We start from the raw sequence: 144,179 nt of genomic DNA, 5'->3' as shown, positions 1-144,179 counted from the left end.
CAAGGTATTTCTCTTTACAGCCTGTTCTCCCATCCACTCTGGAATGTCCAAACGCAGCTTTTAGAAGAAACGTGTTTCTACCTCGCTGAATTTAACCATAGATGCAACTTCCTAAAAGGAACCAACACACAGCAGATGAGTTCGTAAGAGGCGGGTCTTCTGTGTTTTAAACGCATTCTTACTGCAAACTCTTATATGCGTCTCTAGGGCTGGAAATGACAGTTTCTACATTCTCCCAGGAAAGGGTTTCTGAACTGCTGCAAACACACATCAGTTTAACTCTGGAAGTTGAATACACACATTGACAACCATTCTGCTAGATAGCTCCGTTTTGGTTTTAGAGCAAGGTATTTCTCTTTACAGCCTGTTCTCCCATCCACTCTGGAATGTCCAAACGCAGCTTTTAGATGAAACGTGTTCCTACCTCGCTGAATCTAACCATAGATGCAACTTCCTAAAAGGAACCAACACACAGCAGATGAGTTCGTAAGAAGCGGGTCTTCTGTGTTTTAAACGCATTCTTACTGCTAACTCTTATATGCGTCTCTAGGGCTGGAAATGACTGTTTCTACATTCTCCCAGGAAAGGGTTTCTGAACTGCTGCAAACACACATCAGTTTAAATCAGGAAGTTGAATACACACATTGACAAACATTCCGATAGATAGCTCCGTTTTGGTTTTAGAGCAAGGTATTTCTCTTTACAGCCTGTTCTCCCATCGACTCTGGAATGTCCAAACCCAGCTTTTAGAAGAAACGTGTTCCTACATCGCTGAATATAACCATACATGCAACTTTCTAAAAGGAACCAACACACAGCAGATGAGTTCGTATGAAGCGTGTCTTCTGTGTTTTAAACGCATTCTTACTGCTAACTCTTACATGCGTCTCTAGGGCTGGAAATGACTGTTTCTACATTCTCCCAGGAAAGGGTTTCTGAACTGCTGCAAACACACATCAGTTTAACTCTGGAAGTTGAATACACACATTGACAACCATTCTGCTAGATAGCTCCGTTTTGGTTTTAGAGCAAGGTATTTCTCTTTACAGCCTGTTCTCCCATCCACTCTGGAATGTCCAAACGCAGCTTTTAGAAGAAACGTGTTCCTACCTCGCTGAATCTAACCATAGATGCAACTTCCTAAAAGGAACCAACACACAGCAGATGAGTTCGTAAGAAGCGGGTCTTCTGTGTTTTAAACGCATTCTTACTGCTAACTCTTATATGCGTCTCTAGGGCTGGAAATGACTGTTTCTACATTCTCCCAGGAAAGGGTTTCTGAACTGCTGCAAACACACATCAGTTTAACTCTGGAAGTTGAATACACACATTGACAACCATTCTGCTAGATAGCTCCGTTTTGGTTATAAAGCAAGGTATTTCTCTTTACAGCCTGTTCTCCCATCCACTCTGGAATGTCCAAACGCAGCTTTTAGAAGAAACGTGTTTCTACCTCTCTGAATTTAACCATAGAATCAACTTCCTAAAAGGAACCAACACACAGCAGATGAGTTCGTAAGAAGCGGGTCTTCTGTGTTTTAAACGCATTCTTACTGCTAACTCTTATATGCATCTCTAGGGCTGGAAATGACTGTTTCTACATTCTCCCAGGAAAGGGTTTCTGAACTGCGGCAAACACACATTAGTTTAACTCAGGAAGTTGAATACACACATTGACAACCATTCCGCTAGATAGCTCCGTTTTGGTTTTAGAGCAAGGTATTTCTCTTTACAGCCTGTTCTCCCATCCACTCTGGAATGTCCAAACGCAGCTTTTAGAAGAAACGTGTTCCTACCTCGCTGAATATAACCATAGATGCAACTTCCTAAAAGGAACCAACACACAGCAGATGGGTTCGTAAGAAGCAGGTCTTCTGTGTTTTAAACGCATTCTTACTGCTAACTCTTATAGGCGTCTCTAGGGCTGGAAATGACTGTTTCTACATTCTCCCAGGAAAGGGTTTCTGAACTGCTGCAAACACACATCAGTTTAACTCTGGAAGTTGAATACACACATTGACAACCATTCTGCTAGATAGCTCCGTTTTGGTTTTAGAGCAAGGTATTTCTCTTTACAGCCTGTTCTCCCATCCACTCTGGAATGTCCAAACGCAGCTTTTAGAAGAAACGTGTTCGTACCTCGCTGAATCTAACCATAGATGCCACTTCCTAAAAGGAACCAACACACAGCAGATGAGTTCATAAGAAGCGGGTCTTCTGTGTTTTAAACGCATTCTTACTGCAAACTCTTATATGCGTCTCTAGGGCTGGAAATGACTGTTTCTACATTCTCCCAGGAAAGGGTTTCTGAACTGCTGCAAACACACATCAGTTTAACTCTGGAAGTTGAATACACACATTGACAACCATTCTGCTAGATAGCTCCGTTTTGGTTTTAGAGCAAGGTATTTCTCTTTACAGCCTGTTCTCCCATCCACTCTGGAATGTCCAAACGCAGCTTTTAGAAGAAACGTGTTCCTACCTCGCTGAATCTAACCATAGATGCAACTTCCTAAAGGGAACCAACACACAGCAGATGAGTTCGTAAGAAGCGGGTCTTCTGTGTTTTAAACGCATTCTTACTGCTAACTCTTATATGCGTCTCTAGTGCTGGAAATGACTGTTTCTACATTCTCCCAGGAAAGGGTTTCTGAACTGCTGCTAACACTCATCAGTTTAACTCAGGAAGTTGAATACACACATTGACAACCATTCTGCTAGATAGCTCCGTTTTGGTTTTAGAGCAAGGTATTTCTCTTTACAGCCTGTTCTCCCATCCACTCTGGAATGTCCAAACCCAGCTTTTAGAAGAAACGTGTTCCTACCTCGCTGAATATAACCATAGATGCAACTTCCTAAAAGGAACAAACACACAGCAGATGAGTTCGTATGAAGCGGGTCTTCTGTGTTTTAAACGCATTCTTACTGCTAACTCTTATATGCGTCTCTAGGGCTGGAAATGACTGTTTCTACATTCTCCCAGGAAAGGGTTTCTGAACTGCTGCAAACACACATCAGTTTAACTCTGGAAGTTGAATACACACATTGAGAACCATTCTGATAGATAGCTCCGTTTTGGTTTTAGAGCAAGGTATTTCTCTTTACAGCCTGTTCTCCCATCCACTCTGGAATGTCCAAACCCAGCTTTTAGAAGAAACGTGTTCCTACCTCGCTGAATCTAACCATAGATGCAACTTCCTAAAAGGAACCAACACACAGCAGATGAGTTCGTAAGAAGCGGGTCTTCTGTGTTTTAAACGCATTCTTACTGCAAACTCTTATATGCGTCTCTAGGGCTGGAAATGACTGTTTCTACATTCTCCCAGGAAAGGGTTTCTGAACTGCTGCAAACACACATCAGTTTATCTCTGGAAGTTGAATACACACATTGACAACCATTCTGCTAGATAGCTCCGTTTTGGTTTTAGAGCAAGGTATTTCTCTTTACAGCCTGTTCTCCCATCCACTCTGGAATGTCCAAACCCAGCTTTTAGAAGAAACGTGTTCCTATCTCGCTGAATCTAACCATATGTGCAACTTCCTAAAAGGAACCAACACACAGCAGATGAGTTCGTAAGAAGCGGGTCTTCTGTGTTTTAAACGCATTCTTACTGCTAACTCTTATATGCGTCTCTAGGGCTAGAAATGACTGTTTCTACATTCTCCCAGGAAAGGGTTTCTGAACTGCGGCAAACATACATCAGTTTATCTCTGGAAGTTGAATACACACATTGACAACCATTCTGCTAGATAGCTCCGTTTTGGATTTAGAGCAAGGTATTTCTCTTTACAGCCTGTTCTCCCATCCACTCTGGAATGTCCAAACCCAGCTTTTAGAAGAAACGTGTTTCTACCTCGCTGAATCTAACCATAGATGCAACTTCCTAAAAGGAACCAACACACAGCAGATGAGTTCGTAAGAATCGAGTCTTCTGTGTTTTAAACGCATTCTTACTGCAAACTCTTATATGCGTCTCTAGGGCTGGAAATGACTGTTTCCACATTCTCCCAGGAAAGGGTTTCTGAACTGCTGCAAACACACATCAGTTTAACTCTGGAAGTTGAATACACACATTGACAACCATTCTGCTAGATAGCTCCGTTTTGGTTTTAGAGCAAGGTATTTCTCTTTACAGCCTGTTCTCCCATCCACTCTGGAATGTCCAAACGCAGCTTTTAGAAGAAACGTGTTTCTACCTCGCTGAATTTAACCATAGATGCAACTTCCTTAAAGGAACAAACACACAGCAGATGAGTTCGTAAGAAGCGGGTCTTCTGTGTTTTAAACGCATTCTTACTGCAAACTCTTATATGCGTCTCTAGTGCTGGAAATGACTGTTTCTACATTCTCCCAGGAAAGGGTTTCTGAACTGCTGCAAACACACATCAGTTTAACTCAGGAAGTTGAATACACACATTGACAACCATTCTGCTAGATAGCTCCGTTTTGGTTTTAGAGCAAGGTATTTCTCTTTACAGCCTGTTCTCCCATCCACTCTGGAATGTCCAAACGCAGCTTTTAGAAGAAACGTGTTCCTACCTCGCTGAATCTAAACATAGATGCAACTTCCTAAAAGGAACCAACACACAGCAGATGAATTCGTAAGAAGCGGGTCTTCTGTGTTTTAAACGCGTTCTTACTGCTAACTCTTATATGCGTCTCTAGGGCTGGAAATGACTGTTTCTACATTACATCAGGAAACGGTTTCTGAACTGCTGCAAACACACATCAGTTTAACTCTGGAAGTTGAATACACACATTGACAACCATTCTGCTAGATAGCTCCGTTTTGGTTTTAGAGCAAGGTATTTCTCTTTACAGCCTGTTCTCCCATCCACTCTGGAATGTCCAAACCCATCTTTTAGAAGAAACCTGTTTCTACCTCGCTGAATGTAACCATAGATGCAACTTCCTAAAAGGAACCAACACACAGCAGATGAGTTCGTATGAAGCGGGTCTTCTATGTTTTAAACACATTTTTACTGCAAACTCTTATATGCGTCTCTTGGGCTGGAAATGACTGTTTCTACATTCTCCCAAGAAAGGGTATCTGAACTAGCTGCAAACACACATCAGTTTAACTCTGGAAGTTGAATACACACATTGACAACCATTCTGCTAGATAGCTCCGTTTTGGTTTTAGAGCAAGGTATTTCTCTTTACAGCCTGTTCTCCCATCCACTCTGGAATGTACAAACCCAGCTTTTAGAAGAAACGTGTTCCTACCTCGCTGAATCTAACCATAGATGCAACTTCCTAAAAGGAACCAACACACAGCAGATGAGTTCGTAAGAAGCGGGTCTTCTGTGTTTTAAACGCATTCTTACTGCAAACTCTTATATGCGTCTCTAGGGCTGGAAATGACTGTTTCTACATTCTCCCAGGAAAGGGTTTCTGAACTGCTGCAAACACACATCAGTTTAACTCTTGATGTTGAATACACACATTGACAACCATTCTGCTAGATAGCTCCGTTTTGGTTATATAGCAAGGTATTTCTCTTTACAGCCTGTTCTCCCATCCACTCTGGAATGTCCAAACGCAGCTTTTAGAAGAAACGTGTTTCTACCTCGCTGAATTTAACCATAGATGCAACTTCCTAAAAGGAACAAACACACAGCAGATGAGTTCGTAAGAAGCGGGTCTTCTGTGTTTTAAACGCATTCTTACTGCTAACTCTTATATGCGTCTCTAGGGCTGGAAATGACTGTTTCTACATTCTCCCAGGAAAGGGTTTCTGAACTGCTGCAAACACACATCAGTTTAACTCTGGAAGTTGAATACACACATTGACAACCATTCTGCTAGATAGCTCTGTTTTGGTTATATAGCAAGGTATTTCTCTTTACAGCCTGTTCTCCCATCCACTCTGGAATGTCCAAACGCAGCTTTTAGAAGAAACGTGTTTCTACCTCGCTGAATTTAACCATAGATGCAAGTTCCTAAAAGGAACCAACACACAGCAGATGAGTTCGTAAGAGGCGGGTCTTCTGTGTTTTAAACGCATTCTTACTGCAAACTCTTATATGCGTCTCTAGGGCTGGAAATGACAGTTTCTACATTCTCCCAGGAAAGTGTTTCTGAACTGCTGCAAACACACATCAGTTTAACTCTGGAAGTTGAATACACACATTGACAACCATTCTGCTAGATAGCTCCGTTTTGGTTTTAGAGCAAGGTATTTCTCTTTACAGCCTGTTCTCCCATCCACTCTGGAATGTCCAAACGCAGCTTTTAGATGAAACGTGTTCCTACCTCGCTGAATCTAACCATAGATGCAACTTCCTAAAAGGAACCAACACAAAGCAGATGAGTTCGGAAGAAGCGGGTCTTCTGTGTTTTAAACGCATTCTTACTGCTAACTCTTATATGCGTCTCTAGGGCTGGAAATGACTGTTTCTACATTCTCCCAGGAAAGGGTTTCTGAACTGCTGCAAACACACATCAGTTTAAATCAGGAAGTTGAATACACACATTGACAACCATTCCGCTAGATAGCTCCGTTTTGGTTTTAGAGCAAGGTATTTCTCTTTACAGCCTGTTCTCTCATCGACTCTGGAATGTCCAAACCCAGCTTTTAGAAGAAACGTGTTCCTACCTCGCTGAATATAACCATAGATGCAACTTCCTAAAAGGAACCAACACACAGCAGATGAGTTCGTATGAAGCGGGTCTTCTGTGTTTTAAACGCATTCTTACTGCTAACTCTTACATGCGTCTCTAGGGCTGGAAATGACTGTTTCTACATTCTCCCAGGAAAGGGTTTCTGAACTGCTGCAAACACACATCAGTTTAACTCTGGAAGTTGAATACACACATTGACAACCATTCTGCTAGATAGCTCTGTTTTGGTTATATAGCAAGGTATTTCTCTTTACAGCCTGTTCTCCCATCCACTCTGGAATGTCCAAACGCAGCTTTTAGAAGAAACGTGTTTCTACCTCGCTGAATTTAACCATAGATGCAACTTCTTAAAAGGAACCAACACACAGCAGATGAGTTCGTAAGAGGCGGGTCTTCTGTGTTTTAAACGCATTCTTACTGCAAACTCTTATATGCGTCTCTAGGGCTGGAAATGACAGTTTCTACATTCTCCCAGGAAAGGGTTTCTGAACTGCTGCAAACACACATCAGTTTAACTCTGGAAGTTGAATACACACATTGACAACCATTCTGCTAGATAGCTCCGTTTTGGTTTTAGAGCAAGGTATTTCTCTTTACAGCCTGTTCTCCCATCCACTCTGGAATGTCCAAACGCAGCTTTTAGATGAAACGTGTTCCTACCTCGCTGAATCTAACCATAGATGCAACTTCCTAAAAGGAACCAACACACAGCAGATGAGTTCGTAAGAAGCGGGTCTTCTGTGTTTTAAACGCATTCTTACTGCTAACTCTTATATGCGTCTCTAGGGCTGGAAATGACTGTTTCTACATTCTCCCAGGAAAGGGTTTCTGAACTGCTGCAAACACACATCAGTTTAAATCAGGAAGTTGAATACACACATTGACAACCATTCCGATAGATAGCTCCGTTTTGGTTTTAGAGCAAGGTATTTCTCTTTACAGCCTGTTCTCCCATCGACTCTGGAATGTCCAAACCCAGCTTTTAGAAGAAACGTGTTCCTACCTCGCTGAATATAACCATAGATGCAACTTTCTAAAAGGAACCAACACACAGCAGATGAGTTCGTATGAAGCGTGTCTTCTGTGTTTTAAACGCATTCTTACTGCTAACTCTTACATGCGTCTCTAGGGCTGGAAATGACTGTTTCTACATTCTCCCAGGAAAGGGTTTCTGAACTGCTGCAAACACACATCAGTTTAACTCTGGAAGTTGAATACACACATTGACAACCATTCTGCTAGATAGCTCCGTTTTGGTTTTAGAGCAAGGTATTTCTCTTTACAGCCTGTTCTCCCATCCACTCTGGAATGTCCAAACGCAGCTTTTAGAAGAAACGTGTTCCTACCTCGCTGAATCTAACCATAGATGCAACTTCCTAAAAGGAACCAACACACAGCAGATGAGTTCGTAAGAAGCGGGTCTTCTGTGTTTTAAACGCATTCTTACTGCTAACTCTTATATGCGTCTCTAGGGCTGGAAATGACTGTTTCTACATTCTCCCAGGAAAGGGTTTCTGAACTGCTGCAAACACACATCAGTTTAACTCTGGAAGTTGAATACACACATTGAGAACCATTCTGCTAGATAGCTCCGTTTTGGTTATATAGCAAGGTATTTCTCTTTACAGCCTGTTCTCCCATCCACTCTGGAATGTCCAAACGCAGCTTTTAGAAGAAACGTGTTTCTACCTCTCTGAATTTAACCATAGAATCAACTTCCTAAAAGGAACCAACACACAGCAGATGAGTTCGTAAGAAGCGGGTCTTCTGTGTTTTAAACGCATTCTTACTGCTAACTCTTATATGCATCTCTAGGGCTGGAAATGACTGTTTCTACATTCTCCCAGGAAAGGGTTTCTGAACTGCGGCAAACACACATCAGTTTAACTCAGGAAGTTGAATACACACATTGACAACCATTCCGCTAGATAGCTCCGTTTTGGTTTTAGAGCAAGGTATTTCTCTTTACAGCCTGTTCTCCCATCCACTCTGGAATGTCCAAACGCAGCTTTTAGAAGAAACGTGTTCCTACCTCGCTGAATATAACCATAGATGCAACTTCCTAAAAGGAACCAACACACAGCAGATGGGTTCGTAAGAAGCAGGTCTTCTGTGTTTTAAACGCATTCTTACTGCTAACTCTTATAGGCGTCTCTAGGGCTGGAAATGACTGTTTCTACATTCTCCCAGGAAAGGGTTTCTGAACTGCTGCAAACACACATCAGTTTAACTCTGGAAGTTGAATACACACATTGACAACCATTCTGCTAGATAGCTCCGTTTTGGTTTTAGAGCAAGGTATTTCTCTTTACAGCCTGTTCTCCCATCCACTCTGGAATGTCCAAACGCAGCTTTTAGAAGAAACGTGTTCGTACCTCGCTGAATCTAACCATAGATGCCACTTCCTAAAAGGAACCAACACACAGCAGATGAGTTCATAAGAAGCGGGTCTTCTGTGTTTTAAACGCATTCTTACTGCAAACTCTTATATGCGTCTCTAGGGCTGGAAATGACTGTTTCTACATTCTCCCAGGAAAGGGTTTCTGAACTGCTGCAAACACACATCAGTTTAACTCTGGAAGTTGAATACACACATTGACAACCATTCTGCTAGATAGCTCCGTTTTGGTTTTAGAGCAAGGTATTTCTCTTTACAGCCTGTTCTCCCATCCACTCTGGAATGTCCAAACGCAGCTTTTAGAAGAAACGTGTTCCTACCTCGCTGAATCTAACCATAGATGCAACTTCCTAAAGGGAACCAACACACAGCAGATGAGTTCGTAAGAAGCGGGTCTTCTGTGTTTTAAACGCATTCTTACTGCTAACTCTTATATGCGTCTCTAGTGCTGGAAATGACTGTTTCTACATTCTCCCAGGAAAGGGTTTCTGAACTGCTGCAAACACTCATCAGTTTAACTCAGGAAGTTGAATACACACATTGACAACCATTCTGCTAGATAGCTCCGTTTTGGTTTTAGAGCAAGGTATTTCTCTTTACAGCCTGTTCTCCCATCCACTCTGGAATGTCCAAACCCAGCTTTTAGAAGAAACGTGTTCCTACCTCGCTGAATATAACCATAGATGCAACTTCCTAAAAGGAACAAACACACAGCAGATGAGTTCGTATGAAGCGGGTCTTCTGTGTTTTAAACGCATTCTTACTGCTAACTCTTATATGCGTCTCTAGGGCTGGAAATGACTGTTTCTACATTCTCCCAGGAAAGGGTTTCTGAACTGCTGCAAACACACATCAGTTTAACTCTGGAAGTTGAATACACACATTGAGAACCATTCTGATAGATAGCTCCGTTTTGGTTTTAGAGCAAGGTATTTCTCTTTACAGCCTGTTCTCCCATCCACTCTGGAATGTCCAAACCCAGCTTTTAGAAGAAACGTGTTCCTACCTCGCTGAATCTAACCATAGATGCAACTTCCTAAAAGGAACCAACACACAGCAGATGAGTTCGTAAGAAGCGGGTCTTCTGTGTTTTAAACGCATTCTTACTGCAAACTCTTATATGCGTCTCTAGGGCTGGAAATGACTGTTTCTACATTCTCCCAGGAAAGGGTTTCTGAACTGCTGCAAACACACATCAGTTTAACTCTGGAAGTTGAATACACACATTGACAACCATTCTGCTAGATAGCTCCGTTTTGGTTTTAGAGCAAGGTATTTCTCTTTACAGCCTGTTCTCCCATCCACTCTGGAATGTCCAAACCCAGCTTTTAGAAGAAACGTGTTCCTACCTCGCTGAATCTAACCATAGATGCAACTTCCTAAAAGGAACCAACACACAGCAGATGAGTTCGTAAGAAGCGGGTCTTCTGTGTTTTAAACGCATTCTTACTGCTAACTCTTATATGCGTCTCTAGGGCTAGAAATGACTGTTTCTACATTCTCCCAGGAAAGGGTTTCTGAACTGCGGCAAACATACATCAGTTTATCTCTGGAAGTTGAATACACACATTGACAACCATTCTGCTAGATAGCTCCGTTTTGGATTTAGAGCAAGGTATTTCTCTTTACAGCCTGTTCTCCCATCCACTCTGGAATGTCCAAAACCAGCTTTTAGAAGAAACGTGTTCCTACCTCGCTGAATCTAACCATAGATGCAACTTCCTAAAAGGAACCAACACACAGCAGATGAGTTCGTAAGAAGCGGGTCTTCTGTGTTTTAAACGCATTCTTACTGCAAACTCTTATATGCGTCTCTAGGGCTGGAAATGACTGTTTCTACATTCTCCCAGGAAAGGGTTTCTGAACTGCTGCAAACACACATCAGTTTAACTCTTGATGTTGAATACACACATTGACAACCATTCTGCTAGATAGCTCCGTTTTGGTTATATAGCAAGGTATTTCTCTTTACAGCCTGTTCTCCCATCCACTCTGGAATGTCCAAACGCAGCTTTTACAAGAAACGTGTTTCTACCTCGCTGAATTTAACCATAGATGCAACTTCCTAAAAGGAACAAACACACAGCAGATGAGTTCGTAAGAAGCGGGTCTTCTGTGTTTTAAACGCATTCTTACTGCTAACTCTTATATGCGTCTCTAGGGCTGGAAATGACTGTTTCTACATTCTCCCAGGAAAGGGTTTCTGAACTGCTGCAAACACACATCAGTTTAACTCTGGAAGTTGAATACACACATTGACAACCATTCTGCTAGATAGCTCTGTTTTGGTTATATAGCAAGGTATTTCTCTTTACAGCCTGTTCTCCCATCCACTCTGGAATGTCCAAACGCAGCTTTTAGAAGAAACGTGTTTCTACCTCGCTGAATTTAACCATAGATGCAAGTTCCTAAAAGGAACCAACACACAGCAGATGAGTTCGTAAGAGGCGGGTCTTCTGTGTTTTAAACGCATTCTTAATGCAAACTCTTATATGCGTCTCTAGGGCTGGAAATGACAGTTTCTACATTCTCCCAGGAAAGTGTTTCTGAACTGCTGCAAACACACATCAGTTTAACTCTGGAAGTTGAATACACACATTGACAACCATTCTGCTAGATAGCTCCGTTTTGGTTTTAGAGCAAGGTATTTCTCTTTACAGCCTGTTCTCCCATCCACTCTGGAATGTCCAAACGCAGCTTTTAGATGAAACGTGTTCCTACCTCGCTGAATCTAACCATAGATGCAACTTCCTAAAAGGAACCAACACAAAGCAGATGAGTTCGGAAGAAGCGGGTCTTCTGTGTTTTAAACGCATTCTTACTGCTAACTCTTATATGCGTCTCTAGGGCTGGAAATGACTGTTTCTACATTCTCCCAGGAAAGGGTTTCTGAACTGCTGCAAACACACATCAGTTTAAATCAGGAAGTTGAATACACACATTGACAACCATTCCGCTAGATAGCTCCGTTTTGGTTTTCGAGCAAGGTATTTCTCTTTACAGCCTGTTCTCTCATCGACTCTGGAATGTCCAAACCCAGCTTTTAGAAGAAACGTGTTCCTACCTCGCTGAATATAACCATAGATGCAACTTCCTAAAAGGAACCAACACACAGCAGATGAGTTCGTATGAAGCGGGTCTTCTGTGTTTTAAACGCATTCTTACTGCTAACTCTTACATGCGTCTCTAGGGCTGGAAATGACTGTTTCTACATTCTCCCAGGAAAGGGTTTCTGAACTGCTGCAAACACACATCAGTTTAACTCTGGAAGTTGAATACACACATTGACAACCATTCTGCTAGATAGCTCTGTTTTGGTTATATAGCAAGGTATTTCTCTTTACAGCCTGTTCTCCCATCCACTCTGGAATGTCCAAACGCAGCTTTTAGAAGAAACGTGTTTCTACCTCGCTGAATTTAACCATAGATGCAACTTCCTAAAAGGAACCAACACACAGCAGATGAGTTCGTAAGAGGCGGGTCTTCTGTGTTTTAAACGCATTCTTACTGCAAACTCTTATATGCGTCTCTAGGGCTGGAAATGACAGTTTCTACATTCTCCCAGGAAAGGGTTTCTGAACTGCTGCAAACACACATCAGTTTAACTCAGGAAGTTGAATACACACATTGACAACCATTCTGCTAGATAGCTCCGTTTTGGTTTTAGAGCAAGGTATTTCTCTTTACAGCCTGTTCTCCCATCCACTCTGGAATGTCCAAACGCAGCTTTTAGATGAAACGTGTTCCTACCTCGCTGAATCTAACCATAGATGCAACTTCCTAAAAGGAACCAACACACAGCAGATGAGTTCGTAAGAAGCGGGTCTTCTGTGTTTTAAACGCATTCTTACTGCTAACTCTTATATGCGTCTCTAGGGCTGGAAATGACTGTTTCTACATTCTCCCAGGAAAGGGTTTCTGAACTGCTGCAAACACACATCAGTTTAAATCAGGAAGTTGAATACACACATTGACAACAATTCCGATAGATAGCTCCGTTTTGGTTTTAGAGCAAGGTATTTCTCTTTACAGCCTGTTCTCCCATCGACTCTGGAATGTCCAAACCCAGCTTTTAGAAGAAACGTGTTCCTACCTCGCTGAATATAACCATAGATGCAACTTTCTAAAAGGAACCAACACACAGCAGATGAGTTCGTATGAAGCGTGTCTTCTGTGTTTTAAACGCATTCTTACTGCTAACTCTTACATGCGTCTCTAGGGCTGGAAATGACTGTTTCTACATTCTCCCAGGAAAGGGTTTCTGAACTGCTGCAAACACACATCAGTTTAACTCTGGAAGTTGAATACACACATTGACAACCATTCTGATAGATAGCTCCGTTTTGGTTTTAGAGCAAGGTATTTCTCTTTACAGCCTGTTCTCCCATCCACTCTGGAATGTCCAAACGCAGCTTTTAGAAGAAACGTGTTCCTACCTCGCTGAATCTAACCATAGATGCAACTTCCTAAAAGGAACCAACACACAGCAGATGAGTTCGTAAGAAGCGGGTCTTCTGTGTTTTAAACGCATTCTTACTGCTAACACTTATATGCGTCTCTAGGGCTGGAAATGACTGTTTCTACATTCTCCCAGGAAAGGGTTTCTGAACTGCTGCAAACACACATCAGTTTAACTCTGGAAGTTGAATACACACATTGACAACCATTCTGCTAGATAGCTCCGTTTTGGTTATATAGCAAGGTATTTCTCTTTACAGCCTGTTCTCCCATCCACTCTGGAATGTCCAAACGCAGCTTTTAGAAGAAACGTGTTTCTACCTCTCTGAATTTAACCATAGAATCAACTTCCTAAAAGGAACCAACACACAGCAGATGAGTTCGTAAGAAGCGGGTCTTCTGTGTTTTAAACGCATTCTTACTGCTAACTCTTATATGCATCTCTAGGGCTGGAAATGACTGTTTCTACATTCTCCCAGGAAAGGGTTTCTGAACTGCTGCAAACACACATCAGTTTAACTCTGGAAGTTGAATACACACATTGACAACCATTCTGCTAGATAGCTCCGTTTTGGTTTTAGAGCAAGGTATTTCTCTTTACAGCCTGTTCTCCCATCCACTCTGGAATGTCCAAACCCAGCTTTTAGAAGAAACGTGTTCCTACCTCGCTGAATCTAACCATAGATGCAACTTCCTAAAAGGAACCAACACACAGCAGATGAGTTCGTAAGAAGCGGGTCTTCTGTGTTTTAAACGCATTCTTACTGCTAACTCTTATATGCGTCTCTAGGGCTAGAAATGACTGTTTCTACATTCTCCCAGGAAAGGGTTTCTGAACTGCGGCAAACATACATCAGTTTATCTCTGGAAGTTGAATACACACATTGACAACCATTCTGCTAGATAGCTCCGTTTTGGATTTAGAGCAAGGTATTTCTCTTTACAGCCTGTTCTCCCATCCACTCTGGAATGTCCAAACCCAGCTTTTAGAAGAAACGTGTTTCTACCTCGCTGAATCTAACCATAGATGCAACTTCCTAAAAGGAACCAACACACAGCAGATGAGTTCGTAAGAAGCGAGTCTTCTGTGTTTTAAACGCATTCTTACTGCAAACTCTTATATGCGTCTCTAGGGCTGGAAATGACTGTTTCCACATTCTCCCAGGAAAGGGTTTCTGAACTGCTGCAAACACACATCAGTTTAACTCTGGAAGTTGAATACACACATTGACAACCATTCTGCTAGATAGCTCCGTTTTGGTTTTAGAGCAAGGTATTTCTCTTTACAGCCTGTTCTCCCATCCACTCTGGAATGTCCAAACGCAGCTTTTAGAAGAAACGTGTTTCTACCTCGCTGAATTTAACCATAGATGCAACTTCCTAAAAGGAACCAACACACAGCAGATGAGTTCGTAAGAAGCGGGTCTTCTGTGTTTTAAACGCATTCTTACTGCTAACACTTATATGCGTCTCTAGGGCTGGAAATGACTGTTTCTACATTCTCCCAGGAAAGGGTTTCTGAACTGCTGCAAACACACATCAGTTTAACTCTGGAAGTTGAATACACACATTGACAACCATTCTGCTAGATAGCTCCGTTTTGGTTATATAGCAAGGTATTTCTCTTTACAGCCTGTTCTCCCATCCACTCTGGAATTTCCAAACGCAGCTTTTAGAAGAAACGTGTTTCTACCTCTCTGAATTTAACCATAGAATCAACTTCCTAAAAGGAACCAACACACAGCAGATGAGTTCGTAAGAAGCGGGTCTTCTGTGTTTTAAACGCATTCTTACTGCTAACTCTTATATGCGTCTCTAGGGCTGGAAATGACTGTTTCTACATTCTCCCAGGAAAGGATTTCTGAACTGCGGCAAACACACATCAGTTTAACTCAGGAAGTTGAATACACACATTGACAACCATTCCGCTAGATAGCTCCGTTTTGGTTTTAGAGCAAGGTATTTCTCTTTACAGCCTGTTCTCCCATCCACTCTGGAATGTCCAAACGCAGCTTTTAGAAGAAACGTGTTCCTACCTCGCTGAATATAACCATAGATGCAACTTCCTAAAAGGAACCAACACACAGCAGATGGGTTCGTAAGAAGCAGGTCTTCTGTGTTTTAAACGCATTCTTACTGCTAACTCGTATAGGCGTCTCTAGGGCTGGAAATGACTGTTTCTACATTCTCCCAGGAAAGGGTTTCTGAACTGCTGCAAACACACATCAGTTTAACTCTGGAAGTTGAATACACACATTGACAACCATTCTGCTAGATAGCTCCGTTTTGGTTTTAGAGCAAGGTATCTCTCTTTACAGCCTGTTCTCCCATCCACTCTGGAATGTCCAAACGCAGCTTTTAGAAGAAACGTGTTCGTACCTCGCTGAATCTAACCATAGATGCAACTTCCTAAAAGGAACCAACACACAGCAGATGAGTTCATAAGAAGCGGGTCTTCTGTGTTTTAAACGCATTCTTACTGCAAACTCTTATATGCGTCTCTAGGGCTGGAAATGACTGTTTCTACATTCTCCCAGGAAAGGGTTTCTGAACTGCTGCAAACACACATCAGTTTAACTCTGGAAGTTGAATACACACATTGACAACCATTCTGATAGATAGCTCCGTTTTGGTTTTAGAGCAAGGTATTTCTCTTTACAGCCTGTTCTCCCATCCACTCTGGAATGTCCAAACGCAGCTTTTAGAAGAAACGTGTTCCTACCTCGCTGAATCTAACCATAGATGCAACTTCCTAAAGGGAACCAACACACAGCAGATGAGTTCGTAAGAAGCGGGTCTTCTGTGTTTTAAACGCATTCTTACTGCTAACTCTTATATGCGTCTCTAGTGCTGGAAATGACTGTTTCTACATTCTCCCAGGAAAGGGTTTCTGAACTGCTGCAAACACTCATCAGTTTAACTCAGGAAGTTGAATACACACATTGACAACCATTCTGCTAGATAGCTCCGTTTTGGTTTTAGAGCAAGGTATTTCTCTTTACAGCCTGTTCTCCCATCCACTCTGGAATGTCCAAACCCAGCTTTTAGAAGAAACGTGTTCCTACCTCGCTGAATATAACCATAGATGCAACTTCCTAAAAGGAACAAACACACAGCAGATGAGTTCGTATGAAGCGGGTCTTCTGTGTTTTAAACGCATTCTTACTGCTAACTCTTATATGCGTCTCTAGGGCTGGAAATGACTGTTTCTACATTCTCCCAGGAAAGGGTTTCTGAACTGCTGCAAACACACATCAGTTTAACTCTGGAAGTTGAATACACACATTGAGAACCATTCTGATAGATAGCTCCGTTTTGGTTTTAGAGCAAGGTATTTCTCTTTACAGCCTGTTCTCCCATCCACTCTGGAATGTCCAAACCCAGCTTTTAGAAGAAACGTGTTCCTACCTCGCTGAATCTAACCATAGATGCAACTTCCTAAAAGGAACCAACACACAGCAGATGAGTTCGTAAGAAGCGGGTCTTCTGTGTTTTAAACGCATTCTTACTGCAAACTCTTATATGCGTCTCTAGGGCTGGAAATGACTGTTTCTACATTCTCCCAGGAAAGGGTTTCTGAACTGCTGCAAACACACATCAGTTTAACTCTGGAAGTTGAATACACACATTGACAACCATTCTGCTAGATAGCTCCGTTTTGGTTTTAGAGCAAGGTATTTCTCTTTACAGCCTGTACTCCCATCCACTCTGGAATGTCCAAACCCAGCTTTTAGAAGAAACGTGTTCCTACCTCGCTGAATCTAACCATAGATGCAACTTCCTAAAAGGAACCAACACACAGCAGATGAGTTCGTAAGAAGCGGGTCTTCTGTGTTTTAAACGCATTCTTACTGCTAACTCTTATATGCGTCTCTAGGGCTAGAAATGACTGTTTCTACATTCTCCCAGGAAAGGGTTTCTGAACTGCAGCAAACATACATCAGTTTATCTCTGGAAGTTGAATACACACATTGACAACCATTCTGCTAGATAGCTCCGTTTTGGATTTAGAGCAAGGTATTTCTCTTTACAGCCTGTTCTCCCATCCACTCTGGAATGTCCAAACCCAGCTTTTAGAAGATACGTGTTTCTACCTCGCTGAATCTAACCATAGATGCAACTTCCTAAAAGGAACCAACACACAGCAGATGAGTTCGTAAGAAGCGAGTCTTCTGTGTTTTAAACGCATTCTTACTGCAAACTCTTATATGCGTCTCTAGGGCTGGAAATGACTGTTTCCACATTCTCCCAGGAAAGGGTTTCTGAACTGCTGCAAACACACATCAGTTTAACTCTGGAAGTTGAATACACACATTGACAACCATTCTGCTAGATAGCTCCGTTTTGGTTTTAGAGCAAGGTATTTCTCTTTACAGCCTGTTCTCCCATCCACTCTGGAATGTCCAAACGCAGCTTTTAGAAGAAACGTGTTCCTACCTCGCTGAATCTAACCATAGATGCAACTTCCTAAAAGGAACCAACACACAGCAGATGAGTTCGTAAGAAGCGGGTCTTCTGTGTTTTAAACGCATTCTTACTGCAAACTCTTATATGCGTCTCTAGGGCTGGAAATGACTGTTTCCACATTCTCCCAGGAAAGGGTTTCTGAACTGCTGCAAACACACATCAGTTTAACTCTGGAAGTTGAATACACACATTGACAACCATTCTGCTAGATAGCTCCGTTTTGGTTTTAGAGCAAGGTATTTCTCTTTACAGCCTGTTCTCCCATCCACTCTGGAATGTCCAAACGCAGCTTTTAGAAGAAACGTGTTCCTACCTCGCTGAATCTAACCATAGATGCAACTTCCTAAAAGGAACCAACACACAGCAGATGAGTTCGTAAGAAGCGGGTCTTCTGTGTTTTAAACGCATTCTTACTGCAAACTCTTATATGCGTCTCTAGGGCTGGAAATGACTGTTTCTACATTCTCCCAGGAAAGGGTTTCTGAACTGCTGCAAACACACATCAGTTTAACTCTGGAAGTTGAATACACACATTGACAACCATTCTGCTAGATAGCTCCGTTTTGGTTATATAGCAAGGTATTTCTCTTTACAGCCTGTTCTCCCATCCACTCTGGAATGTCCAAACGCAGCTTTTAGAAGAAACGTGTTTCTACCTCTCTGAATTTAACCATAGAATCAACTTCCTAAAAGGAACCAACACACAGCAGATGAGTTCGTAAGAAGCGGGTCTTCTGTGTTTTAAACGCATTCTTACTGCAAACTCTTATATGCGTCTCTAGGGCTGGAAATGACTGTTTCTACATTCTCCCAAGAAAGGGTTTCTGAACTGCTGCAAACACACATCAGTTTAACTCTGGACGTTGAATACACACATTGACAACCATTCTGCTAGATAGCTCCGTTTTGGTTTTAGAGCAAGGTATTTCTATTTACAGCCTGTTCTCCCATCCACTCTGGAATGTCCAAACGCAGCTTTTAGAAGAAACGTGTTCCTACCTCGCTGAATCTAACCATAGATGCAACTTCCTAAAGGGAACCAACACACAGCAGATGAGTTCGTAAGAAGCGTGTCTTCTGTGTTTTAAAAGCATTCTTACTGCTAACTCTTATATGCGTCTCGAGGGCTGGAAATGACTGTTTCTACATTCTCCCAGGAAAGGGTTTCTGAACTGCTGCAAACACACATCAGTTTAACTCAGGAAGTTGAATACACACATTGACAACCATTCTGCTAGATAGCTCCGTTTTGGTTTTAGAGCAAGGTATTTCTCTTTACAGCCTGTTCTCCCATCCACTATGGAATGTCCAAACGCAGCTTTTAGAAGGAACGTGTTCCTACCTCGCTGAATCTAACCATAGATGCAACTTCCTAAAAGGAACCAACACACAGCAGATGAGTTCGTAAGAAGCGGGTCTTCTGTGTTTTAAACGCATTCTTACTGCAAACTCTTATATGCGTCTCTAGGGCTGGAAATGACTGTTTCTACATTCTCCCAGGAAAGGGTTTCTGAACTGCTGCAAACACACATCAGTTTAACTCTGGAAGTTGAATACACACATTGACAACCATTCTGCTAGATAGCTCCGTTTTGGTTTTAGAGCAAGGTATTTCTCTTTACAGCCTTTTCTCCCGTGCACTCTGGAATGTCCAAACGCAGCTTTTAGAAGAAACGTGTTCCTACCTCGCTGAATCTAACCATAGATGCAACTTCCTAAAAGGAACCAACACACAGCAGATGAGTTCGTAAGAAGCGGGTTTTCTGTGTTTTAAACGCATTCTTACTGCTAACTCTTATATGCGTCTCTAGTGCTGGAAATGACTGTTTCTACATTCTCCCAGGAAAGGGTTTCTGAACTGCTGCAAACACACATCAGTTTAACTCTGGAAGTTGAATACACACATTGACAACCATTCTGCCAGAGAGCTCCGTTTTGGTTTTAGAGCAAGGTATTTCTCTTTACAGCCTTTTCTCCCATCCACTCTGGAATGTCCAAACGCAGCTTTTAGAAGAAACGTGTTCCTACCTCGCTGAATCTAACCATAGATACAACTTCCTAAAAGGAACCAACACACAGAAGATGAGTTCGTAAGAAGCGGGTCTTCTGTGTTTTAAACGCATTCTTACTGCAAACTCTTATATGCGTCTCTAGTGCTGGAAATGACTGTTTCTACATTCTCCCAGGAAAGGGTTTCTGAACTGCTGCAAACACACATCAGTTTAACTCTGGAAGTTGAATACACACATTGACAACCATTCTGCTAGATAGCTCCGTTTTGGTTATATAGCACGGTATTTCTCTTTACAGCCTGTTCTCCCATCCACTCTGGAATGTCCAAACGCAGCTTTTAGAAGAAACGTGTTTCTACCTCTCTGAATTTAACCATAGAATCAACTTCCTAAAAGGAACCAACACACAGCAGATGAGTTCGTAAGAAGCGGGTCTTCTGTGTTTTAAACGCATTCTTACTGCAAACTCTTATATGCGTCTCTTGGGCTGGAAATGACTGTTTCTACATTCTCCCAAGAAAGGGTTTCTGAACTGCTGCAAACACACATCAGTTTAACTCTGGACGTTGAATACACACATTGACAACCATTCTGCTAGATAGCTCCGTTTTGGTTTTAGAGCAAGGTATTTCTCTTTACAGCCTGTTCTCCCATCCACTCTGGAATGTCCAAACGCAGCTTTTAGAAGAAACGTGTTCCTACCTCGCTGAATCTAACCATACATGCAACTTCCTAAAAGGAACCAACACACAGCAGATGAGTTCGTAAGAAGCGGGTCTTCTGTGTTTTAAACGCATTCTTACTGCTAACTCTTATATGCGTCTCTAGGGCTGGAAATGACTGTTTCTACATTCTCCCAGGAAAGGGTTTCTCAACTGCTGCAAACACACATCAGTTTAACTCTGGAAGTTGAATACACACATTGACAACCATTCTGCTAGATAGCTCCGTTTTGGTTATATAGCACGGTATTTCTCTTTACAGCCTGTTCTCCCATCCACTCTGGAATGTCCAAACGCAGCTTTTAGAAGAAAAGTGTTTCTACCTCTCTGAATTTAACCATAGAATCAACTTCCTAAAAGGAACCAACACACAGCAGATGAGTTCGTAAGAAGCGGGTCTTCTGTGTTTTAAACGCATTCTTACTGCAAACTCTTATATGCGTCTCTAGGGCTGGAAATGACTGTTTCTACATTCTCCCAAGAAAGGGTTTCTGAACTGCTGCAAACACACATCAGTTTAACTCTGGACGTTGAATACACACATTGACAACCATTCTGCTAGATAGCTCCGTTTTGGTTTTAGAGCAAGGTATTTCTCTTTACAGCCTGTTCTCCCATCCACTCTGGAATGTCCAAACGCAGCTTTTAGAAGAAACGTGTTCCTACCTCGCTGAATCTAACCATAGATGCAACTTCCTAAAAGGAACCAACACACAGCAGATGAGTTCGTAAGAAGCGGGTCTTCTGTGTTTTAAACGCATTCTTACTGCAAACTCTTATATGCGTCTCTAGGGCTGGAAATGACTGTTTCTACATTCTCCCAGGAAAGGGTTTCTGAACTGCTGCAAACACACATCAGTTTAACTCTGGAAGTTGAATACACACATTGACAACCATTCTGCTAGATAGCTCCGTTTTGGTTATATAGCAAGGTATTTCTCTTTACAGCCTGTTCTCCCATCCACTCTGGAATGTCCAAACGCAGCTTTTAGAAGAAACGTGTTTCTACCTCTCTGAATTTAACCATAGAATCAACTTCCTAAAAGGAACCAACACACAGCAGATGAGTTCGTAAGAAGCGGGTCTTCTGTGTTTTAAACGCATTCTTACTGCAAACTCTTATATGCGTCTCTAGGGCTGGAAATGACTGTTTCTACATTCTCCCAAGAAAGGGTTTCTGAACTGCTGCAAACACACATCAGTTTAACTCTGGACGTTGAATACACACATTGACAACCATTCTGCTAGATAGCTCCGTTTTGGTTTTAGAGCAAGGTATTTCTCTTTACAGCCTGTTCTCCCATCCACTCTGGAATGTCCAAACGCAGCTTTTAGAAGAAACGTGTTCCTACCTCGCTGAATCTAACCATAGATGCAACTTCCTAAAGGGAACCAACACACAGCAGATGAGTTCGTAAGAAGCGTGTCTTCTGTGTTTTAAAAGCATTCTTACTGCTAACTCTTATATGCGTCTCTAGGGCTGGAAATGACTGTTTCTACATTCTCCCAGGAAAGGGTTTCTGAACTGCTGCAAACACACATCAGTTTAACTCAGGAAGTTGAATACACACATTGACAACCATTCTGCTAGATAGCTCCGTTTTGGTTTTAGAGCAAGGTATTTCTCTTTACAGCCTTTTCTCCCGTGCACTCTGGAATGTCCAAACGCAGCTTTTAGAAGAAACGTGTTTCTACCTCTCTGAATTTAACCATAGAATCAACTTCCTAAAAGGAACCAACACACAGCAGATGAGTTCGTAAGAAGCGGGTCTTCTGTGTTTTAAACGCATTCTTACTGCAAACTCTTATATGCGTCTCTTGGGCTGGAAATGACTGTTTCTACATTCTCCCAAGAAAGGGTTTCTGAACTGCTGCAAACACACATCAGTTTAACTCTGGACGTTGAATACACACATTGACAACCATTCTGCTAGATAGCTCCGTTTTGGTTTTAGAGCAAGGTATTTCTCTTTACAGCCTGTTCTCCCATCCACTCTGGAATGTCCAAACGCAGCTTTTAGAAGAAACGTGTTCCTACCTCGCTGAATCTAACCATACATGCAACTTCCTAAAAGGAACCAACACACAGCAGATGAGTTCGTAAGAAGCGGGTCTTCTGTGTTTTAAACGCATTCTTACTGCTAACTCTTATATGCGTCTCTAGGGCTGGAAATGACTGTTTCTACATTCTCCCAGGAAAGGGTTTCTCAACTGCTGCAAACACACATCAGTTTAACTCTGGAAGTTGAATACACACATTGACAACCATTCTGCTAGATAGCTCCGTTTTGGTTATATAGCACGGTATTTCTCTTTACAGCCTGTTCTCCCATCCACTCTGGAATGTCCAAACGCAGCTTTTAGAAGAAAAGTGTTTCTACCTCTCTGAATTTAACCATAGAATCAACTTCCTAAAAGGAACCAACACACAGCAGATGAGTTCGTAAGAAGCGGGTCTTCTGTGTTTTAAACGCATTCTTACTGCAAACTCTTATATGCGTCTCTAGGGCTGGAAATGACTGTTTCTACATTCTCCCAAGAAAGGGTTTCTGAACTGCTGCAAACACACATCAGTTTAACTCTGGACGTTGAATACACACATTGACAACCATTCTGCTAGATAGCTCCGTTTTGGTTTTAGAGCAAGGTATTTCTCTTTACAGCCTGTTCTCCCATCCACTCTGGAATGTCCAAACGCAGCTTTTAGAAGAAACGTGTTCCTACCTCGCTGAATCTAACCATAGATGCAACTTCCTAAAAGGAACCAACACACAGCAGATGAGTTCGTAAGAAGCGGGTCTTCTGTGTTTTAAACGCATTCTTACTGCAAACTCTTATATGCGTCTCTAGGGCTGGAAATGACTGTTTCTACATTCTCCCAGGAAAGGGTTTCTGAACTGCTGCAAACACACATCAGTTTAACTCTGGAAGTTGAATACACACATTGACAACCATTCTGCTAGATAGCTCCGTTTTGGTTATATAGCAAGGTATTTCTCTTTACAGCCTGTTCTCCCATCCACTCTGGAATGTCCAAACGCAGCTTTTAGAAGAAACGTGTTTCTACCTCTCTGAATTTAACCATAGAATCAACTTCCTAAAAGGAACCAACACACAGCAGATGAGTTCGTAAGAAGCGGGTCTTCTGTGTTTTAAACGCATTCTTACTGCAAACTCTTATATGCGTCTCTAGGGCTGGAAATGACTGTTTCTACATTCTCCCAAGAAAGGGTTTCTGAACTGCTGCAAACACACATCAGTTTAACTCTGGACGTTGAATACACACATTGACAACCATTCTGCTAGATAGCTCCGTTTTGGTTTTAGAGCAAGGTATTTCTCTTTACAGCCTGTTCTCCCATCCACTCTGGAATGTCCAAACGCAGCTTTTAGAAGAAACGTGTTCCTACCTCGCTGAATCTAACCATAGATGCAACTTCCTAAAGGGAACCAACACACAGCAGATGAGTTCGTAAGAAGCGTGTCTTCTGTGTTTTAAAAGCATTCTTACTGCTAACTCTTATATGCGTCTCGAGGGCTGGAAATGACTGTTTCTACATTCTCCCAGGAAAGGGTTTCTGAACTGCTGCAAACACACATCAGTTTAACTCAGGAAGTTGAATACACACATTGACAACCATTCTGCTAGATAGCTCCGTTTTGGTTTTAGAGCAAGGTATTTCTCTTTACAGCCTGTTCTCCCATCCACTATGGAATGTCCAAACGCAGCTTTTAGAAGGAACGTGTTCCTACCTCGCTGAATCTAACCATAGATGCAACTTCCTAAAAGGAACCAACACACAGCAGATGAGTTCGTAAGAAGCGGGTCTTCTGTGTTTTAAACGCATTCTTACTGCAAACTCTTATATGCGTCTCTAGGGCTGGAAATGACTGTTTCTACATTCTCCCAGGAAAGGGTTTCTGAACTGCTGCAAACACACATCAGTTTAACTCTGGAAGTTGAATACACACATTGACAACCATTCTGCTAGATAGCTCCGTTTTGGTTTTAGAGCAAGGTATTTCTCTTTACAGCCTTTTCTCCCGTGCACTCTGGAATGTCCAAACGCAGCTTTTAGAAGAAACGTGTTCCTACCTCGCTGAATCTAACCATAGATGCAACTTCCTAAAAGGAACCAACACACAGCAGATGAGTTCGTAAGAAGCGGGTTTTCTGTGTTTTAAACGCATTCTTACTGCTAACTCTTATATGCGTCTCTAGTGCTGGAAATGACTGTTTCTACATTCTCCCAGGAAAGGGTTTCTGAACTGCTGCAAACACACATCAGTTTAACTCTGGAAGTTGAATACACACATTGACAACCATTCTGCCAGAGAGCTCCGTTTTGGTTTTAGAGCAAGGTATTTCTCTTTACAGCCTTTTCTCCCATCCACTCTGGAATGTCCAAACGCAGCTTTTAGAAGAAACGTGTTCCTACCTCGCTGAATCTAACCATAGATACAACTTCCTAAAAGGAACCAACACACAGCAGATGAGTTCGTAAGAAGCGGGTCTTCTGTGTTTTAAACGCATTCTTACTGCAAACTCTTATATGCGTCTCTAGGGCTGGAAATGACTGTTTCTACATTCTCCCAGGAAAGGGTTTCTGAACTGCTGCAAACACACATCAGTTTAACTCTGGAAGTTGAATACACACATTGACAACCATTCTGCTAGATAGCTCCGTTTTGGTTATATAGCAAGGTATTTCTCTTTACAGCCTGTTCTCCCATCCACTCTGGAATGTCCAAACGCAGCTTTTAGAAGAAACGTGTTTCTACCTCGCTGAATTTAACCATAGATGCAACTTCCTAAAAGGAACAAACACACAGCAGATGAGTTCGTAAGAAGCGGGTCTTCTGTGTTTTAAACGCATTCTTACTGCTAACTCTTATATGCGTCTCTAGGGCTGGAAATGACTGTTTCTACATTCTCCCAGGAAAGGGTTTCTGAACTGCTGCAAACACACATCAGTTTAACTCTGGAAGTTGAATACACACATTGACAACCATTCTGCTAGATAGCTCTCTTTTGGTTATATAGCAAGGTATTTCTCTTTACAGCCTGTTCTCCCATCCACTCTGGAATGTCCAAACGCAGCTTTTAGAAGAAACGTGTTTCTACCTCGCTGAATTTAACCATAGATGCAACTTCCTAAAAGGAACAAACACACAGCAGATGAGTTCGTAAGAAGCGGGTCTTCTGTGTTTTACACGCATACTTACTGCAAATTATTATATGCGTCTCTAGGGCTGGAAATGACTGTTTCTACATTCTCCCAAGAAAGGGTTTCTGAACTGCTGCAAACACACATCAGTTTAACTCTGGAAGTTGAATACACACATTGACAACAATTCTGCTAGATAGCTCCGTTTTGGTTTTAGAGCAAGGTATTTCTCTTTACAGCCTGTTCTCCCATCCACTCTGGAATGTCCAAACGCAGCTTTTAGAAGAAACGTGTTTCTACCTCACTGAATCTAACCATAGATGCAACTTCCTAAAAGGAACCAACACACAGCAGATGAGTTCGTAAGAAGCGGGTCTTCTGTGTTTTAAACGCGTTCTTACTGCTAACTCTTATATGCGTCTCTAGGGCTGGAAATGACTGTTTCTACATTCTCTCAGGAAAGGGTTTCTGAACTGCTGCAAACACACATCAGTTTAACTCAGGAAGTTGAATACACATATTGACAACCATTCTGCTAGATAGCTCCGTTTTGGTTTTAGAGCAAGGTATTTCTCTTTACAGCCTGTTCTCCCATCCACTCTGGAATGTCCAAACCCATCTTTTAGAAGAAACGTGTTTCTACCTCGCTGAATGTAACCATAGAAGCAACTTCCTAAAAGGAACCAACACACAGCAGATGAGTTCGTATGAAGCGGGTCTTCTATGTTTTAAACACATTTTTACTGCAAACTCTTATATGCGTCTCTTGGGCTGGAAATGACTGTTTCTACATTCTCCCAAGAAAGGGTATCTGAACTAGCTGCAAACACACATCAGTTTAACTCTGGAAGTTGAATACACACATTTACAACCATTCTGCTAGATAGCTCTGTTTTGGTTATATGGCAAGGTATTTCTCTTTACAGCCTGTTCTCCCATCCACTCTGGAATGTCCAAACGCAGCTTTTAGAAGAAACGTGTTCCTACCTCGCTGAATCTAACCATAGATGCAACTTCCTAAAAGGAACCAACACACAGCAGATGAGTTCGTAAGAGGCGGGTCTTCTGTGTTTTAAACGCATTCTGACTGCAAACTCTTATATGCGTCTCTAGGGCTGGAAATGACTGTTTCTACATTCTCCCAGGAAAGGGTTTCTGAACTGCTGCAAACACACATCAGTTTAACTCTGGAAGTTGAATACACACATTGACAACAATTCTGCTAGATAGCTCCGTTTTGGTTTTAGAGCAAGGTATTTCTCTTTACAGCCTGTTCTCCCATCCACTCTGGAATGTCCAAACGCAGCTTTTAGAAGAAACGTGTTCCTACCTCGCTGAATCTAACCATAGATGCAACTTCCTAAAAGGAACCAACACACAGCAGATGAGTTCGGAAGAAGCGGGTCTTCTGTGTTTTAAACGCATTCTTACTGCTAACTCTTATATGCGTCTCTAGGGCTGGAAATGACTGTTTCTACATTCTCCCAGGAAAGGGTTTCTGAACTGCTGCAAACACACATCAGTTTAAATCAGGAAGTTGAATACAGACATTGACAACCATTCCGTTAGATAGCTCCGTTTTGGTTTTAGAGCAAGGTATTTCTCTTTACAGCCTATTCTCCCATCCACTCTGGAATGTCCAAACCCAGCTTTTAGAAGAAACGTGTTCCTACCTCGCTGAATCTAACCATAGATGCAACTTCCTAAAAGGAACCAACACACAGCAGATGAGTTCGTAAGAAGCGGGTCTTCTGTGTTTTAAACGCATTCTTACTGCTAACTCTTATATGCGTCTGTAGGGCTGGAAATGACTGTTTTTACATTCTCCCAGAAAAGGGTTTCTGAACTGCTGCAAACACACATCAGTTTAACTCTGGAAGTTGAATACACACATTGACAACCATTCTGCTAGATAGCTCCGTTTTGGTTTTAGAGCAAGGTATTTCTCTTTACAGCCTGTTCTCCCATCCACTCTGGAATGTCCAAACGCAGCTTTTAGAAGAAACGTATTCCTACCTCGCTGAATCTAACCATAGATGCAACTTCCTAAAAGGAATCAACACACAGCAGATGAGTTCGTAAGAAGCGGGTCTTCTGTGTTTTAAATGCATTCTTACTGCAAACTCTTATATGCGTCTCTAGGGCTGGAAATGACTGTTTCTACATTCTCCCAGGAAAGGGTTTCTGAACTGCTGCAAACACACATCAGTTTAACTCTGGACGTTGAATACACACATTGACAACCATTCTGCTAGATAGCTCCGTTTTGGTTTTAGAGCAAGGTATTTCTCTTTACAGCCTGTTCTCCCATCCACTCTGGAATGTCCAAACGCAGCTTTTAGAAGAAACGTGTTCCTACCTCGCTGAATCTAACCATAGATGCAACTTCCTAAAGGGAACCAACACACAGCAGATGAGTTCGTAAGAAGCGGGTCTTCTGTGTTTTAAACGCATTCTTACTGCTAACTCTTATATGCGTCTCTAGTGCTGGAAATGACTGTTTCTACATTCTCCCAGGAAAGGGTTTCTGAACTGCTGCAAACACACATCAGTTTAACTCAGGAAGTTGAATACACACATTGACAACCATTCTGCTAGATAGCTCAGTTTTGGTTTTAGAGCAAGGTATTTCTCTTTACAGCCTGTTCTCCCATCCACTCTGGAATGTCCAAACCCAGCTTTTAGAAGAAACGTGTTCCTACCTCGCTGAATATAACCATAGATGCAACTTCCTAAAAGGAACAAACACACAGCAGATGAGTTCGTATGAAGCAGGTCTTCTGTGTTTTAAACGCATTCTTACTGCTAACTCTTATATGCGTCCCTAGGGCTGGAAATGACTGTTTCTACATTCTCCCAGGAAAGGGTTTCTGAACTGCTGCAAACACACATCAGTTTAACTCTGGAAGTTGAATACACACATTGACAACCATTCTGATAGATAGCTCCGTTTTGGTTTTAGAGCAAGGTATTTCTCTTTACAGCCTGTTCTCCCATCCACTCTGGAATGTCCAAACCCAGTTTTTAGAAGAAACGTGTTCCTACCTCGCTGAATCTAACCATAGATGCAACTTCCTAAAAGGAACCAACACACAGCAGATGAGTTCGTAAGAAGCGGGTCTTCTGTGTTTGAAACGCATTCTTACTGCAAACTCGTATATGCGTCTCTAGGGCTGGAAATGACTGTTTCTACATTCTCCCAGGAAAGGGTTTCTGAACTGCTGCAAACACACATCAGTTTAACTCTGGAAGTTGAATACACACCTTGACAACCATTCTGCTAGATAGCTCCGTTTTGGTTTTAGAGCAAGGTATTTCTCTTTACAGCCTGTTCTCCCATCCACTCTGGAATGTCCAAACGCAGCTTTTATAAGAAACGTGTTCCTACCTCGCTGAATCTAACCATAGATGCAACTTCCTAAAAGGAACCAACACACAGCAGATGAGTTCGTAAGAATCGGGTCTTCTGTGTTTTAAACGCATTCTTACTGCTAACTCTTATATGCGTCTCTAGGGCTAGAAATGACTGTTTCTACATTCTCCCAGGAAAGGGTTTCTGAACTGCGGCAAACATACATCAGTTTATCTCTGGAAGTTGAATACACACATTGACAACCATTCTGCTAGATAGCTCCGTTTTGGATTTAGAGCAAGGTATTTCTCTTTACAGCCTGTTCTCCCATCCACTCTGGAATGTCCAAACCCAGCTTTTAGAAGAAACGTGTTTCTACCTCGCTGAATCTAACCATAGAATCAACTTCCTAAAAGGAACCAACACACAGCAGATGAGTTCGTAGGAAGCGAGTCTTCTGTGTTTTAAACGCATTCTTACTGCAAACTCTTATATGCGTCTCTAGGGCTGGAAATGACTGTTTCCACATTCTCCCAGGAAAGGGTTTCTGAACTGCTGCAAACACACATCAGTTTAACTCTGGAAGTTGAATACACACATTGACAACCATTCTGCTAGATAGCTCCGTTTTGGTTTTAGAGCAAGGTATTTCTCTTTACAGCCTGTTCTCCCATCCACTCTGGAATGTCCAAACGCAGCTTTTAGAAGAAACGTGTTCCTACCTCGCTGAATCTAACCATAGATGCAACTTCCTAAAGGGAACCAACACACAGCAGATGAGTTCGTAAGAAGCGGGTCTTCTGTGTTTTAAACGCATTCTTACTGCTAACTCTTATATGCGTCTCTAGGGCTGGAAATGACTGTTTCTACATTCTCCCAGGAAAGGGTTTCTGAACTGCTGCAAACACACATCAGTTTAACTCAGGAAGTTGAATACACACATTGACAACCATTCTGCTGGATAGCTCCGTTTTGGTTTTAGAGCAAGGTATTTCTCTTTACAGCCTGTTCTCCCATCCACTCTGGAATGTCCAAACGCAGCTTTTAGAAGAAACGTGTTCCTACCTCGCTGAATCTAACCATAGATGCAACTTCCTAAAAGGAACCAACACACAGCAGATGAGTTCGTAAGAAGCGGGTCTTCTGTGTTTTAAACGCATTCTTACTGAAAATTCTTATATGCGTCTCTAGGGCTGGAAATGACTGTTTCTACATTCTCCCAGAAAAGGGTTTCTGAACTGCTGCAAACACACATCAGTTTAACTCTGGAAGTTGAATACACACATTGACAACCATTCTGATAGATAGCTCCGTTTTGGTTTTAGAGCAAGGTATTTCTCTTTACAGCCTGTTCTCCCATCCACTCTGGAATGTCCAAACGCAGCTTTTAGAAGAAACGTGTTCCTACCTCGCTGAATCTAACCATAGATGCAACTTCCTAAAAGGAACCAACACACAGCAGATGAGTTCGTAAGAAGCGGGTCTTCTGTGTTTTAAACGCATTCTTACTGAAAATTCTTATATGCGTCTCTAGGGCTGGAAATGACTGTTTCTACATTCTCCCAGAAAAGGGTTTCTGAACTGCTGCAAACACACATCAGTTTAACTCTGGAAGTTGAATACACACATTGACAACCATTCTGCTAGATAGCTCCGTTTTGGTTTTAGAGCAAGGTATTTCTCTTTACAGCCTGTTCTCCCATCCACTCTGGAATGTCCAAACGCAGCTTTTAGAAGAAACGTGTTCCTACCTCGCTGAATCTAACCATAGATGCAACTTCCTAAAAGGAACCAACACACAGCAGATGAGTTCCTAAGAAGCGGGTCTTCTGTGTTTTAAACGCATTCTTACTGCAAACTCTTATATGCGTCTCTAGGGCTGGAAATGACTGTTTCTACATTCTCCCAGGAAAGGGTTTCTGAACTGCTGCAAACACACATCAGTTTAACTCTGGAAGTTGAATACACACATTGACAACCATTCTGATAGATAGCTCCGTTTTGGTTTTAGAGCAAGGTATTTCTCTTTACAGCCTGTTCTCCCATCCACTCTGGAATGTCCAAACCCAGCTTTTAGAAGAAACGTGTTCCAACCTCGCTGAATCTAACCATAGATGCAATTTCCTAAAAGGAACCAACACACAGCAGATGAGTTCGTAAGAAGCGGGTCTTCTGTGTTTTAAACGCATTCTTACTGCAAACTCTTATATGCGTCTCTAGGGCTGGAAATGACTGTTTCTACATTCTCCCAGGAAAGGGTTTCTGAACTGCTGCAAATACACATCAGTTTAACTCTGGAAGTTGAATACACACATTGACAACCATTCTGATAGATAGCTCCGTTTTGGTTTTAGAGCAAGGTATTTCTCTTTACAGCCTGTTCTCCCATCCACTCTGGAATGTCCAAACCCAGCTTTTAGAAGAAACGTGTTCCTACCTCGCTGAATCTAACCATAGATGCAACTTCCTAAAAGGAACCAACACACAGCAGATGAGTTCGTAAGAAGCGGGTCTTCTGTGTTTTAAACGCATTCTTACTGCTAACTCTTATATGCGTCTCTAGGGCTAGAAATGACTGTTTCTACATTCTCCCAGGAAAGGGTTTCTGAACTGCGGCAAACATACATCAGTTTATCTCTGGAAGTTGAATACACACATTGACAACCATTCTACTAGATAGCTCCGTTTTGGATTTAGAGCAAGGTATTTCTCTTTACAGCCTGTTCTCCCATCCACTCTGGAATGTCCAAACCCAGCTTTTAGAAGAAACGTGTTTCTACCTCGCTGAATCTAACCATAGATGCAACTTCCTAAAAGGAACCAACACACAGCAGATGAGTTCGTAAGAAGCGAGTCTTCTGTGTTTTAAACGCATTCTTACTGCAAACTCTTATATGCGTCTCTAGGGCTGGAAATGACTGTTTCTACATTCTCCCAGGAAAGGGTTTCTGAACTGCTGCAAACACACATCAGTTTAACTCAGGAAGTTGAATACACACATTGACAACCATTCTGCTAGATAGCTCCTTTTTGGTTTTAGAGCAAGGTATTTCTCTTTACAGCCTGTTCTCCCATCCACTCTGGAATGTCCAAACGCAGCTTTTAGAAGAAACGTGTTCCTACCTCGCTGAATCTAACCATAGATGCAACTTCCTAAAAGGAACCAACACACAGAAGATGAGTTCGTAAGAAGCGGGTCTTCTGTGTTTTAAACGCATTCTTACTGAAAATTCTTATATGCGTCTCTAGGGCTGGAAATGACTGTTTCTACATTCTCCCAGAAAAGGGTTTCTGAACTGCTGCAAACACACATCAGTTTAACTCTGGAAGTTGAATACACACATTGACAACCATTCTGCTAGATAGCTCCGTTTTGGTTTTAGAGCAAGGTATTTCTCTTTACAGCCTGTTCTCCCATCCACTCTGGAATGTCCAAACGCAGCTTTTAGAAGAAACGTGTTCCTACCTCGCTGAATCTAACCATAGATGCAACTTCCTAAAAGGAACCAACACACAGCAGATGAGTTCGTAAGAAGCGGGTCTTCTGTGTTTTAAACGCATTCTTACTGCAAACTCTTATATGCGTCTCTAGGGCTGGAAATGACTGTTTCTACATTCTCCCAGGAAAGGGTTTCTGAACTGCTGCAAACACACATCAGTTTAACTCTGGAAGTTGAATACACACATTGACAACCATTCTGATAGATAGCTCCGTTTTGGTTTTAGAGCAAGGTATTTCTCTTTACAGCCTGTTCTCCCATCCACTCTGGAATGTCCAAACGCAGCTTTTAGAAGAAACGTGTTCCTACCTCGCTGAATCTAACCATAGATGCAACTTCCTAAAAGGAACCAACACACAGCAGATGAGTTCCTAAGAAGCGGGTCTTCTGTGTTTTAAACGCATTCTTACTGCAAACTCTTATATGCGTCTCTAGGGCTGGAAATGACTGTTTCTACATTCTCCCAGGAAAGGGTTTCTGAACTGCTGCAAACACACATCAGTTTAACTCTGGAAGTTGAATACACACATTGACAACCATTCTGCTAGATAGCTCCGTTTTGGTTTTAGAGCAAGGTATTTCTCTTTACAGCCTGTTCTCCCATCTACTCTGGAATGTCCAAACGCAGCTTTTAGAAGAAACGTGTTCCTACCTCGCTGAATCTAACCATAGATGCAACTTCCTAAAGGGAACCAACACACAGCAGATGAGTTCGTAAGAAGCGGGTCTTCTGTGTTTTAAACGCATTCTTACTGCTAACTCTTATATGCGTCTCTAGTGCTGGAAATGACTGTTTCTACATTCTCCCAGGAAAGGGTTTCTGAACTGCTGCAAACACACATCAGTTTAACTCAGGAAGTTGAATACACACATTGACAATCATTCTGCTAGATAGCTCCGTTTTGGTTTTAGAGCAAGGTATTTCTCTTTACAGCCTGTTCTCCCATCCACTCTGGAATGTCCAAACCCAGCTTTTAGAAGAAACGTGTTCCTACCTCGCTGAATATAACCATAGATGCAACTTCCTAAAAGGAACAAACACACAGCAGATGAGTTCGTATGAAGCGGGTCTTCTGTGTTTTAAACGCATTCTTACTGCTAACTCTTATATGCGTCTCTAGGGCTGGAAATGACTGTTTCTACATTCTCCCAGGAAAGGGTTTCTGAACTGCTGCAAACACACATCAGTTTAACTCTGGAAGTTGAATACACACATTGACAACCATTCTGCTAGATAGCTCCGTTTTGGTTTTAGAGCAAGGTATTTCTCTTTACAGCCTGTTCTCCCATCCACTCTGGAATGTCCAAACCCAGCTTTTAGAAGAAACGTGTTCCAACCTCGCTAAATCTAACAATAGATGCAATTTCCTAAAAGGAACCAACACACAGCAGATGAGTTCGTAAGAAGCGGGTCTTCTGTGTTTTAAACGCATTCTTACTGCAAACTCTTATATGCGTCTCTAGGGCTGGAAATGACTGTTTCTACATTCTCCCAGGAAAGGGTTTCTGAACTGCTGCAAACACACATCAGTTTAACTCTGGAAGTTGAATACACACATTGACAACCATTCTGCTAGATAGCTCCGTTTTGGTTTTAGAGCAAGGTATTTCTCTTTACAGCCTGTTCTCCCATCCACTCTGGAATGTCCAAACCCAGCTTTTAGAAGAAACGTGTTCCTACCTCGCTGAATCTAACCATAGATGCAACTTCCTAAAAGGAACCAACACACAGCAGATGAGTTCGTAAGAAGCGGGTCTTCTGTGTTTTAAACGCATTCTTACTGCTAACTCTTATATGCGTCTCTAGGGCTAGAAATGACTGTTTCTACATTCTCCCAGGAAAGGGTTTCTGAACTGCGGCAAACATACATCAGTTTATCTCTGGAAGTTGAATACACACATTGACAACCATTCTACTAGATAGCTCCGTTTTGGATTTAGAGCAAGGTATTTCTCTTTACAGCCTGTTCTCCCATCCACTCTGGAATGTCTAAACCCAGCTTTTAGAAGAAACGTGTTTCTACCTCGCTGAATCTAACCATAGATGCAACTTCCTAAAAGGAACCAACACACAGCAGATGAGTTCGTAAGAAGCGAGTCTTCTGTGTTTTAAACGCATTCTTACTGCAAACTCTTATATGCGTCTCTAGGGCTGGAAATGACTGTTTCCACATTCTCCCAGGAAAGGGTTTCTGAACTGCTGCAAACACACATCAGTTTAACTCTGGAAGTTGAATACACACATTGACAACCATTCTGCTAGATAGCTCCGTTTTGGTTTTAGAGCAAGGTATTTCTCTTTACAGCCTGTTCTCCCATCCACTCTGGAATGTCCAAACGCAGCTTTTAGAAGAAACGTGTTTCTACCTCGCTGAATTTAACCATAGATGCAACTTCCTTAAAGGAACAAACACACAGCAGATGAGTTCGTAAGAAGCGTGTCTTCTGTGTTTTAAACGCATTCTTACTGCAAACTCTTATATGCGTCTCTAGGGCTGGAAATGACTGTTTCTACATTCTCCCAGGAAAGGGTTTCTGAACTGCTGCAAACACACATCAGTTTAACTCTGGAAGTTGAATACACACATTGACAACCATTCTGCTAGATAGCTCCGTTTTGGTTTTAGAGCAAGGTATTTCTCTTTACAGCCTGTTCTCCCATCCACTCTGGAATGTCCAAACCCAGCTTTTAGAAGAAACGTGTTCCAACCTCGCTGAATCTAACCATAGATGCAACTTCCTAAAAGGAACCAACACACAGCAGATGAGTTCGTAAGAAGCGGGTCTTCTGTGTTTTAAACGCATTCTTACTGCAAACTCTTATATGCGTCTCTAGGGCTGGAAATGACTGTTTCTACATTCTCCCAGGAAAGGGTTTCTGAACTGCTGCAAACACACATCAGTTTAACTCTGGAAGTTGAATACACACATTGACAACCATTCTGCTAGATAGCTCCGTTTTGGTTTTAGAGCAAGGTATTTCTCTTTACAGCCTGTTCTCCCATCCACTCTGGAATGTCCAAACCCAGCTTTTAGAAGAAACGTGTTCCTACCTCGCTGAATCTAACCATAGATGCAACTTCCTAAAAGGAACCAACACACAGCAGATGAGTTCCTAAGAAGCGGGTCTTCTGTGTTTTAAACGCATTCTTACTGCTAACTCTTATATGCGTCTCTAGGGCTAGAAATGACTGTTTCTACATTCTCCCAGGAAAGGGTTTCTGAACTGCGGCAAACATACATCAGTTTATCTCTGGAAGTTGAATACACACATTGACAACCATTCTACTAGATAGCTCCGTTTTGGATTTAGAGCAAGGTATTTCTCTTTACAGCCTGTTCTCCCATCCACTCTGGAATGTCCAAACCCAGCTTTTAGAAGAAACGTGTTTCTACCTCGCTGAATCTAACCATAGATGCAACTTCCTAAAAGGAACCAACACACAGCAGATGAGTTCGTAAGAAGCGAGTCTTCTGTGTTTTAAACGCATTCTTACTGCAAACTCTTATATGCGTCTCTAGGGCTGGAAATGACTGTTTCCACATTCTCCCAGGAAAGGGTTTCTGAACTGCTGCAAACACACATCAGTTTAACTCTGGAAGTTGAATACACACATTGACAACCATTCTGCTAGATAGCTCCGTTTTGGTTTTAGAGCAAGGTATTTCTCTTTACAGCCTGTTCTCCCATCCACTCTGGAATGTCCAAACGCAGCTTTTAGAAGAAACGTGTTTCTACCTCGCTGAATTTAACCATAGATGCAACTTCCTTAAAGGAACAAACACACAGCAGATGAGTTCGTAAGAAGCGGGTCTTCTGTGTTTTAAACGCATTCTTACTGCAAACTCTTATATGCGTCTCTAGGGCTGGAAATGACTGTTTCTACATTCTCCCAGGAAAGGGTTTCTGAACTGCTGCAAACACACATCAGTTTAACTCTGGAAGTTGAATACACACATTGACAACCATTCTGCTAGATAGCTCCGTTTTGTTTTTAGAGCAAGGTATTTCTCTTTACAGCCTGTTCTCCCATCCACTCTGGAATGTCCAAACGCAGCTTTTAGAAGAAACGTGTTCCTACCTCGCTGAATCTAACCATAGATGCAACTTCCTAAAGGGAACCAACACACAGCAGATGAGTTCGTAAGAAGCGGGTCTTCTGTGTTTTAAACGCATTCTTACTGCTAACTCTTATATGCGTCTCTAGGGCTGGAAATGACTGTTTCTACATTCTCCCAGGAAAGGGTTTCTGAACTGCTGCAAACACACATCAGATTAACTCAGGAAGTTGAATACACACATTGACAACCATTCTGCTAGATAGCTCCGTTTTGGTTTTAGAGCAAGGTATTTCTCTTTACAGCCTGTTCTCCCATCCACTCTGGAATGTCCAAACGCAGCTTTTAGAAGAAACGTGTTCCTACCTCGCCGAATCTAACCATAGATGCAACTTCCTAAAAGGAACCAACACACAGCAGATGAGTTCGTAAGAAGCGGGTCTTCTGTGTTTTAAACGCATTCTTACTGCAAACTCTTATATGCGTCTCTAGGGCTGGAAATGACTGTTTCTACATTCTCCCAGGAAAGGGTTTCTGAACTGCTGCAAACACACATCAGTTTAACTCTGGAAGTTGAATACACACATTGACAACCATTCTGCTACATAGCTCCGTTTTGGTTTTAGAGCAAGGTATTTCTCTTTACAGCCTGTTCTCCCATCCACTCCGGAATGTCCAAACGCAGCTTTTAGAAGAAACGTGTTCCTACCTCGCTGAATCTAACCATAGATGCAACTTCCTAAAGGGAACCAACACACAGCAGATGAGTTCGTAAGAAGCGGGTCTTCTGTGTTTTAAACGCATTCTTACTGCAAACTCTTATATGCGTCTCTAGGGCTGGAAATGACTGTTTCTACATTCTCCCAGGAAAGGGTTTCTGAACTGCTGCAAACACACATCAGTTTAACTCTGGAAGTTGAATACACACATTGACAACCATTCTGCTAGATAGCTCCGTTTTGGTTTTAGAGCAAGGTATTTCTCTTTACAGCCTGTTCTCCCATCCACTCTGGAATGTCCAAACCCAGCTTTTAGAAGAAACGTGTTCCTACCTCGCTGAATCTAACCATAGATGCAACTTCCTAAAAGGAACCAACACACAGCAGATGAGTTCGTAAGAAGCGGGTCTTCTGTGTTTTAAACGCATTCTTACTGCTAACTCTTATATGCGTCTCTAGGGCTAGAAATGACTGTTTCTACATTCTCCCAGGAAAGGGTTTCTGAACTGCGGCAAACATACATCAGTTTATCTCTGGAAGTTGAATACACACATTGACAACCATTCTACTAGATAGCTCCGTTTTGGATTTAGAGCAAGGTATTTCTCTTTACAGCCTGTTCTCCCATCCACTCTGGAATGTCTAAACCCAGCTTTTAGAAGAAACGTGTTTCTACCTCGCTGAATCTAACCATAGATGCAACTTCCTAAAAGGAACCAACACACAGCAGATGAGTTCGTAAGAAGCGAGTCTTCTGTGTTTTAAACGCATTCTTACTGCAAACTCTTATATGCGTCTCTAGGGCTGGAAATGACTGTTTCCACATTCTCCCAGGAAAGGGTTTCTGAACTGCTGCAAACACACATCAGTTTAACTCTGGAAGTTGAATACACACATTGACAACCATTCTGCTAGATAGCTCCGTTTTGGTTTTAGAGCAAGGTATTTCTCTTTACAGCCTGTTCTCCCATCCACTCTGGAATGTCCAAACGCAGCTTTTAGAAGAAACGTGTTTCTACCTCGCTGAATTTAACCATAGATGCAACTTCCTTAAAGGAACAAACACACAGCAGATGAGTTCGTAAGAAGCGTGTCTTCTGTGTTTTAAACGCATTCTTACTGCAAACTCTTATATGCGTCTCTAGGGCTGGAAATGACTGTTTCTACATTCTCCCAGGAAAGGGTTTCTGAACTGCTGCAAACACACATCAGTTTAACTCTGGAAGTTGAATACACACATTGACAACCATTCTGCTAGATAGCTCCGTTTTGGTTTTAGAGCAAGGTATTTCTCTTTACAGCCTGTTCTCCCATCCACTCTGGAATGTCCAAACGCAGCTTTTAGAAGAAACGTGTTCCTACCTCGCTGAATCTAACCATAGATGCAACTTCCTAAAGGGAACCAACACACAGCAGATGAGTTCGTAAGAAGCGGGTCTTCTGTGTTTTAAACGCATTCTTACTGCTAACTCTTATATGCGTCTCTAGGGCTGGAAATGACTGTTTCTACATTCTCCCAGGAAAGGGTTTCTGAACTGCTGCAAACACACATCAGATTAACTCAGGAAGTTGAATACACACATTGACAACCATTCTGCTAGATAGCTCCGTTTTGGTTTTAGAGCAAGGTATTTCTCTTTACAGCCTGTTCTCCCATCCACTCTGGAATGTCCAAACGCAGCTTTTAGAAGAAACGTGTTCCTACCTCGCCGAATCTAACCATAGATGCAACTTCCTAAAAGGAACCAACACACAGCAGATGAGTTCGTAAGAAGCGGGTCTTCTGTGTTTTAAACGCATTCTTACTGCAAACTCTTATATGCGTCTCTAGGGCTGGAAATGACTGTTTCTACATTCTCCCAGGAAAGGGTTTCTGAACTGCTGCAAACACACATCAGTTTAACTCTGGAAGTTGAATACACACATTGACAACCATTCTGCTACATAGCTCCGTTTTGGTTTTAGAGCAAGGTATTTCTCTTTACAGCCTGTTCTCCCATCCACTCCGGAATGTCCAAACGCAGCTTTTAGAAGAAACGTGTTCCTACCTCGCTGAATCTAACCATAGATGCAACTTCCTAAAGGGAACCAACACACAGCAGATGAGTTCGTAAGAAGCGGGTCTTCTGTGTTTTAAACGCATTCTTACTGCAAACTCTTATATGCGTCTCTAGGGCTGGAAATGACTGTTTCTACATTCTCCCAGGAAAGGGTTTCTGAACTGCTGCAAACACACATCAGTTTAACTCTGGAAGTTGAATACACACATTGACAACCATTCTGCTAGATAGCTCCGTTTTGGTTTTAGAGCAAGGTATTTCTCTTTACAGCCTGTTCTCCCATCCACTCTGGAATGTCCAAACCCAGCTTTTAGAAGAAACGTGTTCCTACCTCGCTGAATCTAACCATAGATGCAACTTCCTAAAAGGAACCAACACACAGCAGATGAGTTCGTAAGAAGCGGGTCTTCTGTGTTTTAAACGCATTCTTACTGCAAACTCTTATATGCGTCTCTAGGGCTGGAAATGACTGTTTCTACATTCTCCCAGGAAAGGGTTTCTGAACTGCTGCAAACACACATCAGTTTAACTCTGGAAGTTGAATACACACATTGACAACCATTCTGCTAGATAGCTCCGTTTTGTTTTTAGAGCAAGGTATTTCTCTTTACAGCCTGTTCTCCCATCCACTCTGGAATGTCCAAACGCAGCTTTTAGAAGAAACGTGTTCCTACCTCGCTGAATCTAACCATAGATGCAACTTCCTAAAGGGAACCAACACACAGCAGATGAGTTCGTAAGAAGCGGGTCTTCTGTGTTTTAAACGCATTCTTACTGCTAACTCTTATATGCGTCTCTAGGGCTGGAAATGACTGTTTCTACATTCTCCCAGGAAAGGGTTTCTGAACTGCTGCAAACACACATCAGATTAACTCAGGAAGTTGAATACACACATTGACAACCATTCTGCTAGATAGCTCCGTTTTGGTTTTAGAGCAAGGTATTTCTCTTTACAGCCTGTTCTCCCATCCACTCTGGAATGTCCAAACGCAGCTTTTAGAAGAAACGTGTTCCTACCTCGCCGAATCTAACCATAGATGCAACTTCCTAAAAGGAACCAACACACAGCAGATGAGTTCGTAAGAAGCGGGTCTTCTGTGTTTTAAACGCATTCTTACTGCAAACTCTTATATGCGTCTCTAGGGCTGGAAATGACTGTTTCTACATTCTCCCAGGAAAGGGTTTCTGAACTGCTGCAAACACACATCAGTTTAACTCTGGAAGTTGAATACACACATTGACAACCATTCTGCTACATAGCTCCGTTTTGGTTTTAGAGCAAGGTATTTCTCTTTACAGCCTGTTCTCCCATCCACTCCGGAATGTCCAAACGCAGCTTTTAGAAGAAACGTGTTCCTACCTCGCTGAATCTAACCATAGATGCAACTTCCTAAAGGGAACCAACACACAGCAGATGAGTTCGTAAGAAGCGGGTCTTCTGTGTTTTAAACGCATTCTTACTGCAAACTCTTATATGCGTCTCTAGGGCTGGAAATGACTGTTTCTACATTCTCCCAGGAAAGGGTTTCTGAACTGCTGCAAACACACATCAGTTTAACTCTGGAAGTTGAATACACACATTGACAACCATTCTGCTAGATAGCTCCGTTTTGGTTTTAGAGCAAGGTATTTCTCTTTACAGCCTGTTCTCCCATCCACTCTGGAATGTCCAAACCCAGCTTTTAGAAGAAACGTGTTCCTACCTCGCTGAATCTAACCATAGATGCAACTTCCTAAAAGGAACCAACACACAGCAGATGAGTTCGTAAGAAGCGGGTCTTCTGTGTTTTAAACGCATTCTTACTGCTAACTCTTATATGCGTCTCTAGGGCTAGAAATGACTGTTTCTACATTCTCCCAGGAAAGGGTTTCTGAACTGCGGCAAACATACATCAGTTTATCTCTGGAAGTTGAATACACACATTGACAACCATTCTACTAGATAGCTCCGTTTTGGATTTAGAGCAAGGTATTTCTCTTTACAGCCTGTTCTCCCATCCACTCTGGAATGTCTAAACCCAGCTTTTAGAAGAAACGTGTTTCTACCTCGCTGAATCTAACCATAGATGCAACTTCCTAAAAGGAACCAACACACAGCAGATGAGTTCGTAAGAAGCGAGTCTTCTGTGTTTTAAACGCATTCTTACTGCAAACTCTTATATGCGTCTCTAGGGCTGGAAATGACTGTTTCCACATTCTCCCAGGAAAGGGTTTCTGAACTGCTGCAAACACACATCAGTTTAACTCTGGAAGTTGAATACACACATTGACAACCATTCTGCTAGATAGCTCCGTTTTGGTTTTAGAGCAAGGTATTTCTCTTTACAGCCTGTTCTCCCATCCACTCTGGAATGTCCAAACGCAGCTTTTAGAAGAAACGTGTTTCTACCTCGCTGAATTTAACCATAGATGCAACTTCCTTAAAGGAACAAACACACAGCAGATGAGTTCGTAAGAAGCGTGTCTTCTGTGTTTTAAACGCATTCTTACTGCAAACTCTTATATGCGTCTCTAGGGCTGGAAATGACTGTTTCTACATTCTCCCAGGAAAGGGTTTCTGAACTGCTGCAAACACACATCAGTTTAACTCTGGAAGTTGAATACACACATTGACAACCATTCTGCTAGATAGCTCCGTTTTGGTTTTAGAGCAAGGTATTTCTCTTTACAGCCTGTTCTCCCATCCACTCTGGAATGTCCAAACGCAGCTTTTAGAAGAAACGTGTTCCTACCTCGCTGAATCTAACCATAGATGCAACTTCCTAAAGGGAACCAACACACAGCAGATGAGTTCGTAAGAAGCGGGTCTTCTGTGTTTTTAACGCATTCTTACTGCTAACTCTTATATGCGTCTCTAGGGCTGGAAATGACTGTTTCTACATTCTCCCAGGAAAGGGTTTCTGAACTGCTGCAAACACACATCAGATTAACTCAGGAAGTTGAATACACACATTGACAACCATTCTGCTAGATAGCTCCGTTTTGGTTTTAGAGCAAGGTATTTCTCTTTACAGCCTGTTCTCCCATCCACTCTGGAATGTCCAAACGCAGCTTTTAGAAGAAACGTGTTCCTACCTCGCCGAATCTAACCATAGATGCAACTTCCTAAAAGGAACCAACACACAGCAGATGAGTTCGTAAGAAGCGGGTCTTCTGTGTTTTAAACGCATTCTTACTGCAAACTCTTATATGCGTCTCTAGGGCTGGAAATGACTGTTTCTACATTCTCCCAGGAAAGGGTTTCTGAACTGCTGCAAACACACATCAGTTTAACTCTGGAAGTTGAATACACACATTGACAACCATTCTGCTACATAGCTCCGTTTTGGTTTTAGAGCAAGGTATTTCTCTTTACAGCCTGTTCTCCCATCCACTCCGGAATGTCCAAACGCAGCTTTTAGAAGAAACGTGTTCCTACCTCGCTGAATCTAACCATAGATGCAACTTCCTAAAGGGAACCAACACACAGCAGATGAGTTCGTAAGAAGCGGGTCTTCTGTGTTTTAAACGCATTCTTACTGCAAACTCTTATATGCGTCTCTAGGGCTGGAAATGACTGTTTCTACATTCTCCCAGGAAAGGGTTTCTGAACTGCTGCAAACACACATCAGTTTAACTCTGGAAGTTGAATACACACATTGACAACCATTCTGCTAGATAGCTCCGTTTTGGTTTTAGAGCAAGGTATTTCTCTTTACAGCCTGTTCTCCCATCCACTCTGGAATGTCCAAACCCAGCTTTTAGAAGAAACGTGTTCCTACCTCGCTGAATCTAACCATAGATGCAACTTCCTAAAAGGAACCAACACACAGCAGATGAGTTCGTAAGAAGCGGGTCTTCTGTGTTTTAAACGCATTCTTACTGCTAACTCTTATATGCGTCTCTAGGGCTAGAAATGACTGTTTCTACATTCTCCCAGGAAAGGGTTTCTGAACTGCGGCAAACATACATCAGTTTATCTCTGGAAGTTGAATACACACATTGACAACCATTCTACTAGATAGCTCCGTTTTGGATTTAGAGCAAGGTATTTCTCTTTACAGCCTGTTCTCCCATCCACTCTGGAATGTCTAAACCCAGCTTTTAGAAGAAACGTGTTTCTACCTCGCTGAATCTAACCATAGATGCAACTTCCTAAAAGGAACCAACACACAGCAGATGAGTTCGTAAGAAGCGAGTCTTCTGTGTTTTAAACGCATTCTTACTGCAAACTCTTATATGCGTCTCTAGGGCTGGAAATGACTGTTTCCACATTCTCCCAGGAAAGGGTTTCTGAACTGCTGCAAACACACATCAGTTTAACTCTGGAAGTTGAATACACACATTGACAACCATTCTGCTAGATAGCTCCGTTTTGGTTTTAGAGCAAGGTATTTCTCTTTACAGCCTGTTCTCCCATCCACTCTGGAATGTCCAAACGCAGCTTTTAGAAGAAACGTGTTTCTACCTCGCTGAATTTAACCATAGATGCAACTTCCTTAAAGGAACAAACACACAGCAGATGAGTTCGTAAGAAGCGTGTCTTCTGTGTTTTAAACGCATTCTTACTGCAAACTCTTATATGCGTCTCTAGGGCTGGAAATGACTGTTTCTACATTCTCCCAGGAAAGGGTTTCTGAACTGCTGCAAACACACATCAGTTTAACTCTGGAAGTTGAATACACACATTGACAACCATTCTGCTAGATAGCTCCGTTTTGGTTTTAGAGCAAGGTATTTCTCTTTACAGCCTGTTCTCCCATCCACTCTGGAATGTCCAAACCCAGCTTTTAGAAGAAACGTGTTCCAACCTCGCTGAATCTAACCATAGATGCAACTTCCTAAAAGGAACCAACACACAGCAGATGAGTTCGTAAGAAGCGGGTCTTCTGTGTTTTAAACGCATTCTTACTGCAAACTCTTATATGCGTCTCTAGGGCTGGAAATGACTGTTTCTACATTCTCCCAGGAAAGGGTTTCTGAACTGCTGCAAACACACATCAGTTTAACTCTGGAAGTTGAATACACACATTGACAACCATTCTGCTAGATAGCTCCGTTTTGGTTTTAGAGCAAGGTATTTCTCTTTACAGCCTGTTCTCCCATCCACTCTGGAATGTCCAAACCCAGCTTTTAGAAGAAACGTGTTCCTACCTCGCTGAATCTAACCATAGATGCAACTTCCTAAAAGGAACCAACACACAGCAGATGAGTTCCTAAGAAGCGGGTCTTCTGTGTTTTAAACGCATTCTTACTGCTAACTCTTATATGCGTCTCTAGGGCTAGAAATGACTGTTTCTACATTCTCCCAGGAAAGGGTTTCTGAACTGCGGCAAACATACATCAGTTTATCTCTGGAAGTTGAATACACACATTGACAACCATTCTACTAGATAGCTCCGTTTTGGATTTAGAGCAAGGTATTTCTCTTTACAGCCTGTTCTCCCATCCACTCTGGAATGTCCAAACCCAGCTTTTAGAAGAAACGTGTTTCTACCTCGCTGAATCTAACCATAGATGCAACTTCCTAAAAGGAACCAACACACAGCAGATGAGTTCGTAAGAAGCGAGTCTTCTGTGTTTTAAACGCATTCTTACTGCAAACTCTTATATGCGTCTCTAGGGCTGGAAATGACTGTTTCCACATTCTCCCAGGAAAGGGTTTCTGAACTGCTGCAAACACACATCAGTTTAACTCTGGAAGTTGAATACACACATTGACAACCATTCTGCTAGATAGCTCCGTTTTGGTTTTAGAGCAAGGTATTTCTCTTTACAGCCTGTTCTCCCATCCACTCTGGAATGTCCAAACGCAGCTTTTAGAAGAAACGTGTTTCTACCTCGCTGAATTTAACCATAGATGCAACTTCCTTAAAGGAACAAACACACAGCAGATGAGTTCGTAAGAAGCGGGTCTTCTGTGTTTTAAACGCATTCTTACTGCAAACTCTTATATGCGTCTCTAGGGCTGGAAATGACTGTTTCTACATTCTCCCAGGAAAGGGTTTCTGAACTGCTGCAAACACACATCAGTTTAACTCTGGAAGTTGAATACACACATTGACAACCATTCTGCTAGATAGCTCCGTTTTGTTTTTAGAGCAAGGTATTTCTCTTTACAGCCTGTTCTCCCATCCACTCTGGAATGTCCAAACGCAGCTTTTAGAAGAAACGTGTTCCTACCTCGCTGAATCTAACCATAGATGCAACTTCCTAAAGGGAACCAACACACAGCAGATGAGTTCGTAAGAAGCGGGTCTTCTGTGTTTTAAACGCATTCTTACTGCTAACTCTTATATGCGTCTCTAGGGTTGGAAATGACTGTTTCTACATTCTCCCAGGAAAGGGTTTCTGAACTGCTGCAAACACACATCAGATTAACTCAGGAAGTTGAATACACACATTGACAACCATTCTGCTAGATAGCTCCGTTTTGGTTTTAGAGCAAGGTATTTCTCTTTACAGCCTGTTCTCCCATCCACTCTGGAATGTCCAAACGCAGCTTTTAGAAGAAACGTGTTCCTACCTCGCCGAATCTAACCATAGATGCAACTTCCTAAAAGGAACCAACACACAGCAGATGAGTTCGTAAGAAGCGGGTCTTCTGTGTTTTAAACGCATTCTTACTGCAAACTCTTATATGCGTCTCTAGGGCTGGAAATGACTGTTTCTACATTCTCCCAGGAAAGGGTTTCTGAACTGCTGCAAACACACATCAGTTTAACTCTGGAAGTTGAATACACACATTGACAACCATTCTGCTAGATAGCTCCGTTTTGGTTTTAGATCAAGGTATTTCTCTTTACAGCCTGTTCTCCCATCCACTCCGGAATGTCCAAACGCAGCTTTTAGAAGAAACGTGTTCCTACCTCGCTGAATCTAACCATAGATGCAACTTCCTAAAGGGAACCAACACACAGCAGATGAGTTCGTAAGAAGCGGGTCTTCTGTGTTTTAAACGCATTCTTACTGCTAACTCTTATATGCGTCTCTAGTGCTGGAAATGACTGTTTCTACATTCTCCCAGGAAAGGGTTTCTGAACTGCTGCAAACACACATCAGTTTAACTCAGGAAGTTGAATACACACATTGACAACCATTCTGCTAGATAGCTCCGTTTTGGTTTTAGAGCAAGGTATTTCTCTTTACAGCCTGTTCTCCCATCCACTCTGGAATGTCCAAACCCAGCTTTTAGAAGAAACGTGTTCCTACCTCGCTGAATATAACCATAGATGCAACTTCCTAAAAGGAACAAACACACAGCAGATGAGTTCGTATGAAACGGGTCTTCTGTGTTTTAAACGCATTCTTACTGCTAACTCTTATATGCGTCTCTAGGGCTGGAAATGACTGTTTCTACATTCTCCCAGGAAAGGGTTTCTGAACTGCTGCAAACACACATCAGTTTAACTCTGGAAGTTGAATACACACATTGACAACCATTCTGCTAGATAGCTCCGTTTTGGTTTTAGAGCAAGGTATTTCTCTTTACAGCCTGTTCTCCCATCCACTCTGGAATGTCCAAACGCAGCTTTTAGAAGAAACGTGTTCCTACCTCGCTGAATCTAACCATAGATGCAACTTCCTAAAGGGAACCAACACACAGCAGATGAGTTCGTAAGAAGCGGGTCTTCTGTGTTTTAAACGCATTCTTACTGCTAACTCTTATATGCGTCTCTAGTGCTGGAAATGACTGTTTCTACATTCTCCCAGGAAAGGGTTTCTGAACTGCTGCAAACACACATCAGTTTAACTCAGGAAGTTGAATACACACATTGACAACCATTCTGCTAGATAGCTCCGTTTTGGTTTTAGAGCAAGGTATTTCTCTTTACAGCCTGTTCTCCCATCCACTCTGGAATGTCCAAACCCAGCTTTTAGAAGAAACGTGTTCCTACCTCGCTGAATATAACCATAGATGCAACTTCCTAAAAGGAACAAACACACAGCAGATGAGTTCGTATGAAACGGGTCTTCTGTGTTTTAAACGCATTCTTACTGCTAACTCTTATATGCGTCTCTAGGGCTGGAAATGACTGTTTCTACATTCTCCCAGGAAAGGGTTTCTGAACTGCTGCAAACACACATCAGTTTAACTCTGGAAGTTGAATACACACATTGACAACCATTCTGATAGATAGCTCCGTTTTGGTTTTAGAGCAAGGTATTTCTCTTTACAGCCTGTTCTCCCGTCCACTCTGGAATGTCCAAACCCAGCTTTTAGAAGAAACGTGTTCCTACCTCGCTGAATCTAACCATAGATGCAACTTCCTAAAAGGAACCAACACACAGCAGATGAGTTCGTAAGAAGCGGGTCTTCTGTGTTTTAAACGCATTCTTACTGCAAACTCTTATATGCGTCTCTAGGGCTGGAAATGACTGTTTCTACATTCTCCCAGGAAAGGGTTTCTGAACTGCTGCAAACACACATCACTTTAACTCTGGAAGTTGAATACACACATTGACAACCATTCTGCTAGATAGCTCCGTTTTGGTTTTAGAGCAAGGTATTTCTCTTTACAGCCTGTTCTCCCATCCACTCTGGAATGTCCAAACCCAGCATTTAGAAGAAACGTGTTCCTACCTCGCTGAATCTAACCATAGATGCAACTTCCTAAAAGGAACCAACACACAGCAGATGAGTTCGTAAGAAGCGGGTCTTCTGTGTTTTAAACGCATTCTTACTGCAAACTCTTATATGCGTCTCTAGGGCTGGAAATGACTGTTTCTACATTCTCCCAGGAAAGGGTTTCTGAACTGCTGCAAACACACATCAGTTTAACTCTGGAAGTTGAATACACACATTGACAACCATTCTGCTAGATAGCTCCGTTTTGGTTTTAGAGCAAGGTATTTCTCTTTACAGCCTGTTCTCCCATCCACTCCGGAATGTCCAAACGCAGCTTTTAGAAGAAACGTGTTCCTACCTCGCTGAATCTAACCATAGATGCAACTTCCTAAAGGGAACCAACACACAGCAGATGAGTTCGTAAGAAGCGGGTCTTCTGTGTTTTAAACGCATTCTTACTGCTAACTCTTATATGCGTCTCTAGTGCTGGAAATGACTGTTTCTACATTCTCCCAGGAAAGGGTTTCTGAACTGCTGCAAACACACATCAGTTTAACTCAGGAAGTTGAATACACACATTGACAACCATTCTGCTAGATAGCTCCGTTTTGGTTTTAGAGCAAGGTATTTCTCTTTACAGCCTGTTCTCCCATCCACTCTGGAATGTCCAAACCCAGCTTTTAGAAGAAACGTGTTCCTACCTCGCTGAATATAACCATAGATGCAAAATCCTAAACGGAACAAACACACAGCAGATGAGTTCGTATGAAACGGGTCTTCTGTGTTTTAAACGCATTCTTACTGCTAACTCTTATATGCGTCTCTAGGGCTGGAAATGACTGTTTCTACATTCTCCCAGGAAAGGGTTTCTGAACTGCTGCAAACACACATCAGTTTAACTCTGGAAGTTGAATACACACATTGACAACCATTCTGCTAGATAGCTCCGTTTTGGTTTTAGAGCAAGGTATTTCTCTTTACAGCCTGTTCTCCCATCCACTCTGGAATGTCCAAACGCAGCTTTTAGAAGAAACGTGTTTCTACCTCGCTGAATTTAACCATAGATGCAACTTCCTTAAAGGAACAAACACACAGCAGATGAGTTCGTAAGAAGCGGGTCTTCTGTGTTTTAAACGCATTCTTACTGCAAACTCTTATATGCGTCTCTAGGGCTGGAAATGACTGTTTCTACATTCTCCCAGGAAAGGGTTTCTGAACTGCTGCAAACACACATCAGTTTAACTCTGGAAGTTGAATACACACATTGACAACCATTCTGCTAGATAGCTCCGTTTTGTTTTTAGAGCAAGGTATTTCTCTTTACAGCCTGTTCTCCCATCCACTCTGGAATGTCCAAACGCAGCTTTTAGAAGAAACGTGTTCCTACCTCGCTGAATCTAACCATAGATGCAACTTCCTAAAGGGAACCAACACACAGCAGATGAGTTCGTAAGAAGCGGGTCTTCTGTGTTTTAAACGCATTCTTACTGCTAACTCTTATATGCGTCTCTAGGGTTGGAAATGACTGTTTCTACATTCTCCCAGGAAAGGGTTTCTGAACTGCTGCAAACACACATCAGATTAACTCAGGAAGTTGAATACACACATTGACAACCATTCTGCTATATAGCTCCGTTTTGGTTTTAGAGCAAGGTATTTCTCTTTACAGCCTGTTCTCCCATCCACTCTGGAATGTCCAAACGCAGCTTTTAGAAGAAACGTGTTCCTACCTCGCCGAATCTAACCATAGATGCAACTTCCTAAAAGGAACCAACACACAGCAGATGAGTTCGTAAGAAGCGGGTCTTCTGTGTTTTAAACGCATTCTTACTGCAAACTCTTATATGCGTCTCTAGGGCTGGAAATGACTGTTTCTACATTCTCCCAGGAAAGGGTTTCTGAACTGCTGCAAACACACATCAGTTTAACTCTGGAAGTTGAATACACACATTGACAACCATTCTGCTAGATAGCTCCGTTTTGGTTTTAGAGCAAGGTATTTCTCTTTACAGCCTGTTCTCCCATCCACTCCGGAATGTCCAAACGCAGCTTTTAGAAGAAACGTGTTCCTACCTCGCTGAATCTAACCATAGATGCAACTTCCTAAAGGGAACCAACACACAGCAGATGAGTTCGTAAGAAGCGGGTCTTCTGTGTTTTAAACGCATTCTTACTGCTAACTCTTATATGCGTCTCTAGTGCTGGAAATGACTGTTTCTACATTCTCCCAGGAAAGGGTTTCTGAACTGCTGCAAACACACATCAGTTTAACTCAGGAAGTTGAATACACACATTGACAACCATTCTGCTAGATAGCTCCGTTTTGGTTTTAGAGCAAGGTATTTCTCTTTACAGCCTGTTCTCCCATCCACTCTGGAATGTCCAAACCCAGCTTTTAGAAGAAACGTGTTCCTACCTCGCTGAATATAACCATAGATGCAACTTCCTAAAAGGAACAAACACACAGCAGATGAGTTCGTATGAAACGGGTCTTCTGTGTTTTAAACGCATTCTTACTGCTAACTCTTATATGCGTCTCTAGGGCTGGAAATGACTGTTTCTACATTCTCCCAGGAAAGGGTTTCTGAACTGCTGCAAACACACATCAGTTTACCTCTGGAAGTTGAATACACACATTGACAACCATTCTGATAGATAGCTCCGTTTTGGTTTTAGAGCAAGGTATTTCTCTTTACAGCCTGTTCTCCCGTCCACTCTGGAATGTCCAAACCCAGCTTTTAGAAGAAACGTGTTCCTACCTCGCTGAATCTAACCATAGATGCAACTTCCTAAAAGGAACCAACACACAGCAGATGAGTTCGTAAGAAGCGGGTCTTCTGTGTTTTAAACGCATTCTTACTGCAAACTCTTATATGCGTCTCTAGGGCTGGAAATGACTGTTTCTACATTCTCCCAGGAAAGGGTTTCTGAACTGCTGCAAACACACATCACTTTAACTCTGGAAGTTGAATACACACATTGACAACCATTCTGCTAGATAGCTCCGTTTTGGTTTTAGAGCAAGGTATTTCTCTTTACAGCCTGTTCTCCCATCCACTCTGGAATGTCCAAACCCAGCATTTAGAAGAAACGTGTTCCTACCTCGCTGAATCTAACCATAGATGCAACTTCCTAAAAGGAACCAACACACAGCAGATGAGTTCGTAAGAAGCGGGTCTTCTGTGTTTTAAACGCATTCTTACTGCAAACTCTTATATGCGTCTCTAGGGCTGGAAATGACTGTTTCTACATTCTCCCAGGAAAGGGTTTCTGAACTGCTGCAAACACACATCAGTTTAACTCTGGAAGTTGAATACACACATTGACAACCATTCTGCTAGATAGCTCCGTTTTGGTTTTAGAGCAAGGTATTTCTCTTTACAGCCTGTTCTCCCATCCACTCCGGAATGTCCAAACGCAGCTTTTAGAAGAAACGTGTTCCTACCTCGCTGAATCTAACCATAGATGCAACTTCCTAAAGGGAACCAACACACAGCAGATGAGTTCGTAAGAAGCGGGTCTTCTGTGTTTTAAACGCATTCTTACTGCTAACTCTTATATGCGTCTCTAGTGCTGGAAATGACTGTTTCTACATTCTCCCAGGAAAGGGTTTCTGAACTGCTGCAAACACACATCAGTTTAACTCAGGAAGTTGAATACACACATTGACAACCATTCTGCTAGATAGCTCCGTTTTGGTTTTAGAGCAAGGTATTTCTCTTTACAGCCTGTTCTCCCATCCACTCTGGAATGTCCAAACCCAGCTTTTAGAAGAAACGTGTTCCTACCTCGCTGAATATAACCATAGATGCAACTTCCTAAAAGGAACAAACACACAGCAGATGAGTTCGTATGAAACGGGTCTTCTGTGTTTTAAACGCATTCTTACTGCTAACTCTTATATGCGTCTCTAGGGCTGGAAATGACTGTTTCTACATTCTCCCAGGAAAGGGTTTCTGAACTGCTGCAAACACACATCAGTTAAACTCTGGAAGTTGAATACACACATTGACAACCATTCTGCTAGATAGCTCTGTTTTGGTTTTAGAGCAAGGTATTTCTCTTTACAGCCTGTTCTCCCATCCACTCTGGAATGTCCAAACGCAGCTTTTAGAAGAAACGTGTTTCTACCTCGCTGAATTTAACCATAGATGCAACTTCCTAAAAGGAACCAACACACAGCAGATGAGTTCGTAAGAAGCGGGTCTTCTGTGTTTTAAACGCATTCTTACTGAAAATTCTTATATGCGTCTCTAGGGCTGGAAATGACTGTTTCTACATTCTCCCAGAAAACGGTTTCTGAACTGCTGCAAACACACATCAGTTTAACTCTGGAAGTTGAATACACACATTGACAACCATTCTGCTAGATAACTCCGTTTTGGTTTTAGAGCAAGGTATTTCTCTTTACAGCCTGTTCTCCCATCCACTCTGGAATGTCCAAACGCAGCTTTTAGAAGAAACGTGTTCCTACCTCGCTGAATTTAACCATAGATGCAACTTCCTAAAAGGAACCAACACACAGCAGACGAGTTCGTAAGAAGCGGGTATTCTGTGTTTTAAACGCATTCTTACTGCAAACTCTTATATGCGTCTCTAGGGCTGGAAATGACTGTTTCTACATTCTCCCAGGAAAGGGTTTCTGAACTGCTGCAAACACACATCAGTTTAACTCTGGAAGTTGAATACACACATTGACAACCATTCTGCTAGATAGCTCCGTTTTGGTTTTAGAGCAAGGTATTTCTCTTTACAGCCTGTTCTCCCATTCACTCTGGAATGTCCAAACGCAGCTTTTAGAAGAAACGTGTTTCTACCTCGCTGAATCTAACCATAGATGCAACTTCCTAAAAGGAACCAACACACAGCAGATGAGTTCGTAAGAAGCGGGTCTTCTGTGTTTTAAACGCATTCTTACTGCTAACTCTTATATGCGTCTCTAGGGCTGGAAATGACTGTTTCTACATTCTCCCAGGAAAGGGTTTCTGAACTGCTGCAAACACACATCAGTTAAACTCTGGAAGTTGAATACACACATTGACAACCATTCTGCTAGATAGCTCCGTTTTGGTTTTAGAGCAAGGTACTTCTCTTTACAGCCTGTTCTCCCATCCACTCTAGAATGTCCAAACGCAGCTTTTAGAAGAAACGTGTTCCTACCTCGCTGAATCTAACCATAGATGCAACTTCCTAAAGGGAACCAACACACAGCAGATGAGTTCGTAAGAAGCGGGTCTTCTGTGTTTTAAACGCATTCTTACTGCTAACTCTTATATGCGTCTCTAGGGCTGGAAATGACTGTTTCTACATTCTCCCAGGAAAGGGTTTCTGAACTGCTGCAAACACACATCAGTTTAACTCAGGAAGTTGAATACACACATTGACAACCATTCTGCTAGATAGCTCCGTTTTGGTTTTAGAGCAAGGTATTTCTCTTTACAGCCTGTTCTCCCATCCACTCTGGAATGTCCAAACGCAGCTTTTAGAAGAAACGTGTTCCTACCTCGCTGAATCTAACCATAGATGCAACTTCCTAAAAGGAACCAACACACAGCAGATGAGTTCGTAAGAAGCGGGTCTTCTGTGTTTTAAACGCATTCTTACTGAAAATTCTTATATGCGTCTCTAGGGCTGGAAATGACTGTTTCTACATTCTCCCAGAAAAGGGTTTCTGAACTGCTGCAAACACACATCAGTTTAACTCTGGAAGTTGAATACACACATTGACAACCATTCTGCTAGATAGCTCCGTTTTGGTTTTAGAGCAAGGTATTTCTCTTTACAGCCTGTTCTCCCATCCACTCTGGAATGTCCAAACGCAGCTTTTAGAAGAAACGTGTTCCTACCTCGCTGAATCTAAACATAGATGCAACTTCCTAAAAGGAACCAACACACAGCAGATGAGTTCGTAAGAAGCGAGTCTTCTGTGTTTTAAACGCATTCTTACTGCAAACTCTTATATGCGTCTCTAGGGCTGCAAATGACTGTTTCCACATTCTCCCAGGAAAGGGTTGCTGAACTGCTGCAAACACACATCAGTTTAACTCTGGAAGTTGAATACACACATTGACAACCATTCTGCTAGATAGCTCCATTTTGGTTATATAGCAAGGTATTTCTCTTTACAGCCTGTTCTCCCATCCACTCTGGAATGTCCAAACGCAGCTTTTAGAAGAAACGTGTTTCTACCTCGCTGAATTTAACCATAAATGCAACTTCCTTGAAGGAACAAACACACAGCAGATGAGTTCGTATGAAGCGGGTCTTCTATGTTTTAAACGCATTCTTACTGCTAACTCTTATATGCGTCTCTAGGGCTGGAAATGACTGTTTCTACATTCTCCCAGGAAAGGGTTTCTGAACTGCTGCAAACACACATCAGTTTAACTCTGGAAGTTGAATACACACATTGACAACCATTCTGCTAGATAGCTCCGTTTTGGTTTTAGAGCAAGGTATTTCTCTTTACAGCCTGTTCTCCCATCCACTCTGGAATGTCCAAACGCAGCTTTTAGAGGAAACGTGTTTCTACCTCGCTGAATTTAACCATAAATGCAACTTCCTAAAAGGAACCAACACACAGCAGATGAGTTCGTAAGAAGCGGGTCTTCTGTGTTTTAAACGCATTCTTACTGAAAATTCTTATATGCGTCTCTAGGGCTGGAAATGACTGTTTCTACATTCTCCCAGAAAACGGTTTCGGAACTGCTGCAAACACACATCAGTTTAACTCTGGAAGTTGAATACACACATTGACAACCATTCTGCTAGATAGCTCCGTTTTGGTTTTAGAGCAAGGTATTTCTCTTTACAGCCTGTTCTCCCATCCACTCTGGAATGTCCAAACGCAGCTTTTAGAAGAAACGTGTTCCTACCTCGCTGAATCTAAGCATAGATGCAACTTCCTAAAAGGAACCAACACACAGCAGATGAGTTCGTAAGAAGCGGGTCTTCTGTGTTTTAAACGCATTCTTACTGCAAACTCTTATATGCGTCTCTAGGGCTGGAAATGACTGTTTCTACATTCTCCCAGGAAAGGGTTTCTGAACTGCTGCAAACACACATCAGTTTAACTCTGGAAGTTGAATACACACATTGACAACCATTCTGCTAGATAGCTCCGTTTTGGTTTTAGAGCAAGGTATTTCTCTTTACAGCCTGTTCTCCCATCCACTCTGGAATGTCCAAACGCAGCTTTTAGAAGAAACGTGTTCCTACCTCGTTGAATCTAACCATAGATGCAACTTCCTAAAAGGAACCAACACACAGCAGATGAGTTCGTAAGAAGCGGGTCTTCTGTGTTTTAAACGCATTTTTACTGCAAACTCTTATATGCGTCTCTAGGGCTGGAAATGACTGTTTCTACATTCTCCCAGGAAAGGGTTTCTGAACTGCTGCAAACACACATCCGTTTAACTCTGGAAGTTGAATACACACATTGACAACCATTCTGCTAGATAGCTCCGTTTTGGTTTTAGAGCAAGGTATTTCTCTTTACAGCCTGTTCTCCCATCCACTCTGGAATGTCCAAACGCAGCTTTTAGAAGAAACGTGTTTCTACCTCGCTGAATGTAACCATAGATGCAACTTCCTAAAAGGAACCAACACACAGCAGATGAGTTCGTAAGAAGCGGGTCTTCTGTGTTTTAAACGCATTCTTACTGCAAACTCTTATATGGGTCTCTAGGGCTAGAAATGACTGTTTCTACATTCTCCCAGGAAAGGGTTTCTGAACTGCTGCAAACACACATCAGTTTAACTCTGGAAGTTGAATACACACATTGACAACCATTCTGCTAGATAGCTCCGTTTTGGTTTTAGAGCAAGGTATTTCTCTTTACAGCCTGTTCTCCCATCCACTCTGGAATGTCCAAACGCAGCTTTTAGAAGAAACGTGTTCCTACCTCGCTGAATCTAACCATAGATGCAACTTCCTAAAAGGAACCAACACACAGCAGACGAGTTCGTAAGAAGCGGGTCTTCTGTGTTTTAAACGCATTCTTACTGCAAATTCTTATATGCGTCTCTAGGGCTGGAAATGACTGTTTCTACATTCTCCCAGGAAAGGGTTTCTGAACTGCTGCAAACACACATCCGTTTAACTCTGGAAGTTGAATACACACATTGACAACCATTCTGCTAGATAGCTCCGTTTTGGTTTTAGAGCAAGGTATTTCTCTTTACAGCCTGTTCTCCCATCCACTCTGGAATGTCCAAACGCAGCTTTTAGAAGAAACGTGTTTCTACCTCGCTGAATCTAACCATAGATGCAACTTCCTAAAAGGAACCAACACACAGCAGATGAGTTCGTAAGAAGCGGGTCTTCTGTGTTTTAAACGCATTCTTACTGCTAACTCTTATATGCGTCTCTAGGGCTGGAAATGACTGTTTCTACATTCTCCCAGGAAAGGGTTTCTGAACTGCTGCAAACACACATCAGTTAAACTCTGGAAGTTGAATACACACATTGACAACCATTCTGCTAGATAGCTCCGTTTTGGTTTTAGAGCAAGGTATTTCTCTTTACAGCCTGTTCTCCCATCCACTCTGGAATGTCCAAACGCAGCTTTTAGAAGAAACGTGTTCCTACCTCGCTGAATCTAACCATAGATGCAACTTCCTAAAGGGAACCAACACACAGCAGATGAGTTCGTAAGAAGCGGGTCTTCTGTGTTTTAAACGCATTCTTACTGCTAACTCTTATATGCGTCTCTAGGGCTGGAAATGACTGTTTCTACATTCTCCCAGGAAAGGGTTTCTGAACTGCTGCAAACACACATCAGTTTAACTCAGGAAGTTGAATACACACATTGACAACCATTCTGCTAGATAGCTCCGTTTTGGTTTTAGAGCAAGGTATTTCTCTTTACAGCCTGTTCTCCCATCCACTCTGGAATGTCCAAACGCAGCTTTTAGAAGAAACGTGTTCCTACCTCGCTGAATCTAACCATAGATGCAACTTCCTAAAAGGAACCAACACACAGCTGATGAGTTCGTAAGAAGCGGGTCTTCTGTGTTTTAAACGCATTCTTACTGAAAATTCTTATATGCGTCTCTAGGGCTGGAAATGACTGTTTCTACATTCTCCCAGAAAAGGGTTTCTGAACTGCTGCAAACACACATCAGTTTAACTCTGGAAGTTGAATACACACATTGACAACCATTCTGCTAGATAGCTCCGTTTTGGTTTTAGAGCAAGGTATTTCTCTTTACAGCCTGTTCTCCCATCCACTCTGGAATGTCCAAACGCAGCTTTTAGAAGAAACGTGTTCCTACCTCGCTGAATCTAAACATAGATGCAACTTCCTAAAAGGAACCAACACACAGCAGATGAGTTCGTAAGAAGCGAGTCTACTGTGTTTTAAACGCATTCTTACTGCAAACTCTTATATGCGTCTCTAGGGCTGCAAATGACTGTTTCCACATTCTCCCAGGAAAGGGTTGCTGAACTGCTGCAAACACACATCAGTTTAACTCTGGAAGTTGAATACACACATTGACAACCATTCTGCTAGATAGCTCCGTTTTGGTTATATAGCAAGGTATTTCTCTTTACAGCCTGTTCTCCCATCCACTCTGGAATGTCCAAACGCAGCTTTTAGAAGAAACGTGTTTCTACCTCGCTGAATTTAACCATAGATGCAACTTTTTTAAAGGAACAAACACACAGCAGATGAGTTCGTATGAAGCGGGTCTTCTGTGTTTTAAACGCATTCTTACTGTTAACTCTTATATGCGTCTCTAGGGCTGGAAATGACTGTTTCTACATTCTCCCAGGAAAGGGTTTCTGAACTGCTGCAAACACACATCAGTTTAACTCTGGAAGTTGAATACACACATTGACAACCATTCTGCTAGATAGCTCCGTTTTGGTTTTAGAGCAAGGTATTTCTCTTTACAGCCTGTTCTCCCATCCACTCTGGAATGTCCAAACGCAGCTTTTAGAAGAAACGTGTTTCTACCTCGCTGAATGTAACCATAGATGCAACTTCCTAAAAGGAACCAACACACAGCAGATGAGTTCGTAAGAAGCGGGTCTTCTGTGTTTTAAACGCATTCTTACTGCAAACTCTTATATGGGTCTCTAGGGCTAGAAATGACTGTTTCTACATTCTCCCAGGAAAGGGTTTCTGAACTGCTGCAAACACACATCAGTTTAACTCTGGAAGTTGAATACACACATTGACAACCATTCTGCTAGATAACTCCGTTTTGGTTTTAGAGCAAGGTATTTCTCTTTACAGCCTGTTCTCCCATCCACTCTGGAATGTCCAAACGCAGCTTTTAGAAGAAACGTGTTCCTACCTCGCTGAATCTAACCATAGATGCAACTTCCTAAAAGGAACCAACACACAGCAGACGAGTTCGTAAGAAGCGGGTCTTCTGTGTTTTAAACGCATTCTTACTGCAAACTCTTATATGCGTCTCTAGGGCTGGAAATGACTGTTTCTACATTCTCCCAGGAAAGGGTTTCTGAACTGCTGCAAACACACATCAGTTTAACTCTGGAAGTTGAATACACACATTGACAACCATTCTGCGAGATAGCTCCGTTTTGGTTTTAGAGCAAGGTATTTCTCTTTACAGCCTGTTCTCCCTTCCACTCTGGAATGTCCAAACGCAGCTTTTAGAAGAAACGTGTTCCTACCTCGCTGAATCTAACCATAGATGCAACTTCCTAAAAGGAACCAACACACAGCAGATGAGTTCGTAAGAAGCGGGTCTTCTGTGTTTTAAACGCATTCTTACTGCTAACTCTTATATGCGTCTCTAGGGCTGGAAATGATTGTTTCTACATTCTCCCAGGAAAGGGTTTCTGAACTGCTGCAAACACACATCAGTTAAACTCTGGAAGTTGAATACACACATTGACAACCATTCTGCTAGATAGCTCCGTTTTGGTTTTAGAGCAAGGTATTTCTCTTTACAGCCTGTTCTCCCATCCACTATGGAATGTCCAAACGCAGCTTTTAGAAGAAACGTGTTTCTACCTCGCTGAATCTAACCATAGATGCAACTTCCTAAAAGGAACCAACACACAGCAGATGAGTTCGTAAGAAGCGGGTCTTCTGTGTTTTAAACACATTCTTACTGCAAACTCTTATATGCGTCTCTAGGGCTGGAAATGACTGTTTCTACATTCTCCCAGGAAAGGGTTTCTGAACTGCTGCAAACACACATCAGTTTAACTCTGGAAGTTGAATACACACATTGACAACCATTCTGCTAGATAGCTCCGTTTTGGATTTAGAGCAAGGTATTTCTATTTACAGCCTGTTCTCCCATCCACTCTGGAATGTCCAAACACAGCTTTTAGAAGAAACGTGTTCCTACCTCGCTGAATCTAACCATAGATGCAACTTCCTAAAAGGAACCAACACACAGCAGATGAGTTCGCAAGAAGCGGGTCTTCTGTGTTTTAAACGCATTCTTACTGCAAACTCTTATATGCGTCTCTAGGGCTGGAAATGACTGTTTCTACATTCTCCCAGGAAAGGGTTTCTGAACTGCTGCAAACACACATCAGTTTAACTCTGGAAGTTGAATACACACATTGACAACCATTCTGCTAGATAGCTCCGTTTTGGTTTTAGAGCAAGGTATTTCTCTTTACAGCCTGTTCTCCCATCCACTCTGGAATGTCCAAACGCAGCTTTTAGAAGAAACGTGTTTCTACCTCGCTGAATGTAACCATAGATGCAACTTCCTAAAAGGAACCAACACACAGCAGATGAGTTCGTAAGAAGCGGGTCTTCTGTGTTTTAAACGCATTCTTACTGCAAACTCTTATATGCGTCTCTAGGGCTGGAAATGACTGTTTCTACAATCTCCCAGGAAAGGGTTTCTGAACTGCTGCAAACACACATCAGTTTAACTCTGGAAGTTGAATACACACATTGACAACCATTCTGCTAGATAGCTCCGTTTTGGTTTTAGAGCAAGGTATTTCTCTTTACAGCCTGTTCTCCCTTCCACTCTGGAATGTCCAAACGCAGCTTTTAGAAGAAACGTGTTCCTACCTCGCTGAATCTAAACATAGATGCAACTTCCTAAAAGGAATCAACACACAGCAGATGAGTTCGTAAGAAGCGGGTCTTCTGTGTTTTAAACGCATTCTTACTGCTAACTCTTATATGCGTCTCTAGGGCTGGAAATGACTGTTTCTACATTCTCCCAGGAAAGGGTTTCTGAACTGCTGCAAACACACATCAGTTTAACTCTGGAAGTTGAATACACACATTGACAACCATTCTGCTAGATAGCTCCGTTTTGGTTTTAGAGCAAGGTATTTCTCTTTACAGCCTGTTCTCCCATCCACTCTGGAATGTCCAAACGCAGCTTTTAGAAGAAACGTGTTCCTACCTCGCTGAATCTAACCATAGATGCAACTTCCTAAAAGGAACCAACACACAGCAGATGAGTTCGCAAGAAGCGGGTCTTCTGTGTTTTAAACGCATTCTTACTGCAAACTCTTATATGCGTCTCTAGGGCTGGAAATGACTGTTTCTACATTCTCCCAGGAAAGGGTTTCTGAACTGCTGCAAACAGACATCAGTTTAACTCTGGAAGTTGAATACACACATTGACAACCATTCTGCTAGATAGCTCCGTTTTGGTTTTAGAGCAAGGTATTTCTCTTTACAGCCTGTTCTCCCATCCACTCTGGAATGTCCAAACGCAGCTTTTAGAAGAAACGTGTTCGTACCTCGCTGAATCTAACCATAGATGCAACTTCCTAAAAGGAACCAACACACAGCAGATGAGTTCGTAAGAAGCGGGTCTTCTGTGTTTTAAACGCATTCTTACTGCTAACTCTTATATGCGTCTCTAGGGCTGGAAATGACTGTTTCTACATTCTCCCAGGAAAGGGTTTCTGAACTGCTGCAAACATACATCAGTTTATCTCTGGAAGTTGAATACACACATTGACAACCATTCTGCTAGATAGCTCCGTTTTGGTTTTAGAGCAAGGTATTTCTCTTTACAGCCTGTTCTCCCATCCACTCTGGAATGTCCAAACGCAGCTTTTAGAAGAAACGTGTTTCTACCTCGCTGAATCTAACCATAGATGCAACTTCCTAAAAGGAACCAACACACAGCAGATGAGTTCGTAAGAAGCGAGTCTTCTGTGTTTTAAACGCATTCTTACTGCAAACTCTTATATGCGTCTCTAGGGCTGGAAATGACTGTTTCCACATTCTCCCAGGAAAGGGTTGCTGAACTGCTGCAAACACACATCAGTTTAACTCTGGAAGTTGAATACACACATTGACAACCATTCTGCTAGATAGCCCCGTTTTGGTTTTAGAGCAAGGTATTTCTCTTTACAGCCTGTTCTCCCATCCACTCTGGAATGTCCAAACGCAGCTTTTAGAAGAAACGTGTTTCTACCTCGCTGAATTTAACCATAGATGCAACTTCCTTAAAGGAACAAACACACAGCAGATGAGTTCGTACGAAGCGGGTCTTCTGTGTTTTAAACGCATTCTTACTGTTAACTCTTATATGCGTCTCTAGGGCTGGAAATGACTGTTTCTACATTCTCCCAGGAAAGGGTTTCTGAACTGCTGCAAACACACATCAGTTTAACTCTGGAAGTTGAATACACACATTGACAACCATTCTGCTAGATAGCTCCGTTTTGGTTTTAGAGCAAGGTATTTCTCTTTACAGCCTGTTCTCCCATCCACTCTGGAATGTCCAAACGCAGCTTTTAGAAGAAACGTGTTTCTACCTCGCTGAATGTAACCATAGATGCAACTTCCTAAAAGGAACCAACACACAGCAGATGAGTTCGTAAGAAGCGGGTCTTCTGTGTTTTAAACGCATTCTTACTGCAAACTCTTATATGGGTCTCTAGGACTAGAAATGACTGTTTCTACATTCTCCCAGGAAAGGGTTTCTGAACTGCTGCAAACACACATCAGTTTAACTCTGGAAGTTGAATACACACATTGACAACCATTCTGCTAGATAACTCCGTTTTGGTTTTAGAGCAAGGTATTTCTCTTTACAGCCTGTTCTCCCATCCACTCTGGAATGTCCAAACGCAGCTTTTAGAAGAAACGTGTTCCTACCTCGCTGAATCTAACCATAGATGCAACTTCCTAAAAGGAACCAACACACAGCAGACGAGTTCGTAAGAAGCGGGTCTTCTGTGTTTTAAACGCATTCTTACTGCAAACTCTTATATGCGTCTCTAGGGCTGGAAATGACTGTTTCTACATTCTCCCAGGAAAGGGTTTCTGAACTGCTGCAAACACACATCAGTTTAACTCTGGAAGTTGAATACACACATTGACAACCATTCTGCGAGATAGCTCCGTTTTGGTTTTAGAGCAAGGTATTTCTCTTTACAGCCTGTTCTCCCTTCCACTCTGGAATGTCCAAACGCAGCTTTTAGAAGAAACGTGTTCCTACCTCGCTGAATCTAACCATAGATGCAACTTCCTAAAAGGAACCAACACACAGCAGATGAGTTCGTAAGAAGCGGGTCTTCTGTGTTTTAAACGCATTCTTACTGCTAACTCTTATATGCGTCTCTAGGGCTGGAAATGACTGTTTCTACATTCTCCCAGGAAAGGGTTTCTGAACTGCTGCAAACACACATCAGTTAAACTCTGGAAGTTGAATACACACATTGACAACCATTCTGCTAGATAGCTCCGTTTTGGTTTTAGAGCAAGGTATTTCTCTTTACAGCCTGTTCTCCCATCCACTATGGAATGTCCAAACGCAGCTTTTAGAAGAAACGTGTTTCTACCTCGCTGAATCTAACCATAGATGCAACTTCCTAAAAGGAACCAACACACAGCAGATGAGTTCGTAAGAAGCGGGTCTTCTCTGTTTTAAACGCATTCTTACTGCTAACCCTTATATGCGTCTCTAGGGCTGGAAATGACTGTTTCTACATTCTCCCAGGAAAGGGTATCTGAACTGCTGCAAACACACATCAGTTTAACTCTGGAAGTTGAATGCACACATTGACAACCATTCTGCTAGATAGCTCCGTTTTGGTTTTAGAGCAAGGTATTTCTCTTTACAGCCTGTTCACCCATCCACTCTGGAATGTCCAAACGCAGCTTTTATAAGAAACGTGTTCCTACCTCGCTGAATCTAACCATAGATGCAACTTCCTAAAAGGAACCAACACACAGCAGATGAGTTCGTAAGAAGCGGGTCTTCTGTGTTTTAAACGCATTCTTACTGCAAAGTCTTATATGCGTCTCAAGGGCTGGAAATGACTGTTTCTACATTCTCCCAGGAAACGGTTTCTGAACTGCTGCAAACACACATCAGTTTAACTCTGGAAGTTGAATACACACATTGACAACCATTCTGCTAGATAGCTCCGTTTTGGTTTTAGAGCAAGGTATTTCTCTTTACAGCCTGTTCTCCCATCCACTCTGGAATGTCCAAACGCAGCTTTTAGAAGAAACGTGTTCCTACCTCGCTGAATCTAACCATAGATGCAACTTCCTAAAAGGAACCAACACACAGCAGATGAGTTCGTAAGAAGCGGGTCTTCTGTGTTTTAAACGCATTCTTACTGCAAACTCTTATATGCGTCTCTAGGGCTGGAAATGACTGTTTCTACATTCTCCCAGGAAAGGGTTTCTGAACTGCTGCAAACACACATCAGTTTAACTCTGGAAGTTGAATACACACATTGACAATCATTCTGCTAGATAGCTCCGTTTTGGTTTTAGAGCAATGTATTTCTCATTACAGCCTGTTCTCCCATCCACTCTGGAATGTCCAAACGCAGCTTTTAGAAGAAACGTATTCCTACCTCGCTGAATCTAACCATAGATGCAACTTCCTAAAAAAAACCAACACACAGCAGATGAGTTCGTAAGAAGCGGGTCTTCTGTGTTTTAAATGCATTCTTACTGCAAACTCTTATATGCGTCTCTAGGGCTGGAAATGACTGTTTCTACATTCTCCCAGGAAAGGGTTTCTGAACTGCTGCAAACACACATCAGTTTAACTCTGGAAGTTGAATACACACATTGACAACCATTCTGCTAGATAGCTCCGTTTTGGTTTTAGAGCAAGGTATTTCTCTTTACAGCCTGTTCTCCCTTCCACTCTGGAATGTCCAAACGCAGCTTTTAGAAGAAACGTGTTCCTACCTCGCTGAATCTAAACATAGATGCAATTTCCTAAAAGGAATCAACACACAGCAGATGAGTTCGTAAGAAGCGGGTCTTCTCTGTTTTAAACGCATTCTTACTGCTAACCCTTATATGCGTCTCTAGGGCTGGAAATGACTGTTTCTACATTCTCCTAGGAAAGGGTTTCTGAACTGCTGCCAACACACATCAGTTTAACTCTGGAAGTTGAATGCACACATTGACAACCATTCTGCTAGATAGCTCCGTTTTGGTTTTAGAGCAAGGTATTTCTCTTTACAGCCTGTTCTCCCATCCACTCTGGAATGTCCAAACGCAGCTTTTAGAAGAAACGTGTTCCTACCTCGCTGAATCTAACCATAGATGCAACTTCCTAAAAGGAACCAACACACAGCAGATGAGTTCGTAAGAAGCGGGTCTTCTGTGTTTTAAACGCATTCTTACTGCAAAGTCTTATATGCGTCTCTAGGGCTGGAAATGACTGTTTCTACATTCTCCCAGGAAAGGGTTTCTGAACTGCTGCAAACACACATCAGTTTAACTCTGGAAGTTGAATACACACATTGACAACCATTCTGCTAGATAGCTCCGTTTTGGTTTTAGAGCAAGGTATTTCTCTTTACAGCCTGTTCTCCCATCCACTCTGGAATGTCCAAACGCAGCTTTTAGAAGAAACGTGTTCCTACCTCGCTGAATCTAACCATAGATGCAACTTCCTAAAAGGAACCAACACACAGCAGATGAGTTCGTAAGAAGCGGGTCTTCTGTGTTTTAAACGCATTCTTACTGCAAACTCTTATATGCGTCTCTAGGGCTGGAAATGACTGTTTCTACATTCTCCCAGGAAAGGGTTTCTGAACTGCTGCAAACACACATCAGTTTAACTCTGGAAGTTGAATACACACATTGACAATCATTCTGCTAGATAGCTCCGTTTTGGTTTTAGAGCAATGTATTTCTCTTTACAGCCTGTTCTCCCATCCACTCTGGAATGTCCAAACGCAGCTTTTAGAAGAGACGTATTCCTACCTCGCTGAATCTAACCATAGATGCAACTTCCTAAAAGGAACCAACACACAGCAGATGAGTTCGTAAGAAGCGGGACTTCTGTGTTTTAAATGCATTCTTACTGCAAACTCTTATATGCGTCTCTAGGGCTGGAAATGACTGTTTCTACATTCTCCCAGGAAAGGGTTTCTGAACTGCTGCAAACACACATCAGTTTAACTCTGGAAGTTGAATACACACATTGACAACCATTCTGCTAGATAGCTCCGTTTTGGTTTTAGAGCAAGCTATTTCTCTTTACAGCCTGTTCTCCCATCCACTCTGGAATGTGCAAACGCAGCTTTTAGAATAAACGTGTTCCTACCTCGCTGAATCTAACCATAGATGCAACTTCCTAAAAGGAACCAACACACAGCAGATGAGTTCGTAAGAAGCGGGTCTTCTGTGTTTTAAACGCATTCTTACTGCAAACTCTTATATGCGTCTCTAGGGCTGGAAATGACTGTTTCTACATTCTCCCAGGAAAGGGTTTCTGAACTGCTGCAAACACACATCATTTAAACTCTGGAAGTTGAATACACATATTGACAACCATTCTGCTAGATAGCTCCGTTTTGGTTATAGAGCAAGGTATTTCTCTTTACAGCCTGTTCTCCTATCCACTCTGGAATGTCCAAACGCAGCTTTTAGAAGAAACGTGTTTCTACCTCGCTGAATGCAGCCATACATGCAACTTCCTAAAAGGAACCACCACACAGCAGATGAGTTCGTAAGAAGCGGGTCTTCTGTGTTTTAAACGCATTCTTACTGCAAACTCTTATATGCGTCTCTAGGGCCGGAAATGACTGTTTCTACAATCTCCCAGGAAAGGGTTTCTGAACTGCTGCAAACACACATCAGTTTAACTCTGGAAGTTGAATACACACATTGACAACCATTCTGCTAGATAGCTCCGTTTTGGTTTTAGAGCAAGGTATTTCTCTTTACAGCCTGTTCTCCCTTCCACTCTGGAATGTCCAAACGCAGCTTTTAGAAGAAACGTGTTCCTACCTCGCTGAATCTAAACATAGATGCAACATCCTAAAAGGAATCAACACACAGCAGATGAGTTCGTAAGAAGCGGGTCTTCTGTGTTTTAAACGCATTCTTACTGCTAACTCTTATATGCGTCTCTAGGGCTGGAAATGACTGTTTCTACATTCTCCCAGGAAAGGGTTTCTGAACTGCTGCAAACACACATCAGTTTAACTCTGGAAGTTGAATACACACATTGACAACCATTCTGCTAGATAGCTCCGTTTTGGTTTTAGAGCAAGGTATTTCTCTTTACAGCCTGTTCTCCCATCCACTCTGGAATGTCCAAACGCAGCTTTTAGAAGAAACGTGTTCCTACCTCGCTGAATCTAACCATAGATGCAACTTCCTAAAAGGAACCAACACACAGCAGATGAGTTCGCAAGAAGCGGGTCTTCTGTGTTTTAAACGCATTCTTACTGCAAACTCTTATATGCGTCTCTAGGGCTGGAAATGACTGTTTCTACATTCTCCCAGGAAAGGGTTTCTGAACTGCTGCAAACACACATCAGTTTAACTCTGGAAGTTGAATACACACATTGACAACCATTCTGCTAGATAGCTCCGTTTTGGTTTTAGAGCAAGCTATTTCTCTTTACAGCCTGTTCTCCCATCCACTCTGGAATGTGCAAACGCAGCTTTTAGAATAAACGTGTTCCTACCTCGCTGAATCTAACCATAGATGCAACTTCCTAAAAGGAACCAACACACAGCAGATGAGTTCGTAAGAAGCGGGTCTTCTGTGTTTTAAACGCATTCTTACTGCAAACTCTTATATGCGTCTCTAGGGCTGGAAATGACTGTTTCTACATTCTCCCAGGAAAGGGTTTCTGAACTGCTGCAAACACACATCATTTAAACTCTGGAAGTTGAATACACATATTGACAACCATTCTGCTAGATAGCTCCGTTTTGGTTATAGAGCAAGGTATTTCTCTTTACAGCCTGTTCTCCTATCCACTCTGGAATGTCCAAACGCAGCTTTTAGAAGAAACGTGTTTCTACCTCGCTGAATGCAGCCATACATGCAACTTCCTAAAAGGAACCACCACACAGCAGATGAGTTCGTAAGAAGCGGGTCTTCTGTGTTTTAAACGCATTCTTACTGCAAACTCTTATATGCGTCTCTAGGGCTGGAAATGACTGTTTCTACAATCTCCCAGGAAAGGGTTTCTGAACTGCTGCAAACACACATCAGTTTAACTCTGGAAGTTGAATACACACATTGACAACCATTCTGCTAGATAGCTCCGTTTTGGTTTTAGAGCAAGGTATTTCTCTTTACAGCCTGTTCTCCCTTCCACTCTGGAATGTCCAAACGCAGCTTTTAGAAGAAACGTGTTCCTACCTCGCTGAATCTAAACATAGATGCAACATCCTAAAAGGAATCAACACACAGCAGATGAGTTCGTAAGAAGCGGGTCTTCTGTGTTTTAAACGCATTCTTACTGCTAACTCTTATATGCGTCTCTAGGGCTGGAAATGACTGTTTCTACATTCTCCCAGGAAAGGGTTTCTGAACTGCTGCAAACACACATCAGTTTAACTCTGGAAGTTGAATACACACATTGACAACCATTCTGCTAGATAGCTCCGTTTTGGTTTTAGAGCAAGGTATTTCTCTTTACAGCCTGTTCTCCCATCCACTCTGGAATGTCCAAACGCAGCTTTTAGAAGAAACGTGTTCCTACCTCGCTGAATCTAACCATAGATGCAACTTCCTAAAAGGAACCAACACACAGCAGATGAGTTCGCAAGAAGCGGGTCTTCTGTGTTTTAAACGCATTCTTACTGCAAACTCTTATATGCGTCTCTAGGGCTGGAAATGACTGTTTCTACATTCTCCCAGGAAAGGGTTTCTGAACTGCTGCAAACAGACATCAGTTTAACTCTGGAAGTTGAATACACACATTGACAACCATTCTGCTAGATAGCTCCGTTTTGGTTTTAGAGCAAGGTATTTCTCTTTACAGCCTGTTGTCCCATCCACTCTGGAATGTCCAAACGCAGCTTTTAGAAGAAACGTGTTCCTACCTCGCTGAATCTAACCATAGATGCAACTTCCTAAAAGGAACCAACACACAGCAGATGAGTTCGTAAGAAGCGGGTCTTCTGTGTTTTAAACGCATTCTTACTGCAAACTCTTATATGCGTCTCTAGGACTGGAAATGACTGTTTCTACATTCTCCCAGGAAAGGGTTTCTGAACTGCTGCAAACACACATCAGTTTAACTCTGGAAGTTGAATACACACATTGACAACCATTCTGCTAGATAGCTCCGTTTTGGTTTTTGAGCAAGGTATTTCTCTTTACAGCCTGTTCTCCCATCCACTCTGGAATGTCCAAACGCAGCTTTTAGAAGAAACGTGTTCCTACATCGCTGAATCTAACCATAGATGCAACTTCCTAAAAGGAACCAACACACAGCAGATGAGTTCGTAAGAAGCGGGTCTTCTGAGTTTTAAACGCATTCTTACTGCAAACTCTTATATGCGTCTCTAGGGCTGGAAATGACTGTTTCTACATTCTCCCAGGAAAGGGTTTCTGAACTGCTGCAAACACACATCAGTTTAACTCTGGAAGTTGAATACACACATTGACAACCATTCTGCTAGATAGCTCCGTTTTGGTTTTAGAGCAAGGTATTTCTCTTTACAGCCTGTTCTCCCATCCACTCTGGAATGTCCAAACGCAGCTTTTAGAAGAAACGTGTTCCTACCTCGCTGAATCTAACCATAGATGCAACTTCCTAAAAGGAACCAACACACAGCAGATGAGTTCGTAAGAAGCGGGTCTTCTGTGTTTTAAACGCATTCTTACTGCAAACTCTTATATGCGTCTCTAGGGCTGGAAATGACTGTTTCTACATTCTCCCAGGAAAGGGTTTCTGAACTGCTGCAAACACACATCAGTTTAACTCTGGAAGTTGAATACACACATTGACAATCATTCTGCTAGATAGCTCCGTTTTGGTTTTAGAGCAAGGTATTTCTCTTTACAGACTGTTCTCCCATCCACTCTGGAATGTCCAAACGCAGCTTTTAGAAGAAACGTGTTCCTACCTCGCTGAATCTAACCATAGATGCAACTTCCTAAAAGGAACCAACACACAGCAGATGAGTTCGTAAGAAGCGGGACTTCTGTGTTTTAAATGCATTCATACTGCAAACTCTTATATGCGTCTCTAGGGCTGGAAATGACTCTTTCTACATTCTCCCAGGAAAGGGTTTCTGAACTGCTGCAAACACACATCAGTTTAACTCTGGAAGTTGAATACACACACTGACAACCATTCTGCTAGATAGCTCCGTTTTGGTTTTAGAGCAAGGTATTTCTCTTTACAGCCTGTTCTCCCATCCACTCTGGAATGTCCAAACGCAGCTTTTAGAAGAAACGTGTTCCTACCTCGCTGAATCTAACCATAGATGCAACTTCCTAAAAGGAACCAACACACAGCAGATGAGTTCGTAAGAAGCGGGTCTTCTGTGTTTTAAACGCATTCTTACTGCAAACTCTTATATGCGTCTCAAGGGCTGGAAATCACTGTTTCTACATTCTCCCAGGAAAGGGTTTCTGAACTGCTGCAAACACACATCATTTAAACTCTGGAAGTTGAATACACATATTGACAACCATTCTGCTAGATAGCTCCGTTTTGGTTTTAGAGGAAGGTATTTCTCTTTACAGCCTGTTCTCCCTTCCACTCTGGAATGTCCAAACGCAGCTTTTAGAAGAAACGTGTTCCTCCCTCGCTAAATCTAAACATAGATGCAACTTCCTAAAAGGAATCAACACACAGCAGATGAGTTCGTAAGAAGCGGGTCTTCTCTGTTTTAAACGCATTCTTACTGCTAACCCTTATATGCGTCTCTAGGGCTGGAAATGACTGTTTCTACATTCTCCCAGGAAAGGGTTTCTGAACTGCTGCAAACACACATCAGTTTAACTCTTGAAGTTGAATACACACATTGACAACCATTCTGCTAGATAGCTCCGTTTTGGTTTTAGAGCAAGGTATTTCTCTTTACAGCCTGTTCTCCCATCCACTCTGGAATGTCCAAACGCAGCTTTTAGAAGAAACGTGTTCCTACCTCGCTGAATCTAACCATAGATGCAACTTCCTAAAAGGAACCAACACACAGCAGATGAGTTCGTAAGAAGCGGGTCTTCTGTGTTTTAAACGCATTCTTACTGCAAAGTCTTATATGCGTCTCTAGGGCTGGAAATGACTGTTTCTACATTCTCCCAGGAAAGGGTTTCTGAACTGCTGCAAACACACATCAGTTTAACTCTGGAAGTTGAATACACACATTGACAACCATTCTGCTAGATAGCTCCGTTTTGGTTTTAGAGCAAGGTATTTCTCTTTACAGCCTGTTCTCCCATCCACTCTGGAATGTCCAAACGCAGCTTTTAGAAGAAACGTGTTCCTACCTCGCTGAATCTAACCATAGATGCAACTTCCTAAAAGGAACCAACACACAGCAGATGAGTTCGTAAGAAGCGGGTCTTCTGTGTTTTAAACGCATTCTTACTGCAAACTCTTATATGCGTCTCTAGGGCTGGAAATGACTGTTTCTACATTCTCCCAGGAAAGGGTTTCTGAACTGCTGCAAACACACATCAGTTTAACTCTGGAAGTTGAATACACACATTGACAATCATTCTGCTAGATAGCTCCGTTTTGGTTTTAGAGCAATGTATTTCTCTTTACAGCCTGTTCTCCCATCCACTCTGGAATGTCCAAACGCAGCTTTTAGAAGAAACGTATTCCTACCTCGCTGAATCTAACCATAGATGCAACTTCCTAAAAAAAACCAACACACAGCAGATGAGTTCGTAAGAAGCGGGTCTTCTGTGTTTTAAATGCATTCTTACTGCAAACTCTTATATGCGTCTCTAGGGCTGGAAATGACTGTTTCTACATTCTCCCAGGAAAGGGTTTCTGAACTGCTGCAAACACACATCAGTTTAACTCTGGAAGTTGAATACACACATTGACAACCATTCTGCTAGATAGCTCCGTTTTGGTTTTAGAGCAAGGTATTTCTCTTTACAGCCTGTTCTCCCTTCCACTCTGGAATGTCCAAACGCAGCTTTTAGAAGAAACGTGTTCCTACCTCGCTGAATCTAAACATAGATGCAATTTCCTAAAAGGAATCAACACACAGCAGATGAGTTCGTAAGAAGCGGGTCTTCTCTGTTTTAAACGCATTCTTACTGCTAACCCTTATATGCGTCTCTAGGGCTGGAAATGACTGTTTCTACATTCTCCTAGGAAAGGGTTTCTGAACTGCTGCCAACACACATCAGTTTAACTCTGGAAGTTGAATGCACACATTGACAACCATTCTGCTAGATAGCTCCGTTTTGGTTTTAGAGCAAGGTATTTCTCTTTACAGCCTGTTCTCCCATCCACTCTGGAATGTCCAAACGCAGCTTTTAGAAGAAACGTGTTCCTACCTCGCTGAATCTAACCATAGATGCAACTTCCTAAAAGGAACCAACACACAGCAGATGAGTTCGTAAGAAGCGGGTCTTCTGTGTTTTAAACGCATTCTTACTGCAAAGTCTTATATGCGTCTCTAGGGCTGGAAATGACTGTTTCTACATTCTCCCAGGAAAGGGTTTCTGAACTGCTGCAAACACACATCAGTTTAACTCTGGAAGTTGAATACACACATTGACAACCATTCTGCTAGATAGCTCCGTTTTGGTTTTAGAGCAAGGTATTTCTCTTTACAGCCTGTTCTCCCATCCACTCTGGAATGTCCAAACGCAGCTTTTAGAAGAAACGTGTTCCTACCTCGCTGAATCTAACCATAGATGCAACTTCCTAAAAGGAACCAACACACAGCAGATGAGTTCGTAAGAAGCGGGTCTTCTGTGTTTTAAACGCATTCTTACTGCAAACTCTTATATGCGTCTCTAGGGCTGGAAATGACTGTTTCTACATTCTCCCAGGAAAGGGTTTCTGAACTGCTGCAAACACACATCAGTTTAACTCTGGAAGTTGAATACACACATTGACAATCATTCTGCTAGATAGCTCCGTTTTGGTTTTAGAGCAATGTATTTCTCTTTACAGCCTGTTCTCCCATCCACTCTGGAATGTCCAAACGCAGCTTTTAGAAGAGACGTATTCCTACCTCGCTGAATCTAACCATAGATGCAACTTCCTAAAAGGAACCAACACACAGCAGATGAGTTCGTAAGAAGCGGGACTTCTGTGTTTTAAATGCATTCTTACTGCAAACTCTTATATGCGTCTCTAGGGCTGGAAATGACTGTTTCTACATTCTCCCAGGAAAGGGTTTCTGAACTGCTGCAAACACACATCAGTTTAACTCTGGAAGTTGAATACACACATTGACAACCATTCTGCTAGATAGCTCCGTTTTGGTTTTAGAGCAAGCTATTTCTCTTTACAGCCTGTTCTCCCATCCACTCTGGAATGTGCAAACGCAGCTTTTAGAATAAACGTGTTCCTACCTCGCTGAATCTAACCATAGATGCAACTTCCTAAAAGGAACCAACACACAGCAGATGAGTTCGTAAGAAGCGGGTCTTCTGTGTTTTAAACGCATTCTTACTGCAAACTCTTATATGCGTCTCTAGGGCTGGAAATGACTGTTTCTACATTCTCCCAGGAAAGGGTTTCTGAACTGCTGCAAACACACATCATTTAAACTCTGGAAGTTGAATACACATATTGACAACCATTCTGCTAGATAGCTCCGTTTTGGTTATAGAGCAAGGTATTTCTCTTTACAGCCTGTTCTCCTATCCACTCTGGAATGTCCAAACGCAGCTTTTAGAAGAAACGTGTTTCTACCTCGCTGAATGCAGCCATACATGCAACTTCCTAAAAGGAACCACCACACAGCAGATGAGTTCGTAAGAAGCGGGTCTTCTGTGTTTTAAACGCATTCTTACTGCAAACTCTTATATGCGTCTCTAGGGCTGGAAATGACTGTTTCTACAATCTCCCAGGAAAGGGTTTCTGAACTGCTGCAAACACACATCAGTTTAACTCTGGAAGTTGAATAAACACATTGACAACCATTCTGCTAGATAGCTCCGTTTTGGTTTTAGAGCAAGGTATTTCTCTTTACAGCCTGTTCTCCCTTCCACTCTGGAATGTCCAAACGCAGCTTTTAGAAGAAACGTGTTCCTACCTCGCTGAATCTAAACATAGATGCAACATCCTAAAAGGAATCAACACACAGCAGATGAGTTCGTAAGAAGCGGGTCTTCTGTGTTTTAAACGCATTCTTACTGCTAACTCTTATATGCGTCTCTAGGGCTGGAAATGACTGTTTCTACATTCTCCCAGGAAAGGGTTTCTGAACTGCTGCAAACACACATCAGTTTAACTCTGGAAGTTGAATACACACATTGACAACCATTCTGCTAGATAGCTCCGTTTTGGTTTTAGAGCAAGGTATTTCTCTTTACAGCCTGTTCTCCCATCCACTCTGGAATGTCCAAACGCAGCTTTTAGAAGAAACGTGTTCCTACCTCGCTGAATCTAACCATAGATGCAACTTCCTAAAAGGAACCAACACACAGCAGATGAGTTCGCAAGAAGCGGGTCTTCTGTGTTTTAAACGCATTCTTACTGCAAACTCTTATATGCGTCTCTAGGGCTGGAAATGACTGTTTCTACATTCTCCCAGGAAAGGGTTTCTGAACTGCTGCAAACACACATCAGTTTAACTCTGGAAGTTGAATACACACATTGACAACCATTCTGCTAGATAGCTCCGTTTTGGTTTTAGAGCAAGCTATTTCTCTTTACAGCCTGTTCTCCCATCCACTCTGGAATGTGCAAACGCAGCTTTTAGAATAAACGTGTTCCTACCTCGCTGAATCTAACCATAGATGCAACTTCCTAAAAGGAACCAACACACAGCAGATGAGTTCGTAAGAAGCGGGTCTTCTGTGTTTTAAACGCATTCTTACTGCAAACTCTTATATGCGTCTCTAGGGCTGGAAATGACTGTTTCTACATTCTCCCAGGAAAGGGTTTCTGAACTGCTGCAAACACACATCATTTAAACTCTGGAAGTTGAATACACATATTGACAACCATTCTGCTAGATAGCTCCGTTTTGGTTATAGAGCAAGGTATTTCTCTTTACAGCCTGTTCTCCTATCCACTCTGGAATGTCCAAACGCAGCTTTTAGAAGAAACGTGTTTCTACCTCGCTGAATGCAGCCATACATGCAACTTCCTAAAAGGAACCACCACACAGCAGATGAGTTCGTAAGAAGCGGGTCTTCTGTGTTTTAAACGCATTCTTACTGCAAACTCTTATATGCGTCTCTAGGGCTGGAAATGACTGTTTCTACAATCTCCCAGGAAAGGGTTTCTGAACTGCTGCAAACACACATCAGTTTAACTCTGGAAGTTGAATACACACATTGACAACCATTCTGCTAGATAGCTCCGTTTTGGTTTTAGAGCAAGGTATTTCTCTTTACAGCCTGTTCTCCCTTCCACTCTGGAATGTCCAAACGCAGCTTTTAGAAGAAACGTGTTCCTACCTCGCTGAATCTAAACATAGATGCAACATCCTAAAAGGAATCAACACACAGCAGATGAGTTCGTAAGAAGCGGGTCTTCTGTGTTTTAAACGCATTCTTACTGCTAACTCTTATATGCGTCTCTAGGGCTGGAAATGACTGTTTCTACATTCTCCCAGGAAAGGGTTTCTGAACTGCTGCAAACACACATCAGTTTAACTCTGGAAGTTGAATACACACATTGACAACCATTCTGCTAGATAGCTCCGTTTTGGTTTTAGAGCAAGGTATTTCTCTTTACAGCCTGTTCTCCCATCCACTCTGGAATGTCCAAACGCAGCTTTTAGAAGAAACGTGTTCCTACCTCGCTGAATCTAACCATAGATGCAACTTCCTAAAAGGAACCAACACACAGCAGATGAGTTCGCAAGAAGCGGGTCTTCTGTGTTTTAAACGCATTCTTACTGCAAACTCTTATATGCGTCTCTAGGGCTGGAAATGACTGTTTCTACATTCTCCCAGGAAAGGGTTTCTGAACTGCTGCAAACAGACATCAGTTTAACTCTGGAAGTTGAATACACACATTGACAACCATTCTGCTAGATAGCTCCGTTTTGGTTTTAGAGCAAGGTATTTCTCTTTACAGCCTGTTGTCCCATCCACTCTGGAATGTCCAAACGCAGCTTTTAGAAGAAACGTGTTCCTACCTCGCTGAATCTAACCATAGATGCAACTTCCTAAAAGGAACCAACACACAGCAGATGAGTTCGTAAGAAGCGGGTCTTCTGTGTTTTAAACGCATTCTTACTGCAAACTCTTATATGCGTCTCTAGGACTGGAAATGACTGTTTCTACATTCTCCCAGGAAAGGGTTTCTGAACTGCTGCAAACACACATCAGTTTAACTCTGGAAGTTGAATACACACATTGACAACCATTCTGCTAGATAGCTCCGTTTTGGTTTTTGAGCAAGGTATTTCTCTTTACAGCCTGTTCTCCCATCCACTCTGGAATGTCCAAACGCAGCTTTTAGAAGAAACGTGTTCCTACATCGCTGAATCTAACCATAGATGCAACTTCCTAAAAGGAACCAACACACAGCAGATGAGTTCGTAAGAAGCGGGTCTTCTGAGTTTTAAACGCATTCTTACTGCAAACTCTTATATGCGTCTCTAGGGCTGGAAATGACTGTTTCTACATTCTCCCAGGAAAGGGTTTCTGAACTGCTGCAAACACACATCAGTTTAACTCTGGAAGTTGAATACACACATTGACAACCATTCTGCTAGATAGCTCCGTTTTGGTTTTAGAGCAAGGTATTTCTCTTTACAGCCTGTTCTCCCATCCACTCTGGAATGTCCAAACGCAGCTTTTAGAAGAAACGTGTTCCTACCTCGCTGAATCTAACCATAGATGCAACTTCCTAAAAGGAACCAACACACAGCAGATGAGTTCGTAAGAAGCGGGTCTTCTGTGTTTTAAACGCATTCTTACTGCAAACTCTTATATGCGTCTCTAGGGCTGGAAATGACTGTTTCTACATTCTCCCAGGAAAGGGTTTCTGAACTGCTGCAAACACACATCAGTTTAACTCTGGAAGTTGAATACACACATTGACAATCATTCTGCTAGATAGCTCCGTTTTGGTTTTAGAGCAAGGTATTTCTCTTTACAGACTGTTCTCCCATCCACTCTGGAATGTCCAAACGCAGCTTTTAGAAGAAACGTGTTCCTACCTCGCTGAATCTAACCATAGATGCAACTTCCTAAAAGGAACCAACACACAGCAGATGAGTTCGTAAGAAGCGGGACTTCTGTGTTTTAAATGCATTCATACTGCAAACTCTTATATGCGTCTCTAGGGCTGGAAATGACTCTTTCTACATTCTCCCAGGAAAGGGTTTCTGAACTGCTGCAAACACACATCAGTTTAACTCTGGAAGTTGAATACACACACTGACAACCATTCTGCTAGATAGCTCCGTTTTGGTTTTAGAGCAAGGTATTTCTCTTTACAGCCTGTTCTCCCATCCACTCTGGAATGTCCAAACGCAGCTTTTAGAAGAAACGTGTTCCTACCTCGCTGAATCTAACCATAGATGCAACTTCCTAAAAGGAACCAACACACAGCAGATGAGTTCGTAAGAAGCGGGTCTTCTGTGTTTTAAACGCATTCTTACTGCAAACTCTTATATGCGTCTCAAGGGCTGGAAATCACTGTTTCTACATTCTCCCAGGAAAGGGTTTCTGAACTGCTGCAAACACACATCATTTAAACTCTGGAAGTTGAATACACATATTGACAACCATTCTGCTAGATAGCTCCGTTTTGGTTTTAGAGGAAGGTATTTCTCTTTACAGCCTGTTCTCCCTTCCACTCTGGAATGTCCAAACGCAGCTTTTAGAAGAAACGTGTTCCTCCCTCGCTAAATCTAAACATAGATGCAACTTCCTAAAAGGAATCAACACACAGCAGATGAGTTCGTAAGAAGCGGGTCTTCTCTGTTTTAAACGCATTCTTACTGCTAACCCTTATATGCGTCTCTAGGGCTGGAAATGACTGTTTCTACATTCTCCCAGGAAAGGGTTTCTGAACTGCTGCAAACACACATCAGTTTAACTCTTGAAGTTGAATACACACATTGACAACCATTCTGCTAGATAGCTCCGTTTTGGTTTTAGAGCAAGGTATTTCTCTTTACAGCCTGTTCTCCCATCCACTCTGGAATGTCCAAACGCAGCTTTTAGAAGAAACGTGTTCCTACCTCGCTGAATCTAACCATAGATGCAACTTCCTACAAGGAACCAACACACAGCAGATGAGATCGTAAGAAGCGGGTCTTCTGTGTTTTAAACGCATTCTTACTGCAAATTCTTATATGCGTCTCTAGGGCTGGAAATGACTGTTTCTACATTCTCCCAGGAAAGGGTTTCTGAACTGCTGCAAACACACATCAGTTAAACTCTGGAAGTTGAATACACACATTGACAACCATTCTGCTAGATAGCTCCCTTTTGGTTTTAGAGCAAGGTATTTCTCTTTACAGCCTGTTCTCCCATCCACTCTGGAATGTCCAAACGCAGCTTTTAGAAGAAACGTGTTCCTACCTCGCTGAATCTAAACATAGATGCAACTTCCTAAAAGGAATCAACACACAGCAGATGAGTTTGTAAGAAGCGGGTCTTCTGTGTTTTAAACGCATTCTTACTGCTAACCCTTATATGCGTCTCTAGGGCTGGAAATGACTGTTTCTACATTCTCCCAGGAAAGGGTTTCTGAACTGCTGCAAACACACATCAGTTTAACTCTGGAAGTTGAATACACACATTGACAACCATTCTGCTAGATAGCTCCGTTTTGGTTTTAGAGCAAGGTATTTCTCTTTACAGCCTGTTCTCCCATCCACTCTGGAATGTCCAAACGCAGCTTTTAGAAGAAACGTGTTCCTACCTCGCTGAATCTAACCATAGATGCAACCTCCTAAAAGGAACCAACACACAGCAGATGAGTTCGTAAGAAGCGGGTCTTCTGTGTTTTAAACGCATTCTTACTGCAAACTCTTATATGCGTCTCTAGGGCTGGAAATGACTGTTTCTACATTCTCCCAGGAAAGGGTTTCTGAACTGCTGCAAAAACACATCAGTTTAACTCTGGAAGTTGAATACACACATTGACAACCATTCTGCTAGATAGCTCCGTTTTGGTTTTAGAGCAAGGTATTTCTCTTTACAGCCTGTTCTCCCATCCACTCTGGAATGTCCAAACGCAGCTTTTAGAAGAAACGTGATCCTACCTCGCTGAATCTAACCATAGATGCAACTTCCTAAAAGGAACCAACACACAGCAGATGAGTTCGTAAGAAGCGGGTCTTCTGTGTTTTAAACGCATTCTTACTGCTAACTCTTATATGCGTCTCAAGGGCTGGAAATGACTGTTTCTACATTCTCCCAGGAAAGGGTTTCTGAACTGCTGCAAACACACATCATTTAAACTCTGGAAGTTGAATACACATATTGACAACCATTCTGCTAGATAGCTCCGTTTTGGTTTTAGAGGAAGGTATTTCTCTTTACAGCCTGTTCTCCCTTCCACTCTGGAATGTCCAAACGCAGCTTTTAGAAGAAACGTGTTCCTACCTCGCTGAATCTAAACATAGATGCAATTTCCTAAAAGGAATCAACACACAGCAGATGAGTTCGTAAGAAGCGGGTCTTCTCTGTTTTAAACGCATTCTTACTGCTAACCCTTATATGCGTCTCTAGGGCTGGAAATGACTGTTTCTACATTCTCCCAGGAAAGGGTTTCTGAACTGCTGCAAACACACATCAGTTTAACTCTGGAAGTTGAATACACACATTGACAACCATTCTGCTAGATAGCTCCGTTTTGGTTTTAGAGCAAGGTATTTCTCTTTACAGCCTGTTCTCCCATCCACTCTGGAATGTCCAAACGCAGCTTTTAGAAGAAACGTGTTTCTACCTCGCTGAATCTAACCATACATGCAATTTCCTAAAAGGAACCAACACACAGCAGATGAGTTCGTAAGAAGCGGGTCTTCTGTGTTTTAAACGCATTCTTACTGCCAACTCTTATATGCGTCTCAAAGGCTGGAAATGACTGTTTCTACATTCTCCCAGGAAAGGGTTTCTGAACTGCTGCAAACACACATCATTTAAACTCTGGAAGTTGAATACATATATTGACAACCATTCTGCTAGATAGCTCCGTTTTGGTTTTAGAGGAAGGTATTTCTCTTTACAGCCTGTTCTACCTTCCACTCTGGAATGTCCAAACGCAGCTTTTAGAAGAAACGTGTTCCTACCTCGCTGAATCTAAACATAGATGCAATTTCCTAAAAGGAATCAACACACAGCAGATGAGTTCGTAAGAAGCGGGTCTTCTCTGTTTTAAACGCATTCTTACTGCTAACCCTTATATGCGTCTCTAGGGCTGGAAATGACTGTTTCTACATTCTCCCAGGAAAGGGTTTCTGAACTGCTGCAAACACACATCAGTTTAACTCTGGAACTTGAATGCACACATTGACAACCATTCTGCTAGATAGCTCCGTTTTGGTTTTAGAGCAAGGTATTTCTCTTTACAGCCTGTTCTCCCATCCACTCTGGAATGTCCAAACGCAGCTTTTAGAAGAAACGTGTTCCTACCTCGCTGAATCTAACCATAGATGCAACTTCCTAAAAGGAACCAACACACAGCAGACGAGTTCGTAAGAAGCGGGTCTTCTGTGTTTTAAACGCATTCTTACTGCAAACTCTTATATGCGTCTCTAGGGCTGGAAATGACTGTTTCTACATTCTCCCAGGAAAGGGTTTCTGAACTGCTGCAAACACACATCAGTTTAACTCTGGAAGTTGAATACACACATTGACAACCATTCTGCTAGATAGCTCCGTTTTGGTTTTAGAGCAAGGTATTTCTCTTTACAGCCTGTTCTCCCATCCACTCTGGAATGTCCAAACGCAGCTTTTAGAAGAAACGTGTTCGTACCCCGCTGAATCTAACCATAGATGCAACTTCCTAAAAGGAACCAACACACAGCAGATGAGTTCGTAAGAAGCGGGTCTTCTGTGTTTTAAACGCATTCTTACTGCTAACTCTTATATGCGTCTCTAGGGCTGGAAATGACTGTTTCTACATTCTCCCAGGAAAGGGTTTCTGAACTGCTGCAAACATACATCAGTTTATCTCTGGAAGTTGAATACACACATTGACAACCATTCTGCTAGATAGCTCCGTTTTGGTTTTAGAGCAAGGTATTTCTCTTTACAGCCTGTTCTCCCATCCACTCTGGAATGTCCAAACGCAGCTTTTAGAAGAAACGTGTTTCTACCTCGCTGAATCTAACCATAGATGCAACTTCCTAAAAGGAACCAACACACAGCAGATGAGTTCGTAAGAAGCGAGTCTTCTGTGTTTTAAACGCATTCTTACTGCAAACTCTTATATTCGTCTCTAGGGCTGGAAATGACTGTTTCCACATTCTCCCAGGAAAGGGTTGCGGAACTGCTGCAAACACACATCAGTTTAACTCTGGAAGTTGAATACACACATTGACAACCATTCTGCTAGATAGCTCCGTTTTGGTTATATAGCAAGGTATTTCTCTTTACAGCCTGTTCTCCCATCCACTCTGGAATGTCCAAACGCAGCTTTTATAAGAAACGTGTTTCTACCTCGCTGAATTTAACCATAGATGCAACTTCCTTAAAGGAACAAACACACAGCAGATGAGTTCGTATGAAGCGGGTCTTCTGTGTTTTAAACGCATTCTTACTGCTAACTCTTATATGCGTCTCTAGGGCTGGAAATGACTGTTTCTACATTCTCCCAGGAAAGGGTTTCTGAACTGCTGCAAACACACATCAGTTTAACTCTGGAAGTTGAATACACACATTGACAACCATTCTGCTAGATAGCTCCGTTTTGGTTTTAGAGCAAGGTAATTCTCTTTACAGCCTGTTCTCCCATCCACTCTGGAATGTCCAAACGCAGCTTTTAGAAGAAACGTGTTTCTACCTCTCTGAATTTAACCATAGATGCAACTTCCTAAAAGGAACCAACACACAGCAGATGAGTTCGTAAGAAGCGGGTCTTCTGTGTTTTAAACGCATTCTTACTGAAAATTCTTATATGCGTCTCTAGGGCTGGAAATGACTGTTTCTACATTCTCCCAGAAAACGGTTTCTGAACTGCTGCAAACACACATCAGTTTAACTCTGGAAGTTGAATACACACATTGACAACCATTCTGCTAGATAGCTCCGTTTTGGTTTTAGAGCAAGGTATTTCACTTTACAGCCTGTTCTCCCATCCACTCTGGAATGTCCAAACGCAGCTTTTAGAAGAAACGTGTTCCTACCTCGCTGAATCTAAGCATAGATGCAACTTCCTAAAAGGAACCAACACACAGCAGATGAGTTCGTAAGAAGCGGGTCTTCTGTGTTTTAAACGCATTCTTACTGCAAACTCTTATAAGCCTCTCTAGGGCTGGAAATGACTGTTTCTACATTCTCCCAGGAAAGGGTTTCTGAACTGCTGCAAACACACATCAGTTTAACTCTGGAAGTTGAATACACACATTGACAACCATTCTGCTAGATAGCTCCGTTTTGGTTTTAGAGCAAGGTATTTCTCTTTACAGCCTGTTCTCCCATCCACTCTGGAATGTCCAAACGCAGCTTTTAGAAGAAACGTGTTCCTACCTCGCTGAATCTAACCATAGATGCAACTTCCTAAAAGGAACCAACACACAGCAGATGAGTTCGTAAGAAGCGGGTCTTCTGTGTTTTAAACGCATTCTTACTGCAAACTCTTATATGCGTCTCTAGGGCTGGAAATCACTGTTTCTACATTCTCCCAGGAAAGGGTTTCTGAACTGCTGCAAACACACATCAGTTAAACTCTGGAAGTTGAATACACACATTGACAACCATTCTGCTAGATAGCTCCGTTTTGGTTTTAGAGCAAGGTATTTCTCTTTACAGCCTGTTCTCCCATCCACTCTGGAATGTCCAAACGCAGCTTTTAGAAGAAACGTGTTTCTACCTCGCTGAATGTAACCATAGATGCAACTTCCTAAAAGGAACCAACACACAGCAGATGAGTTCGTAAGAAGCGGGTCTTCTGTGTTTTAAACGCATTCTTAATGCAAACTCTTATATGGGTCTCTAGGGCTAGAAATGACTGTTTCTACATTCTCCCAGGAAAGGGTTTCTGAACTGCTGCAAACACACATCAGTTTAACTCTGGAAGTTGAATACACACATTGACAACCATTCTGCTAGATAGCTCCGTTTTGGTTTTAGAGCAAGGTATTTCTCTTTACAGCCTGTTCTCTCATCCACTATGGAATGTCCAAACGCAGCTTTTAGAAGAAACGTGTTTCTACCTCGCTGAATCTAACCATAGATGCAACTTCCTAAAAGGAACCAACACACAGCAGATGAGTTCGTAAGAAGCGGGTCTTCTGTGTTTTAAACACATTCTTACTGCAAACTCTTATATGCGTCTCTAGGGCTGGAAATGACTGTTTCTACATTCTCCCAGGAAACGGTTTCTGAACTGCTGCAAACACACATCAGTTTAACTCTGGAAGTTGAATACACACATTGACAACCATTCTGCTAGATAGCTCCGTTTTGGTTTTAGAGCAAGGTATTTCTCTTTACAGCCTGTTCTCCCATCCACTCTGGAATGTCCAAACACAGCTTTTAGAAGAAACGTGTTCCTACATCGCTGAATCTAACCATAGATGCAACTTCCTAAAAGGAACCAACACACAGCACATGAGTTCGCAAGAAGCGGGTCTTCTGTGTTTTAAACGCATTCTTACTGCAAACTCTTATATGCGTCTCTAGGGCTGGAAATGACTGTTTCTACATTCTCCCAGGAAAGGGTTTCTGAACTGCTGCAAACACACATCAGTTTAACTCTGGAAGTTGAATACACACATTGACAACCATTCTGCTAGATAGCTCCGTTTTGGTTTTAGAGCAAGGTATTTCTCTTTACAGCCTGTTCTCCCATCCACTCTGGAATGTCCAAACGCAGCTTTTAGAAGAAACGTGTTTCTACCTCGCTGAATCTAACCATAGATGCAACTTCCTAAAAGGAACCAACACACAGCAGATGAGTTCGTAAGAAGCGGGTCTTCTGTGTTTTAAACGCATTCTTACTGGAAACTCTTATATGCGTCTCTAGGGCTGGAAATGACTGTTTCTACATTCTCCCAGGAAAGGGTTTCTGAACTGCTGCAAACAGACATCAGTTTAACTCTGGAAGTTGAATACACACATTGACAACCATTCTGCTAGATAGCTCCGTTTTGGTTTTAGAGCAAGGTATTTCTCTTTACAGCCTCTTCTCCCATCCACTCTGGAATGTCCAAACGCAGCTTTTAGAAGAAACGTGTTCCTACCTCGCTGAATCTAAACATAGATGCAACTTCCTAAAAGGAACCAACACACAGCAGATGAGTTCGTAAGAAGCGGGTCTTCTGTGTTTTAAACGCATTCTTACTGCAAACTCTTATATGCGTCTCTAGGGCTGGAAATGACTGTTTCTACATTCTCCCAGGAAAGGGTTTCTGAACTGCTGCAAACACACATCAGTTTAACTCTGGAAGTTGAATACACACATTGACAACCATTCTGCTAGATAGCTCCGTTTTGGTTTTAGAGCAAGGTATTTCTCTTTACAGCCTGTTCTCCCATCCACTCTGGAATGTCCAAACGCAGCTTTTAGAAGAAATGTGTTCCTACCTCGCTGAATCTAACCATAGATGCAACTTCCTAAAAGGAACCAACACACAGCAGATGAGTTCGTAAGAAGCGGGTCTTCTGTGTTTTAAACGCATTCTTACTGCAAACTCTTATATGCGTCTCTAGGGCTGGAAATGACTGTTTCTACATTCTCCCAAGAAAGGGTTTCTGAACTGCTGCAAAAACACATCATTTAAACACTGGAAGTTGAATACACACATTGACAACCATTCTGCTAGATAGCTCCGTTTTGGTTTTAGAGCAAGGTATTTCTCTTTACAGCCTGTTCTCCCATCCACTCTAGAATGTCCAAACGCAGTTTTTGAAGAAACGTGTTTCTACCAAGCTGAATCTAACCATAGATGCAACTTCCTAAAAGAAACCAACACACAGCAGATGAGTTCGCAAGAAGCGGGTCTTCTGTGTTTTAAACGCATCTTACTGCAAACACTTATATGCGTCTCTTTGGCTGGAAATGACTGTTTCTACAATCTCCCAGGAAAGGGTTTCTGAACTGCTGCAAACACACATCAGTTTAACTCAGGAAGTTGAATACACACATTGACAACCATTCTGCTAGATAGCTCCGTTTTGGTTTTAGAGCAAGGTATTTCTCTTTACAGCCTGTTCTCCCATCCACTCTGGAATGTCCAAACGCAGCTTTTAGAAGAAACGTGTTCCTACGTCGCTGAATCTAACCATAGATGCAACTTCCTAAAAGGAACCAACACACAGCAGATGAGTTCGTAAGAAGCGGGTCTTCTGTGTTTTAAACGCATTCTTACTACAAACTCTTATATGCGTCTCTAGGGCTGGAAATGACTGTTTCTACATTCTCCCAGGAAAGGGTTTCTGAACTGCTGGAAACACACATCAGTTTAACTCTGGAAGTTGAATACACACATTGACAACCATTCTGCTAGATAGCTCCGTTTTGGTTTTAGAGCAAGGTATTTCTCTTTACAGCCTGTTCTCCCATCCACTCTGGAATGTCCAAACGCAGCTTTTAGAAGAAATGTGTTCCTACCTCGCTGAATCTAACCATAGATGCAACTTCCTAAAAGGAACCAACACACAGCAGATGAGTTCGTAAGAAGCGGGTCTTCTGTGTTTTAAACGCATTCTTACTGCAAACTCTTATATGCGTCTCTAGGGCTGGAAATGACTGTTTCTACATTCTCCCAGGAAAGGGTTTCTGAACTGCTGCAAACACACATCAGTTAAACTCTGGAAGTTGAATACACACATTGACAAACATTCTGCTAGATAGCTCCGTTTTGGTTTTAGAGCAAGGTATTTCTCTTTACAGCCTGTTCTCCCATCCACTATGGAATGTCCAAACGCAGCTTTTAGAAGAAACGTGTTCCTACCTCGCTGAATCTAAGCATAGATGCAACTTCCTAAAAGGAACCAACACACAGCAGATGAGTTCGTAAGAAGCGGGTCTTCTGTGTTTTAAACGCATTCTTACTGCAAACTCTTATATGCGTCTCTAGGGCTGGAAATGACTGTTTCTACATTCTCCCAGGAAAGGGTTTCTGAACTGCTGCAAACACACATCCGTTTAACTCTGGAAGTTGAATACACACATTGACAACCATTCTGCTAGATAGCTCCGTTTTGGTTTTAGAGCAAGGTATTTCTCTTTACAGCCTGTTCTCCCATCCACTCTGGAATGTCCAAACGCAGCTTTTAGAAGAAACGTGTTTCTACCTCGCTGAATCTAACCATAGATGCAACTTCCTAAAAGGAACCAACACACAGCAGATGAGTTCGTAAGAAGCGGGTCTTCTGTGTTTTAAACGCATTCTTACTGCAAACTCTTATATGCGTCTCTAGGGCTGGAAATGACTGTTTCTACATTCTCCCAGGAAAGGGTTTCTGAACTGCTGCAAACAGACATCAGTTTAACTCTGGAAGTTGAATACACACATTGACAACCATTCTGCTAGATAGCTCCGTTTTGGTTTTAGAGCAAGGTATTTCTCTTTACAGCCTCTTCTCCCATCCACTCTGGAATGTCCAAACGCAGCTTTTAGAAGAAACGTGTTCCTACCTCACTGAATCTAAACATAGATGCAACTTCCTAAAAGGAACCAACACACAGCAGATGAGTTCGTAAGAAGCGGGTCTTCTGTGTTTTAAACGCATTCTTACTGCAAACTCTTATATGCGTCTCTAGGGCTGGAAATGACTGTTTCTACATTCTCCCAGGAAAGGGTTTCTGAACTGCTGCAAACACACATCAGTTTAACTCTGGAAGTTGAATACGCACATTGACAACCATTCTGCTAGATAGCTCCGTTTTGGTTTTAGAGCAAGGTATTTCTCTTTACAGCCTGTTCTCCCATCCACTCTGAAATGTCCAAACGCAGCTTTTAGAAGAAACGTGTTTCTACCTCGCTGAATCTAACCATAGATGTAACTTCCCAGAAGGAACCAACACACAGCAGATGAGTTCGTAAGAAGCGGGTCTTCTGTGTTTTAAACGCATTCTTACTGCTAACTCTTATATGCGTCTCTAGGGCTGGAAATGACTGTTTCTACATTCTCCCAGGAAAGGGTTTCTGAACTGCTGCAAACACACATGAGTTTAACTCTGGAAGTTGAATACACACATTGACAACCATTCTGCTAGATAGCTCCGTTTTGGTTTCAGAGCAAGGTATTTCTCTTTACAGCCTGTTCTCCCATTCACTCTGGAATGTCCAAACGCAGCTTTTAGAAGAAACGTGTTCCTACCTCGCTGAATCTAACCATAGATGCAACTTCCTAAAAGGAACCAAAACACAGCAGATGAGTTCGTAAGAAGCGGGTCTTCTGTGTTTTAAACGCATTCTTACTGCAAACCCTTATATGCGTCTCTAGGGCTGGAAATGACTGTTTCTACATTCTCCCAGGAAAGGGTTTCTGAACTGCTGCAAACACACATCAGTTTAACTCTGGAAGTTGAATACACACATTGACAACCATTCTGCTAGATAGCTCCGTTTTGGTTTTAGAGCAAGGTATTTCTCTTTACAGCCTGTTCTCCCATCCACTCTGGAATGTCCAAACGCAGCTTTTAGAAGAAACGTGTTTCTACCTCGCTGAATCTAACCATAGATGTATCTTCCCAGAAGGAACCAACACAGAGCAGATGAGTTCGTAAGAAGCGGGTCTTCTGTGTTTTAAACGCATTCTTACTGCAAACTCTTATATGCGTCTCTAGGGCTGGAAATGACTGTTTCTACATTCTCCCAGGAAAGGGTTTCTGAACTGCTGCAAACAGACATCAGTTTAACTCTGGAAGTTGAATACACACATTGACAACCATTCTGCTAGATAGCTCCGTTTTGGTTTTAGAGCAAGGTATTTCTCTTTACAGCCTCTTCTCCCATCCACTCTGGAATGTCCAAACGCAGCTTTTAGAAGAAACGTGTTCCTACCTCGCTGAATCTAAACATAGATGCAACTTCCTAAAAGGAACCAACACACAGCAGATGAGTTCGTAAGAAGCGGGTCTTCTGTGTTTTAAATGCATTCTTACTGCAAACTCTTATATGCGTCTCTAGGGCTGGAAATGACTGTTTCTACATTCTCCCAGGAAAGGGTTTCTGAACTGCTGCAAACACACATCAGTTTAACTCTGGAAGTTGAATACACACATTGACAACCATTCTGCTAGATAGCTCCGTTTTGGTTTTAGAGCAAGGTATTTCTCTTTACAGCCTGTTCTCCCATCCACTCTGAAATGTCCAAACGCAGCTTTTAGAAGAAACGTGTTTCTACCTCGCTGAATCTAACCATAGATGTAACTTCCCAGAAGGAACCAACACACAGCAGATGAGTTCGTAAGAAGCGGGTCTTCTGTGTTTTAAACGCATTCTTACTGCTAACTCTTATATGCGTCTCTAGGGCTGGAAATGACTGTTTCTACATTCTCCCAGGAAAGGGTTTCTGAACTGCTGCAAACACACATCAGTTTAACTCTGGAAGTTGAATACACACATTGACAACCATTCTGCTAGATAGCTCCGTTTTGGTTTCAGAGCAAGGTATTTCTCTTTACAGCCTGTCCTCCATTCACTCTGGAATGTCCAAACGCAGCTTTTAGAAGAAACGTGTTCCTACCTCGCTGAATCTAACCATAGATGCAACTTCCTAAAAGGAACCAAAACACAGCAGATGAGTTCGTAAGAAGCGGGTCTTCTGTGTTTTAAACGCATTCTTACTGCAAACCCTTATATGCGTCTCTAGGGCTGGAAATGACTGTTTCTACATTCTCCCAGGAAAGGGTTTCTGAACTGCTGCAAACACACATCAGTTTAACTCTGGAAGTTGAATACACACATTGACAACCATTCTGCTAGATAGCTCCGTTTTGGTTTTAGAGCAAGGTATTTCTCTTTACAGCCTGTTCTCCCATCCACTCTGAAATGTCCAAACGCAGCTTTTAGAAGAAACGTGTTTCTACCTCGCTGAATCTAACCATAGATGTATCTTCCCAGAAGGAACCAACACAGAGCAGATGAGTTCGTAAGAAGCGGGTCTTCTGTGTTTTAAACGCATTCTTACTGCAAACTCTTATATGCGTCTCTAGGGCTGGAAATGACTGTTTCTACATTCTCCCAGGAAAGGGTTTCTGAACTGCTGCAAACACACATCAGTTTAACTCTGGAAGTTGAATACACACATTGACAACCATTCTGTTAGATAGCTCCGTTTTGGTTTTAGAGCAAGGTATTTCTCTTTACAGCCTGTTCTCCCATCCACTCTGGAATGTCCAAACGCAGCTTTTAGAAGAAACGTGTTCCTACCTCGCTGAATCTAACCATAGATGCAACTTCCTAAAAGGAACCAACACAGAGCAGATGAGTTCGTAAGAAGCGGGTCTTCTGTGTTTTAAACGCATTCTTACTGCAAACTCTTATATGCGTCTCTAGGGCTGGAAATGACTGTTTCTACATTCTCCCAAGAAAGGGTTTCTGAACTGCTGCAAAAACACATCATTTAAACACTGGAAGTTGAATACACACATTGACAACCATTCTGCTAGATAGCTCCGTTTTGGTTTTAGAGCAAGGTATTTCTCTTTACAGCCTGTTCTCCCATCCACTCTGGAATGTCCAAACGCAGCTTTTAGAAGAAACGTGTTCCTACCTCGCTGAATCTAACCATAGATGCAACTTCCTAAAAGGAACCAACACACAGCAGATGAGTTCGTATGAAGCGGGTCTTCTGTGTTTTAAACGCATCTTACTGCACTCTTATATGCGTCTCTTGGGCTGGAAATGACTGTTTCTACAATCTCCCAGGAAAGGGTTTCTGAACTGCTGCAAACACACATCAGTTTAACTCTGGAATTTGAATACACACATTGACAACCATTCTGCTAGATAGCTCCGTTTTGGTTTTAGAGCAAGGTATTTCTCTTTACAGCCTGTTCTCCCTTCCACTCTGGAATGTCCAAACGCAGCTTTTAGAAGAAACGTGTTCCTACCTCGCTGAATCTAAACATAGATGCAACTTCCTAAAAGGAATCAACACACAGCAGATGAGTTCGTAAGAAGCGGGTCTTCTGTGTTTTAAACGCATTCTTACTGCTAACTCTTATATGCGTCTCTAGGGCTGGAAATGACTGTTTCTACATTCTCCCAGGAAAGGGTTTCTGAACTGCTGCAAACACACATCAGTTTAACTCTGGAAGTTGAATACACACATTGACAACCATTCTGCTAGATAGCTCCGTTTTGGTTTTAGAGGAAGGTATTTCTCTTTAAAGCCTGTTCTCCCTTCCACTCTGGAATGTCCAAACGCAGCTTTTAGAAGAAACGTTTTCCTACCTCGCTGAATCTAAACATAGATGCAACTTCCTAAAAGGAATCAACACACAGCAGATGAGTTCGTATGAAGCGGGTCTTCTGTGTTTTAAACGCATTCTTACTGCTAACACTTATATGCGTCTCTAGGGCTGGAAATGACTGTTTCTACATTCTCCCAGGAAAGGGTTTCTGAACTGCTGCAAACACACATCAGTTTAACTCTGGAAGTTGAATACACACATTGACAACCATTCTGCTAGATAGCTCCGTTTTGGTTTTAGAGCAAGGTATTTCTCTTTACAGCCTGTTCTCCCATCCACTCTGGAATGTCCAAACGCAGCTTTTAGAAGAAACGTGTTTCTACCTCGCTGAATGCAACCATACATACAACTTCCAAAAAGGAACCAACACACAGCAGATGAGTTCGTAAGAAGCGGGTCTTCTGTATTTTAAACGCATTCTTACTGCAAACTCTTATATGCGTCTCTAGGGCTGGAAATGACTGTTTCTACATTCTCCCAGGAAACGGTTTCTGAACTGCTGCAAACACACATCAGTTTAACTCTGGAAGTTGAATACACACATTGACAACCATTCTGCTAGATAGCTCCGTTTTGGTTTTAGAGCAAGGTATTTCTCTTTACAGCCTGTTCTCCCATCCACTCTGGAATGTCCAAACGCAGCTTTTAGAAGAAACGTGTTCCTACCTCGCTGAATCTAACCATAGATGCAACTTCCTAAAAGGAACCAACACACAGCAGATGAGTTCGTAAGAAGCGGGTCTTCTGTGTTTTAAACGCATTCTTACTGCAAACTCTTATATGCGTCTCTAGGGCTGGAAATGACTGTTTCTACATTCTCCCAAGAAAGGGTTTCTGAACTGCTGCAAACACACATTAGTTTAACTCTGGAAATTGAATACACACATTGACAACCATTCTGCTAGATAGCTCCGTTTTGGTTTTAGAGCAAGGTATTTCTCTTTACAGACTGTTCTCCCATCCACTCTGGAATGTCCAAAAGCAGGTTCTAGAAGAAACGTGTTCCTACCTCGCTGAATCTAACCATAGATGCAACTTCCTAAAAGGAATCAACACACAGCAGATGAGTTCGTAAGAAGCGGGTCCTCTCTGTTTTAAACGCATTCTTACTGCTAACCCTTATATGCGTCTCTAGGGCTGGAAATGACTGTTTCTACATTCTCCCAGGAAAGGGTTTCTGAATTGCTGCAAACACACATCAGTTTAACTCTGGAAGTTGAATACACACATTGACAACCATTCTGCTAGATAGCTCCGTTTTGGTTTTAGAGCAAGGTATTTCTCTTTACAGCCTCTTCTCCCATCCACTCTGGAATGTCCAAACGCAGCTTTTAGAAGAAACGTGTTCCTACCTCGCTGAATCTAACCATAGATGCAACTTCCTAAAAGGAACCAACACACAGCAGATGAGTTCGTAAGAAGCGGGTCTTCTGTGTTTTAAACGCATTTTTACTGCAAACTCTTATATGCGTCTCTAGGGCTGGAAATGACTGTTTCTACATTCTCCCAGGAAAGGGTTTCTGAACTGCTGCAAACACACATCAGTTTAACTCTGGAAGTTGAATACACACATTGACAACCATTCTGCTAGATAGCTCCGTTTTGGTTTTAGAGCAAGGTATTTCTCTTTACAGCCTGTTCTCCCATCCACTCTGGAATGTCCAAACGCAGCTTTTAGAAGAAACGTGTTCCTACCTCGCTGAATGTAACCATAGATGCAACTTCCTAAAAGGAACCAACACACAGCAGATGAGTTCGTAAGAAGCGGGTCTTCTGTGTTTTAAACGCATTCTTACTGAAAACTCTTATATGCCTCTCTAGGGCTGGAAATGACTGTTTCTACATTCTCCCAGGAAAGGGTTTCTGAACTGCTGCAAACACACATCAGTTAAACTCTGGAAGTTGAATACACACATTGACAAACATTCTGCTAGATAGCTCCGTTTTGGTTTTAGAGCAAGGTATTTCTCTTTACAGCCTGTTCTCCCATCCACTATGGAATGTCCAAACGCAGCTTTTAGAAGAAACGTGTTCCTACCTCGCTGAATCTAAACATAGATGCAACTTCCTAAAAGGAATCAGCACACAGCAGATGAGTTCGTAAGAAGCGGGTCTTCTGTGTTTTAAACGCATTCTTACTGCTAACTCTTATATGCGTCTCTAGGGCTGGAAATGACTGTTTCTACATTCTCCCAGGAAAGGGTTTCTGAACTGCTGCAAACACACATCAGTTTAACTCTGGAAGTTGAATACACACATTGACAACCATTCTGCTAGATAGTTCCGTTTTGGTTTTAGAGCAAGGTATTTCTCTTTACAGCCTGTTCTCCCATCCACTATGGAATGTCCAAACGCAGCTTTTAGAAGAAACGTGTTTCTACCAAGCTGAATCTAACCATAGTTGCAACTTCCTAAAAGGAACCAACACACAGCAGATGAGTTCGTAAGAAGCGGGTCTTCTGTGTTTTAAACGCATCTTACTGCAAACTCTTATATGCGTCTCTTGGGCTGGAAATGACTGTTTCTACAATCTCCCAGGAAAGGGTTTCTGAACTGCTGCAAACACACATCAGTTTACCTCTGGAAGTTGAATACACACATTGACAACCATTCTGCTAGATAGCTCCGTTTTGGTTTTAGAGCAAGGTATTTCTCTTTACAGCCTGTTCTCCCTTCCACTCTGGAATGTCCAAACGCAGCTTTTAGAAGAAACGTGTTCCTACCTCGCTGAATCTAAACATAGATGCAACTTCCTAAAAGGAATCAACACACAGCAGATGAGTTCGTAAGAAGCGGGTCTTCTGTGTTTTAAACGCATTCTTACTGCTAACTCTTATATGCGTCTCTAGGGCTGGAAATGACTGTTTCTACATTCTCCCAGGAAAGGGTTTCTGAACTGCTGCAAACACACATCAGTTTAACTCTGGAAGTTGAATACACACATTGACAACCATTCTGCTAGATAGCTCCGTTTTGGTTTTAGAGCAAGGTATTTCTCTTTAAAGCCTGTTCTCCCATCCACTCTGGAATGTCCAAACGCAGCTTTTAGAAGAAACGTGTTCCTACCTCGCTGAATCTAACCATAGATGCAACTTCCTAAAAGGAACCAACACACAGCAGATGAGTTCGCAAGAAGCGGGTCTTCTGTGTTTTAAACGCATTCTTACTGCTAACTCTTATATGCGTCTCTAGGGCTGGAAATGACTGTTTCTACATTCTCCCAGGAAAGGGTTTCTGAACTGCTGCAAACACACATCAGTTTAACTCTGGAAGTTGAATACACACATTGACAACCATTCTGCTAGATAGCTCCGTTTTGGTTTTAGAGCAAGGTATTTCTCTTTACAGCCTGTTCTCCCATCCACTCTGGAATGTCCAAACGCAGCTTTTAGAAGAAACGTGTTCCTACCTCGCTGAATCTAACCATAGATGCAACTTCCTAAAAGGAACCAACACACAGCAGATGAGTTCGTAAGAAGCGGGTCTTCTGTGTTTTAAACGCATTCTTACTGCAAACTCTTATATGCGTCTCTAGGGCTGGAAATGACTGTTTCTACATTCTCCCAAGAAAGGGTTTCTGAACTGCTGCAAAAACACATCATTTAAACACTGGAAGTTGAATACACACATTGACAACCATTCTGCTAGATAGCTCCGTTTTGGTTTTAGAGCAAGGTATTTCTCTTTACAGCCTGTTCTCCCATCCACTCTGGAATGTCCAAACGCAGCTTTTAGAAGAAACGTGTTTCTACCAAGCTGAATCTAACCATAGATGCAAATTCCTAAAAGGAACCAACACACAGCAGATGAGTTCGTAAGAAGCGTGTCTTCTGTGTTTTAAACGCATTCTTACTGCAAACTCTTATATGCGTCTCTAGGGCTGGAAATGACTGTTTCTACATTCTCCCAGGAAAGGGTTTCTGAACTGCTGCAAACACACATCATTTAAACTCCGGAAGTTGAATACACACATTGACAACCATTCTGCTAGATAGCTCCGTTTTGGTTTTAGAGCAAGGTATTTCTCTTTACAGCCTGTTCTCCCATCCACTCTGGAATGTCCAAACGCAGCTTTTAGAAGAAACGTGTTTCTACCAAGCTGAATCTAACCATAGATGCAACTTCCTAAAAGGAACCAACACACAGCAGATGAGTTCGTAAGAAGCGGGTCTTCTGTGTTTTAAACGCATTCTTACTGCAAACTCTTATATGCGTCTCTAGGGCTGGAAATGACTGTTTCTACATTCTCCCAGGAAAGGGTTTCTGAACTGCTGCAAACACACATCATTTAAACTCTGGAAGTTGAATACACACATTGACAACCATTCTGCTAGATAGCTCCGTTTTGGTTTTAGAGGAAGGTATTTCTCTTTACAGCCTGTTCTCCCTTCCACTCTGGAATGTCCAAACGCAGCTTTTAGAAGAAACGTTTTCCTACCTCGCTGAATCTAAACATAGATGCAACTTCCTAAAAGGAATCAACACACAGCAGATGAGTTCGTAAGAAGCGGGTCTTCTGTGTTTTAAACGCATTCTTACTGCTAACACTTATATGCGTCTCTAGGGCTGGAAATGACTGTTTCTACATTCTCCCAGGAAAGGGTTTCTGAACTGCTGCAAACACACATCAGTTTAACTCTGGAAGTTGAATACACACATTGACAACCATTCTGCTAGATAGCTCCGTTTTGGTTTTAGAGCAAGGTATTTCTCTTTACAGCCTGTTCTCCCATCCACTCTGGAATGTCCAAACGCAGCTTTTAGAAGAAACGTGTTTCTACCTCGCTGAATGCAACCATACATACAACTTCCTAAAAGGAACCAACACACAGTAGATGAGTTCGTAAGAAGCGGGTCTTCTGTATTTTAAACGCATTCTTACTGCAAACTCTTATATGCGTCTCTAGGGCTGGAAATGACTGTTTCTACATTCTCCCAGGAAACGGTTTCTGAACTGCTGCAAACACACATCAGTTTAACTCTGGAAGTTGAATACACACATTGACAACCATTCTGCTAGATAGCTCCGTTTTGGTTTTAGAGCAAGGTATTTCTCTTTACAGCCTGTTCTCCCATCCACTCTGGAATGTCCAAACGCAGCTTTTAGAAGAAACGTGTTCCTACCTCGCTGAATCTAAACATAGATGCAACTTCCTAAAAGGAACCAACACACAGCAGATGAGTTCGTAAGAAGCGGGTCTTCTGTGTTTTAAACGCATTCTTACTGCTAACTCTTATATGCGTCTCTAGGGCTGGAAATGACTGTTTCTACATTCTCCCAGGAAAGGGTTTCTGAACTGCTGCAAACACACATGAGTTTAACTCTGGAAGTTGAATACACACATTGACAACCATTCTGCTAGATAGTTCCGTTTTGGTTTTAGAGCAAGGTATTTCTCTTTACAGCCTGTTCTCCCATCCACTATGGAATGTCCAAACGCAGCTTTTAGAAGAAACGTGTTTCTACCAAGCTGAATCTAACCATAGTTGCAACTTCCTAAAAGGAACCAACACACAGCAGATGAGTTCGTAAGAAGCGGGTCTTCTGTGTTTTAAACGCATCTTACTGCAAACTCTTATATGCGTCTCTTGGGCTGGAAATGACTGTTTCTACAATCTCCCAGGAAAGGGTTTCTGAACTGCTGCAAACACACATCAGTTTACCTCTGGAAGTTGAATACACACATTGACAACCATTCTGCTAGATAGCTCCGTTTTGGTTTTAGAGCAAGGTATTTCTCTTTACAGCCTGTTCTCCCTTCCACTCTGGAATGTCCAAACGCAGCTTTTAGAAGAAACGTGTTCCTACCTCGCTGAATCTAAACATAGATGCAACTTCCTAAAAGGAATCAACACACAGCAGATGAGTTCGTAAGAAGCGGGTCTTCTGTGTTTTAAACGCATTCTTACTGCTAACTCTTATATGCGTCTCTAGGGCTGGAAATGACTGTTTCTACATTCTCCCAGGAAAGGGTTTCTGAACTGCTGCAAACACACATCAGTTTAACTCTGGAAGTTGAATACACACATTGACAACCATTCTGCTAGATAGCTCCGTTTTGGTTTTAGAGCAAGGTATTTCTCTTTAAAGCCTGTTCTCCCATCCACTCTGGAATGTCCAAACGCAGCTTTTAGAAGAAACGTGTTCCTACCTCGCTGAATCTAACCATAGATGCAACTTCCTAAAAGGAACCAACACACAGCAGATGAGTTCGCAAGAAGCGGGTCTTCTGTGTTTTAAACGCATTCTTACTGCTAACTCTTATATGCGTCTCTAGGGCTGGAAATGACTGTTTCTACATTCTCCCAGGAAAGGGTTTCTGAACTGCTGCAAACACACATCAGTTTAACTCTGGAAGTTGAATACACACATTGACAACCATTCTGCTAGATAGCTCCGTTTTGGTTTTAGAGCAAGGTATTTCTCTTTACAGCCTGTTCTCCCATCCACTCTGGAATGTCCAAACGCAGCTTTTAGAAGAAACGTGTTCCTACCTCGCTGAATCTAACCATAGATGCAACTTCCTAAAAGGAACCAACACACAGCAGATGAGTTCGTAAGAAGCGGGTCTTCTGTGTTTTAAACGCATTCTTACTGCAAACTCTTATATGCGTCTCTAGGGCTGGAAATGACTGTTTCTACATTCTCCCAGGAAAGGGTTTCTGAACTGCTGCAAACACACATCAGTTTAACTCTGGAAGTTGAATACACACATTGACAACCATTCTGCTAGATAGCTCCGTTTTGGTTTTAGAGCAAGGTATTTCTCTTTACAGCCTGTTCTCCCATCCACTCTGGAATGTCCAAACGCAGCTTTTAGAAGAAACGTGTTTCTACCAAGCTGAATCTAACCATAGATGCAAATTCCTAAAAGGAACCAACACACAGCAGATGAGTTCGTAAGAAGCGTGTCTTCTGTGTTTTAAACGCATTCTTACTGCAAACTCTTATATGCGTCTCTAGGGCTGGAAATGACTGTTTCTACATTCTCCCAGGAAAGGGTTTCTGAACTGCTGCAAACACACATCATTTAAACTCCGGAAGTTGAATACACACATTGACAACCATTCTGCTAGATAGCTCCGTTTTGGTTTTGGAGCAAGGTATTTCTCTTTACAGCCTGTTCTCCCATCCACTCTGGAATGTCCAAACGCAGCTTTTAGAAGAAACGTGTTTCTACCAAGCTGAATCTAACCATAGATGCAACTTCCTAAAAGGAACCAACACACAGCAGATGAGTTCGTAAGAAGCGGGTCTTCTGTGTTTTAAACGCATCTTACTGCAAACTCTTATATGCGTCTCTTGGGCTGGAAATGACTGTTTCTACAATCTCCCAGGAAAGGGTTTCTGAACTGCTGCAAACACACATCAGTTTACCTCTGGAAGTTGAATACACACATTGACAACCATTCTGCTAGATAGCTCCGTTTTGGTTTTAGAGCAAGGTATTTCTCTTTACAGCCTGTTCTCCCATCCACTCTGGAATGTCCAAACGCAGCTTTTAGAAGAAACGTGTTCCTACCTCGCTGAATCTAACCATAGATGCAACTTCCTAAAAGGAACCAACACACAGCAGATGAGTTCGTAAGAAGCGGGTCTTCTGTGTTTTAAACGCATTCTTACTGCAAACTCTTATATGCGTCTCTAGGGCTGGAAATGACTGTTTCTACATTCTCCCAGGAAAGGGTTTCTGAACTGCTGCAAACACACATCATTTAAACTCTGGAAGTTGAATACACACATTGACAACCATTCTGCTAGATAGCTCCGTTTTGGTTTTAGAGGAAGGTATTTCTCTTTACAGCCTGTTCTCCCTTCCACTCTGGAATGTCCAAACGCAGCTTTTAGAAGAAACGTGTTCCTACCTCGCTGAATCTAAACATAGATGCAACTTCCTAAAAGGAATCAACACACAGCAGATGAGTTCGTAAGAAGCGGGTCTTCTCTGTTTTAAACGCATTCTTACTGCTAACACTTATATGCGTCTCTAGGGCTGGAAATGACTGTTTCTACATTCTCCCAGGAAAGGGTTTCTGAATTGCTGCAAACACACATCAGTTTAACTCTGGAAGTTGAATACACACATTGACAACCATTCTGCTAGATAGCTCCGTTTTGGTTTCAGAGCAAGGTATTTCTCTTTACAGCCTCTTCTCCCATCCACTCTGGAATGTCCAAACGCAGCTTTTAGAAGAAACGTGTTCCTACCTCGCTGAATCTAACCATAGATGCAACTTCCTAAAAGGAACCAACACACAGCAGATGAGTTCGTAAGAAGCGGGTCTTCTGTGTTTTAAACGCATTCTTACTGCTAACTCTTATATGCGTCTCTAGGGCTGGAAATGACTGTTTCTACATTCTCCCAGGAAAGGGTTTCTGAACTGCTGCAAACACACATCAGTTTAACTCTGGAAGTTGAATACACACATTGACAACCATTCTGCTAGATAGCTCCGTTTTGGTTTTAGAGCAAGGTATTTCTCTTTACAGCCTGTTCTCCCATCCACTCTGGAATGTCCAAACGCAGCTTTTAGAAGAAACGTGTTCCTACCTCGCTGAATGTAACCATAGATGCAACTTCCTAAAAGGAACCAACACACAGCAGATGAGTTCGTAAGAAGCGGGTCTTCTGTGTTTTAAACGCATTCTTACTGAAAACTCTTATATGCCTCTCTAGGGCTGGAAATGACTGTTTCTACATTCTCCCAGGAAAGGGTTTCTGAACTGCTGCAAACACACATCAGTTAAACTCTGGAAGTTGAATACACACATTGACAACCATTCTGCTAGATAGCTCCGTTTTGGTTTTAGAGCAAGGTACTTCTCTTTACAGCCTGTTCTCCCATCCACTCTGGAATGTCCAAACGCAGCTTTTAGAAGAAACGTGTTCCTACCTCGCTGAACCTAAACATAGATGCAACTTCCTAAAAGGAATCAGCACACAGCAGATGAGTTCGTAAGAAGCGGGTCTTCTGTGTTTTAAACGCATTCTTACTGCTAACTCTTATATGCGTCTCTAGGGCTGGAAATGACTGTTTCTACATTCTCCCAGGAAAGGGTTTCTGATCTGCTGCAAACACACATCAGTTTAACTCTGGAAGTTGAATACACACATTGACAACCATTCTGCTAGATAGTTCCGTTTTGGTTTTAGAGCAAGGTATTTCTCTTTACAGCCTGTTCTCCCATCCACTATGGAATGTCCAAACGCAGCTTTTAGAAGAAACGTGTTTCTACCTCGCTGAATGCAACCATACATGCAACTTCCTAAAAGGAACCAACACACAGCAGATGAGTTTGTAAGAAGCGGGTCTTCTGTATTTTAAACGCATTCTTACTGCAAACTCTTATATGCGTCTCTAGGGCTGGAAATGACTGTTTCTACATTCTCCCAGGAAACGGTTTCTGAACTGCTGCAAACACACATCAGTTTAACTCTGGAAGTTGAATACACACATTGACAACCATTCTGCTAGATAGCTCCGTTTTGGTTTTAGAGCAAGGTATTTCTCTTTACAGCCTGTTCTCCCATCCACTCTGGAATGTCCAAACGCAGCTTTTAGAAGAAACGTGTTCCTACCTCGCTGAATCTAAACATAGATGCAACTTCCTAAAAGGAATCAACACACAGCAGATGAGTTCGTAAGAAGCGGGTCTTCTTTGTTTTAAACGCATTCTTACTGCTAACCCTTATATGCGTCTCTAGGGCTGGAAATGACTGTTTCTACATTCTCCCAGGAAAGGGTTTCTGAACTGCTGCAAACACACATCAGTTTAACTCTGGAAGTTGAATACACACATTGACAACCATTCTGCTAGATAGCTCCGTTTTGGTTTTAGAGCAAGGTATTTCTCTTTACAGCCTGTTCTCCCATCCACTCTGGAATGTCCAAACGCAGCTTTTAGAAGAAACGTGTTCCTACCTCGCTGAATCTAACCATAGATGCAACTTCCTAAAAGGAATCAACACACAGCAGATGAGTTCGTAAGAAGCGGGTCTTCTGTGTTTTAAACGCATTCTTACTGCAAACTCTTATATGCGTCTCTAGGGCTGGAAATGACTGTTTCTACATTCTCCCAGGAAAGGGTTTCTGAACTGCTGCAAACACACATCAGTTTAACTCTGGAAGTTGAATACACACATTGACAACCATTCTGCTAGATAGCTCCGTTTTGGTTTTAGAGCAAGGTATTTCTCTTTACAGCCTGTTCTCCCATCCACTCTGGAATGTCCAAACGCAGCTTTTAGAAGAAACGTGTTTCTACCTCGCTGAATCTAACCATACATGCAACTTCCTAAAAGGAACCAACACACAGCAGATGAGTTCGTAAGAAGCGGGTCTTCTGTGTTTTAAACGCATTCTTACTGCAAACTCTTATATGCGTCTCTAGGGCTGGAAATGACTGTTTCTACATTCTCCCAGGAAAGGGTTTCTGAACTGCTGCAAACACACATCAGTTTAACTCTGGAAGTTGAATACACACATTGACAACCATTCTGCTAGATAGCTCCGTTTTGGTTTTAGAGCAAGGTATTTCTCTTTACAGCCTGTTCTCCCATCCACTCTAGAATGTCCAAACGCAGCTTTTAGAAGAAACGTGTTCCTACCTCGCTGAATCTAACCATAGATGCAACTTCCTAAAAGGAACCAACACACAGCAGATGAGTTCGTAAGAAGCGGGTCTTCTGTGTTTTAAACGCATTCTTACTGCAAACTCTTATATGCGTCTCTAGGGCTGGAAATGACTGTTTCTACATTCTCCCAGGAAAGGGTTTCTGAACTGCTGCAAACACACATCAGTTTAACTCTGGGAGTTGAATACACACATTGACAACCATTCTGCTAGATAGCTCCGTTTTGGTTTTAGAGCAAGGTATTTGTCTTTACAGCCTGTTCTCCCTTCCACTCTGGAATGTCCAAACGCAGCTTTTAGAAGAAACGTGTTCCTACCTCGATGAATCTAAACATAGATGCAACTTCCTAAAAAGAATCAACACACAGCCCATGAGTTCGTAAGAAGCGGGTCTTCTGTGTTTTAAACGCATTCTTACTGCTAACTCTTATATGCGTCTCTAGGGCTGGAAATGACTGTTTCTGCATTCTCCCAGGAAAGGGTTTCTGAACTGCTGCAAACACACATCAGTTTAACTCTGGAAGTTGAATACACACATTGACAACCATTCTGCTAGATAGCTCCGTTTTGGTTTTAGAGCAAGGTATTTCTCTTTACAGCCTGTTCTCCCATCCACTCTGGAATGTCCAAACGCAGCTTTTAGAAGAAACGTGTTCCTACCTCGCTGAATCTAACCATAGATGCAACTTCCTAAAAGGAACCAACACACAGCAGATGAGTTCGTAAGAAGCGGGTCTTCTGTGTTTTAAACGCATTCTTACTGCTAACCCTTATATGCGTCTCTAGGGCTGGAAATGACTGTTTCTACATTCTCCCAGGAAAGGGTTTCTGAACTGCTGCAAACACACATCAGTTTAACTCTGGAAGTTGAATACACACATTGACAACCATTCTGCTAGATAGCTCCGTTTTGGTTTTAGAGCAAGGTATTTCTCTTTACAGCCTGTTCTCCCATCCACTCTGGAATGTCCAAACGCAGCTTTTAGAAGAAACGTGTTCCTACCTCGCTGAATCTAACCATAGATGCAACTTCCTAAAAGGAATCAACACACAGCAGATGAGTTCGTAAGAAGCGGGTCTTCTGTGTTTTAAACGCATTCTTACTGCAAACTCTTATATGCGTCTCTAGGGCTGGAAATGACTGTTTCTACATTCTCCCAGGAAAGGGTTTCTGAACTGCTGCAAACACACATCAGTTTAACTCTGGAAGTTGAATACACACATTGACAACCATTCTGCTAGATAGCTCCGTTTTGGTTTTAGAGCAAGGTATTTCTCTTTACAGCCTGTTCTCCCATCCACTCTGGAATGTCCAAACGCAGCTTTTAGAAGAAACGTGTTTCTACCTCGCTGAATCTAACCATACATGCAACTTCCTAAAAGGAACCAACACACAGCAGATGAGTTCGTAAGAAGCGGGTCTTCTGTGTTTTAAACGCATTCTTACTGCAAACTCTTATATGCGTCTCTAGGGCTGGAAATGACTGTTTCTACATTCTCCCAGGAAAGGGTTTCTGAACTGCTGCAAACACACATCAGTTTAACTCTGGAAGTTGAATACACACATTGACAACCATTCTGCTAGATAGCTCCGTTTTGGTTTTAGAGCAAGGTATTTCTCTTTACAGCCTGTTCTCCCATCCACTCTAGAATGTCCAAACGCAGCTTTTAGAAGAAACGTGTTCCTACCTCGCTGAATCTAACCATAGATGCAACTTCCTAAAAGGAACCAACACACAGCAGATGAGTTCGTAAGAAGCGGGTCTTCTGTGTTTTAAACGCATTCTTACTGCAAACTCTTATATGCGTCTCTAGGGCTGGAAATGACTGTTTCTACATTCTCCCAGGAAAGGGTTTCTGAACTGCTGCAAACACACATCAGTTTAACTCTGGGAGTTGAATACACACATTGACAACCATTCTGCTAGATAGCTCCGTTTTGGTTTTAGAGCAAGGTATTTGTCTTTACAGCCTGTTCTCCCTTCCACTCTGGAATGTCCAAACGCAGCTTTTAGAAGAAACGTGTTCCTACCTCGATGAATCTAAACATAGATGCAACTTCCTAAAAAGAATCAACACACAGCCCATGAGTTCGTAAGAAGCGGGTCTTCTGTGTTTTAAACGCATTCTTACTGCTAACTCTTATATGCGTCTCTAGGGCTGGAAATGACTGTTTCTGCATTCTCCCAGGAAAGGGTTTCTGAACTGCTGCAAACACACATCAGTTTAACTCTGGAAGTTGAATACACACATTGACAACCATTCTGCTAGATAGCTCCGTTTTGGTTTTAGAGCAAGGTATTTCTCTTTACAGCCTGTTCTCCCATCCACTCTGGAATGTCCAAACGCAGCTTTTAGAAGAAACGTGTTCCTACCTCGCTGAATCTAACCATAGATGCAACTTCCTAAAAGGAACCAACACACAGCAGATGAGTTCGTAAGAAGCGGGTCTTCTGTGTTTTAAACGCATTCTTACTGCAAACCCTTATATGCGTCTCTAGGGCTGGAAATGACTGTTTCTACATTCTCCCAAGAAAGGGTTTCTGAACTGCTGCAAACACACATCAGTTTAACTCTGGAAGTTGAATACACATATTGACAATCATTCTGCTAGATAGCTCCGTTTTGGTTTTAGAGCAAGGTATTTCTCTTTACAGCCTGTTCTCCCATCCACTCTGGAATGTCCAAACGCAGCTTTTAGAAGAAACGTGTTTCTACCTCGCTGAATCTAACCATAGATGCAACTTCCTAAAAGGAACCAACACACAGCAGATGAGTTCGTAAGAAGCGGGACTTCTGTGTTTTAAATGCATTCTTACTGCAAACTCTTATATGCGTCTCTAGGGCTGGAAATGACTGTTTCTACATTCTCCCAGGAAAGGGTTTCTGAACTGCTGCAAACACACATCCGTTTAACTCTGGAAGTTGAATACACACATTGACAACCATTCTGCTAGATAGCTCCGTTTTGGTTTTAGAGCAAGGTATTTCTCTTTACAGCCTGTTCTCCCATCCACTCTGGAATGTCCAAACGCAGCTTTTAGAAGAAACGTGTTCCTACCTCGCTGAATCTAACCATAGATGCAACTTCCTAAAAGGAATCAACACACAGCAGATGAGTTCGTAAGAAGCAGGTCTTCTCTGTTTTAAACGCATTCTTACTGCTAACCCTTATATGCGTCTCTAGGGCTGGAAATGACTGTTTCTACATTCTCCCAGGAAAGGGTTTCGGAACTGCTGCAAACACACATCAGTTTAACTCTAGAAGTTGAATACACACATTGACAACCATTCTGCTAGATAGCTCCGTTTTGGTTTTAGAGCAAGGTATTTCTGTTTACAGCCTCTTCTCCCATCCACTCTGGAATGTCCAAACGCAGCTTTTAGAAGAAACGTGTTCCTACCTCGCTGAATCTAACCATAGATGCAACTTCCTAAAAGGAACCAACACACAGCAGATGAGTTCGTAAGAAGCGGGTCTTCTGTGTTTTAAACGCATTCTTACTGCTAACTCTTATATGCGTCTCTAGGGCTGGAAATGACTGTTTCTACATTCTCCCAGGAAAGGGTTTCTGAACTGCTGCAAACACACATCAGTTTAACTCTGGAAGTTGAATACACACATTGACAACCATTCTGTTAGATAGCTCCGTTTTGGTTTTAGAGCAAGGTATTTCTCTTTACAGCCTGTTCTCCCATCCACTCTGTAATGTCCAAACGCAGCTTTTAGAAGAAACGTGTTCCTACCTCGCTGAATCTAACCATAGATGCAACTTCCTAAAAGGAACCAACACACAGCAGATGAGTTCGTAAGAAGCGGGTCTTCTGTGTTTTAAACGCATTCTTACTGCAAACCCTTATATGCGTCTCTAGGGCTGGAAATGACTGTTTCTACATTCTCCCAGGAAAGGGTTTCTGAACTGCTGCAAACACACATCAGTTTAACTCTGGAAGTTGAATACACACATTGACAACCATTCTGCTAGATAACTCCGTTTTGGTTTTAGAGCAAGGTATTTCTCTTTACAGCCTGTTCTCCCATCCACTCTGGAATGTCCAAACGCAGCTTTTAGAAGACACGTGTTCCTACCTCGCTGAATCTAACCATAGATGCAACTTCCTAAAAGGAACCAACACACAGCAGATGAGTTCGTAAGAAGCGGGTCTTCTGTGTTTTAAACGCATTCTTACTGCAAACTCTTATATGCGTCTCTAGGGCTGGAAATGACTGTTTCTACATTATCCCAGGAAAGGGTTTCTGAACTGCTGCAAACACACATCAGTTAAACTCTGGAAGTTGAATACACACATTGACAACCATTCTGCTAGATAGCTCCGTTTTGGTTTTAGAGCAAGGTACTTCTCTTTACAGCCTGTTCTCCCATCCACTCTGGAATGTCCAAAGGCAGCTTTTAGAAGAAACGTGTTCCTACCTCGCTGAATCTAAACATAGATGCAACTTCCTAAAAGGAATCAGCACACAGCAGATGAGTTCGTAAGAAGCGGGTCTTCTGTGTTTTAAACGCATTCTTACTGCTAACTCTTATATGCGTCTCTAGGGCTGGAAATGACTGTTTCTACATTCTCCCAGGAAAGGGTTTCTGAACTGCTGCAAACACACATCAGTTTAACTCTGGAAGTTGAATACACACATTGACAACCATTCTGCTAGATAGCTCCGTTTTGGTTTTAGAGCAAGGTATTTCTCTTTACAGCCTGTTCTCCCATCCACTCTGGAATGTCCAAACGCAGCTTTTAGAAGAAACGTGTTTCTACCTCGCTGAATGCAGCCATACATGCAACTTCCTAAAAGGAACCAACACACAGCAGATGAGTTCGTAAGAAGCGGGTCTTCTGTATTTTAAACGCATTCTTACTGCAAACTCTTATATGCGTCTCTAGGACTAGAAATGACTGTTTCTACATTCTCCCAGGAAACGGTTTCTGAACTGCTGCAAACACCCATCAGTTTAACTCTGGAAGTTGAATACACACATTGACAACCATTCTGCTAGATAGCTCCGTTTTGGTTTTAGAGCAAGGTATTTCTCTTTACAGCCTGTTCTCCCATCCACTCTGGAATGTCCAAACGCAGCTTTTAGAAGAAACGTGTTCCTACCTCGCTGAATCTAACCATAGATGCAACTTCCTAAAAGGAACCAACACACAGCAGATGAGTTCGTAAGAAGCGGGTCTTCTGTGTTTTAAACGCATTCTTACTGCAAACTCTTATATGCGTCTCTAGGGCTGGAAATGACTGTTTCTACATTCTCCCAGGAAAGGGTTTCTGAACTGCTGCAAACACACATCAGTTTAACTCTGGAAGTTGAATACACACATTGACAATCATTCTGCTAGATAGCTCCGTTTTGGTTTTAGAGCAAGGTATTTCTCTTTACAGCCTGTTCTCCCATCCACTCTGGAATGTCCAAACGCAGCTTTTAGAAGAAACGTGTTCCTACCTCGCTGAATCTAACCATAGATGCAACTTCCTAAAAGGAACCAACACACAGCAGATGAGTTCGTAAGAAGCGGGACTTCTGTGTTTTAAATGCATTCTTACTGCAAACTCTTATATGCGTCTCTAGGGCTGGAAATGACTGTTTCTACATTCTCCCAGGAAAGGGTTTCTGAACTGCTGCAAACACACATCAGTTTAACTCTGGAAGTTGAATACACACATTGACAACCATTCTGCTAGATAGCTCCGTTTTGGTTTTAGAGCAAGGTATTTCTCTTTACAGCCTGTTCTCCCATCCACTCTGGAATGTCCAAACGCAGCTTTTAGAAGAAACGTGTTCCTACCTCGCTGAATCTAACCATAGATGCAACTTCCTAAAAGGAACCAACACACAGCAGATGAGTTCGTAAGAAGCGGGTCTTCTGTGTTTTAAACGCATTCTTACTGCAAACTCTTATATGCGTCTCAAGGGCTGGAAATCACTGTTTCTACATTCTCCCAGGAAAGGGTTTCTGAACTGCTGCAAACACACATCATTTAAACTCTGGAAGTTGAATACACATATTGACAACCATTCTGCTAGATACCTCCGTTTTGGTTTTAGAGGAAGGTATTTCTCTTTACAGCCTGTTCTCCCTTCCACTCTGGAATGTCCAAACGCAGCTTTTAGAAGAAACGTGTTCCTCCCTCGCTGAATCTAAACATAGATGCAACTTCCTAAAAGGAATCAACACACAGCAGATGAGTTCGTAAGAAGCGGGTCTTCTCTGTTTTAAACGCATTCTTACTGCTAACCCTTATATGCGTCTCTAGGGCTGGAAATGACTGTTTCTACATTCTCCCAGGAAAGGGTTTCTGAACTGCTGCAAACACACATCAGTTTAACTCTGGAAGTTGAATACACACATTGACAACCATTCTGCTAGATAGCTCCGTTTTGGTTTTAGAGCAAGGTATTTCTCTTTACAGCCTGTTCTCCCATCCACTCTGGAATGTCCAAACGCAGCTTTTAGAAGAAACGTGTTCCTACCTCGCTGAATCTAAACATAGATGCAACTTCCTAAAAGGAATCAACACACAGCAGATGAGTTTGTAAGAAGCGGGTCTTCTGTGTTTTAAACTCATTCTTACTGCTAACCCTTATATGCGTCTCTAGGGCTGGAAATGACTGTTTCTACATTCTCCCAGGAAAGGGTTTCTGAACTGCTGCAAACACACATCAGTTAAACTCTGGAAGTTGAATACACACATTGACAACCATTCTGCTAGATAGCTCCGTTTTGGTTTTAGACCAAGGTATTTCTCTTTACAGCCTGTTCTCCCATCCACTCTGGAATGTCCAAACGCAGCTTTTAGAAGAAACGTGTTCCTACCTCGCTGAATCTAACCATAGATGCAACTTCCTAAAAGGAACCAACACACAGCAGATGAGTTCGTAAGAAGCGGGTCTTCTGTGTTTTAAAAGCATTCTTACTGCAAACTCTTATATGCGTCTCTAGGGCTGGAAATGACTGTTTCTACATTCTCCCAGGAAAGGGTTTCTGAACTGCTGCAAACACACATCAGTTAAACTCTGGAAGTTGAATACACACATTGACAACCATTCTGCTAGATAGCTCCGTTTTGGTTTTAGAGCAAGGTACTTCTCTTTACAGCCTGTTCTCCCATCCACTCTGGAATGTCCAAACGCAGCTTTTAGAAGAAACGTGTTCCTACCTCGCTGAATCTAAACATAGATGCAACTTCCTAAAAGGAACCAACACACAGCAGATGAGTTCGTAAGAAGCGGGTCTTCTGTGTTTTAAACGCATTCTTACTGCAAACTCTTATATGCGTCTCAAGGGCTGGAAATCACTGTTTCTACATTCTCCCAGGAAAGGGTTTCTGAACTGCTGCAAACACACATCATTTAAACTCTGGAAGTTGAATACACATATTGACAACCATTCTGCTAGATACCTCCGTTTTGGTTTTAGAGGAAGGTATTTCTCTTTACAGCCTGTTCTCCCTTCCACTCTGGAATGTCCAAACGCAGCTTTTAGAAGAAACGTGTTCCTCCCTCGCTGAATCTAAACATAGATGCAACTTCCTAAAAGGAATCAACACACAGCAGATGAGTTCGTAAGAAGCGGGTCTTCTCTGTTTTAAACGCATTCTTACTGCTAACCCTTATATGCGTCTCTAGGGCTGGAAATGACTGTTTCTACATTCTCCCAGGAAAGGGTTTCTGAACTGCTGCAAACACACATCAGTTTAACTCTGGAAGTTGAATACACACATTGACAACCATTCTGCTAGATAGCTCCTTTTTGGTTTTAGAGCAAGGTATTTCTCTTTACAGCCTGTTCTCCCATCCACTCTGGAATGTCCAAACGCAGCTTTTAGAAGAAACGTGTTCCTACCTCGCTGAATCTAACCATAGATGCAACTTCCTAAAAGGAACCAACACACAGCAGATGAGTTCGTAAGAAGCGGGTCTTCTGTGTTTTAAACGCATTCTTACTGCTAACTCTTATATGCGTCTCTAGGGCTGGAAATGACTGTTTCTACATTCTCCCAGGAAAGGGTTTCTGAACTGCTGGAAACACACATCAGTTTAACTCTGGAAGTTGAATACACACATTGACAACCATTCTGCTAGATAGCTCCGTTTTGGTTTTAGAGCAAGGTATTTCTCTTTACAGCCTGTTCTCCCATCCACTCTGGAATGTCCAAACGCAGCTTTTAGAAGAAACGTGTTCCTACCTCGCTGAATCTAAACATAGATGCAACTTCCTAAAAGGAATCAACACACAGCAGATGAGTTTGTAAGAAGCGGGTCTTCTGTGTTTTAAACTCATTCTTACTGCTAACCCTTATATGCGTCTCTAGGGCTGGAAATGACTGTTTCTACATTCTCCCAGGAAAGGGTTTCTGAACTGCTGCAAACACACATCAGTTAAACTCTGGAAATTGAATACACACATTGACAACCATTCTGCTAGATAGCTCCGTTTTGGTTTTAGACCAAGGTATTTCTCTTTACAGCCTGTTCTCCCATCCACTCTGGAATGTCCAAACGCAGCTTTTAGAAGAAACGTGTTCCTACCTCGCTGAATCTAACCATAGATGCAACTTCCTAAAAGGAACCAACACACAGCAGATGAGTTCGTAAGAAGCGGGTCTTCTGTGTTTTAAAAGCATTCTTACTGCAAACTCTTATATGCGTCTCTAGGGCTGGAAATGACTGTTTCTACATTCTCCCAGGAAAGGGTTTCTGAACTGCTGCAAACACACATCAGTTAAACTCTGGAAGTTGAATACACACATTGACAACCATTCTGCTAGATAGCTCCGTTTTGGTTTTAGAGCAAGGTACTTCTCTTTACAGCCTGTTCTCCCATCCACTCTGGAATGTCCAAACGCAGCTTTTAGAAGAAACGTGTTCCTACCTCGCTGAATCTAAACATAGATGCAACTTCCTAAAAGGAATCAGCACACAGCAGATGAGTTCGTAAGAAGCGGGTCTTCTGTGTTTTAAACGCATTCTTACTGCTAACTCTTATATGCGTCTCTAGGGCTGGAAATGACTGTTTCTACATTCTCCCAGGAAAGGGTTTCTGAACTGCTGCAAACACACATCAGTTTAACTCTGGAAGTTGAATACACACATTGACAACCATTCTGCTAGATAGCTCCGTTTTGGTTTTAGAGCAAGGTATTTCTCTTTACAGCCTGTTCTCCCATCCACTCTGGAATGTCCAAACGCAGCTTTTAGAAGAAACGTGTTTCTACCTCGCTGAATGCAGCCATACATGCAACTTCCTAAAAGGAACCAACACACAGCAGATGAGTTCGTAAGAAGCGGGTCTTCTGTATTTTAAACGCATTCTTACTGCAAACTCTTATATGCGTCTCTAGGACTGGAAATGACTGTTTCTACATTCTCCCAGGAAACGGTTTCTGAACTGCTGCAAACACACATCAGTTTAACTCTGGAAGTTGAATACACACATTGACAACCATTCTGCTAGATAGCTCCGTTTTGGTTTTAGAGCAAGGTATTTCTCTTTACAGCCTGTTCTCCCATCCACTCTGGAATGTCCAAACGCAGCTTTAGAAGAAACGTGTTCCTACCTCGCTGAATCTAACCATAGATGCAACTTCCTAAAAGGAACCAACACACAGCAGATGAGTTCGTAAGAAGCGGGTCTTCTGTGTTTTAAACGCATTCTTACTGCAAACTCTTATATGCGTCTCTAGGGCTGGAAATGACTGTTTCTACATTCTCCCAGGAAAGGGTTTCTGAACTGCTGCAAACACACATCAGTTAAACTCTGGAAGTTGAATACACACATTGACAACCATTCTGCTAGATAGCTCCGTTTTGGTTTTAGAGCAAGGTACTTCTCTTTACAGCCTGTTCTCCCATCCACTCTGGAATGTCCAAACGCAGCTTTTAGAAGAAACGTGTTCCTACCTCGCTGAATCTAAACATAGATGCAACTTCCTAAAAGGAATCAGCACACAGCAGATGAGTTCGTAAGAAGCGGGTCTTCTGTGTTTTAAACGCATTCTTACTGCTAACTCTTATATGCGTCTCTAGGGCTGGAAATGACTGTTTCTACATTCTCCCAGGAAAGGGTTTCTGAACTGCTGCAAACACACATCAGTTTAACTCTGGAAGTTGAATACACACATTGACAACCATTCTGCTAGATAGCTCCGTTTTGGTTTTAGAGCAAGGTATTTCTCTTTACAGCCTGTTCTCCCATCCACTCTGGAATGTCCAAACGCAGCTTTTAGAAGAAACGTGTTTCTACCTCGCTGAATGCAGCCATACATGCAACTTCCTAAAAGGAACCAACACACAGCAGATGAGTTCGTAAGAAGCGAGTCTTCTGTATTTTAAACGCATTCTTACTGCAAACTCTTATATGCGTCTCTAGGACTGGAAATGACTGTTTCTACATTCTCCCAGGAAACGGTTTCTGAACTGCTGCAAACACACATCAGTTTAACTCTGGAAGTTGAATACACACATTGACAACCATTCTGCTAGATAGCTCCGTTTTGGTTTTAGAGCAAGGTATTTCTCTTTACAGCCTGTTCTCCCATCCACTCTGGAATGTCCAAACGCAGCTTTTAGAAGAAACGTGTTCCTACCTCGCTGAATCTAACCATAGATGCAACTTCCTAAAAGGAACCAACACACAGCAGATGAGTTCGTAAGAAGCGGGTCTTCTGTGTTTTAAACGCATTCTTACTGCAAACTCTTATATGCGTCTCTAGGGCTGGAAATGACTGTTTCTACATTCTCCCAGGAAAGGGTTTCTGAACTGCTGCAAACACACATCAGTTTAACTCTGGAAGTTGAATACACACATTGACAATCATTCTGCTAGATAGCTCCGTTTTGGTTTTAGAGCAAGGTATTTCTCTTTACAGACTGTTCTCCCATCCACTCTGGAATGTCCAAACGCAGCTTTTAGAAGAAACGTGTTCCTACCTCGCTGAATCTAACCATAGATGCAACTTCCTAAAAGGAACCAACACACAGCAGATGAGTTCGTAAGAAGCGGGACTTCTGTGTTTTAAATGCATTCTTACTGCAAACTCTTATATGCGTCTCTAGGGCTGGAAATGACTGTTTCTACATTCTCCCAGGAAAGGGTTTCTGAACTGCTGCAAACACACATCAGTTTAACTCTGGAAGTTGAATACACACATTGACAACCATTCTGCTAGATAGCTCCGTTTTGGTTTTAGAGCAAGGTATTTCTCTTTACAGCCTCTTCTCCCATCCACTCTGGAATGTCCAAACGCAGCTTTTAGAAGAAACGTGTTCCTACCTCGCTGAATCTAACCATAGATGCAACTTCCTAAAAGGAACCAACACACAGCAGATGAGTTCGTAAGAAGCGGGTCTTCTGTGTTTTAAACGCATTCTTACTGCCAACTCTTATATGCGTCTCAAGGGCTGGAAATGACTGTTTCTACATTCTCCCAGGAAAGGGTTTCTGAACTGCTGCAAACACACATCATTTAAACTCTGGAAGTTGAATACACATATTGACAACCATTCTGCTAGATAGCTCCGTTTTGGTTTTAGAGGAAGGTATTTCTCTTTACAGCCTGTTCTCCCTTCCACTCTGGAATGTCCAAACGCAGCTTTTAGAAGAAACGTGTTCCTACCTCGCTGAATCTAAACATAGATGCAACTTCCTAAAAGGAATCAACACACAGCAGATGAGTTCGTAAGAAGCGGGTCTTCTCTGTTTTAAACGCATTCTTACTGCTAACCCTTATATGCGTCTCTAGGGCTGGAAATGACTGTTTCTACATTCTCCCAGGAAAGGGTTTCTGAACTGCTGCAAACACACATCAGTTTAACTCTGGAAGTTGAATACACACATTGACAACCATTCTGCTAGATAGCTCCGTTTTGGTTTTAGAGCAAGGTATTTCTCTTTACAGCCTGTTCTCCCATCCACTCTGGAATGTCCAAACGCAGCTTTTAGAAGAAACGTGTTCCTACCTCGCTGAATCTAACCATAGATGCAACTTCCTAAAAGGAACCAACACACAGCAGATGAGTTCGTAAGAAGCGGGTCTTCTGTGTTTTAAACGCATTCTTACTGCAAACTCTTATATGCGTCTCAAGGGCTGGAAATGACTGTTTCTACATTCTCCCAGGAAAGGGTTTCTGAACTGCTGCAAACACACATCATTTAAACTCTGGAAGTTGAATACACATATTGACAACCATTCTGCTAGATAGCTCCGTTTTGGTTTTAGAGGAAGGTATTTCTCTTTACAGCCTGTTCTCCCTTCCACTCTGGAATGTCCAAACGCAGCTTTTAGAAGAAACGTGTTCCTACCTCGCTGAATCTAAACATAGATGCAATTTCCTAAAAGGAATCAACACACAGCAGATGAGTTCGTAAGAAGCGGGTCTTCTCTGTTTTAAACGCATTCTTACTGCTAACCCTTATATGCGTCTCTAGGGCTGGAAATGACTGTTTCTACATTCTCCCAGGAAAGGGTTTCTGAACTGCTGCAAACACACATCAGTTTAACTCTGGAAGTTGAATACACACATTGACATCCATTCTGCTAGATAGCTCCGTTTTGGTTTTAGAGCAAGGTATTTCTCTTTACAGCCTGTTCTCCCATCCACTCTGGAATGTCCAAACGCAGCTTTTAGAAGAAACGTGTTTCTACCTCGCTGAATCTAACCATACATGCAATTTCCTAAAAGGAACCAACACACAGCAGATGAGTTCGTAAGAAGCGGGTCTTCTGTGTTTTAAACGCATTCTTACTGCCAACTCTTATATGCGTCTCTAGGGCTGGAAATGACTGTTTCTACATTCTCCCAGGAAAGGGTTTCTGAACTGCTGCAAACACACATCATTTAAACTCTGGAAGTTGAATACACATATTGACAACCATTCTGCTAGATAGCTCCGTTTTGGTTTTAGAGGAAGGTATTTCTCTTTACAGCCTGTTCTCCCTTCCACTCTGGAATGTCCAAACGCAGCTTTTAGAAGAAACGTGTTCCTACCTCGCTGAATCTAAACATAGATGCAATTTCCTAAAAGGAATCAACACACAGCAGATGAGTTCGTAAGAAGCGGGTCTTCTCTGTTTTAAACGCATTCTTACTGCTAACCCTTATATGCGTCTCTAGGGCTGGAAATGACTGTTTCTACATTCTCCCAGGAAAGGGTATCTGAACTGCTGCAAACACACATCAGTTTAACTCTGGAAGTTGAATGCACACATTGACAACCATTCTGCTAGATAGCTCCGTTTTGGTTTTAGAGCAAGGTATTTCTCTTTACAGCCTGTTCACCCATCCACTCTGGAATGTCCAAACGCAGCTTTTATAAGAAACGTGTTCCTACCTCGCTGAATCTAACCATAGACGCAACTTCCTAAAAGGAACCAACACACAGCAGATGAGTTCGTAAGAAGCGGGTCTTCTGTGTTTTAAACGCATTCTTACTGCAAAGTCTTATATGCGTCTCTAGGGCTGGAAATGACTGTTTCTACATTCTCCCAGGAAAGGGTTTCTGAACTGCTGCAAACACACATCAGTTTAACTCTGGAAGTTGAATACACACATTGACAACCATTCTGCTAGATAGCTCCGTTTTGGTTTTAGAGCAAGGTATTTCTCTTTACAGCCTGTTCTCCCATCCACTCTGGAATGTCCAAACGCAGCTTTTAGAAGAAACGTGTTCCTACCTCGCTGAATCTAACCATACGTGCAACTTCCTAAAAGGAACCAACACACAGCAGATGAGTTCGTAAGAAGCGGGTCTTCTATGTTTTAAACGCATTCTTACTGCAAACTCTTATATGCGTCTCTAGGGCTGGAAATGACTGTTTCTACATTCTCCCAGGAAAGGGTTTCTGAACTGCTGCAAACACACATCAGTTTAACTCTGGAAGTTGAATACACACATTGACAACCATTCTGCTAGATAGCTCCGTTTTGGTTTTAGAGCAAGGTATTTCTCTTTACAGCCTGTTCTCCCATCCACTCTGGAATGTCCAAACGCAGCTTTTAGAAGAAACGTGTTCCTACCTCGCTGAATCTAACCATAGATGCAACTTCCTAAAAGGAACCAACACACAGCAGATGAGTTCGTAAGAAGCGGGTCTTCTGTGTTTTAAACGCATTCTTACTGCAAACTCTTATATGCGTCTCTAGGGCTGGAAATGACTGTTTCTACATTCTCCCAGGAAAGGGTTTCTGAACTGCTGCAAACACACATCAGTTTAACTCTGGAAGTTGAATACACACATTGACAATCATTCTGCTAGATAGCTCCGTTTTGGTTTTAGAGCAATGTCTTTCTCATTACAGCCTGTTCTCCCATCCACTCTGGAATGTCCAAACGCAGCTTTTAGAAGAAACGTATTCCTACCTCGCTGAATCTAACCATAGATGCAACTTCCTAAAAGGAACCAACACACAGCAGATGAGTTCGTAAGAAGCGGGACTTCTGTGTTTTAAATGCATTCTTACTGCAAACTCTTATATGCGTCTCTAGGGCTGGAAATGACTGTTTCTACATTCTCCCAGGAAAGGGTTTCTGAACTGCTGCAAACACACATCAGTTTAACTCTGGAAGTTGAATACACACATTGACAACCATTCTGCTAGATAGCTCCGTTTTGGTTTTAGAGCAAGGTATTTCTCTTTACAGCCTGTTCTCCCTTCCACTCTGGAATGTCCAAACGCAGCTTTTAGAAGAAACGTGTTCCTACCTCGCTGAATCTAAACATAGATGCAATTTCCTAAAAGGAATCAACACACAGCAGATGAGTTCGTAAGAAGCGGGTCTTCTCTGTTTTAAACGCATTCTTACTGCTAACCCTTATATGCGTCTCTAGGGCTGGAAATGACTGTTTCTACATTCTCCCAGGAAAGGGTTTCTGAACTGCTGCAAACACACATCAGTTAAACTCTGGAAGTTGAATACACACATTGACAACCTTTCTGCTAGATAGCTCCGTTTTGGTTTTAGAGCAAGGTATTTCTCTTTACAGCCTGTTCTCCCATCCACTATGGAAGGTCCAAACGCAGCTTTTAGAAGAAACGTGTTTCTACCTCGCTGAATCTAACCATAGATGCAACTTCCTAAAAGGAACCAACACACAGCAGATGAGTTCGTAAGAAGCGGGTCTTCTGTGTTTTAAACGCATTCTTACTGCAAACTCTTATATGTGTCTCTAGGGCTGGAAATGACTGTTTCTACATTCTCCCAGGAAAGGGTTTCTGAACTGCTGCAAACACACATCACTTTAACTCTGGAAGTTGAATACACACATTGACAACCATTCTGCTAGATAGCTCCGTTTTGGTTTTAGAGCAAGGTATTTCTCTTTACAGCCTGTTCTCCCATCCACTCTGGAATGTCCAAACACAGCTTTTAGAAGAAACGTGTTCCTACCTCGCTGAATCTAACCATAGATGCAACTTCCTAAAAGGAACCAACACACAGCAGATGAGTTCGCAGGAAGCGGGTCTTCTGTGTTTTAAACGCATTCTTACTGCAAACTCTTATATGCGTCTCTCGGGCTGGAAATGACTGTTTCTACATTCTCCCAGGAAAGGGTTTCTGAACTGCTGCAAACACACATCAGTTAAACTCTGGAAGTTGAATACACACATTGACAACCATTCTGCTAGATAGCTCCGTTTTGGTTTTAGAGCAAGGTATTTCTCTTTACAGCCTGTTCTCCCATCCACTCTGAAATGTCCAAACGCAGCTTTTAGAAGAAACGTGTTTCTACCTCGCTGAATCTAACCATAGATGTATCTTCCCAGAAGGAACCAACACAGAGCAGATGAGTTCGTAAGAAGCGGGTCTTCTGTGTTTTAAACGCATTCTTACTGCAAACTCTTATATGCGTCTCTAGGGCTGGAAATGACTGTTTCTACATTCTCCCAGGAAAGGGTTTCTGAACTGCTGCAAACAGACATCAGTTTAACTCTGGAAGTTGAATACACACATTGACAAACATTCTGCTAGATAGCTCCGTTTTGGTTTTAGAGCAAGGTATTTCTCTTTACAGCCTCTTCTCCCATCCACTCTGGAATGTCCAAACGCAGCTTTTAGAAGAAACGTGTTCCTACCTCGCTGAATCTAAACATAGATGCAACTTCCTAAAAGGAACCAACACACAGCAGATGAGTTCGTAAGAAGCGGGTCTTCTGTGTTTTAAACGCATTCTTACTGCAAACTCTTATATGCGTCTCTAGGGCTGGAAATGACTGTTTCTACATTCTCCCAGGAAAGGGTTTCTGAACTGCTGCAAACACACATCAGTTTAACTCTGGAAGTTGAATACACACATTGACAACCATTCTGCTAGATAGCTCCGTTTTGGTTTTAGAGCAAGGTATTTCTCTTTACAGCCTGTTCTCCCATCCACTCTGAAATGTCCAAACGCAGCTTTTAGAAGAAACGTGTTTCTACCTCGCTGAATCTAACCATAGATGTAACTTCCCAGAAGGAACCAACACACAGCAGATGAGTTCGTAAGAAGCGGGTCTTCTGTGTTTTAAACGCATTCTTACTGCTAACTCTTATATGCGTCTCTAGGGCTGGAAATGACTGTTTCTACATTCTCCCAGGAAAGGGTTTCTGAACTGCTGCAAACACACATCAGTTTAACTCTGGAAGTTGAATACACACATTGACAACCATTCTGCTAGATAGCTCCGTTTTGGTTTCAGAGCAAGGTATTTCTCTTTACAGCCTGTTCTCCCATTCACTCTGGAATGTCCAAACGCAGCTTTTAGAAGAAACGTGTTCCTACCTCGCTGAATCTAACCATAGATGCAACTTCCTAAAAGGAACCAAAACACAGCAGATGAGTTCATAAGAAGCGGGTCTTCTGTGTTTTAAACGCATTCTTACTGCAAACCCTTATATGCGTCTCTAGGGCTGGAAATGACTGTTTCTACATTCTCCCAGGAAAGGGTTTCTGAACTGCTGCAAACACACATCAGTTTAACTCTGGAAGTTGAATACACACATTGACAACCATTCTGCTAGATAGCTCCGTTTTGGTTTTAGAGCAAGGTATTTCTCTTTACAGCCTGTTCTCCCATCCACTCTGGAATGTCCAAACGCAGCTTTTAGAAGAAACGTGTTCCTACCTCGCTGAATCTAACCATAGATGCAACTTCCTAAAAGGAACCAACACAGAGCAGATGAGTTCGTAAGAAGCGGGTCTTCTGTGTTTTAAAAGCATTCTTACTGCAAACTCTTATATGCGTCTCTAGGGCTGGAAATGACTGTTTCTACATTCTCCCAAGAAAGGGTTTCTGAACTGCTGCAAAAACACATCATTTAAACACTGGAAGTTGAATACACACATTGACAACCATTCTGCTAGATAGCTCCGTTTTGGTTTTAGAGCAAGGTATTTCTCTTTACAGCCTGTTCTCCCATCCACTCTGGAATGTCCAAACGCAGCTTTTAGAAGAAACGTGTTTCTACCAAGCTGAATCTAACCATAGATGCAACTTCCTAAAAGGAACCAACACACAGCAGATGAGTTCGTATGAAGCGGGTCTTCTGTGTTTTAAACGCATCTTACTGCACTCTTATATGCGTCTCTTGGGCTGGAAATGACTGTTTCTACAATCTCCCAGGAAAGGGTTTCTGAACTGCTGCAAACACACATCAGTTTAACTCTGGAAGTTGAACACACACTGTGACAACCATTCTGCTAGATAGCTCCGTTTTGGTTTTAGAGCAAGGTATTTCTCTTTACAGCCTGTTCTCCCTTCCACTCTGGAATGTCCAAACGCAGCTATTAGAAGAAACGTGTTCCTACCTCGCTGAATCTAAACATAGATGCAACTTCCTAAAAGGAACCAACACACAGCAGATGAGTTCGTAAGAAGCGGGTCTTCTGTGTTTTAAACGCATTCTTACTACAAACTCTTATATGCGTCTCTAGGGCTGGAAATGACTGTTTCTACATTCTCCCAGGAAAGGGTTTCTGAACTGCTGGAAACACACATCAGTTTAACTCTGGAAGTTGAATACACACATTGACAACCATTCTGCTAGATAGCTCCGTTTTGGTTTTAGAGCAAGGTATTTCTCTTTACAGCCTGTTCTCCCATCCACTCTGGAATGTCCAAACGCAGCTTTTAGAAGAAATGTGTTCCTACCTCGCTGAATCTAACCATAGATGCAACTTCCTAAAAGGAACCAACACACAGCAGATGAGTTCGTAAGAAGCGGGTCTTCTGTGTTTTAAACGCATTCTTACTGCAAACTCTTATATGCGTCTCTAGGGCTGGAAATGACTGTTTCTACATTCTCCCAGGAAACGGTTTCTGAACTGCTGCAAACACACATCAGTTAAACTCTGGAAGTTGAATACACACATTGACAAACATTCTGCTAGATAGCTCCGTTTTGGTTTTAGAGCAAGGTATTTCTCTTTACAGCCTGTTCTCCCATCCACTATGGAATGTCCAAACGCAGATTTTAGAAGAAACGTGTTCCTACCTCGCTGAATCTAACCATAGATGCAACTTCCTAAAAGGAACCAACACACAGCAGATGAGTTCGTAAGAAGCGGGTCTTCTGTGTTTTAAACGCATTCTTACTGCAAACTCTTATATGCGTCTCTAGGGCTGGAAATGACTGTTTCTACATTCTCCCAGGAAAGGGTTTCTGAACTGCTGCAAACACACATCAGTTTAACTCTGGAAGTTGAATACACACATTGACAACCATTCTGCTATATAGCTCCGTTTTGGTTTTAGAGCAAGGTATTTCTCTTTACAGCCTCTTCTCCCATCCACTCTGGAATGTCCAAACGCAGCTTTTAGAAGAAACGTGTTCCTACCTCGCTGAATCTAAACATAGATGCAACTTCCTAAAAGGAACCAACACACAGCAGATGAGTTCGTAAGAAGCGGGTCTTCTGTGTTTTAAACGCATTCTTACTGCAAACTCTTATATGCGTCTCTAGGGCTGGAAATGACTGTTTCTACATTCTCCCAGGAAAGGGTTTCTGAACTGCTGCAAACACACATCAGTTTAACTCTGGAAGTTGAATACACACATTGACAACCATTCTGCTAGATAGCTCCGTTTTGGTTTTAGAGCAAGGTATTTCTCTTTACAGCCTGTTCTCCCATCCACTCTGAAATGTCCAAACGCAGCTTTTAGAAGAAACGTGTTTCTACCTCGCTGAATCTAACCATAGATGTAACTTCCCAGAAGGAACCAACACACAGCAGATGAGTTCGTAAGAAGCGGGTCTTCTGTGTTTTAAACGCATTCTTACTGCTAACACTTATATGCGTCTCTAGGGCTGGAAATGACTGTTTCTACATTCTCCCAGGAAAGGGTTTCTGAACTGCTGCAAACACACATCAGTTTAACTCTGGAAGTTGAATACACACATTGACAACCATTCTGCTAGATAGCTCCGTTTTGGTTTCAGAGCAAGGTATTTCTCTTTACAGCCTGTTCTCCCATTCACTCTGGAATGTCCAAACGCAGCTTTTAGAAGAAACGTGTTCCTACCTCGCTGAATCTAACCATAGATGCAACTTCCTAAAAGGAACCAAAACACAGCAGATGAGTTCGTAAGAAGCGGGTCTTCTGTGTTTTAAACGCATTCTTACTGCAAACCCTTATATGCGTCTCTAGGGCTGGAAATGACTGTTTCTACATTCTCCCAGGAAAGGGTTTCTGAACTGCTACAAACACACATCAGTTTAACTCTGGAAGTTGAATACACACATTGACAACCATTCTGCTAGATAGCTCCGTTTTGGTTTTAGAGCAAGGTATTTCTCTTTACAGCCTGTTCTCCCATCCACTCTGAAATGTCCAAACGCAGCTTTTAGAAGAAACGTGTTTCTACCTCGCTGAATCTAACCATAGATGTATCTTCCCAGAAGGAACCAACACAGAGCAGATGAGTTCGTAAGAAGCGGGTCTTCTGTGTTTTAAACGCATTCTTACTGCAAACTCTTATATGCGTCTCTAGGGCTGGAAATGACTGTTTCTACATTCTCCCAGGAAAGGGTTTCTGAACTGCTGCAAACAGACATCAGTTTAACTCTGGAAGTTGAATACACACATTGACAACCATTCTGCTAGATAGCTCCGTTTTGGTTTTAGAGCAAGGTATTTCTCTTTACAGCCTCTTCTCCCATCCACTCTGGAATGTCCAAACGCAGCTTTTAGAAGAAACGTGTTCCTACCTCGCTGAATCTAAACATAGATGCAACTTCCTAAAAGGAACCAACACACAGCAGATGAGTTCGTAAGAAGCGGGTCTTCTGTGTTTTAAACGCATTCTTACTGCAAACTCTTGTATGCGTCTCTAGGGCTGGAAATGACTGTTTCTACATTCTCCCAGGAAAGGGTTTCTGAACTGCTGCAAACACACATCAGTTTAACTCTGGAAGTTGAATACACACATTGACAACCATTCTGCTAGATAGCTCCGTTTTGGTTTTAGAGCAAGGTATTTCTCTTTACAGCCTGTTCTCCCATCCACTCTGAAATGTCCAAACGCAGCTTTTAGAAGAAACGTGTTTCTACCTCGCTGAATCTAACCATAGATGTAACTTCCCAGAAGGAACCAACACACAGCAGATGAGTTCGTAAGATGCGGGTCTTCTGTGTTTTAAACGCATTCTTACTGCTAACTCTTATATGCGTCTCTAGGGCTGGAAATGACTGTTTCTACATTCTCCCAGGAAAGGGTTTCTGAACTGCTGCAAACACACATCAGTTTAACTCTGGAAGTTGAATACACACATTGACAACCATTCTGCTAGATAGCTCCGTTTTGGTTTCAGAGCAAGGTATTTCTCTTTACAGCCTGTTCTCCCATTCACTCTGGAATGTCCAAACGCAGCTTTTAGAAGAAACGTGTTCCTACCTCGCTGAATCTAACCATAGATGCAACTTCCTAAAAGGAACCAAAACACAGCAGATGAGTTCGTAAGAAGCGGGTCTTCTGTGTTTTAAACGCATTCTTACTGCAAACCCTTATATGCGTCTCTAGGGCTGGAAATGACTGTTTCTACATTCTCCCAGGAAAGGGTTTCTGAACTGCTGCAAACACACATCAGTTTAACTCTGGAAGTTGAATACACACATTGACAACCATTCTGCTAGATAGCTCCGTTTTGGTTTTAGAGCAAGGTATTTCTCTTTACAGCCTGTTCTCCCATCCACTCTGAAATGTCCAAACGCAGCTTTTAGAAGAAACGTGTTTCTACCTCGCTGAATCTAACCATAGATGTATCTTCCCAGAAGGAACCAACACAGAGCAGATGAGTTCGTAAGAAGCGGGTCTTCTGTGTTTTAAACGCATTCTTACTGCAAACTCTTATATGCGTCTCTAGGGCTGGAAATGACTGTTTCTACATTCTCCCAGGAAAGGGTTTCTGAACTGCTGCAAACACACATCAGTTTAACTCTGGAAGTTGAATACACACATTGACAACCATTCTGTTAGATAGCTCCGTTTTGGTTTTAGAGCAAGGTATTTCTCTTTACAGCCTGTTCTCCCATCCACTCTGGAATGTCCAAACGCAGCTTTTAGAAGAAACGTGTTCCTACCTCGCTGAATCTAACCATAGATGCAACTTCCTAAAAGGAACCAACACAGAGGAGATGAGTTCGTAAGAAGCGGGTCTTCTGTGTTTTAAAAGCATTCTTACTGCAAACTCTTATATGCGTCTCTAGGGCTGGAAATGACTGTTTCTACATTCTCCCAAGAAAGGGTTTCTGAACTGCTGCAAAAACACATCATTTAAACACTGGAAGTTGAATACACACATTGACAACCATTCTGCTAGATAGCTCCGTTTTGGTTTTAGAGCAAGGTATTTCTCTTTACAGCCTGTTCTCCCATCCACTCTGGAATGTCCAAACGCAGCTTTTAGAAGAAACGTGTTTCTACCAAGCTGAATCTAACCATAGATGCAACTTCCTAAAAGGAACCAACACACAGCAGATGAGTTCGTATGAAGCGGGTCTTCTGTGTTTTAAACGCATCTTACTGCACTCTTATATGCGTCTCTTGGGCTGGAAATGACTGTTTCTACAATCTCCCAGGAAAGGGTTTCTGAACTGCTGCAAACACACATCAGTTTAACTCTGGAAGTTGAACACACACTGTGACAACCATTCTGCTAGATAGCTCCGTTTTGGTTTTAGAGCAAGGTATTTCTCTTTACAGCCTGTTCTCCCTTCCACTCTGGAATGTCCAAACGCAGCTATTAGAAGAAACGTGTTCCTACCTCGCTGAATCTAAACATAGATGCAACTTCCTAAAAGGAATCAACACACAGCAGATGAGTTCGTAAGAAGCGGGTCTTCTGTGTTTTAAACGCATTCTTACTGCAAACTCTTATATGCGTCTCTAGGGCTGGAAATGACTGTTTCTACATTCTCCCAGGAAAGGGTTTCTGAACTGCTGCAAACACACATCAGTTTAATTCTGGAAGTTGAATACACACATTGACAACCATTCTGCTAGTTAGCTCCGTTTTGGTTTTAGAGCAAGGTATTTCTCTTTACAGCCTGTTCTCCCATCCACTCTGGAATGTCCAAACGCAGCTTTTAGAAGAAACGTGTTCCTACCTCGCTGAATCTAACCATAGATGCAACTTCCTAAAAGGAACCAACACACAGCAGATGAGTTCGTAAGAAGCGGGTCTTCTGTGTTTTAAACGCATTCTTACTGCAAACTCTTATATGCGTCTCTAGGGCTGGAAATGACTGTTTCTACATTCTCCCAGGAAAGGGATTCTGAACTGCTGCAAACACACATCAGTTTAACTCTGGAAGTTGAATACACACATTGACAACCATTCTGCTAGATAGCTCCGTTTTGGTTTTAGAGCAAGGTATTTCTCTTTACAGCCTGTTCTCCAATCCACTCTGGAATGTCCAAACGCAGCTTTTAGAAGAAACGTGTTCCTACCTCGCTGAATGTAACCATAGATGCAACTTCCTAAAAGGAACCAACACACAGCAGATGAGTTCGTAAGAAGCCGGTCTTCTGTGTTTTAAACGCATTCTTACTGCAAACTATTATATGCGTCTCTAGGGCTGGAAATGACTGTTTCTACATTCTCCCAGGAAAGGGTTTCTGAACTGCTGTAAACACACATCAGTTTAACTCTGGAAGTTGAATACACACATTGACAACTATTCTGCCTGATAGCTCCGTTTTGGTTTTAGAGCAAGGTATTTCTCTTTACAGCCTGTTCTCCAATCCACTCTGGAATGTCCAAATGCAGCTTTTAGAAGAAACGTGTTCCTACCTCGCTGAATCTAACCATAGATACAACTTCCTAAAAGGAACCAACACACAGCAGATGAGTTCGTAAGAAGCGGGTCTTCTATGTTTTAAACGCATTCTTACTGCAAACTCTTATATGCGTCTCTAGGGCTGGAAATGACTGTTTCTACATTCTCCCAGGAAAGGGTTTCTGAACTGCTGCAAACACACATCAGTTTAACTCTGGAAGTTGAATACACACATTGACAACCATTCTGCTAGATAGCTCCGTTTTGGTTTTAGAGCAAGGTATTTCTCTTTAAAGCCTGTTCTCTCATCCACTCTGGAATGTCCAAACGCAGCTTTTAGAAGAAACGTGTTCCTACCTCGCTGAATCTAACCATAGATGCAACTTCCTAAAAGGAACCAACACACAGCAGATGAGTTCGCAAGAAGCGGGTCTTCTGTGTTTTAAACGCATTCTTACTGCTAACTCTTATATGCTTCTCTAGGGCTGGAAATGACTGTTTCTACATTCTCCCAGGAAAGGGTTTCTGAACTGCTGCAAACACACATCAGTTTAACTCTGGAAGTTGAATACACACATTGACAACCATTCTGCTAGATAGCTCCGTTTTCGTTTTAGAGCAAGGTATTTCTCTTTACAGCCTGTTCTCCCATCCACTCTGGAATGTCCAAACGCAGCTTTTAGAAGAAACGTGTTCCTACCTCGCTGAATCTAACCATAGATGCAACTTCCTAAAAGGAACCAACACACAGCAGATGAGTTCGTAAGAAGCGGGTCTTCTGTGTTTTAAACGCATTCTTACTGCAAACTCTTATATGCGTCTCTAGGGCTGGAAATGACTGTTTCTACGTTCTCCCAGGAAAGGGTTTCTGAACTGCTGCAAACACACATCATTTAAACTCTGGAAGTTGAATACACACATTGACAACCATTCTGCTAGATAGCTCCGTTTTGGTTTTAGAGGAAGGTATTTCTCTTTACAGCCTGTTCTCCCTTCCACTCTGGAATGTCCAAACGCAGCTTTTAGAAGAAACGTTTTCCTACCTCGCTGAATCTAAACATAGATGCAACTTCCTAAAAGGAATCAACACACAGCAGATGAGTTCGTAAGAAGCGGGTCTTCTGTGTTTTAAACGCATTCTTACTGCTAACTCTTATATGCGTCTCTAGGGCTGGAAATGACTGTTTCTACATTCTCCCAGGAAAGGGTTTCTGAACTGCTGCAAACACACATCAGTTTAACTCTGGAAGTTGAATACACACATTGACAACCATTCTGCTAGATAGCTCCGTTTTGGTTTTAGAGCAAGGTATTTCTCTTTACAGCCTGTTCTCCCATCCACTCTGGAATGTCCAAACGCAGCTTTTAGAAGAAACGTGTTTCTACCTCGCTGAATGCAACCATACATACAACTTCCTAAAAGGAACCAACACACAGCAGATGAGTTCGTAAGAAGCGGGTCTTCTGTATTTTAAACGCATTCTTACTGCAAACTCTTATATGCGTCTCTAGGGCTGGAAATGACTGTTTCTACATTCTCCCAGGAAACGGTTTCTGAACTGCTGCAAACACACATCAGTTTAACTCTGGAAGTTGAATACACACATTGACAACCATTCTGCTAGATAGCTCCGTTTTGGTTTTAGAGCAAGGTATTTCTCTTTACAGCCTGTTCTCCCATCCACTCTGGAATGTCCAAACGCAGCTTTTAGAAGAAACGTGTTTCTACCAAGCTGAATCTAACCATAGATGCAACTTCCTAAAAGGAACCAACACACAGCAGATGAGTTCGTATGAAGCGGGTCTTCTGTGTTTTAAACGCATCTTACTGCACTCTTATATGCGTCTCTTGGGCTGGAAATGACTGTTTCTACAATCTCCCAGGAAAGGGTTTCTGAACTGCTGCAAACACACATCAGTTTAACTCTGGAAGTTGAATACACACATTGACAACCATTCTGCTAGATAGCTCCGTTTTGGTTTTAGAGCAAGGTATTTCTCTTTACAGCCTGTTCTCCCTTCCACTCTGGAATGTCCAAACGCAGCTTTTAGAAGAAACGTGTTCCTACCTCGCTGAATCTAAACATAGATGCAACTTCCTAAAAGGAATCAACACACAGCAGATGAGTTCGGAAGAAGCGGGTCTTCTGTGTTTTAAACGCATTCTTACTGCAAAGTCTTATATGCGTCTCTAGGGCTGGAAATGACTGTTTCTACATTCTCCCAGGAAAGGGTTTCTGAACTGCTGCAAACACACATCAGTTTAACTCTGGAAGTTGAATACACACATTGACAACCATTCTGCTAGTTAGCTCCGTTTTGGTTTTAGAGCAAGGTATTTCTCTTTACAGCCTGTTCTCCCATCCACTCTGGAATGTCCAAACGCAGCTTTTAGAAGAAACGTGTTCCTACCTCGCTGAATCTAACCATAGATGCAACTTCCTAAAAGGAACCAACACACAGCAGATAAGTTCGTAAGAAGCGGGTCTTCTGTGTTTTAAACGCATTCTTACTGCAAACTCTTATATGCGTCTCTAGGGCTGGAAATGACTGTTTCTACATTCTCCCAGGAAAGGGTTTCTGAACTGCTGTAAACACACATCAGTTTAACTCTGGAAGTTGAATACACACATTGACAACTATTCTGCCTGATAGCTCCGTTTTGGTTTTAGAGCAAGGTATTTCTCTTTACAGCCTGTTCTCCAATCCACTCTGGAATGTCCAAATGCAGCTTTTAGAAGAAACGTGTTCCTACCTCGCTGAATCTAACCATAGATACAACTTCCTAAAAGGAACCAACACACAGCAGATGAGTTCGTAAGAAGCGGGTCTTCTGTGTTTTAAACGCATTCTTACTGCAAACTCTTATATGCGTCTCTAGGGCTGGAAATGACTGTTTCTACATTCTCCCAGGAAAGGGTTTCTGAACTGCTGCAAACACACATCAGTTTAACTCTGGAAGTTGAATACACACATTGACAACCATTCTGCTAGATAGCTCCGTTTTGGTTTTAGAGCAAGGTATTTCTCTTTACAGCCTGTTCTCCCATCCACTCTGGAATGTCCAAACGCAGCTTTTAGAAGAAACGTGTTCCTACCTCGCTGAATCTAACCATAGATGCAACTTCCTAAAAGGAACCAACACACAGCAGATGAGTTCGTAAGAAGCGGGTCTTCTGTGTTTTAAACGCATTCTTACTGCAAACTCTTATATGCGTCTCTAGGGCTGGAAATGACTGTTTCTACATTCTCCCAAGAAAGGGTTTCTGAACTGCTGCAAAAACACATCATTTAAACACTGGAAGTTGAATACACACATTGACAACCATTCTGCTAGATAGCTCCGTTTTGGTTTTAGAGCAAGGTATTTCTCTTTACAGCCTGTTCTCCCATCCACTCTGGAATGTCCAAACGCAGCTTTTAGAAGAAACGTGTTTCTACCAAGCTGAATCTAACCATAGATGCAAATTCCTAAAAGGAACCAACACACAGCAGATGAGTTCGTAAGAAGCGTGTCTTCTGTGTTTTAAACGCATTCTTACTGCAAACTCTTATATGCGTCTCTAGGGCTGGAAATGACTGTTTCTACATTCTCCCAGGAAAGGGTTTCTGAACTGCTGCAAACACACATCATTTAAACTCCGGAAGTTGAATACACACATTGACAACCATTCTGCTAGATAGCTCCGTTTTGGTTTTAGAGCAAGGTATTTCTCTTTACAGCCTGTTCTCCCATCCACTCTGGAATGTTCAAACGCAGCTTTTAGAAGAAACGTGTTTCTACCAAGCTGAATCTAACCATAGATGCAACTTCCTAAAAGGAACCAACACACAGCAGATGAGTTCGTAAGAAGCGGGTCTTCTGTGTTTTAAACGCATCTTACTGCAAACTCTTATATGCGTCTCTTGGGCTGGAAATGACTGTTTCTACAATCTCCCAGGAAAAGGTTTCTGAACTGCTGCAAACACACATCAGTTTACCTCTGGAAGTAGAATACACACATTGACAACCATTCTGCTAGATAGCTCCGTTTTGGTTTTAGAGCAAGGTATTTCTCTTTACAGCCTGTTCTCCCTTCCACTCTGGAATGTCCAAACGCAGCTTTTAGAAGAAACGTGTTCCTACCTCGCTGAATCTAAACATAGATGCAACTTCCTAAAAGGAATCTACACACAGCAGATGAGTTCGTAAGAAGCGGGTCTTCTGTGTTTTAAACGCATTCTTACTGCTAACTCTTATATGCGTCTCTAGGGCTGGAAATGACTGTTTCTACATTCTCCCAGGAAAGGGTTTCTGAACTGCTGCAAACACACATCAGTTTAACTCTGGAAGTTGAATACAAACATTGACAACCATTCTGCTAGATAGCTCCGTTTTGGTTTTAGAGCAAGGTATTTCTCTTTAAAGCCTGTTCTCCCATCCACTCTGGAATGTCCAAACGCAGCTTTTAGAAGAAACGTGTTCCTACCTCGCTGAATCTAACCATAGATGCAACTTCCTAAAAGGAACCAACACACAGCAGATGAGTTCGCAAGAAGCGGGTCTTCTGTGTTTTAAACGCATTCTTACTGCTAACTCTTATATGCGTCTCTAGGGCTGGAAATGACTGTTTCTACATTCTCCCAGGAAAGGGTTTCTGAACTGCTGCAAACACACATCAGTTTAACTCTGGAAGTTGAATACACACATTGACAACCATTCTGCTAGATAGCTCCGTTTTCGTTTTAGAGCAAGGTATTTCTCTTTACAGCCTGTTCTCCCATCCACTCTGGAATGTCCAAACGCAGCTTTTAGAAGAAACGTGTTCCTACCTCGCTGAATCTAACCATAGATGCAACTTCCTAAAAGGAACCAACACACAGCAGATGAGTTCGTAAGAAGCGGGTCTTCTGTGTTTTAAACGCATTCTTACTGCAAACTCTTATATGCGTCTCTAGGGCTGGAAATGACTGTTTCTACATTCTCCCAGGAAAGGGTTTCTGAACTGCTGCAAACACACATCATTTAAACTCTGGAAGTTGAATACACACATTGACAACCATTCTGCTAGATAGCTCCGTTTTGGTTTTAGAGGAAGGTATTTCTCTTTACAGCCTGTTCTCCCTTCCACTCTGGAATGTCCAAACGCAGCTTTTAGAAGAAACGTTTTCCTACCTCGCTGAATCTAAACATAGATGCAACTTCCTAAAAGGAATCAACACACAGCAGATGAGTTCGTAAGAAGCGGGTCTTCTCTGTTTTAAACGCATTCTTACTGCTAACCCTTATATGCGTCTCTAGGGCTGGAAATGACTGTTTCTACATTCTCCCAGGAAAGGGTTTCTGAACTGCTGCAAACACACATCAGTTTAACTCTGGAAGTTGAATACACACATTGACAACCATTCTGCTAGAGAGCTCCGTTTTGGTTTTAGAGCAAGGTATTTCTCTTTACAGCCTGTTCTCCCATCCACTCTGGAATGTCCAAACGCAGCTTTTAGAAGAAACGTGTTCCTACCTCGCTGAATCTAACCATAGATGCAACTTCCTAAAAGGAACCAACACACAGCAGATGAGTTCGTAAGAAGCGGGTCTTCTGTGTTTTAAACGCATTCTTACTGCAAACTCTTATATGCGTCTCTAGGGCTGGAAATGACTGTTTCTACATTCTCCCAGGAAAGGGTTTCTGAACTGCTGCAAACACACATCAGTTTAACTCTGGAAGTTGAATACACACATTGACAACCATTCTGCTAGATAGCTCCGTTTTGGTTTTAGAGCAAGGTATTTCTCTTTACAGCCTGTTCTCCCATCCACTCTGGAATGTCCAAACGCAGCTTTTAGAAGAAACGTGTTTCTACCTCGCTGAATCTAACCATACATGCAACTTCCTAAAAGGAACCAACACACAGCAGATGAGTTCGTAAGAAGCGGGTCTTCTGTGTTTTAAACGCATTCTTACTGCAAACTCTTATATGCGTCTCTAGGGCTGGAAATGACTGTTTCTACATTCTCCCAGGAAAGGGTTTCTGAACTGCTGCAAACACACATCAGTTTAACTCTGGAAGTTGAATACACACATTGACAACCATTCTGCTAGATAGCTCCGTTTTGGTTTTAGAGCAAGGTATTTCTCTTTACAGCCTGTTCTCCCATCCACTCTGGAATGTCCAAACGCAGCTTTTAGAAGAAACGTGTTCCTACCTCGCTGAATCTAACCATAGATGCAACTTCCTAAAAGGAACCAACACACAGCAGATGAGTTCGTAAGAAGCGGGTCTTCTGTGTTTTAAACGCATTCTTACTGCAAACTCTTATATGCGTCTCTAGGGCTGGAAATGACTGTTTCTACATTCTCCCAGGAAAGGGTTTCTGAACTGCTGCAAACACACATCAGTTTAACTCTGGGAGTTGAATAAACACATTGACAACCATTCTGCTAGATAGCTCCGTTTTGGTTTTAGAGCAAGGTATTTGTCTTTACAGCCTGTTCTCCCTTCCACTCTGGAATGTCCAAACGCAGCTTTTAGAAGAAACGTGTTCCTACCTCGATGAATCTAAACATAGATGCAACTTCCTAAAAAGAATCAACACACAGCCCATGAGTTCGTAAGAAGCGGGTCTTCTGTGTTTTAAACGCATTCTTACTGCTAACTCTTATATGCGTCTCTAGGGCTGGAAATGACTGTTTCTGCATTCTCCCAGGAAAGGGTTTCTGAACTGCTGCAAACACACATCAGTTTAACTCTGGAAGTTGAATACACACATTGACAACCATTCTGCTAGATAGCTCCGTTTTGGTTTTAGAGCAAGGTATTTCTCTTTACAGCCTGTTCTCCCATCCACTCTGGAATGTCCAAACGCAGCTTTTAGAAGAAACGTGTTCCTACCTCGCTGAATCTAACCATAGATGCAACTTCCTAAAAGGAACCAACACACAGCAGATGAGTTCGTAAGAAGCGGGTCTTCTGTGTTTTAAACGCATTCTTACTGCAAACCCTTATATGCGTCTCTAGGGCTGGAAATGACTGTTTCTACATTCTCCCAAGAAAGGGTTTCTGAACTGCTGCAAACACACATCAGTTTAACTCTGGAAGTTGAATACACATATTGACAATCATTCTGCTAGATAGCTCCGTTTTGGTTTTAGAGCAAGGTATTTCTCTTTACAGCCTGTTCTCCCATCCACTCTGGAATGTCCAAACGCAGCTTTTAGAAGAAACGTGTTTCTACCTCGCTGAATCTAACCATAGATGCAACTTCCTAAAAGGAACCAACACACAGCAGATGAGTTCGTAAGAAGCGGGACTTCTGTGTTTTAAATGCATTCTTACTGCAAACTCTTATATGCGTCTCTAGGGCTGGAAATGACTGTTTCTACATTCTCCCAGGAAAGGGTTTCTGAACTGCTGCAAACACACATCCGTTTAACTCTGGAAGTTGAATACACACATTGACAACCATTCTGCTAGATAGCTCCGTTTTGGTTTTAGAGCAAGGTATTTCTCTTTACAGCCTGTTCTCCCATCCACTCTGGAATGTCCAAACGCAGCTTTTAGAAGAAACGTGTTCCTACCTCGCTGAATCTAACCATAGATGCAACTTCCTAAAAGGAATCAACACACAGCAGATGAGTTCGTAAGAAGCAGGTCTTCTCTGTTTTAAACGCATTCTTACTGCTAACCCTTATATGCGTCTCTAGGGCTGGAAATGACTGTTTCTACATTCTCCCAGGAAAGGGTTTCGGAACTGCTGCAAACACACATCAGTTTAACTCTAGAAGTTGAATACACACATTGACAACCATTCTGCTAGATAGCTCCGTTTTGGTTTTAGAGCAAGGTATTTCTGTTTACAGCCTCTTCTCCCATCCACTCTGGAATGTCCAAACGCAGCTTTTAGAAGAAACGTGTTCCTACCTCGCTGAATCTAACCATAGATGCAACTTCCTAAAAGGAACCAACACACAGCAGATGAGTTCGTAAGAAGCGGGTCTTCTGTGTTTTAAACGCATTCTTACTGCTAACTCTTATATGCGTCTCTAGGGCTGGAAATGACTGTTTCTACATTCTCCCAGGAAAGGGTTTCTGAACTGCTGCAAACACACATCAGTTTAACTCTGGAAGTTGAATACACACATTGACAACCATTCTGTTAGATAGCTCCGTTTTGGTTTTAGAGCAAGGTATTTCTCTTTACAGCCTGTTCTCCCATCCACTCTGGAATGTCCAAACGCAGCTTTTAGAAGAAACGTGTTCCTACCTCGCTGAATCTAACCATAGATGCAACTTCCTAAAAGGAACCAACACACAGCAGATGAGTTCGTAAGAAGCGGGTCTTCTGTGTTTTAAACGCATTCTTACTGCAAACCCTTATATGCGTCTCTAGGGCTGGAAATGACTGTTTCTACATTCTCCCAGGAAAGGGTTTCTGAACTGCTGCAAACACACATCAGTTTAACTCTGGAAGTTGAATACACACATTGACAACCATTCTGCTAGATAACTCCGTTTTGGTTTTAGAGCAAGGTATTTCTCTTTACAGCCTGTTCTCCCATCCACTCTGGAATGTCCAAACGCAGCTTTTAGAAGAAACGTGTTCCTACCTCGCTGAATCTAACCATAGATGCAACTTCCTAAAAGGAACCAACACACAGCAGATGAGTTCGTAAGAAGCGGGTCTTCTGTGTTTTAAACGCATTCTTACTGCAAACTCTTATATGCGTCTCTAGGGCTGGAAATGACTGTTTCTACATTATCCCAGGAAAGGGTTTCTGAACTGCTGCAAACACACATCAGTTAAACTCTGGAAGTTGAATACACACATTGACAACCATTCTGCTAGATAGCTCCGTTTTGGTTTTAGAGCAAGGTACTTCTCTTTACAGCCTGTTCTCCCATCCACTCTGGAATGTCCAAAGGCAGCTTTTAGAAGAAACGTGTTCCTACCTCGCTGAATCTAAACATAGATGCAACTTCCTAAAAGGAATCAGCACACAGCAGATGAGTTCGTAAGAAGCGGGTCTTCTGTGTTTTAAACGCATTCTTACTGCTAACTCTTATATGCGTCTCTAGGGCTGGAAATGACTGTTTCTACATTCTCCCAGGAAAGGGTTTCTGAACTGCTGCAAACACACATCAGTTTAACTCTGGAAGTTGAATACACACATTGACAACCATTCTGCTAGATAGCTCCGTTTTGGTTTTAGAGCAAGGTATTTCTATTTACAGCCTGTTCTCCCATCCACTCTGGAATGTCCAAACGCAGCTTTTAGAAGAAACGTGTTTCTACCTCGCTGAATGCAGCCATACATGCAACTTCCTAAAAGGAACCAACACACAGCAGATGAGTTCGTAAGAAGCGGGTCTTCTGTATTTTAAACGCATTCTTACTGCAAACTCTTATATGCGTCTCTAGGACTAGAAATGACTGTTTCTACATTCTCCCAGGAAACGGTTTCTGAACTGCTGCAAACACCCATCAGTTTAACTCTGGAAGTTGAATACACACATTGACAACCATTCTGCTAGATAGCTCCGTTTTGGTTTTAGAGCAAGGTATTTCTCTTTACAGCCTGTTCTCCCATCCACTCTGGAATGTCCAAACGCAGCTTTTAGAAGAAACGTGTTCCTACCTCGCTGAATCTAACCATAGATGCAACTTCCTAAAAGGAACCAACACACAGCAGATGAGTTCGTAAGAAGCGGGTCTTCTGTGTTTTAAACGCATTCTTACTGCAAACTCTTATATGCGTCTCTAGGGCTGGAAATGACTGTTTCTACATTCTCCCAGGAAAGGGTTTCTGAACTGCTGCAAACACACATCAGTTTAACTCTGGAAGTTGAATACACACATTGACAATCATTCTGCTAGATAGCTCCGTTTTGGTTTTAGAGCAAGGTATTTCTCTTTACAGCCTGTTCTCCCATCCACTCTGGAATGTCCAAACGCAGCTTTTAGAAGAAACGTGTTCCTACCTCGCTGAATCTAACCATAGATGCAACTTCCTAAAAGGAACCAACACACAGCAGATGAGTTCGTAAGAAGCGGGACTTCTGTGTTTTAAATGCATTCTTACTGCAAACTCTTATATGCGTCTCTAGGGCTGGAAATGACTGTTTCTACATTCTCCCAGGAAAGGGTTTCTGAACTGCTGCAAACACACATCAGTTTAACTCTGGAAGTTGAATACACACATTGACAACCATTCTGCTAGATAGCTCCGTTTTGGTTTTAGAGCAAGGTATTTCTCTTTACAGCCTGTTCTCCCATCCACTCTGGAATGTCCAAACGCAGCTTTTAGAAGAAACGTGTTCCTACCTCGCTGAATCTAACCATAGATGCAACTTCCTAAAAGGAACCAACACACAGCAGATGAGTTCGTAAGAAGCGGGTCTTCTGTGTTTTAAACGCATTCTTACTGCAAACTCTTATATGCGTCTCAAGGGCTGGAAATCACTGTTTCTACATTCTCCCAGGAAAGGGTTTCTGAACTGCTGCAAACACACATCATTTAAACTCTGGAAGTTGAATACACATATTGACAACCATTCTGCTAGATACCTCCGTTTTGGTTTTAGAGGAAGGTATTTCTCTTTACAGCCTGTTCTCCCTTCCACTCTGGAATGTCCAAACGCAGCTTTTAGAAGAAACGTGTTCCTCCCTCGCTGAATCTAAACATAGATGCAACTTCCTAAAAGGAATCAACACACAGCAGATGAGTTCGTAAGAAGCGGGTCTTCTCTGTTTTAAACGCATTCTTACTGCTAACCCTTATATGCGTCTCTAGGGCTGGAAATGACTGTTTCTACATTCTCCCAGGAAAGGGTTTCTGAACTGCTGCAAACACACATCAGTTTAACTCTGGAAGTTGAATACACACATTGACAACCATTCTGCTAGATAGCTCCTTTTTGGTTTTAGAGCAAGGTATTTCTCTTTACAGCCTGTTCTCCCATCCACTCTGGAATGTCCAAACGCAGCTTTTAGAAGAAACGTGTTCCTACCTCGCTGAATCTAACCATAGATGCAACTTCCTAAAAGGAACCAACACACAGCAGATGAGTTCGTAAGAAGCGGGTCTTCTGTGTTTTAAACGCATTCTTACTGCAAACTCTTATATGCGTCTCTAGGGCTGGAAATGACTGTTTCTACATTCTCCCAGGAAAGGGTTTCTGAACTGCTGGAAACACACATCAGTTTAACTCTGGAAGTTGAATACACACATTGACAACCATTCTGCTAGATAGCTCCGTTTTGGTTTTAGAGCAAGGTATTTCTCTTTACAGCCTGTTCTCCCATCCACTCTGGAATGTCCAAACGCAGCTTTTAGAAGAAACGTGTTCCTACCTCGCTGAATCTAAACATAGATGCAACTTCCTAAAAGGAATCAACACACAGCAGATGAGTTTGTAAGAAGCGGGTCTTCTGTGTTTTAAACTCATTCTTACTGCTAACCCTTATATGCGTCTCTAGGGCTGGAAATGACTGTTTCTACATTCTCCCAGGAAAGGGTTTCTGAACTGCTGCAAACACACATCAGTTAAACTCTGGAAGTTGAATACACACATTGACAACCATTCTGCTAGATAGCTCCGTTTTGGTTTTAGAGCAAGGTATTTCTCTTTACAGCCTGTTCTCCCATCCACTCTGGAATGTCCAAAGGCAGCTTTTAGAAGAAACGTGTTCCTACCTCGCTGAATCTAAACATAGATGCAACTTCCTAAAAGGAATCAGCACACAGCAGATGAGTTCGTAAGAAGCGGGTCTTCTGTGTTTTAAACGCATTCTTACTGCTAACTCTTATATGCGTCTCTAGGGCTGGAAATGACTGTTTCTACATTCTCCCAGGAAAGGGTTTCTGAACTGCTGCAAACACACATCAGTTTAACTCTGGAAGTTGAATACACACATTGACAACCATTCTGCTAGATAGCTCCGTTTTGGTTTTAGAGCAAGGTATTTCTCTTTACAGCCTGTTCTCCCATCCACTCTGGAATGTCCAAACGCAGCTTTTAGAAGAAACGTGTTTCTACCTCGCTGAATGCAGCCATACATGCAACTTCCTAAAAGGAACCAACACACAGCAGATGAGTTCGTAAGAAGCGGGTCTTCTGTATTTTAAACGCATTCTTACTGCAAACTCTTATATGCGTCTCTAGGACTGGAAATGACTGTTTCTACATTCTCCCAGGAAACGGTTTCTGAACTGCTGCAAACACACATCAGTTTACCTCTGGAAGTTGAATACACACATTGACAACCATTCTGCTAGATAGCTCCGTTTTGCTTTTAGAGCAAGGTATTTCTCTTTACAGCCTGTTCTCCCATCCACTCTGGAATGTCCAAACGCAGCTTTTAGAAGAAACGTGTTCCTACCTCGCTGAATCTAACCATAGATGCAACTTCCTAAAAGGAACCAACACACAGCAGATGAGTTCGTAAGAAGCGGGTCTTCTGTGTTTTAAACGCATTCTTACTGCAAACTCTTATATGCGTCTCTAGGGCTGGAAATGACTGTTTCTACATTCTCCCAGGAAAGGGTTTCTGAACTGCTGCAAACACACATCAGTTAAACTCTGGAAGTTGAATACACACATTGACAACCATTCTGCTAGATAGCTCCGTTTTGGTTTTAGAGCAAGGTACTTCTCTTTACAGCCTGTTCTCCCATCCACTCTGGAATGTCCAAACGCAGCTTTTAGAAGAAACGTGTTCCTACCTCGCTGAATCTAAACATAGATGCAACTTCCTAAAAGGAATCAGCACACAGCAGATGAGTTCGTAAGAAGCGGGTCTTCTGTGTTTTAAACGCATTCTTACTGCTAACTCTTATATGCGTCTCTAGGGCTGGAAATGACTGTTTCTACATTCTCCCAGGAAAGGGTTTCTGAACTGCTGCAAACACACATCAGTTTAACTCTGGAAGTTGAATACACACATTGACAACCATTCTGCTAGATAGCTCCTTTTTGGTTTTAGAGCAAGGTATTTCTCTTTACAGCCTGTTCTCCCATCCACTCTGGAATGTCCAAACGCAGCTTGTAGAAGAAACGTGTTCCTACCTCGCTGAATCTAACCATAGATGCAACTTCCTAAAAGGAACCAACACACAGCAGATGAGTTCGTAAGAAGCGGGTCTTCTGTGTTTTAAACGCATTCTTACTGCAAACTCTTATATGCGTCTCTAGGGCTGGAAATGACTGTTTCTACATTCTCCCAGGAAAGGGTTTCTGAACTGCTGGAAACACACATCAGTTTAACTCTGGAAGTTGAATACACACATTGACAACCATTCTGCTAGATAGCTCCGTTTTGGTTTTAGACCAAGGTATTTCTCTTTACAGCCTGTTCTCCCATCCACTCTGGAATGTCCAAACGCAGCTTTTAGAAGAAACGTGTTCCTACCTCGCTGAATCTAAACATAGATGCAACTTCCTAAAAGGAATCAACACACAGCAGATGAGTTTGTAAGAAGCGGGTCTTCTGTGTTTTAAACTCATTCTTACTACTAACCCTTATATGCGTCTCTAGGGCTGGAAATGACTGTTTCTACATTCTCCCAGGAAAGGGTTTCTGAACTGCTGCAAACACACATCAGTTAAACTCTGGAAGTTGAATACACACATTGACAACCATTCTGCTAGATAGCTCCGTTTTGGTTTTAGAGCAAGGTATTTCTCTTTACAGCCTGTTCTCCCATCCACTCTGGAATGTCCAAAGGCAGCTTTTAGAAGAAACGTGTTCCTACCTCGCTGAATCTAAACATAGATGCAACTTCCTAAAAGGAATCAGCACACAGCAGATGAGTTCGTAAGAAGCGGGTCTTCTGTGTTTTAAACGCATTCTTACTGCTAACTCTTATATGCGTCTCTAGGGCTGGAAATGACTGTTTCTACATTCTCCCAGGAAAGGGTTTCTGAACTGCTGCAAACACACATCAGTTTAACTCTGGAAGTTGAATACACACATTGACAACCATTCTGCTAGATAGCTCCGTTTTGGTTTTAGAGCAAGGTATTTCTCTTTACAGCCTGTTCTCCCATCCACTCTGGAATGTCCAAACGCAGCTTTTAGAAGAAACGTGTTTCTACCTCGCTGAATGCAGCCATACATGCAACTTCCTAAAAGGAACCAACACACAGCAGATGAGTTCGTAAGAAGCGGGTCTTCTGTATTTTAAACGCATTCTTACTGCAAACTCTTATATGCGTCTCTAGGACTGGAAATGACTGTTTCTACATTCTCCCAGGAAACGGTTTCTGAACTGCTGCAAACACACATCAGTTTACCTCTGGAAGTTGAATACACACATTGACAACCATTCTGCTAGATAGCTCCGTTTTGCTTTTAGAGCAAGGTATTTCTCTTTACAGCCTGTTCTCCCATCCACTCTGGAATGTCCAAACGCAGCTTTTAGAAGAAACGTGTTCCTACCTCGCTGAATCTAACCATAGATGCAACTTCCTAAAAGGAACCAACACACAGCAGATGAGTTCGTAAGAAGCGGGTCTTCTGTGTTTTAAACGCATTCTTACTGCAAACTCTTATATGCGTCTCAAGGGCTGGAAATCACTGTTTCTACATTCTCCCAGGAAAGGGTTTCTGAACTGCTGCAAACACACATCAGTTAAACTCTGGAAGTTGAATACACACATTGACAACCATTCTGCTAGATAGCTCCGTTTTGGTTTTAGAGCAAGGTACTTCTCTTTACAGCCTGTTCTCCCATCCACTCTGGAATGTCCAAACGCAGCTTTTAGAAGAAACGTGTTCCTACCTCGCTGAATCTAAACATAGATGCAACTTCCTAAAAGGAATCAGCACACAGCAGATGAGTTCGTAAGAAGCGGGTCTTCTGTGTTTTAAACGCATTCTTACTGCTAACTCTTATATGCGTCTCTAGGGCTGGAAATGACTGTTTCTACATTCTCCCAGGAAAGGGTTTCTGAACTGCTGCAAACACACATCAGTTTAACTCTGGAAGTTGAATACACACATTGACAACCATTCTGCTAGATAGCTCCGTTTTGGTTTTAGAGCAAGGTATTTCTCTTTACAGCCTGTTCTCCCATCCACTCTGGAATGTCCAAACGCAGCTTTTAGAAGAAACGTGTTTCTACCTCGCTGAATGCAGCCATACATGCAACTTCCTAAAAGGAACCAACACACAGCAGATGAGTTCGTAAGAAGCGAGTCTTCTGTATTTTAAACGCATTCTTACTGCAAACTCTTATATGCGTCTCTAGGGCTGGAAATGACTGTTTCTACATTCTCCCAGGAAAGGGTTTCTGAACTGCTGCAAACACACATCAGTTTAACTCTGGAAGTTGAATACACACATTGACAACCATTCTGCTAGATAGCTCCGTTTTGGTTTTAGAGCAAGGTATTTCTCTTTACAGCCTGTTCTCCCATCCACTCTGGAATGTCCAAACGCAGCTTTTAGAAGAAACGTGTTCCTACCTCGCTGAATCTAACCATAGATGCAACTTCCTAAAAGGAACCAACACACAGCAGATGAGTTCGTAAGAAGCGGGTCTTCTGTGTTTTAAACGCATTCTTACTGCTAACTCTTATATGCGTCTCTAGGGCTGGAAATGACTGTTTCTACATTCTCCCAGGAAAGGGTTTCTGAACTGCTGCAAACACACATCAGTTTAACTCTGGAAGTTGAATACACACATTGACAATCATTCTGCTAGATAGCTCCGTTTTGGTTTTAGAGCAAGGTATTTCTCTTTACAGACTGTTCTCCCATCCACTCTGGAATGTCCAAACGCAGCTTTTAGAAGAAACGTGTTCCTACCTCGCTGAATCTAACCATAGATGCAACTTCCTAAAAGGAACCAACACACAGCAGATGAGTTCGTAAGAAGCGGGACTTCTGTGTTTTAAATGCATTCTTACTGCAAACTCTTATATGCGTCTCTAGGGCTGGAAATGACTGTTTCTACATTCTCCCAGGAAAGGGTTTCTGAACTGCTGCAAACACACATCAGTTTAACTCTGGAAGTTGAATACACACACTGACAACCATTCTGCTAGATAGCTCCGTTTTGGTTTTAGAGCAAGGTATTTCTCTTTACAGCCTGTTCTCCCATCCACTCTGGAATGTCCAAACGCAGCTTTTAGAAGAAACGTGTTCCTACCTCGCTGAATCTAACCATAGATGCAACTTCCTAAAAGGAACCAACACACAGCAGATGAGTTCGTAAGAAGCGGGTCTTCTGTGTTTTAAACGCATTCTTACTGCAAACTCTAATATGCGTCTCAAGGGCTGGAAATCACTGTTTCTACATTCTCCCAGGAAAGGGTTTCTGAACTGCTGCAAACACACATCATTTAAACTCTGGAAGTTGAATACACATATTGACAACCATTCTGCTAGATAGCTCCGTTTTGGTTTTAGAGGAAGGTATTTCTCTTTACAGCCTGTTCTCCCTTCCACTCTGGAATGTCCAAACGCAGCTTTTAGAAGAAACGTGTTCCTCCCTCGCTAAATCTAAACATAGATGCAACTTCCTAAAAGGAATCAACACACAGCAGATGAGTTCGTAAGAAGCGGGTCTTCTCTGTTTTAAACGCATTCTTACTGCTAACCCTTATATGCGTCTCTAGGGCTGGAAATGACTGTTTCTACATTCTCCCAGGAAAGGGTTTCTGAACTGCTGCAAACACACATCAGTTAAACTCTGGAAGTTGAATACATACATTGACAACCATTCTGCTAGTTAGCTCCGTTTTGGTTTTAGAGCAAGGTATTTCTCTTTACAGCCTGTTCTCCCATCCACTCTGGAATGTCCAAACGCAGCTTTTACAAGAAACGTGTTCCTACCTCGCTGAATCTAACCATAGATGCAACCTCCTAAAAGGAACCAACACACAGCAGATGAGTTCGTAAGAAGCGGGTCTTCTGTGTTTTAAACGCATTCTTACTGCAAACTCTTATATGCGTCTCTAGGGCTGGAAATGACTGTTTCTACATTCTCCCAGGAAAGGGTTTCTGAACTGCTGGAAACACACATCAGTTTAACTCTGGAAGTTGAATACACACATTGACAACCATTCTGCTAGATAGCTCCGTTTTGGTTTTAGACCAAGGTATTTCTCTTTACAGCCTGTTCTCCCATCCACTCTGGAATGTCCAAACGCAGCTTTTAGAAGAAACGTGTTCCTACCTCGCTGAATCTAAACATAGATGCAACTTCCTAAAAGGAATCAACACACAGCAGATGAGTTTGTAAGAAGCGGGTCTTCTGTGTTTTAAACTCATTCTTACTACTAACCCTTATATGCGTCTCTAGGGCTGGAAATGACTGTTTCTACATTCTCCCAGGAAAGGGTTTCTGAACTGCTGCAAACACACATCAGTTAAACTCTGGAAGTTGAATACACACATTGACAACCATTCTGCTAGATAGCTCCGTTTTGGTTTTAGAGCAAGGTATTTCTCTTTACAGCCTGTTCTCCCATCCACTCTGGAATGTCCAAAGGCAGCTTTTAGAAGAAACGTGTTCCTACCTCGCTGAATCTAAACATAGATGCAACTTCCTAAAAGGAATCAGCACACAGCAGATGAGTTCGTAAGAAGCGGGTCTTCTGTGTTTTAAACGCATTCTTACTGCTAACTCTTATATGCGTCTCTAGGGCTGGAAATGACTGTTTCTACATTCTCCCAGGAAAGGGTTTCTGAACTGCTGCAAACACACATCAGTTTAACTCTGGAAGTTGAATACACACATTGACAACCATTCTGCTAGATAGCTCCGTTTTGGTTTTAGAGCAAGGTATTTCTCTTTACAGCCTGTTCTCCCATCCACTCTGGAATGTCCAAACGCAGCTTTTAGAAGAAACGTGTTTCTACCTCGCTGAATGCAGCCATACATGCAACTTCCTAAAAGGAACCAACACACAGCAGATGAGTTCGTAAGAAGCGGGTCTTCTGTATTTTAAACGCATTCTTACTGCAAACTCTTATATGCGTCTCTAGGACTGGAAATGACTGTTTCTACATTCTCCCAGGAAACGGTTTCTGAACTGCTGCAAACACACATCAGTTTACCTCTGGAAGTTGAATACACACATTGACAACCATTCTGCTAGATAGCTCCGTTTTGCTTTTAGAGCAAGGTATTTCTCTTTACAGCCTGTTCTCCCATCCACTCTGGAATGTCCAAACGCAGCTTTTAGAAGAAACGTGTTCCTACCTCGCTGAATCTAACCATAGATGCAACTTCCTAAAAGGAACCAACACACAGCAGATGAGTTCGTAAGAAGCGGGTCTTCTGTGTTTTAAACGCATTCTTACTGCAAACTCTTATATGCGTCTCAAGGGCTGGAAATCACTGTTTCTACATTCTCCCAGGAAAGGGTTTCTGAACTGCTGCAAACACACATCAGTTAAACTCTGGAAGTTGAATACACACATTGACAACCATTCTGCTAGATAGCTCCGTTTTGGTTTTAGAGCAAGGTACTTCTCTTTACAGCCTGTTCTCCCATCCACTCTGGAATGTCCAAACGCAGCTTTTAGAAGAAACGTGTTCCTACCTCGCTGAATCTAAACATAGATGCAACTTCCTAAAAGGAATCAGCACACAGCAGATGAGTTCGTAAGAAGCGGGTCTTCTGTGTTTTAAACGCATTCTTACTGCTAACTCTTATATGCGTCTCTAGGGCTGGAAATGACTGTTTCTACATTCTCCCAGGAAAGGGTTTCTGAACTGCTGCAAACACACATCAGTTTAACTCTGGAAGTTGAATACACACATTGACAACCATTCTGCTAGATAGCTCCGTTTTGGTTTTAGAGCAAGGTATTTCTCTTTACAGCCTGTTCTCCCATCCACTCTGGAATGTCCAAACGCAGCTTTTAGAAGAAACGTGTTTCTACCTCGCTGAATGCAGCCATACATGCAACTTCCTAAAAGGAACCAACACACAGCAGATGAGTTCGTAAGAAGCGAGTCTTCTGTATTTTAAACGCATTCTTACTGCAAACTCTTATATGCGTCTCTAGGGCTGGAAATGACTGTTTCTACATTCTCCCAGGAAAGGGTTTCTGAACTGCTGCAAACACACATCAGTTTAACTCTGGAAGTTGAATACACACATTGACAACCATTCTGCTAGATAGCTCCGTTTTGGTTTTAGAGCAAGGTATTTCTCTTTACAGCCTGTTCTCCCATCCACTCTGGAATGTCCAAACGCAGCTTTTAGAAGAAACGTGTTCCTACCTCGCTGAATCTAACCATAGATGCAACTTCCTAAAAGGAACCAACACACAGCAGATGAGTTCGTAAGAAGCGGGTCTTCTGTGTTTTAAACGCATTCTTACTGCTAACTCTTATATGCGTCTCTAGGGCTGGAAATGACTGTTTCTACATTCTCCCAGGAAAGGGTTTCTGAACTGCTGCAAACACACATCAGTTTAACTCTGGAAGTTGAATACACACATTGACAATCATTCTGCTAGATAGCTCCGTTTTGGTTTTAGAGCAAGGTATTTCTCTTTACAGACTGTTCTCCCATCCACTCTGGAATGTCCAAACGCAGCTTTTAGAAGAAACGTGTTCCTACCTCGCTGAATCTAACCATAGATGCAACTTCCTAAAAGGAACCAACACACAGCAGATGAGTTCGTAAGAAGCGGGACTTCTGTGTTTTAAATGCATTCTTACTGCAAACTCTTATATGCGTCTCTAGGGCTGGAAATGACTGTTTCTACATTCTCCCAGGAAAGGGTTTCTGAACTGCTGCAAACACACATCAGTTTAACTCTGGAAGTTGAATACACACACTGACAACCATTCTGCTAGATAGCTCCGTTTTGGTTTTAGAGCAAGGTATTTCTCTTTACAGCCTGTTCTCCCATCCACTCTGGAATGTCCAAACGCAGCTTTTAGAAGAAACGTGTTCCTACCTCGCTGAATCTAACCATAGATGCAACTTCCTAAAAGGAACCAACACACAGCAGATGAGTTCGTAAGAAGCGGGTCTTCTGTGTTTTAAACGCATTCTTACTGCAAACTCTAATATGCGTCTCAAGGGCTGGAAATCACTGTTTCTACATTCTCCCAGGAAAGGGTTTCTGAACTGCTGCAAACACACATCATTTAAACTCTGGAAGTTGAATACACATATTGACAACCATTCTGCTAGATAGCTCCGTTTTGGTTTTAGAGGAAGGTATTTCTCTTTACAGCCTGTTCTCCCTTCCACTCTGGAATGTCCAAACGCAGCTTTTAGAAGAAACGTGTTCCTCCCTCGCTAAATCTAAACATAGATGCAACTTCCTAAAAGGAATCAACACACAGCAGAT

This window comes from Saimiri boliviensis, chromosome 21, assembly GCF_048565385.1.
Source record: "Saimiri boliviensis isolate mSaiBol1 chromosome 21, mSaiBol1.pri, whole genome shotgun sequence".
Lineage (NCBI taxonomy): Eukaryota > Metazoa > Chordata > Mammalia > Primates > Cebidae > Saimiri > Saimiri boliviensis.
This window is presented reverse-complemented; position numbering follows the sequence as displayed.